Raw genomic sequence first — 107,741 nt, 5'->3', positions numbered from 1 at the left:
GTCTTGATTAGCAAGCTACAGCTTTTCCCTGCTGTCATTGCCTGTTGAGAGTGACATCAGTGCTGGCCCTGTGTCTTCTGTGGTACATCCATGTCTACATTAGGGTCAATGGTGAACTTGCAAGAGAATATGAAGCACATGGAAATGGAGGTACCACAAAATGTGTTTGTGTTTTAAGAACACTGTACCTTAATCAGCAATTAGATCTTATGCTTTAAATACAGGGGGTGGAGGTGGGGGACAGGGGCAGTCCAGGTCTGTTAATACATTGTCATTTAGGGTTTGTAAAACATTATTTTTATAGTATGCTTTGAAAGAATCGTATCTTCCAGCAGAACATCCCTTTGCCATTTTCCCATAAAAGCCTTGAGATTATTTTTTTAACCACTTCTGCAAGTAATATTGTTTTGCTTTTTCCACTGTTCTTGCTCACTTCCAACTCCTCTGACTCTCTGTCAGTGATGGCAGGTTGTTAAAATGACTCATCAATAATCCCATTACCGAAGAAGGTGACATGGTATGCACGATTCCCAAGACTTATTGGTAATTGGACTTTTTCTAAAAAACAAAAAAAAAAGCAGCTGGGACGCTGGGAACCTCTGTGTCTCGAGCACCTTCCCTTGCCTGAATGCAACACCATGCTTCTTACCTGTTGCAACAACGGTTTCCCTTACAGAGGGGTGCATCTGACCTTTCCTCTACCAGACTAGTGAGGGTCAGTTTCTCATAGATCCCGATTGTTCTTCCTGGTCACATGGTTTCTTGTTGATTGGCATACGTGGCACCTGATTGGATCAGACACCACCTCTCTGGTAGAGGGTCATTTCACAGACATGCACCACATGTTGTCTAGCTGTTCAGCTAATACGTTCTTACATAGAATTTCAATGGGAACAGATAGATTGTTCTGTTCTCTCCTTAATTGCCTCTGCAGGTGGATTCAGAGTTGTTCTTAGCAGGCTAAGGGAATTACTCCTTCCTCTGCTTTTTAGCTGCCATACACCATTCTACAATGGCACTGTATTGGTGAACTGGTGAGGTCTGTCCCGCCTAAGTCACCATCAAGGTGGTCTCAAGCACTGCATTTAAGCCAGGCCTAGAAATAACCAAGTTTCCTCTCAGCTTCCTTAGTGTTATCATGTTGTTCTCCACTGCAAAATAAGGCAGAGGCAGAAACACTTATGTAAGTATCCTTGTCTGTTTGAAGGACAGTGCTGGATCATCTTGTCACCTAAAAATGCATTCATGTCATAGCTGATGAGGATAAGCATTGGTTGGCCTCTGACATGCATTTTGCTGATTCAGTCTGTAAATGCAATGTGCTGCTGCGCCTCACAGTCAGTCGCAACATGCCCCATTTGCACAGTCAGCATCCCGCAGTGAGGAAACATAACCCTCTATCAAAAGCCTTTGAATTCAACCAATAATCAGAGAAGATGAAGCATTATTATGATTCTTTATGCTTTTATACCCCTTTAAGCAACCCTGTTTTTAGCATTGCCTAATGTTCCTCAAGCGTGATGTTCATCATCTCACCACAACGACTTCTGTACTCCTGTAGGGGCACTGAAGCAAGATGAATGCCACCCTGTTACACTTGCACACAGCCAACAACTATTTTTCGCATTACCAGTCACACAGCTTACCATGCTACTCCAATGGTGTCATCCAAGCAACTCTAAGGCGCCTGCTGAATTGCAGGGTGCCTGAGACCGGTGACACTTGAGGAAATCCTGTCTGTACCTACACACCGCTGTCTGTGTGGAACGAAGCCAATTTGTTCAACTGCTGTGGACACCTGGTCATTTTTTGGCATGACATCGCCAGCTACGAACTCAGCCTGTACTTAAGACAGGCACCTTGTCAACTATGCCACTCTGAAGCTCTGAATAAAGATTCAGAATTTCCGTAAAATACTTCTGTGAAAGCATTCAGTTTTACCACTCCTACAAAATCAGCTGAAAGGGTCAGACTGTAAATTAGACAAGATTTTCCATTAGCAATGTATTGTAAGCAGAACTGCAATGTGCTCATATCTAAACAAAAGAGTCCTATGAGCTTTGCATGTCCCCATTTACTCAGAAGAAAGGTCTAATATTTTAAAATGAGATTCCTTGATTAGATGTATGCATCTGTGAGGCAGCACCTACATATAGTTGCTTTGCTTCAATGTAAAATAAGCATAGTTTAATTGATTTTTTTCAATCATAAACCTTGCCAGGGAGGTGCAAGAAAATATTAGCTTTATCAAAATGTAACTGGTCTGTTTGTCCTTATGGGGAATGAATTTTCTTTTTTGTTTTCATGTTTATTATTTGAGACTTATTTTTGAAGGTGAAATAGAACACATCAAATAAAAAAGATGGATTTCATTGAAAATGATCTGATCATAATGACTGCAGCTCCTGTAATTTTCTCTTTTTTTGGCTCTGTTTCCACACCAAATGTTGAATGATTTGAGGAGATAACAAGCCTGCAAAAACAAACTTTGTGGACCTGCAGAAAACATTGGACACTTTACTACCATGTTTGGCATTCTTCTGTAGTGTACCTAACAGTGATGAATGCTGGTGCCAGGCCTGCTTGCCAAGATGCTGCTCCAACCTGCTCATCAACAGAAAGATTGGGGATGCTTTTTAAAGCACTTTTTTGTGCTGTATTGCCTCTTCAATCTTACATCATATCTATCACCTCATGTCAAAACATGTTTCTAGTTTCTGCCTCCTTGAGGCTGTGTAAAAACACTTTTTCTCTGATATCTTTTCTGGCAGGGCCAGGAGCAAGAATTATTGAAAACAAAAATATCTGCGCTTACCTCCTTACATAGTGCTGTGTGTTAGGAATTTTTTTTTCTCATTAGTATAGACAGAAAAGTATCAGTATCATGTAATTCCTCAAGTTCATGGAATCACATCCTATTCTTCAGTAGAAAATCTGGACACTGTCTAATCCAATGGTTTTAAAATGCACAGATGAAACTTCATATATTAATTCCATTATAAGTAACTTGCTTACTAGATGTAGAGAGGCTGGCTGATACTTCTCTCATATATGAATAAAAAAAAGAACAAAATGTTAACACAAACAATAATTTATTTTAAATCCAAACAACAGAACAAAGGAAACCAGCCCATGCAAGCCAGTAGCAGGGACAAAGTGAGCCTTCTCCCTGCTCTGCAGCCACACCTCTATTTAATCTGGCTTCCAATTAGTGAAGTGTGGCTTGTTAGCCAATAAGATGGTTCTTATACACATTAACACAGGTGCATCCAACCAAACTAACAATCAGCAATTAGGTTCAAGGGAGAGGTGGTGAAGGCTCTCCTTCCCACAAGAGGAGACAGAATTATACGAGGCTAGACTAGACGAGATGTTTCCTAGCCGATAATTTGTTCTCTTTGTATGTTTTAGTTATTCATTGTTATGCAATATCCCAATGAAATATTTGTTGGTGATGGGATGTTATATGACATTTAAAGTGGGGTTGCTTCCAAACAATCAGAGTATGTATAAGTGCAACATACCCAAACTATTGACAGGTGAGGCGCATTAACCTAACACATATAAAATGTTGAGTCAACTGACAAAAAGTGCTGAACAACAGAATCATTGAATATACAGCTCCTGACTATTTTTATGCTTACTACGCCCACACTCCCAGCACTATATTTCTGACAAATATAAAGTTACCATATGCAGGTATACAGCAGGCCTTCATTTTGAATAGCCTTGTATTCTAGTCCATTATTATTAATTTAGTAGAAATTCTTACCCAGAGAAATCCACACGGCCATCATAGCAAGATGTATAAATACATACCACTGATCAGGTGGACAATACAGTAATTGTATATCAAGCTCAAATAGAGCTGAAAGATTAACATACAAAATTAATGTATCACTAACGTGTACATACAGCCCAATCATGATCTGTATATTAACACTGCCTGATATTTTTATAGGAATATGGTGCCAAATCATCCATGAGAGCAGTATTACCTTGCATCATACCACATACCACATACAGCAGTGTAGTAGCTACACTATTTCAGACCTCAGTAAGGAGTTGGAATTATCACATATTGCTAGGCATAGGACATGTCTGAATTGTGGGAAGCATGGGAAAAAATCTGAACAGCTGTGCTTTTATTCAACTGTGAAAGACTTTGAGTGATTATGTGAGGAATAAAGGCAAGTGGGCAAGGAGAAACTGCCAGATAACCAGAGACTGCTAATTGCATGGTTCATGCAAGAGTGCAAAGTCTAATGATTAACTGAAAATATGCACGAGTCCTGCCCTTGACTCCCAGTAAATAAGCACAAGAGTCTAGAATATGATGGAAGAAATGACTTGTACCTAATGAAAGAAGACAGGATGGCAGGATTTGAAGGTTGGTGGCTAGCCTAGCAGCAGAATTCTGAATGGGTTTGAGCTTTCTGGGAGGCAGACCAACAGTTTCCATAGTCCAAGTGCAATTAGACAAGGGCCTGGACCAGGAGATGGGGAGAGCAGGTTTTGAAAAACAGAGGAACTCTTTTTATGTTGTTGGGGAGGAACCTGCAGGGCTGTGTCAGCAAAGCTGCTCTGAGGGGGCTCTTGTCATTCAGGGTAACACAGACGTTCCTTGTGGGAGAATATGATCTGTGTGTGGTGGAGCTATGTGGGGTAGGAAGGTGTTGAAGCATGAAGAATTACGAGCAGGTCTAGAAGAGGTGAGGGTTTGGCCCGTAAGTTGTGTGGGTCTGTCTGAGGGAGGCTGAGGTTAAGATGACGGATGAATGTCCAGTTACATATTTTCATGAGGCGTGCAGCAATGTGGACAGAGAGCTGTGACTCAGACTGGGTAAAAGAGAGCAAGAGTTGAGTTGTCATCAGCGTAACGGTAGTGGGAGCTGTGAGCAGAAACAGGATCCAAGTGATCTGGTCATCATCCACATTCACTTAAAACACCTCTGAGGTTTCAAACAAAGTGCAATTTCAGACTTGGCTCATTGTCATGTACCATATCAGATTACATCACATACCTGTGTCTGTACACTTCAGTACATGCAATATCAAATGGACCTTGATGGATTGATAGATTGACTATTTGACTGATTAATTAATTATTTCCCTCATTTCGTATGAAGGAGAACAGAAGAACGTGAAAATGCTAAAACAGATTAAAATATCTTCAGAAAATATTACTGTCTATTCTTGATACTTTTCTCTACTATTTCTCATAATTTACTCTGTGTTGTATATGGAGAAACGGAGAAGCTAGACGCGTTATAATTATGTAAGATACAGTATTGCCGTTTAGAAATTAAATTACGCCAGGTTGAAATCTTAGCACGTACTTCTGAACTTCACCGCCGGGTGGCACTGTGACAAGCGTGTCTTCGCTCTGTGTGCGAATGATCTGACGCACATGCGCGTTAGCGTTAGTGGGTGTGGCGTATAATTTCCCAGCATTTTGTTTGCAAGCGTGTCTTGCATTGTTGGGGAGGTAGGTGTCCGAGATGGCTGACGGTGATATTGAAGAGTTCATTGGACAGAATCGGAAGTTGGCCGAGTTCATTGACACATTTCGGTCCATCTCGGAGAGTGAAAAACATTGGAAGTCCAGGAGAGAGTTTATTTTTAGGAACATCAGCGACTACGAAGATCCGCACTTGGACCACCTTCTGGCTTTGTCTATGGTTTGGGCGAACCACGTCTTCCTCGGTTGTCGGTGTGTAACGTAAACTAACTAGCTAGCTAGAAAGCTAAATTGAATCATGCGTGCATTTGTCAGTGAGTTTTTTTTCCTGTAACAGTGCCACCACTTATTTAAGACAAGTGGCAAGCTAAGTTCGTTTGTTTGTTGGCAATCGGCTGACTTGCTTTGGCCTTACTAAACTTGCAGACCTAACTAACGTTAGCTAGTCAATAACTGGTTGCAACAAATTAACATTGAGACTTAACATCACACTTTAATTTGTCTTTTAACAGGTACAGTCCAACCTTACTGGAGAAAGTGAAGGAGATGGCCGATGGAATTGTGGTACACGATGCTCCCGTTTTTAAAACAAGAGACGAGATAGTTAAACAACAGGTAAAGTGCATTGTTGGGTCCACCACTGCTGTTGTGTTGTCGCCAACTAGTTAGTATGTGTCGTTATTGCTGTCTTGTAGTCACTTGTACTGCCTACACAGCCAAGTAGCATTACTGGGTATTTTGTTCATACTGTATTATGTCAGTCGCTACATTGTTAACAACGATGCCATCAGTCGATCCGAGTCGAAACTTTGAGGAGCGTGAGTAACATCACAGTCAGATAACATTGCAATGATGTCCTGTCGAGATTCACAAATTTTACTAGGCCCTCGGTCCAATTCATATTGCATTACATTACTGCGACTTACAATTAGTGCATCAATCAGGTTTAGCTGACTAATTCATAGTTATTGACGTTTAAGAGGTGTATCCTCTTATCACTTGCATCACTTACAGGTTTTCACAATGTTATCCATTTATACAACTGGATATTTGCTGAGGCAATTGTGGGGTAAGTAGTAAGTACCTTGATCAATGGTACAGCAGCGGTACCCCCCGTTGGGAATCGAACCGGCAACCTTTCGGTTATAATGCCTGCTCCTTAACCACTGTGCTACACTGCTGCCATATAACAGTCATCTAGCTAGCCAGTCAGTTTGGGTTTGCCATTTCACTGCATTGAGTTAAGGCTTGACTGGTGGCTTGAGTTTTGTCACTTGTTGACAATGTCAGTAGGCTAAAGCAGTTATTAGTCTCGTTTAAAAGGTTTTGAAGAAATACAGTACATTGTGACTTCCAGTGCCACAATAGTAGTTTAAAACCTTAAATAGAAGATGCGTTTTTATGTTTTTGTATATTTTGCCAATATCAAATTCTGTTTAATGTAGTTAACCATGTGCTCCTCTTTTTAGTGGCTAAGTATCCACGTGAACTGCACACAGTAGCGCTTTAACGACCTGGCAGTCTGAGAGACACCCCCCCTCCCCCCCTTAATAAGCAGAGCATGTATATGTATTATAACTCATCTGGAATATAGGTCCACTTTCTTGTGTGGCACAAAGCTGAATTCCACTGGGCATTCATTGATTAAGTAAGATGCTATTTACTGACAAATCCTTACAAACATTTGTCATTTTAGCAATGAAAAACTGCACATTTAAATGGTATTCTGCAATTTACCTGCCAGTTGTCAGTGGGCCCCTTTACCTTTTAAGTGGCTCTGTCATTACCTTTGCTGCTGTGAATTACCGTAATCACCCCATAAGTTTACGGAGCCCGTAAACTTGCTTAACCAGACCCTACAAGTTGTTCTTTGTCACTAATGCCCCTATCTGTAACTGAAAGCATCTGCTATTGGCTAAAAACAACACCATTCCACTATTCTGATAGTGTACTTGTCTCCTTTTCCTTTTACTGTGACTTTCTATTAAACTGAATTATTGATCGTCAGACATTATAATCTGGTGTTGAATTTATTAGTACAAACTTGAGTTGTACCTCCTATCAGAAGTGTACAACAGGGGTGGCAGTGTAGCATAGTGGTAAGGATCAGGACTTGTAACCAAAAGGCTGCCAGTTTGATTTCCTGCTGGGGCATGGCTATTGTACCCTTGGACAAGGTACTTAACCCACAGTTGCTTCAGTAAATATCCAGCTGTATAAATGGATAACATGTAAAAATTGTAACATATTTAAGTTGCTCTGGAGAAGAGCATCTGCTAAATGACAATAATGCAATATAAATCTACATAGGAAAGATTTAAGCAACAGGTATACTAAAGGCTTAAACGTAAATAATGAAAATGACACAGTATATGACAGCTTGAAAATAGTAGTGACTTAGCTCCAGTCCCTGGGGTCAAATGTTAAGTATGGTGTTGACAACTTAATAATATAATACTCTTCTTCTGCCTCCATTTCACCTACAGCGTCGGTGACCAGAGCTGGCCAGTATTCAACCCAAGGATTCCAAATGATGACCAGATGATCTTTATGAACTCTTGACATTTTCATTTTTGAGGACATTTAGTACCAAGTCATCATGGATCCTGTGTTTCAAAAAACCTGGCTTTGTGTCTAATGCACAAAGGCTGGCAAGGGTTATCTTTGTATACCAGCAACAGTATATGTCAGCCTCATTAGGATCCACAGGTACTGAGGCCACTATATTATGTTTTTTTTAATCATCTCATTGTTTTTTAAATAAATGTTTGTTTCTCATGATTTGCGATCCTATATTATATTTGTATTCTGGGTGATTTTTGACCCTCTTGGCAAATATGGAGTCTGCTCTGCTGACACCATGTGCCAAGTAAGTGTCTCATAGTGTGTACATGCTGAGCAGGCTGGTTCCTGGTATTCTTTCCAGCTGCATTCAGAATTACTGGGATTCCCTGAGTCCAGTGTCTATTCCCTTTTGCTGTGGCCCTGCCTGGTGATGGCTAACTTTTGGAGTAGACTTTAAAAGGAAATATTTCCATGGCTCTTTACTTTGACTTAGGTCATTAAGAAAGTCAACTTCATCTTCGGGGAAGATTATTTATATGAAAGATTATTTTAGCCAAACAAATTACTATGTATAGCACACACATGCATTGTAATCAATTGGATAAAGGCTAAAGTATATTTAATCAGTGGTGCTGTAACTATTTTTAGAGGATTGCCTTTGAGAGAATGTGGGAATGAAGATTCCTTCCACTGTGTGTACTCCCAGATAACAGGGCAGATATTTTAAGGAGTGTATAAACACTGTTACATAACTCACTATGTACTGTTGCCTAGTGCTTACTGTTTCTTCATACTACAATAGACAAAAACTCCTGTACTGACTTTTTATTTTTTTTGCTTGTATTATTAAACAGGCATTGGCATGTGTTACGAAAGAAGAAAGCTTCCATAGGTGTTGATCAGCTTTTAATCGAAAGTCATCTCCAGAATCCAGGGAACTGTAGATCTGTGAGACTAGAAGGGGACATCGTGGTGTCAAAGTGTGCTTGCAGTGTTGGTTTCAGTAAAAGCCATGCTCCTGAGAAAGACTCAAAAAAACACAAATTAATGCAGAATGCTTGTGATCTTTAGTAACCCCCATTTCTTCTGGCATCCTTCTAATAAGCTCCCTGGCCAACTGTGTTCCAGAAGCCAAGTATTTTCACTCCCTGATATTTTGGTTTCAGTGTTTTTAGTAATGTAGAAGCCATGTTTTATTCTCAGTGAACAGGGTGGAGAGTTGCTTGTTGACAGCAGCACCACACCTTTGCAAATGCCGTTAGAGCGGCAATGATGCCTACAGAGCATGTAACCGGTCCTTGTCTTCTCTTGTTTCCATAGCAACCACAGCTGTGTCACTCCTAGCTGGTTTTCAAAGCAACAGAAGTAACTTTCCACAACAAAAACAAGTGCAGTAGACATTATGGTGTTTTTTTTTGTTCAGGAACAAGATTATTCTTGGTAAAGCAATCTCAAAGTCTGTAAAATGTATTTTATTATGTTTATACAGCATAGTAAGTATACATTGTTATAATAAATTCACAAAAACTAACTTTATAGCATCTCCCTTGTCATTATATTATGTGGAAACAAGACACTAGCCACCACATACCCAACAGTTTCTCAGAATCTGATTTCATGAAAAATGTCTGCCATTCATGACAGTTTTGTTCACCATAAAGTGAACTCGCCACTCTCTTCATTTACCTTAATTTGGATGACGTAACTTGAAAGACCACACAGCAGGCAAGAAAAACATGGCTTAAGAACAGCAGATATGTTGTCAGATATGGACATGATCAGTATGTGCAGCTCATAAGAAATGAAGTGAGTCAGCCCTTGATCAATTTTGAGCTGAATTTCATGGTGCAGGCAGGTGGTGGACTATCCTTGTTTATAGCACCTACACCAAAGGATTCCTTTGTGCCAGAATGGCTTTGGTTTAATTTGCTTTCCACCTAAACAACAGTTTTATCCTAAAAACATGTCACCAATTTGTGCACAGAAGATACACAGATAGTCTTAGTTGATGTTATTTTTGTACACTATCTTTAATAACCAAAACATTTTTACAAAATAATAATCAAGTTAAATGCTGGTCAAGCTAATTTAATTACCGGATGCCTCTTTTACATTTTTGATACATGACTGATATTGCAGAAGTCAACAGAGTAGCCATTCATTCAACAACAACAAAAAAAAATATCAGACATTACTCTCCAACAGCCAAACAAGAAAACATTTAAAAATAAAAGGTTCTATAGAAACGGAACAGTAACAGCATCAATCCAACAACAAAAAGAGAGATATATTACAAATTCTGTTAGCAATAACTTATTTCACATCATGCAATTAAAAAAAAAATTAAGAACAACACAAACCTAAAAGATAATTTTTCTTCAAAGGTGTTGGCAAGCAAGTAAACGTCCCTACATTTTTTTTTTCTTTTTTGACTTGTGGCACTTATAAGTTCCGTTGTTGACTCCTTTTTTCTTGATGAGGTAAATGAAAGACTGGGTTTGATAGCAGTGTCGAAGAGCACACACACACGCTCTTGTGTGTTAGGAGTCCCTCCAGCTCTGCTCCACAATGGCGGACACGCGCTTCTCGTACTCACGCTTGTTCTCTTGGTAAAGCTGTGCAGCCTGGCTGTTAGCTGGGCTGTTGGGATTCGGTTCATCCAGCAGGGACTTTGTTGGGGGGGGGGGACAAAGTAAAGAACAGATGGGTTAGAAATGCATTTACATTATATTATTGGCATTAGGCATTTTACATTACAGGCGTTTGGTGCTATGCTGTGGTGGGAGTTGCGGGCAGGCCAAAGGAGCAGAGAATGGGATGCGTCTATCTGTAGTTTCAATGAGCAGGAACCCCCCTGTGCAACACAAACTCTGTGAGCAGCTTCACTGATTGTCACAGCGGTTCTCCCTTCAGAAAAGCGGTCAGCAGCACTGGCTTCCATTCCTATACAACAGTGCTCATGTTGTGATAAATTGTAGCGCTATGTATTTTCATTCCAATGTAAACAAGGACACTGGAAAGACAAGAGCATTTTTCTGGACAAGTCCAAGAGCCTGGAACAATTACTAGATTATTTTAAAAACATTTTTTTTTTTTATTATTTTGGTTCAAAAAGTCTTCAAGTCCTCATTATGCACCAGTCCTGTATCTCATTTAAAAATGTTTCAATGCAATTTTTAATGTTGTGCTCTTGACTTAAACACATTTTTAATAAAAAAAAATCTACAACCTAGATTTATACGGTTTACAGCCTGGCCTGCACTGGTAGACAACGTTCAGTGTCAGTAAGACAATGACAGTGGTGCCCTACATTTCCAAAGTTACGATCACAAGCAGAACAGACAGCGAACAGGCAAGGCATTATATATTTATGACAAAAATCCATCTAAAATGCAGAGCAGCACTACTGCGCACTTTCGTAGCGTCAGCAATAATTCTGCAGACAGCCATGCACACAGAGAGAGACAGCACTCCTCACAGAGTGGGAGCTGCCGAGGGCTCCAACCCACCTGGATAGATGTCAGGATGGAGGAGACGTCATACGTGGGGCTCCAGCGATTCTGAAGGATGTCTAGACATATACTTCCATCTGCATATACTTAAGATTAAAAAGTAGAAATTATTTATTCATCCTGTACTTTGAGGAGGTTATTTTCACATGATTATTTAAACGGGGGCCCTGTTTATTTTTTTCCCCCCCAACTCCAGTTGCTAATGCAAGAAAAAAAATCAAACTACTTAAAAATCATTCAGCTCAGATGAAGATGACTATGGAAGTCACACAAAGATGACGCATTGAAGATGTGAAAGAAAAAGCAAAATCAAAGTGAAACAGTGTGTTGTGGGTTAGTCTTCATTCAATACATAAACTAAAAAGGGAAGACTTATTAAAACACAATTCAGATGGAGAAACGGTCAATGGAGATATGTTCAGCTAGCTAACTATTCCGCTGAGTCCTACAACCTGCATTCTAAAATGTCTGAACTGGGATGGTAGATATGATATGTGCAACACTAGGGACCTGATGTGACCCAGATGTGACCTGGATGTGACCACATTCTCTTTAGATAAGAACTGTAAGTGAGGAGAGAAGTATATACGATGGAAAAAAGTCAAATCACACAAGAAAATTAGTGACTTGGAAATAGCTTTGCTGTGAAATAGTGTGTTCAATTTGCATAGGGTACAGTAGGCCAAATTGTTTGGGGGGTAACATGGCTTCATTTTGACTGAAATAATTCGTATGGCTGGCCTGTTTTTTATATTCATCATGTTTTTAGCCACTTCCTGTGAATCTTTTTTGTGTGTATAACTTGTACACTGAAAACATTTTGTGGACATCTCTACAGACTGGATATTTAACAGCACCTTTTCTCAATTTCTGAACTTAAGACTTTTCACCATTTTGCCAGATCAACTCTACCATCCTTCCTCTCCATGTGCTCTGTGACCTCTTGTAGAATGGGGTTATAACTGCTTTTTTTTTTTTGCTATCCAGGATATGACTGCTTTCGTTACTGAAGCAGAATTCCCATTTATCCCATAGTCTTAATTTATCTTCCACCAATTGCAGTTCTTCAGGCTCTGGTGCATGCTGCTCCTAATGTACTGACATTAATATTTCATGCTTTGGCGTTTTTAAAAACAACGCAAACAGGGAGCTTGATTCTTGTTGACACATGAGCCCAAAGATCTGCCGAGTCTCTTACCATTTGGGTGGAACATTTTGGAGATGAATCGAACTGTGGGAGGCTTGTTTGGGTACTCTTCTGAAAATTCTATCACAAGCTTAAAAGTTCCTGTGGAGAGAGAAGCAATTATAACTGCTAAAAATACACTCCCCATGACAAGCATTAATCCTTGACTGAGACAAGATTCAACCCAGCTGCGAATAATGTGTGACGAGACTAATATGAGATTAAATATGAATGCTGGCTCAGCAGCAGGGACATTTCAGTACTACTACAGGCTAAAGGTGTGAACCTGAATTCAGACCCTTACTCACTTCCACCTCCAATTACATGCAAACAACCTCAATTGCGGTCTTATTCGTATTACAAAATTTTTCATATGCAAAAAACACAGCTGCAACAGATTTAAATGGAGCTTTACATCTGAAAGGGTTGACTAAGCCATTAACTTACCATCTTCAAATGGGGTGCCTTCAGGTCTGCAAACGAAGAGACAGAAATATTGAAAGAACACTTTGTTACACACACATTCATATATTTGAAAACAGAATAATTACAAAGAGCTACTGATTTAAATGAACACACTTGAGTGCAGACACAGAATTCCTTTTCTGAACAGCAGAACGCAAAAAGAAGCATTATAGGCACACAATCTGACAGACTCAAGAGATGGCTATTGTTCATATGAGGGTTGCAGTGAGGAGTGGTGGATTTGGTAACCAGATGTGCGGCCAGAAATTTGCAGAATGGAATCCCAGGTGAAACCATTCTTCTGTAAATATATTCATTAGTATGAATAGAGAATGTGAAAAATGTAAGCTATGCCAACCGCCCTGGATAAGGGCATCTTCAAAGCAAATTATTTCCCACTTAAGAGGCGACACTGAAGACCTCCATAATTTCCCATTAATAAGATAAAGCCGGCCAGCTGTGCTCATCACTCTCAGTATCAGAGCAGCGCTTTGAGGTCACAGAAGGTCGGGTGGTCCTGAGCACCACCTGCCTGCATCTATCTGATGTGTGGGTTTCAAATGTACCCGCGGCGATCAGCTCAGCGGAACAATGGGAGGGGTGGATTTAAAGAGCTCACCCAAAAATAACTGCATTCCACATCATGATATTGTTTTCTGATGGAGCACCACTCACGCCAGCTGGAGGGTCTTCTTGAAGCCTGTGAGCAAACAAAAAAAAGGGAAACCTCTTCGTTATAATGAAAGTACACAGGAAACTATGGCCATCGTGCTGTGATCCTTTTAAATGATTTGTTCAAGGCCTGGAGAGTGAATTAAAGCACAATACAAATGGTAGCAACATTTTTTTGTTGGTTTTTGTACAACTCTTGCCTCAGGGACATCATTTGATCACAACAATACTCAAAAAACTGCACAAATTACATCACCGCAGACTTGAAAGGACATTTTAATTCTCTATAACAAATTGTGTTTTACTCTTAAGTTCCTGTGCTTGTAGGATTGCCTTTTACGGTTAAGAGACGACACAACCTTTTCTTTCAACATCTGAACTTCTGTCTGCACTTTAGTAGATAGCACCATGCTATAATCCTAATCGTAATATAGCCAGATGTTTTTATATTGAGTTAAAACTAGAAGGATCACATATTCAAGCACCTTGAATAGATCACAAAATAGGTACTTGTGTTTTTAAATGCATACTCATTTCTCAACATGAAAAGTAGAAAAAGCTGCTTTTGAAAGCAAGTAGATTATGCTGAACTTTGACAGACAGACTGTTCTCCCTGCCAATTATCTTTTCAACACAAGGCCTAAGCAGTGAAAACATCTGCCAGAAAGCAGTGTCCCCTTAATTCTGACTGAAACGAAATGAAGACGGATTGCTCGTAAAAGGTCAACCCTTTATAGAGAGTGTGATGCCTAGCTAAATGGCTAGCTAAGTCAATTTCTGAAGATGTCTTGTGTGGCTGAACAACCTTCACTCAACCCCAGGCATTTTTTTATTTAAATGTATTTCTGTACTGCGCTAAATGTAAACGATAAAGCCATGCTCTTAGCTAACATCTGCTCGATTAATTAAAGATGTCGCCTGCTGTTCAATATGGGTTTTCAAATATGATAGCTAGTGAGCTGGTTAGTATAAATACAGTTGTGCATATACTTTCTTGATTGGGATGTATAAAATATAAAAAAAACACAAGGTGTTCTGGCTTTCAAACATAATTTCTGTCTCCCAGTCCCAGTAACCCACTCTGCCTGTCAGTGAGTGAGATAAATAGGACCGGTGTTTTTATGGAAGTTAGTTCATTCCTGTGCATTCCTATCTGCAAGGAAAGCAAGCCTCTTCTGTAGTTAACTTGTTAACTTGTCCCACCACAGTTTAATCACTTCCTGTTCTCCTGGGCAGACCTCTCTGTGGACCTGCTAGGTTTTCTCTGTTCCCTTCCTTCCAGTGTTTTCATTCTATAACTGGCCGTGACCAAAGTGCTCCGACCATGTGACCGTGACCTGTTTCCTGCGCACGTCTTTTCAGGGACCACTCGCAGTCTTTCCAATGTCTCCATGAAGCAGCACTTTAATTAATCTCATAATCTCAGCTGATCTGCCCTCACAGTCAATAACAGATAGAAAAAAAACTGCTTCTTTGTGTCTTATGGCAGTCAATTCTTCATCAGCTATTCAGTTATTGACTTCATTGCTATCCTATTAATCATGTAATAATTGATTCATTCCGTAGCAAATCTTTTTGGACGTGGTGAACAAAAAAAATACTAATGCCTGTATTGAAAACACAATACAATATTGAGCCACACTCTGCTACAGTTATAGCTCTTCTCTCCCTTTGGAACCATGCAGGGTCAAGCCATGCTAGAACCTCTCTATGCTTGGTTGGCCAGGCTTGGCTTTCCACTGTCTTGCCTGGGCTGCAATAGGTCATACTAATTTAAACAGATGGGGACTGTCATGGACCCATTTCTAATTAGACTGATTCCAATTTACAGATTTTGATTGAAAAAAGACCCTGATCTCCCACTGGAATCTCATGTCAAAAGCATAATCAGAGTTATCCTTTTTTCATTTTAAAAAGACAGATAAGACTTCTCTCAGCTTCTCTCAAAGATGCAGATAAACTTCTGCATGGATCTCCTAGAGGCTGGACTGCTATAATACCTCACTAGCAGCCCAGACGGAAATGTGTCCTCTTTGTTAACAATCTAAAATCTTCTAAAAGGATTTTAAGAAAAAGAGATTTTAAAACAGCCACCTGTCCTCATGGGCTCTTCATTAAATAGTGACTTCTCATTTCTACTCCTTAACTATAAAGCAGAAAATGGGCTAGTGACTGAAGCCGAACCCATCCCACCCTCCTCTTTCATGGGTCACTTCCACTGTGTCCCATGGGGCCATCCTGCTGGAGGCTGGAGCAACACCTTGAGATAAGGTTACCCCATCACCATATCAGCCTATGTCTACTGCTTGTTTCCGGTGGTGATCCAAATACACACACCCCCCCCCAAACAGGTGTCCAGCACTGCCTTTCGGTTGCAGGAATATTTCCCATCTGGTGACTATACTGGCAGAAGGTGGCCTGAAGTCATGCTTCCCCCTCCCGAGGTCCCCCTTCACAAGCAACAGACCCTTCCCTTGAGACAACTTCCTTATGACCTCGCTGATCATCTTCCATGGCTGACCAATGAGAGGACAGCAGGAACTTCACACTGAACGGTTTCTGTTACATACTAACATAATATTAGTATATAATTGTACATTATTAAAAGTATTCAAATCTTAATTGATTATTTATTGCATAAGATTACTTGGGAGTACATGGCCTCAAACACGAATGCCCATGTAGTTTCATACAGGACCTATTACACTGTGTTTATACTGCTCTAGGCTGCTGCTACCAAAGTGAACAGAACAGGGTCAAGTCTGGAAAATGATCCCACAATCATCTAAGATCGAGTACAAAGCTTAAACCACAACTCAGCAATGTCATATTACAACCACATTGCCACCTGTATTTCACTAAATATCTGGCTACAAGGATTACATTTGTATTACATTCAGTCTAAGCAAGTAAAATCCACATTTCCATCACACATTTCTGGTGTGAATCCGTATCTATTTACATCTTACAAAGCCAGATTCCTAAGAATGACAACATGATAATGGCAAAAGACAGAAGAACAGCACAACTGTCCAATTTAACAATTTCAATGAAAACCTCAATATGCATAGAAAAGAAAGTGAGTACAGAGTATGAATTAATTACTTTAAATTATGGGAGCACAGAGTTATTTTGCTGAGTATGATTAAACTTTGTAAAACATACAAAAGTGACATCTTTGCTTACTGAACAGATCGAACATTTTGAAATTTTACAACCTAGTGTTAGCATTGTAAATCAGCTGACAGCCTACCTAATTTCTTGAGTAATTAACATGCTAAAAGTAGTCAGTTAATTGACTTCACAAAACAGATATACACACTTCATCAGATAGCAATCCACTTCCACCAAGAGCAATTACATCAATATTTAATAGCCATAGTTTAAATATTTTCAGTCTATCATTTCACCACACATTAAAACAAACACTTGTGTTGCATTGAGTCTACCTACCGAGGCCTATATTTATGTTTTCCCCTGCTAAGTATGTTTCTTGATGTTCAATGATACACATATATGCCTAATTCTGGCATCCTAGATATATTTTACTCATGGTTAACAAATACTAGGTATTATCCAAAGCCCCCCAACACAAGTAACAAATCAGTTTAACCAGAACAATGAAACAATGCACGAGAACTTCCTCTAGCTTAGTACTAACTTTTTAATGATAGATCTTAAACTGGTATATTTACATCCAGTCATGTGAGGCCCCTGTTCACCATGCTTAATCAATTCAATTGCTTTCAATAAGCAATGAAAGTAGATCAGTACACCATGTAGTATGACTTCCAAATGTTGGCATCACTTCATTACAATATTACCAATATATTCATGCCTTAAATAACTAAGGGCTTACACCCTAAATAATCAGGACAATGTAAGGATATTTTCCAAATATTGATATATCCACAACAGAGTACAGGCCATTGTGTCCACACAAACAAAAATCTTGACTTTACATGAAAGTACTTAGGTGTGGTCCAAGGTATATGAATGGACAGAGGGAATGAGAAAAAAGCATACAAAATTTCAGGAAAGATGGAGGCTCCCATTCTGCAAAATTTTAATAGAAATACCAAGCAAATGGGCCATTTCCTGTTTCACAAACGTTCATAGGCATCGCTTAATTTTCGTTACTGACATTTCCTCTTTAGCATTTCAGGCGTCATAGCATGCTCATTTAACTACGTACAAGATGCCACCTTAGGAAAAATGTAAGATAATATTAATGTTACGTTATGTTACTGTCTAATAATCAAGTCCATTTTTCTTCCTTAATATGGCCAAGGTTACAGCTATCTAACTAGCCTACGTTAGCTTGCAAGCTTTGTAGAAAGTGTCCTCAACTCAGACGCTTATTACAATGCAACAATAGTTCAGCTAGCTAGGAAGCAAGACGCAATGAAAAATAAATTACACCCATTGTTCTACTTGCACGCGAGATAGCAACATAACAGCAAGCTAGACAGCAAATAATGGTCTACTAAAAAGCAACTGATGGCTAACTTAGTCCGCTGTGAGGTCGAGTGTGCATACTCTCATCTTTACTGCCATCTTCACTGTTAAGTTGGCAAACAGTTTGGGACTTGCGAATATAAGAGCAACCAGCCGGGGAGTCAAACAATCAGCTACCTATAGCTTCAGCTAATGTTGAAGAATTCTGAGCTAACGTTAGACAACACGCCAACGAATGTCTTTGTCCATTTAGCTAACTTAAGAAACAGTTCGTCCTCGCAAGCCACATAGCTAGCAAACAACACAGTTTACTAAATATCCAGTTAGCTTCAGACACCAACAAGAACAAAGCAACGGTGCATAGAAAGCAACGTATAGCTCTTACGTCGACTAATTCTGACACAACAAATGTGACTCCAAATTTCACATGAATTGTGTCAGATAGGACATGCTAGGAAACAAGCAACATAAACGTAAACAGCCAACATGCAGGCTAGACAGCTATCTATGCATTACAGGCCTAGCCAGCTAACTAACTAACTACCGCAGGTGTTAGCCAGCTAACTAGCTAGCTAACACCAATGACAGTGAAAACATTGCAGCAAAACATATGTGAAAGTAGCAAGGCAGCTACTACCTTTTGAAGTCTCTCATAAGCCGTCTTCTAGCCGGGGTAGACATGGTTCAAGAGCTGGAAAATGCCACTTTAATCATAAAACCGTGCCGGAGCCGGTCTATATTTCGGATAATACTGTTGCTTGTACCTTTTTCTCCTTCCAAACAACTAGGGTGACGTCATGTACTTCCACAAGAAAAAAAGGGCAAGAATATTCCATTGGAACAGTCCACTTCAATAATATCGGATCAATTTAAAGGAGGAAAACGTTTAAAATATAGTTAAACTATTTATTAGCATTTAATATTGGTAAAGTTTGATGTTTATTCCCTTTCAACTCGTTTATAATGTTGATAAGCATATACGTTTTTATATTTAAACACAACACCCCTCTCTTAGTAATAGAGATGGTGCAATCTAGCAGTAACATGCTTGGTGCAGTTTCGGGGTGAGGAATCGGAAAGGGCAAGGTAGTTGCCAGCTAGCTGACTGGTTAGTGAAGATACCGCGGTGGGCACAGTGATAAGAAGGCAACATGTATACCTTATATACCTTAGTACAGAGAGCGAAGTGACTTTATTTTTTGATGGCTAACCTTACATTATTTGATGAACCCACCTCCTTTTTGAGGATACAGCCTGCCATTTTTATGTAAAAAAAAAAAAATAATAATAATAATAAAATACATGGATACAGATATATCAGTCGTTTAACACAGTAGCTTGTTGTCAGTGTACCCTCACCGCATTCGTTTTTGATTCTTCTTTACGGAAGTCTCCTTCTATTGTGTCCAATTTTGGCTGTTGCCATAGTAACCGTATTCTAGGTTCAAGATGTTTTACATCTTGTCATGTTATTTACACATAAAGTGTGGAAATTTTAAAGGTGGTATAAAATCGTGGTAGTTCTGGGCATACCACATTTTAAAAATATATAGTCTAAAATATATATGTAGATGCTCACTATTTTTTGTAAAACATGTCCAAAGACAAATATTTATAAAGAGCAATGCAATGTAAATCTAAATTCTGCAATTGAAGTTGTTGTGGGTGTTCATTTTACTGTATGTTTATATAGACTAAAGTAACACAGTAGGCTCATTTGAGGGACCTGAGTCTTGAGTTCAATAAGCCAGTTGTATTTCCTGTTCTGCCCTGCAGATGGTGAGAACTGCTGTCTAACACCTGCAGGAGACCAACCCCCAATTAGTGTATTAGTAAAAGGCCTTATGTTTATTCAAAATCTTTCTGGTTAGGATTTGGCCTTAGCTGTGAACAGGAATGCTGTGGATTTGTTGTTTGATTAACCCATAAATGAATCATCTTTAGTGAACATCCTGGAACACCTAAAGCCAGATGCATAGCCTACTTATTAATGCATCTTAATTTCAATTACAGCTACAGAATTTATAATAACCAAATATGCATGTACATTGACCCAGCGGTTTCTGTATGATAGTTGATGGACATGCAAGTTACTCCCCTCCTCATCTCACTTCACTGGCTTCCTGTTATCGCATCAAGTTCTAAACCCTGGTGCTGGCATACAGGACAGTGAATAGGACAGCCCCCTCATACCTATGACCCCTCTTCAAATCCTATGTTCCCTCAAGATTGCTGCCCTTTGTATCCACAGGGCAACTGACTGTCCTGACCCGATGGGGTCGCTCCTCTCAGACACAATCTCTGTCTGTACTGGTCCCTCATTGGTGGAATGAGGGGTTAGGACAGCAGAACCACTTCCGGCCATCTTCCGACACAGACTGAAGACCCACCTCTTCAGACTGCATCTCAGTTCTACTTCTGTCCCCACCCGCTAACGCCTGTGTTCTAGGGACTGTTGTTAAATAGTGTTATGCTCACACTCACTTGTCTAGGAGTGTTGCAAGTCTGGTCGGACATTGTTGCTCGTTTAAATTGAAGGGATACACTTATGTTCTGTTGCCATGGAAGTCACTCTGGATAAGAGCGTCTGCTAAATGCATGTTAGAGAACAAGACTCATAAGGAGACTGCTACTCACATTAAAAGGATATTCACAAACAATTGACTGAAGTACTCGATTTCATGATTGGTTGGATTCAGGACACCCTCTTACAGAGACCTAGGAATCCTTGTAGGTTTTGCAAGTAGGCCTGAGGTCATGCCGAGTTTAACCACTTTGTGGAATTAGGTGAAGAGGAAAATATATAGTTCTACTCTCATGGCTCAGGTAACCCTTCAGATATCTTTTCACATATTGGATAACAAAATCATATTGAGCATGTCACTCTGTGGTTTTTCTGTGATCACCAAGGCACAACTGACTCCATTGTTTTTATGGGATACATGTCTCTATAAATAAAATTCATCTAAATTCTGCCTGGCAGAAAAGTTGGCAAACCCAGGCTGAATTACACTCTGGAATCCAGGCCCCTCTCCAACTCTAGGAGAGAATAGGCCAAGCTCTCCTTTGGCATTTAGGCACAGGACATAAATATAGCCTGCGCTGAGGGCAAAAAGGATGTTCATTCAGCTTAGCTCTGTTTTCACTTCATCTTCAGCACAGTGCCCCACAAGGAGGAACTGCATGAATGTTGTATTCCTGAGGAAAGATGGAAATGTCTACTAAAAGGACAATCTTTTATCTGGTTACATTTCTGGTTCATTAATCTCCTGGTCTGTGGATGGACACCCAGGGCTATTCAGCTCCCCGATCAGTCCCAATATGTGTCTGCAAAGAGATCTCTGGCGGTAATAGCAGCGCGTCGATAAAGACGGAAGCCATTAGCGCGTCACAGACAACAATGCAAAGTGCATGACAGAGTGCCTCCTTTCTACCAGCAGCTGTCTGCAGATGCAACACATCCTTCCACCAGCCTGACAGATCTATTTACAGCAGACACATTGTCACCCAAATGATTCATTATTCGCTTTATTACCATGCAGGGTACCACCAGATGAAACGACAGCAAAGTACATCAATACTAATCAGAAGTGAAGCTATGTGATTATACTGCTAATTATTTAATTATAGCCGTGCCATTTTACTTCCAAATGCTCCACCATCAAAATTGAATTATATAGCTGATTTACAGACAACGATGAGGCTGCAAAGTCCCCAGGAACAAAAGGGACCTGAGGATGTTTCCACTTCTATTACACTTGCGGTTGATTTAAGGGAGATTGTCGCAGCCAAGATTTATGGAGCAAAAACAGAAGCAGCTAGCGATGATGACGGGCATGAGCAAAGAGTTGTGCTTCACTATATTTCATCCTTGGTCTTGCTTTGCACCTTCCCTTTTCAGGCTGGGATCCTCGTTCCAAAAATTCCCCCTCGCCGTAACTCACATGCCAGTCACCAAAATGATTTAAAGAGGATTATATGATTGACCTATAATTCTCACACTTCAGTGGACCTCAACCAGGACGCTTTCAGCGCAGAAACTTGCTCCAGTAGCAATTACCGTTGTGTCTGTCAGTATATGTTTTTTTTCCAATAATTATAATAAAACAACAACAGGGAATGAGAGTTGCTTTGTATCGACCCACTGTGGTAACTCTGCCTTAAGGAGTTTGTGAACACACACACACTCACACACACATACACACTCACACACACACACACACACACATACACACACACACACACACTCACACACACACACACACACATACACACACATACACACACACACACATACACACTCACACACACACACACACACACACACACACATACACACTCACACACACACACACACACACACACAAACACACACACACATACACACACATACACACACACACACACACACATACAAACACACACACACACACACACATACACACTCACACACATACACACACACACACACAAACACACACACACATACACACACACACACTCACACACACACACACATACAAACACACACACACACACACACATACACACTCACACACATACACACACACACACACACACTCACACACACACACACACACACACACACACACTCACACACCTACCAATGAGGCAGTATTAGGATTGTGGCCCTATGTTTCCTTTAATGCGTAATGATTTTATTGAGGTTCTGCATTTGTAGGACCTTTGACCCGATACCAGCAGAATCAATGTTTCCACAACCCCACCCTTGTTGTGGCCAGTTTTGTGGCGTGGTGTGCAGATCTATTCAGATATGAACAAAAAACCAGAACTAAGACCTCCCTTGCCATGGTAACACTTTATTATATTTTGATCAGGTTTGTTTATTTCTTAGCACCAGCTAAGGTGTGTCAGTGGTAACATAATCGGAGCAAACACATAGCAGCAAGATACTGAAAAACAAACACTGTACACTGCGCAGGCTTGATAACATTTCTTGTTCTGACTGCTGATCCCATAAAACCTCAGAACCACATACAGTGATTCGGTTGCATTTTGTAATTGACTCATATTTGTGCGGGACAGTGCAAAAAACATGAGATGAACAGATATAAAATGGGAACCTATGCAGTCCAGAACGTAAAGATAGGGCAGAGGGGGCTGAAAATTTTATGGGGAACAGTTCAGTCCCTCAGGCAAGAGCCTCAGCCTTAGATTCCACTCAGAAGGCAATACCTCTTAATGCTGTCTAATTGCCATCAATCAACCTCAGCAGTAACCTACTCTTTGCTGCTCCCTCCAGTCTGGAGGTCAACAATGCCTAGTCAGCAATTTTGCATGAAAACAGAATGTTACAAAATGGATCTAGCGCTGTAGCTTTCGTTTTACCAGCACACACAAGCCATACCAGTCACACCACTGGGAGAGCAAAGGGATAAAATTAGAGAAAATCTCTGAGATGTATAATGGGGTTTGTGAGGGTATGAAGAACCAGAACCGTATGGGTCTGGTCTTGTCCAGCAATGCTCAATCACCAGTATAAACCATTATGAATAAAAACAGGCTTATACTCAGGCTTATACTATATTCAGCTGGTGTGGATGTGATTTCAGTTCAGGTGACTCGATCTTAACGTGACTGAGGCCACCGATGTTGTGCAAACCTGTGTACTTACCAGCAGGACTGACTCAGGGTGGAGATGTCGGCACCCCTTAGACTGGGCCATGGCATCCAGTCAGTGGTCTGGACTCATACTGCAGTAAGAAAAAAGGTGAGCATTTGCTTTAGACTCCCCTCCAATGGTGCCTAGGTTCCTGCCTATTGGTCATATTATAGAAGAGGTGTAAAAACATTAACTTGGTGAAAATTACTGTTAGCAAACACATGAGTTGCCAATATTTCTGTGAATAGACCCTTAGTAGGAGTTTTTTTTTTTTTAAATTCAGTGCTACCACTGGGATTTCTTTGCAAAGCCATTATTTGCTGCTCCGCAGAACTCAGTTGGTCTGTTAAACACAAAGCAAACTGTCATGTGTGCTCATGATGGTTATGTATGATATCATGCATTAATTTATGTATATATTATTATTCAATAATAATAAATTGTTACTTAATAAATAATAAATAATCATTTTAATGTATAAATAAATGGATGTAACATATCTACGATATGTCAACAATGTGTCTATATAAATATAAATATGTGTCTATATATATATAAATAAGTATGCACCCTTTTGCCATTAAATGAATAATAATAAGAGATTTTTGGCATTTTTATTCTAGCAATGCAAGGCACGTTTAAATTTTTATTGAGACTGTCTGGTCTGGGCATAAGCAGAGTGACGTTAAGTTCATGCAAGAAGGTGAAATCGAAATGACGGACGGGAACTGGAGTACTCACTGTCAGCCACTAGATGACGCTAATGTACACAAATGTAATGGTGGCCTGGCGCTCTTGAAGATGTGCTTTGTAGTACCAAAAGAGCTCTTTCAGGTGGTTGATTTTAATTTATGCGCATGCGCATGCTCTACAATCAGTTACAAAACAGTAAAAAACAGAACATGTTTACTTGGCTGAAAACATTTTTACACAATACACTGAAATATACACAAAATATACATTTCTTCAACAGAACATGAACTAGCGTAATACATTTCTCTTTTTGTGGTTTACGTCAAAGAAATGAACTTAACTTAAATTGACAAGATGGAAATAGAAGACGGAAATAGAAATGAGATAAGAGTGTATATAAATGATAAGGAGCGCTGGGTGGTTCTATATTAGGCTGCTTTACTGTACCAGGTATACAGTATTTCATGGGGTGTTGAGGCTTAATGTGGCACCAGCATATGAAGGCATGTGCAGGGGTTGTGTTACACTTGGATTAAGCGCAGAGCTATCATGTATTGCATTACGCTCCTATATTTCCACGAGGCCTGAAGGAATGGCTTACATGAACACTGCTATGTTTTTATACTGAAACCACACAGAAGCAAACAAACCCAGAAATAAAACTGGCAATACTCGGTGTCCTGTCCTGTGGCCAGAGACAGTTGTGTTCTTCTTTAGTCTTTAGTCTGTTCTCCCGAAAACACAGGTGGGAAAATATGACCGGGAGACAACAAAAGCTTGTCAGAAGACACACTGGTGTGACAATTACGATTAAACAATTTTCAAAGACAACAAAGATTGGAGTTGAATTGTCATACTGTTTCTATATTGTATATTTATTCACAGCTTGAACTGCAGCTTTTTTCTGCAAACTGGCTCATGCAGTTTTAATCTAGGCCTATTTCTAGGATTTTTTCTTTAATCAGCATAATCACTCACTATGTTTTCTTTGTTTCTCATGGGGCATTATGATAGAGAAACATGGTAGCTAGCTCTGTATGAGATGAACACTGCCACACTTTTAAACCAAAAAGGCTGTAATTTCTCAAATCAGATGACTTGGTAAATCTGGACATCCATTGCAAATTAGTGTTACTATTTTTTTTAAACAAAATGTTGTCTGTAGACATTATAGATCACATTGCATTTATCAGCAGCGCATATGCTAGCATTAAAACAACCATAAACACATAGACACAACATTGAAACATGTTCCACCTTGTTTTAATGCTCAAAATAGCAAGGCTAAATGAATGCGGTTCCACCTTGGTTTTGCGATGCTCTTTGGTCCTTTATCTGGCTGACATTTCATTGCAATGACAAAGCGCCTAAAGAGAATAAATTTACAACAATAATCATAACAAATTAATACATATGTATCACTGAGTTTTTCTTTTATTTATTTTGAAGTGCTAATGATTTTCTGAGCTTTGATGTTTTGATTGTCTTCATTTACATTTAGCTTGACACATTATTGATATTTATGGTAATTCAGTGGTTTATTTTTATATTTGCAGCCCCAGAGGGGGGAGAACAACCCTCTCTTTAGTTGACTTTGGTGGTGGAGAAATACACAGCTTTGAGTAACAGATCATAGGCTTCAGTACTGCATTTATGCATATTATGGATATTATTTGCAAAATATATGGATTACTGGATATATATATGAATGGATAGGTATGGACATCTCTTTGATCAGAAAGAGGTTTTTCCAATTGTACAGTGTGAAACAAACACATCTGAAAGTAAAATGATGTATAACAAAGGCCTCATGTAATCAATCAATCCAATTTTATATAGTTGTCATGGTACTCATTCTTTTCAACCAGTTATTGACTTTTTGCTGAGTTACTTACTGTGAGATACCAATGCACTCAAAGAAGAAACAGAGAAAAGCATACTCTATAAACAGTTCTCATTTGATACTAACAGAGAGAGAGAGTGGTAGATGTGTTTTGTGGAGAACTTGGTTTTGTGTTAGTTTTGGCCATATGTTTCCACAAATACTTTTACTTTATGTTCACTTCAGTGTGATTAAACTTAGATCATGGCCAATCAGACTCTGTTGAAAACTCCCAAAGAACAATAAAAGTGCTTGTTCTCCAACCTTTGTGAGAATTATACTTTGAATCTTTTTAAAAACAACTTGTTTAAATGGAGGAATCAAAGCATCTTCTGTCTTCACAGAAGCAATTGGATTTGAAAATGTTAAGAAAAAGAATATATTTTCCTAGTTGAAGTGTGTTAAACACCAGTGTTATCATCAGTATCATAAACATTAGTAAATTGCAGTGAATCAGATTTTTACAACATTATTTATTGTTAAGCAGTATATACATTGCATATTATAACCCAGATAAATATTCATTTTCAAACATGTTACATACATTTACGTTTACCTAAGGGATGACAATCAGCTCATTAGGTATTTTTTTGTGTTAACACAATATTGCATGAAAATGGCTTTTGCTGTAAGGTTGTTATTGGTTTTGCCAGGAATTGTAACTATGCAACGATAAGACATCTTTATTAACAGATATTTCTTCCAAGTTGCCTACATATACCTTGCAATTTCCAAAAAGCGGGAGCAGCAAATTCCCAAAATGCATAGATACTGAAAAATATGACAAATATATGACCACAATTATACCGAAAGGTAACTATACATCAGGGTTAGACAAGCTATGAGACAAATAAATAGACTAGCCAACTGAATTACTGAAAATATTTTGGTCTGGTTTCTCCTCACTTCCTATAGACATTTGTCTTACAGAATTAGCGGCAGCAGAAGCTGTCGCAGGGCATTTCTTTCCATTAATGACGTAATTAATGAATCCAGTCATGAAATTGATACGGTTTATAATGCGAACGTTGAAGTTTAGGTCAGTCAAGGGGCAATCAAACAGTTTTCGAGGCAGCAAATATCCGACACTCCAGGAAGTAAGAGCTGAAAAAGGAGTGCGTGAGTAAACCGGTGAAACCGCAGGGGCGGGGACATATGGTCCCGTTCCAATGTAGAGACCAATAACCACATTCAATTCGGCTTTTAATTGGTACTTACACATTCAGTTCCATGTTTTCATTGGTTTCCAACATAATGGGGGGCAGGGTATTTATTTACTGTTTTCTGCTGTTTCCACGGCAAGTGAAAACTACACTGGGAGATGAGAGATTTATATCAGCATACATACACAACTGCCTTTGGTGAATAAATACCCTATATTGAAGAATACGTTTAGCAGAAGGCCAAAAAAGCTTAACTTGCGCAACGTTTTTGCAGCTTCAACTTTCAAAGCTCTTCGTTATTGAAATACTTGCTTCGAAGTTTATCTCCATGCCAGATCGCATTCCTCTGATTAAAAGCAAACTCTTTCTGTAGTCTGTAGGCTTACTGTGTGATTCATCTGGGAGGCGGCGCAGAGTGTAGAAGATGATGGTTAAGAATAAAAATTCTGACTCGTTTTGCATTTTATTAGTGCTAAGTCTCACAAAAACATACACATCAGAGGATCGGCATGAATATCCATAATTGGATTCAGTCTTCTTCAGAGACATTCATGGTCAAATATTGAAACGTGTAAAAAAACAAACAAACAACCAAAACACACACACACACACACACACACACACACACACACACACACACACACACACACACACACACACACACAAAAACATGTTTCCTTGCAGCGTTTTAAATGCATATACCTTGACCAAGATGCTACAGATAGTGCTGATAACCTCTCTCTTCTTTCCTCTGTGTTTCATATACAATTACTATTAGTCCAGACGTTAATGTCTGGTGGTTATCGCAGATAGGATATCTTTGTGTGTAAGCATTAGATATCCACTATAAAGTAAATGATGCCTTTTTCAACCAAGCTACACCAATGCATTTGTGTAGAATGTGGCTTGACACCTTTCTTCGCATGTATTTTCTGTCAAGTATGTTTTATGTTCTCTGCGCAATCCAAATCCACTCATTTACTCATTTCTATTTGCAGACTTCACAGTTACTACCTTACTTGAGGGTGACAGGACCTCTAAGCACAAAGACAAAGAAGCTTTGAAAGAGAATGCACTGGGTGGGAAAAGCCAAGAAAGAATGAAATAGTAATTTAAGCATTTCTGGTTTGTGCACAGGTAGATTAAATAGAATAATGCAGTGGTACGACTTGTCTACAATCTCCCTAAATGTAGTCAAGTTACTCCTCTCCTCACCTCACTTCACTGGCTTCCTGTCATAGCTTGCATCAAGTTCAAAACCTTGGTGCTGGAATATAGGACAGTGAATGGGACAGCCCCCTCATACATACAACTGCTCTTCAAACTCTAGATCGCTACGCTCTGCATCTACAGGGCAACCGTTGTTAGCCTTTTCTGAATGGATACACTTATGTTCTATTGTGGTGGAAGTCACTCTGGATAAGAGCATCTGCTAAATGCATGTAATGTAATGTAATGTCAAAGGTTTTATTCTTACATATGGGTATATGGCTTCAATGCCTATGCAGGCAATCACTGCCACCTTTATATTAGGCAACAGATTACAGCCATATAGTGTTTGAGAGGTTTATTGGGAATTCCTGATTTGAAATGAAATTCATACACTCAGCCCCCACCAGAGATAAATGCAATGTTCCTTTCTTTTCACTTGAATGTCTTTCATTTGCCTGTGCTTCATTCATTTGGGTGTGCAATTTTAATTTACTTAATTTTGAATTTGAAATGAAAGGCCTGATCTGAGCATTTAGAACGAACACAATTATCTGAAATTAAAATAGATAGTTAAACTACTTAATATTAATTTTGGAGGGTTGTTATGGGATTTTTGCTCCACAAGGTAACCACCTAATTCAACTAATTATACATCTCTTTGCACCATTTTCACTCCACAGCCCAAAGGATTATGACAAGCTATTTTCCTGATCTAGTCCCATGCACACCCGATGCTGACAGGCCAAAAATGTTTTTTAATGTTTGTCTCTATACTGCAAAGATGCTGTGTTTAAACTTTCACCCAGCACACCCATGTGGAAATAAAATATATTGTAATATACAGAGCCCAAGAATACATTGTGAATACACTTAAATATATTAATGCACAGCAGAAATATATTGCAATAGAGCAAAATGGCCATAATTTACATTCTTAAAATATATTGATTTAGCTAAAAATCTATATCTTCTGAAACATATGTTATATATAGTGTGGGCAGGCGAAAGTAAAATTGATTTTAACATAAACAGGGCTTGGCAATATACAAAGACTACCTGAAAAACATCTTTCCCCATAGACTACAAAGTGCTACCGTATCCGGAAAGTTTATCCGTGAAAACCAAATCACATTTAAATTTTCATCATATTAATTACAATCAGACTTTGTGGGCCTACTTTAAAACTGGAGAGGTTGTAAAGGAAAAGCAACAAATGCACTTTAAATACAATGAAAACCATCACTGAGCACCGAACGTCTACATATTTTAATATATTCGGGGAAACTGACGTGATGCAAATGAATAAACATTAACATTTGATCTTGTTTCTTTCAACCGGATACAAAACCATTTGCAGACTTTCATTAATCAGAGGCAGATGTACAGTGACAAGGTATCTACAAAGGAAGAGGTAAATTATAATTGTTTAAATTATTTTCTGATTAATCAAGGGGTTCACAGTCTGCGCCAGATAGACTGCTTCATAAACCTGGACGTGCTGAAACTACGTTGTCAGCAGAAAGTACTCGTTAACCCGCTATAATGTACCAGCACGAAAACAGACACACGACGCAAGCATTCACTCACGCCTTACAACACGAAAACAACCCCGATTTGTAAACACTCTGTTACTCTTTCTTTGAATGTAACCCTAGGTTAGTATCCCAAAGTCACACCTCATGAGAAGTGGAGACCAATAACGATGCAGCCAGACCTACGTGAAAACCAATTAAAACACGTATCGTACTCGGTTCTATAACCCTATCATATGGACTGGATCATAGCGCGGGGTGGGACACAAGAGACTGACGTCTTCTTATTTCTTCCTAGCTGAGGCAGCTAGCTCGTCCACTGTCCCACTCGTTCAATTACAGTGAAATCATTTCTGCTCAGTGGGTCTGCAGATCTCTTTTACAGTGATAAGTTGCAACCGGGTGGTACTGTACACTTAGTAAGGGGCTAACATATAGTCTGGGGCTGTTCGCTGTCTTCAGAAATCTTATTTTAGCTAGCTTGCTAGCTGGCAGATAACATTCAGAAATGGACGAAAAGGCGTTTACGAAGGAACTTGATCAATGGATTGAGCAACTCAACGAGTGCAAGCAGCTCTCAGAAAACCAAGTCAAAACGCTATGTGAAAAGGTAACGTTAAATATTTTATTATGTTTGTTTATTTAGCCGCTGTTAAGCTGGATAAGCTGTTTACTAAGTTCCCTGTGGATTTTGCTCTTTAGGTAGGTGCTAGCTAGCTGGCTAATACCGCCTAGGTTTACTGATGCCAATGCGATGTAATGGGATGGCTTTTAAGATGGCGGATAAAATTGGTGGCTTGCTAAATTGGTAGGTAGTGAGCATTTATGAATGAGAAATGTCCCTTAAAAGTCATTTTGAGTCGCCAGACACTCACATTTCCGATCCACTATTTTTGCTCAGTCGATCGCCTTGCGCACAGAAACCAGCAATCCGTGTAGCTAATGGAGAGCTCGTCATTTATCCCGGCATCTAGCTGTTGAGTACGTCGAATATTGTCTTTATATGAGCACGCTAGTTAGCACGCTAACTGTTGTGAATGGTGTAAACTAATCGTCCTGGATAGCAAACTGGTCGTGCATTTAGGGTGGCCGTTTGCGAGTTCAGCCTAGTTGGCGACCCGATTCATTCTGATAGACGTGCAGCTAAAGCAACTGGCTGCGGGATTAACTAGCAAGACACGAAGCTAGCCACTATCTTGCTAATGATCGTCCTAGTTGCGCAGGAAAGTCTTAGCTGGGTAGTTAGTCTTTTTACAGTAGAGAATATTACATTCGCTAAACCTGCATTTCAGTTACTTGAATGCAGTTGCACTGTGAAAATGTAGTCAACTGCTTGCTAGCAAGCTATGCTAATGTAACTTTGCATCCCTTATTCTTGCTTAACATTTTCGGCATTCCTAAAATGGCGCCGATATATTCACAGCGACGGCCGCTGATCGTTTGTAGCGCAAGATAGCTAGCTAGCCAGCCAGTTACATCATTTTGCTAACTGGTATCTCTGGCGAGTTTTTTGATCTACATCGATACCTTACTTGGTGTAGTAAACAGTAGAAATGATTTATCTAGGTTAGCTCACAGTAGCTATAAGTTATTTGCTATTGTTGAATTTGCTTACATTTAAGCAGCGACCAACAAAAGCTAAATTTGTGTTGAAGTGTGACTGTTAGGCATTCCCGAAGCTAAGGTCGCTCACATTTATCCGAAAATGCTGATGTAGGAGACGGTGGACTCACAATTAACTTGATAGGCTAACTAACGTTTTTTCCATAGCAAGCAAACATGCCGTATTGTAGGGTAGTTCACTAAGTTGCATCGTTTGATAAGCTTAGCCGTGGCATAACGTCGTTAGTCATTGTAGCCTAGATAGGTGGATAAGATACCCATTCATTATAACATTGGTAGCGGCTGATATCGGAATATGGTTGTTAACACGACAGTTTAGTTGCTAGCTTTTTTCTTAGTTGAGTTTACAGGTTAGATTGATTACTGACTGGATAGGTACAAAAATAACTAGCAACCATAAGCATGAATCCTCTCACGTATTCTCGTGACTTAGTTTTATTATTGAATACAGTTTGTTGTTTAAAAGTAATAAGAACATAATATTAACATAGTTTATAGGAGTTGTGTTAAATAGCCAGTCTAACAAGCTGTATATGATTGTCCTGTCAGCAGGGTTGTGTCGGGTTGGCAGGATGTTTGGTTAGATCGGTTTGGCTATGTTTCTACATTACAGTGGTTAAGTGAAGGCAGAAGGTAGTCTGTATCTGTTCAGGAGATGTCTAACGCTATGGCATTTGATCTAATGGGGGACCAGACCCTCAAAAGTAGGTCAGACAGAAGTTTCCTCCCTGTGACATCACTGGCAAGGGTCTGAGTAGGGATTTAGCCTCAATCTTTCCTGCTGGTTGTTTAACTCACCGAGTCACTTAAGACAAACTTGAACTTGTCTGTCACCAGGTGGCTGACGTTCTTACACAGCTAGGCTGTGTTAAATCTCGTTGCATATCCACAACTCACCTTTTATTCAGTAAAGCATCCTTCACAATTATGTTGCCACAGAGTATTGTGTCCTAGGGAGAAGTCAAAATAAAGCTAAAGTAAGAATAAATGGGGAAAAACTGAAACAGATGTAGTTGTCATACTTTTTATTTTTTCCATTTGATCCTTGCAAATAGAAATGTCTTTAATGGCAAACCAATTTTTTTTTGTTCCTGAAAAGCAGGCTTTTCAAGCTGCCTTCTGGTTGCTGGTATGCACGAGGGGGGCTCTTGAAATGATGTAGTGGAAAATGGCAATAGATCAAATATGATTTTGAAATTGTGTTGTGCTACAGAATTTTTTTTTTTTTGCATATTTGGACATGATTTCCAAAACTGTACTTGAACAGACAGGACTGGAAAGCAGTCTTTCCACCAAGCACTGCATTTCTTTTGTATATCTGCACCAAACCATGTCGTGGCAGATGAGATTTGTTTAATGGACTCCTGTTAAGGATATGCCTGCGTACAGCTAAACAGAACTGAGATGATAAAGTGCACGTCTGTCATAAGGTGGCAATAAGAATGTCAGAACTGGTTGTCAGCAATGGTTCCGCCCTTTGTGCTTGCTTTATTGGTGCTATATTAACATTGTGCTCTCAGCTATTCACACACATCAGATCAGCATTCAGGCCATGAGACAGGCATTCTTACCTACTATTCCAACCATGCAAGCCTCTTTGTGTCTTATATTTTGTCACCAGTTTATTTTTTTTTTAATGCTGTGTGTAGACACCCGATAAGTTGAACCTGACTGCTCTTGATGTTGTCATGTAGCCTGTCTTGTGTTTATGAGTGCTGAGGTGGTTTGCTGATCTCATAGATGCTGCATCGAGTTAATGCAGTTATTTTTGTGAATAGTTGTGGTCGGGATGACGGGAGCAAAGCATTGTCCGTGGTGCTATGTTAAAACAGGGTGTGGAAACTGAAGGAATTTGAAGGGTGTTGCTGCAACAAGATATTTTGGTTTGTGGTTTAAAATGGAGAGTGATGACATAAAATTACTAGAAATCCTCTACATTTGGTAACGATTCAGGCTTGTGGGATTTGTGGAGTGTAACATGGTGTCCTACATATAAACAGTTTTTTAAGAGAATTGCAGAATTATGTTTTGGAAATACAGATTGCTGTAAGTATGAATGCCATTTCATTGCTGTTGATGAATTCAGGTCTTACTACAGTGTGTGGTGGAACTGGTGTGCAGGAAGCCAGTCAGCTCAGCTAAATGAATTTTTACCTTACTCATCTAATCTGTGTATTTCATTCCTCTGAATATTCACTTAGAGACATGGGTAAATGATGAATAATGAGTGAAAGCAACTTGAAGAACATGTACGTGTGCTTGTAATGGACGTTATGCTACTCAGTCATTTCAAACAGGTTTCTTCTTTGCTAACTAACTAGCTATTCAGCCAACCTCACAAATACCCTGGCACCCTTTAAAACCTTTGTCAACAGCTTGCAGTAATTGAGCTAATGACATTTCAATACAGCTACGTGTGAACAGTGATTCACGGCCACAGCATTTGTGATAATAGATGTAAATGTTTACTAAACATGCTGCCTTTCTCTTTTTTCCATTTCTGATGGGTTCCCCAGGGTCATGTGCAGTGTGTACACACAGCAGCAGGTCATCAGTGTGGTGATATTGTCTTTGTCACTTCTGGGGTTTGAAAGTGCACGTTTGACTTGTGCAACTGCCTGACCTAAGGGCCCATTACGTGATTTGATGAACAGAGCCATGACTCATGGGCTTATAAAGGTTACTGGGCTAGAGTCAGTTGAACTTTGTATACCACAGTTCTGATGTATCAACTTTACAAGTCCCAAGTGTCTCCACCTACATTTTGTGCCGACTGATTAAGAAAAGGCTGAAAATATAACATTTACGGATGATATAATTGTCCTGTAGATACTGCTCTAGAGGCGAGCGCCGGGCTGCATCACCATTGCTAATGTATTCAGTATAATGCGCTACTGGTGTAAAAATAGCTTTGGATGTGATTGATTCTCAGTTGCATCATCACACAATACCCCTGCCTTCTGACTCACAGAGCAGCGTGTAAGAGCTTCTGTTTTTGGATGCAGAGGCGGCCTTAGCTGATACTCTTCAACAATACAACCCCCGATCCAGTCCCCGAACACAGCTATCGCTCATAGACAAACCGGAAATGAGAAATAAATACGCCAGAGAATTTTCTTTTCACTGTCTATTTCTGAACGGTTACATTTTTGGACCCTAGGGTTGTGTAGCGTTTTATTATCTATAATTTCTGTGTCTTGTTTTTCTCACTCTTTCTTGTATGCACACCAATGGCTGAGTGCTGGATATAAGCCGTTACAGCAGTTCCAGGCGTACTTGTGTTCTTTGTGAATAAAACCCCCCAAAAGTAACCCCTCCTGATAAGGCCTGCATCTTGCTAAGCTGAAGATGCCATCTTACCGTCTTATGCCACTTGCAAATACAGCTTTTCCATATCAAACCGATGTGCTTAGTTGTGCACTGTTGTGATTGATTTTATCATTGCCCCATCAACACAGTTGCATGAAGCGGATATATATTTAGCGATGGATGATTTCACTGCAGGGCCTCAGCGCTGTAAAGCTTTGAGTTGCAGGAACTGGGTGAGAAATCACTGCAGAGGAATTGCTCATAGTAGACAAAGCTGGGCAGCAGTCAGGGGTGTCTATTGGCATTTCTCTCATTATGCATTACACAGCTCAATGCAAAGCTCATGGCTCGGTGCATATTACAGTGCCGTGTATATCAGTGTGAACATGATCCACTGTTTTATAAATGCACACACTCGCATGCATAATTGTCTCGGCCTTGTCGAAGATTCCCTCCTTTGAAGGTTATGATGAACATATATAGCTAATCTGATCTGTAGCTAAAATCTGAAATACAGATTCTTTTGAGATACAGATTTACATGACTTTGACATTAGATAATGATATAACCATTAGTGTTTCTGTACATGCTTTAATGTAAAAATGTTGACACTTGGGTCCATCAGATATTAATAAAAGAAGACATATATTAAGAACACAATTTAAACTCTAGGTAAATTTACTGCAGCAATAGCTGTGTTTTTATGGGGGAAAGAGTGTGTCTGGGAGCTGGTGTAGTGTGTGAACACGACACCTCCAGATCTGTGATTGGTTAGCGCTGAAGTATTACTGGTGTGAACAACAAGGGGAAGATGAGTTCAGTTGAGGTAATTTGTTTGTAATGTAATGTTTCTCCGTTAAAGGTTGCGCGCAGTAATTGCGACATTGCAGGTTTAGGTGTGGCAGGCTGTGAGGTTCTGTCTGCTGTAGGCGGGGCAGTATTCTGATTCACTTCAGGTCTCCACTGGTCTACAGGCACAACCTTGTGTTTTTTTTTTTTTTAATGTCCCCCACATGTACAGTCCAACTCTCGACTTAGTGAGCGAAGTCATGTAGCCTTGCGGAAGTGCAGTGGGCGTTTGTTTTGTCATAATCCTAAGTGATTTCAAATGGCACGGCTGTCTTTTCAATCTGAGAGGCTCTTGCGGCTATTTTTTTATTACTTCCATAGCTCAGTTTATTATTATGTGTCATTTCATTGCTTGAGATGCCCCATAGCCTGAGGATGGCTTTTCCAGTGGACCACGGCTGCTTGAAAGCCTCGCTGCACGTTTTGAACAGCACGCTGAAAGGGATTGTTCTGCCCGTATTTAGGTCACTCCAGCACGAGTCGTCTGTAACCTTCCCCCCAGTTCAGAGTGCTGTCCCGTCCCCATCTGCCAGTGCGGGCCTTCCCCCAGGCCCCTGCCGGAGCAGAGCTCAAACGTCTCGCTCTTTGACCCGCAACCGTGATTCCCCGTGAGGCCCGCTGCTCTCAGCACGGGATTTGCACGCCCAAAGCTCCTTATGTCCTTGTCTAATTCTCCAATTTAATGCCGCCATCGTTTTCATACGACAGAATCACCTTAGAGAAAAATAGCAGTAACTGTGCAGGCCTTTGGTTTCAAGGCGAGGTTGGATACATGTGTTGATGCAGTCTGTGTTGCAATTTCCTCGGTTCTCACAGAGACCACTTTGCCTGGGGTGATAAACGCAAAAAAAACAGGTTGAGTGGTTTTGTCCCAGTATCGTATGCAAATGTGTTATTTTTTTCTTATCAAAACACTGATAGAAACAGGGGTATGACACCCACGTGGGGGTTCAACAGAAAGACAGTAAATGGAGCAGTTTCACATGCAGTGAAATGGCAGAGTAGCCCCTCAAGCCTCCCCTCCACAGCGTAATCGTGGTGAAGCGCTGTTGCTATGGCTTTCCCTGTTCTGCTGCTAGGAAGTGTCATTTGTTTGAATTTTGAAGTTAAGGCTTTCATTGTTTTTCAAGTTGCACAAGCCAGCAGATGTGCTGAACACCCTAACATTGTGGGGCAGCAGTGTAGCATAGTGGTAAGGAACAGGACTCGTACCTGAAAGGTTGCTGGTTTAATTCCTGGCTGGGGCGCTGCTGCTGTACCCTTGGGCAAGGTACTTTACCCAGAATTGCCTCAGTAAATATCTAGCAGTATAAATGGGAATACCCCCCCCCCCCCCCCCCCCCCCAAAAAAAAAACAAAAAAACAAACTTAGGTTGCTTTGGATAAAAATGTCTACTAAATGCCAATAATATAATGTAGTGTGAGTGCAACATTGGTTGTGTTCTTTGATGAGGATATGTATTAACTTGCATTTGTGGGGGGGGCACATTTGTACCCTGCTTTAATACCAAACCTTTCGATGTTGCGCTCTCCCTCCAGGCTAAAGAGATCCTGACGAAGGAGTCCAACGTGCAGGATGTGCGGTGTCCGGTGACCGTGTGCGGGGACGTCCACGGCCAGTTCCATGACCTCATGGAGCTGTTCAGAATCGGAGGGAAGTCTCCGGACACAAACTACCTTTTCATGGGAGATTACGTGGACAGAGGTTACTACTCTGTGGAAACTGTGACACTTCTTGTAGGTCTTAAGGTAAGCTTTATGCTTATCCCCATTGCAGATGCATAATGTTTTGCACACAGGATTTAAGCCATGGGTCAAGATTTAATCTTCTGTCGTTTGGTGGCAGCAGGTGATTTATACACTTTGTGTACCTTTACAAAACAGTGCTTATCATTCAATGTCATGACAAAGGTAGTTCTGGAGCAAAGCATGGAAGACATTATGAAGTTGGGATGGGTGAGCGGGGGCACTTGTATGTGGAAGTTACTTTTGTGAAGGATGGAGATACATTTATATTTTTATGTTTGTATTTTTCAGGTTAGGTACCGTGAACGTATCACAATTCTTCGAGGAAACCATGAAAGCAGACAGATCACACAGGTGTACGGGTTTTATGATGAATGCTTACGGAAATACGGCAACGCAAATGTTTGGAAATACTTCACAGACCTCTTTGATTACCTTCCCCTAACGGCTTTGGTAGATGGTCAGGTAAGCACTCGCATACACTTTGTCCTGAGTTGAACAGTTCCTCGTGTGCACTTAAACTTTGTAAATGAGTCACCATGCTTGTACTATTCACTCTGGAAGTGTTTCTGATTCCTAATTTTTTTAATCTGTTTTGTCAGATATTCTGTCTTCACGGAGGGCTGTCACCATCAATAGACACATTAGATCACATCCGAGCACTGGACCGTTTACAGGAGGTCCCACACGAGGTATGTACTCATCAGCTATATGAGTGTGCCTGCACACACTTACTATGACATCACCAAGTCACATGACCACTCCTTGTTTCTCCCTCCTTCCTTGTCTTCAGGGACCAATGTGTGACCTGCTGTGGTCAGATCCAGATGACCGTGGTGGCTGGGGCATCTCTCCCCGTGGTGCTGGCTATACTTTTGGGCAGGACATCTCTGAGACTTTCAACCATGCCAATGGCCTTACTCTTGTATCAAGAGCTCACCAGCTGGTGATGGAGGTGAGACGTCTATCTCTATTCAAGCAGTAGAACTTTGAAAGCCTGCCAGGGTAAGGATAGTGACATCAGTAGTCAATGACAAAAATGTGTACAGAAATAAAATGTTGAAAACATGCTTAGGGTGAATAATTTACTATTATTTGTCTTAATAATGAAAAATTTTAATTTATGTGATAGTTCTGTTTTGTCGTTGCTTTAAGTTCTTGTTATGACACAGTGCATTCAATGTAGAGATTACTAAAGAAAAGGCCCCCATGCAAATTTGGTTGTGTGTGAAATTTACTTGTGTGGTGTTTGTGATATTGGATGCCTTTACTGTCATGATCTTTGATTTTATTTCTTCTTGGTTTTAATGTGATGCCATTTAGTTATTTTAAATGTTTGGAAAAACCTTTGTCTTGCAGGGATACAACTGGTGCCATGATCGCAACGTGGTAACAATTTTCAGCGCACCCAATTACTGCTATCGTTGTGGTAACCAAGCAGCTATCATGGAACTTGATGATACTCTTAAGTACTCCTTGTAAGTGTTTAATTTAAAAATTGATACTATTTTTAATACTTTTACATTTTCAAGTGAGTAAATAAGGGAAGATCTGATATTTTCACACAGACGTAAAACTGTAGCTTTTATTTGAGATGTCGTAAGCGTATTATTTCTGAGTGCCATTACTATAAATGGTAAAGCTTGAATGTTGTCATTAGTTGAATGGCCTCTCAGCTGGGCTTTGGAGAGCAGCCTGTGATCTTTTCTCTTGTCTCCCCAGCCTGCAGTTTGACCCTGCGCCCCGCAGAGGAGAGCCCCATGTGACCCGCCGAACTCCAGACTACTTCCTGTAAAATCTTAATATCTGTACAGTATTGCCATGATTTAATAAACAGTCAACTTAAAAGCAAGAAGAGATGGGATGAGAAGGGCAACTGTGTAAGACTTCCAATTTTTCAGGCAACCGAATATTTAAGCGTTCAGAAACCGTCTGTATACATGGACCAAAAGGTGTGCCATATGAATTCAGAATGAATTGCAAAAACATCTGCAAGTCTGTAACCATTGAACACAGCAGTGATTCCTCTGTGCCCAGTGGCACAGTTTATTATAAAGTCCTGTTTTCTTTTTTAATCTTCAGGTCTGTAAGTTCATGTCTGCCCTGTTGGTATCCACATTTGCTCTGTGTGTCTCTGTGTGTCTCTGTGTGTCTCTGTGTGTCTCTGTGTGTCTCTGTGTGTCTCTGTGTGTGTCTGTGTGTGTCTGTGTGTGTCTGTGTGTGTGTGTGTGTGTGTGTGTGTGTGTGTGTGTGTGTGTGCGCGCGCGCGCGCGCGCGTTTGCGTGCGTATGTTATAAACTCACAGTGGGTGTATTTACCAACAGTGCTTGAACAGACAGACAGTTTCTGAGATGAATTCAAGAAACTAATGAACTAGGCCTTATGATTAAATAAAGAAAAAAAATTCCATAATGCTCCAGATTTATTCAGCAAGACTAGATAAAATGACATTAAACATGCATTGTAGTTTAAATAACATTCTGATACAAAAGACGTACCAAGGCCTATCGTTTTTGTTCCTTATTTACAGGAAAAGGTGTTCTTTGTCTACACTTTATTTTTTTTTATTTCATTTTTGACACAATTCATCATCAAAGGTTTTATTTGACAGGGTTTTTTGGTCACTTTTTTTAAAAAAGAAAATTTCTCCGGCAGAAATGTCCTGCTCGTTTTTATTTTCCATAATGAACTTATGTACTAAGTGCTTAAAAAGAGATGGATTCATTTTAGGGAAGGCAGAAGATGAAAGACCATTGTGAAAGTGGTACACTAACAACTGGTAAAGTGTCTGTATTGAGGGCTCCAATTTAATAATAAAGATGGAAGTTGCTCCTTCAAACTTTTGTGTGTCGTCTTTTTGTTTACAGTTTATCGTACAAAAACTCATTCATTAGTCTCTATATATGATCGTTTACTCCACTCTCCTGCATGCTGTTGTCATTGTAGAAAATGGCACTGCAATTTCTTTATAATGCAAAGTGGTAATTGGCATAATGGTAAGGAGCAGGGCTTGTAAACAAAAGGTTGCTGCTGTACCCTTGGGCAAGGGACTTAATCCAGAATTGCCTAAAGTAGATATACAGCTGCATCTATGGATAGCGTGTAAAAAATTTATCTTATGTAAGTTGCTCTGGATAAGAGTAATGTAATACTGCATAAAGTAAATGCATAAGCAGATTGTGGCTTATGGCTCTTAAGAAACCCTCTTAGACACATTAGACACTTTAGACCAGGACAAAATAGGAAAAATCTTTCCAAAAATGGAGGATTGCCAGACTGAATAACCTTTGGATGTCTGCTAAGCCAGTTCAAGCATTAGCATATCTGATGTTTAGACATCTGGGTTATGAGCCTAAATAGAAGGCATTGTTTTTTTCACTGGAGCTTAAACTTTGAGACCATGCCATAAAAGTCATTGTAAGCGAAGGTGAAATTAACTTACGCAATTTGTTTTATGTGTTTAGATCTGGGTTCGTTCCAGTCAGACTGATAATATCCCAGAGCTGGATTCTATCCACGCTATTGAGGGACAAAGGGGTACGGGCTAAAAATAGAATAGTTACATCATGTGAAGCACAGTCAGGTTTCAGAAATGATAAGAAGTTTGGAAAATGAGATAGCCTTTCTCTAAAATAGGTTTGTGTTTACTCTTAATTCAACAGTGTACTTCAATGCACAATGACTTTTATAATTTCACTAAATGACTGTCTGAACATTAGTTGGTTATGTGCATATGCATATAATTTATTTTCATTACTGACAACACCTGTAGACAACTGCCTTTTTGAGGAAAGCTGACATTGCAATAGAAGTTACCCACCATGTCATTAACACAACAGCTTGCTATTGCAATGTCAGCTTTCCTCAGAAAGGCAGTTGTCTACACGTGTTTTACTCTCCTTTGACTTGCAAGCACCTGTTTTCCCCTAATAATTTCATCTAATAATAAAAATAAATTATATGCATATGCACATAACCAACTAATGTTCAGACAGTCCCCATCTTTAAGACACTGCACTTCTGTATGTCTTGTCGTAAAACGGATCGCACAATGTTACATGTAGGGTTATTCTTTTGAGGACGGGATAGAAATCCATTTTCCACAATAAGGCTAGATAATTATGGGATAAAGACATATATTCATGGGGTATTCATACTGTTCAACAATGGATATTTAAATACGTTAACACGTGTTATAAATATTACATTAACATTATATATCATATAAATATTGTGTGTTGGAACACGTCACGCTTGATGGTTCAGGAGTGAGAGGATAAGAGAAGCAACATGCGTCTCACAGGGTAAGGAAGACAGCGCGCAGAAAGGATAAAATAAATCCATCTTCTGTTCTGCCTTACAAGTTCCCCGAGTAACATCTGACAAACGCGGGGCGTCGTAAAGCAGCGGACCCCCTTCATAGTGCGGATCTGCACAAGCCATACTACTCTACACGTCCACGCACAGCTTGTTGTCGAATGTCTGCCATCTGGTGGTAGTTCGTTGTTCCTGATTAATTAATTTTTAAAAACGGACTCGTCGAACAGAGAAAATCATGGTCTTCGAAAACTGAGACGTTTTAAAACAGAATATGAACTAAACTGACAAATAAGTCAAAATACGTGCCGACCTATAGATCAATTTTAGCTGTTTCCTGATTACGTGTTTTCTAATCAAACAAAACACATGGCGCATGTAGCATATATTTTGCCAGTATTTGTCCATCTAATTAAAATTATATTATATTATCAATATAAAACTAAGTATCAAAATTACATCAACATCTTCGTTTGACATACGACAAATGACTGATCGCAGCAGTGCGCTGGCCGATAGCTACAGCTTTGTTTATGGACGGCGCTGAAGCCACTCTGTGGCTCAGTGCACATGCGTAGCACACATAGTTTATAATCGTTCTACTGTTAAACACAACTACTCTGTGATCGTTTGTGCCGGGATATATATTTTTTTAGTATTCTTGATAACAAGAACCAAACATGTAATATATATAAGGTGATGATTAATGCTGAACAGCTGGATAATGTTGTCGCAATTGCCCAGACGCAGCCCAAAGTGGCGGATGCGGAAACTATACTTCAAAAGATGGCGACCTGTGGGATGAGCTCGTCAAGGGCTGCCCTCATAATAGCCTGAATTAAAACAACAAGATAATTATTGCCTCGAAACAAAAAAAAAAAAACATAGAAACAGCTTTATTACATTAACTGAAATACTTATTTCAGAATTAAATGTAATTAAAAGATATATAAACGCAACTTTTAATTTTTTTAACTAGGCACTATAATAGGACGACAGTATCTCTACCTACTTCATAAAGACGAAGGATAATATTCGGCTGCTGGTAACTGATACAGTCGGGCCCTGTTGACGTTTGAAATTGCATTTGTGAAATAGATTTCGTTAACTGTAAGTATTAAGCAATTAATGTAGTTCATGTTACAGTATTTTGTTTATGCTTTGAAAAGTGATTCGTTTTATCGCAAATAAAATTAATATACGTTTATCGAATATGGATGTTTGTACCTCGGAGGCCTCGTCATTACTGTGAGTTAGCTAGCTACCAAGCTAGCGAGGCAAGGCGATATGTCTTTATTTCTGTACTTTTTGTGAATTTAGAGAGTTTACGGCCAGGTAATTGATTCGTTAATCAAACACGTTGAAGGGAAATATGTTTATTTGGTTTACAATCAACCGCTGCCTAAGGGATGAGCGTGCTTGATAGTTTAGCCAGCGCTATCTGAACTAGCTACGTACAGTGTTGCTAGGGTATTAGCTACCTAGCTAGCTAACAAGGACCTTATCGAATGTTCTACAGCTAGCAAGCAATACCCTGGCAACAGAACAGCCAGTTAGACTTGTTGGCTTACCGGCTAAGTCATCTAGCTACCTCTTTCGTTGGCTGACAAACCGAATATCTTTTTTTACGTTATTATTAGTAGTTAGCGACTGGTTGAAAACATTTTTTGAAAACGGCTAGCTAGGTCGCGCAGCGCTAGAATGCGTTACTGGTTAGCTATAGCCCGTGACAGTTAAAGCTGGCTAATTAGCTAACCCTTTCAGTAAACAGGATCAGCGGTATTGTTTAGTGACTAGGTAGCTTGCCAGGTAGTTATTATTGGCGTTAAAGTGAAACCATTCTGGCACAGTGGTGAAATGTGTAACTAGAAACTGAACGCATCATACTACAACACACAAAACAACTGATCCCCGTGTTCGACCGGGAGTTTTCTAATGAGAAAATGGGTAACTAGGTTAACATTATCTAGTTAGTTAACTAGTATAACGGTAGGAAACCTGATTAGGGATTACGCCCCCTCATAACTAAATTAATTAGTTTACAGTGGTGCCCTTCCGGTCACGGTTCACGGTGACACCGTTAATAAGATAGCCGTAAGTTAAAATTCCTTCTAACCACCAAACTACGGTGTTAAGGTGGAAGACACCACGCCTCTGTGATTCTAGTCATATATTCTAGCTGTCTAGATTCTTGTGTCGATGATGACTATTCCCAGCTAGCGCTAGCGCTGGCTAACATGCTCCTCTGTGTGCCAGTTTAGACAACGGTGTTCCAGTGTGTGTACAATAAATGTTTATGTGGGTAAAATAATCCATCGCCACCTTATAACCAGCTGTTACAGTTTCTTAACGACTGGCTACTAACGTTAGTTATTAACTATTGTCGCTCATGTTTTTTGTGCTTAGTTTACTAGTCTGTTTGGAAAGTCTTTCTGACACATTTTTTGCGACTGTCTGAAAGCGTAACTCTCTGTTGTAGATGCCTACTATTAAACTCCAGAGCTCCGATGGAGAGATATTTGAAGTGGATGTTGAAATTGCAAAACAGTCAGTGACCATCAAAACTATGTTGGAAGGTAAGTTGTTAACATCAAAATCTGCTTATATGGTTTATCACAATGAAATAATTATACCATGATCATTTATGATCATATGGATTCATTACGTAACACTGACAGCGCCTGTGAGATACACTGATTATGTGTATGAGAATGTCTGTTTCAGTAGGGCAATGTGATGAGTAAAAGCTGTTCTGTGAGATTATAACTAGAAGTAGACTACCTGTTAAAAGTTCCTCTGACAGGTTATGGTGCTGTTAGTCAGGTTTCTTTTGTGTGAAGTTCTGTGTTCAAAGTTCAAAGTTTATTGTCATATGCACAGTTAAGAAACAAGTTCCCTGTACAATGAAATTCTTCCTTTGCCTTCCACTTATGAATGCCGTTAAGAGTAAGAGGTACAGTTGGATAAGAAAACAAGAATTTAAGAAAGAAATGTTGATGTTGATGTGGTCACTTTATTTTGGTACAGATTTGGGAATGGATGATGAAGGAGATGACGACCCTGTACCTCTGCCTAATGTGAATGCCGCTATACTGAAGAAGGTGAAAGTGCTCTCCATCTTCATGCTGTAATGTCTTCTGTGCAAGATGATGAGCCACACAGAAGCAGTTCATTTGGCTTATTCCTGTCAACTCAAATGCATTTCACATCTGTATCTTCCAGAAGCTTTCAGTTTTAAATGCTTTGGTTGTCTAATGGGGACAATGAAAATATTATATTAAACTAATGAGAAAAGAATCCATAGCATTGTTCAGTAGCAGATTATCAGTACAAGTACAGCGTAATCTGTGTGCCATCAGAGTTGGGTAGAGTTTGTGGATATGGAACAGGGTTTTACAGTTCAGGCCAGCCCCTGAAATGAGTCTGAAAGGTAGAAATGGTTCAGTGGGCAGTATGCCCCTGTCTGCAGTGCACCATCTCCCATGTCCTTTTCCCACATTCTTTTTTGTTTGTCAATTTTGTATTTTTTTTAAATAAAATAAGAATGACAATAGAGACAATGTATTACAGCTAGAGACTTTACAATAAGGAGTTCAAGACAATACAGTACCACAGTGATTACAGTTATGAAAATGATGCATAAAGAGTTCATTTGAGAAGTAATGGTTTAAAAAGATGCATTACAGCAACCTTTTTAGGTGTTTCTACTGGAACCTTGGGCTGTTGAAGCCCAATTTAAGCGCTTTGCTCACCTTTCGGCTTTTTCCTCTCTGGGTCCTTCAGGTTATCCAGTGGTGCACCCACCACAAGGATGACCCCCCTCCCCCCGAAGACGACGAGAACAAAGAGAAAAGGACAGATGACATCCCCGTGTGGGACCAGGAGTTCCTCAAAGTGGACCAGGGGACACTCTTTGAACTCATTCTGGTGTGTGATGCATTTCCTTAGATAGCTGCTGAAAGTGTACATGTTTTGCACAATGAAGATTGCAATAATGCCATCACCACTCACCTGTTAGCCAGTGGTCTTGTTCAGTATCATATAACTACACCAACCCTGAAGATGCCATCTAGCATGGCTGTTTACGGCACACTGTGCTAATGTCATCTTGGCTTCCACATGGTGATTTTGCAATGCATGTAACTGATCCAGAGTTGTAGCCTGAGTTGCAGTTTAGTAACACAAGCCCATGGTGTCATCTGATTGGCTTTGACCTGACTGGGCCAGAGAATGTTTTTCATGGGTAAGGTTAAGCCTGAAACACAGGTATCATGTAGAATTACTGGGAAAACTCTTGAGGTCTTGAAATGTCATGTCCATCAGTCTCATCCTTTTCCACAACTGCTTTTTTAGGCTGCAAACTATTTGGACATCAAGGGATTGCTAGATGTCACATGCAAGACAGTTGCGAATATGATCAAAGGAAAAACTCCAGAGGAAATCAGGAAGACGTTCAACATTAAAAATGATTTTACAGAGGAAGAGGAGGCCCAGGTAACGCATTTGATTAAAAAAAGTAACAAAGTGATCAGATTAAAGGCCCATTTATTATTTATTTTTGATGTGTGTTTTAAATTCTCTCCAGGTACGCAAGGAGAACCAGTGGTGTGAAGAAAAATGAGAATAGTCCTGCCAACACTAACACACTGCAAGGATTGTTCCAAATACTGGTTGCACTGCGCTGTTCATACTTGTTAATATTGCATCAGACAACTAGAGTGGCAGACCCTTGTGTACTTAGCATGATCATTTCCATTGCTTGTATGGTGCAGATAATTTAAATGCATTTTTTTTTCAGTTGCAAATTTTACAGAGGCTTTTGTCCACTTTACATTCACATATAATTAACTTTTTTATTTTCAAAAATAGAGGCGCCTCTTCTCTCCCCCCCACCCCAGCCCTTCCCTTTATGAATGCTTAAGTTGTCTTTTTTACTGGAAACCTTTTTCCTTGAGTTTAATGATAGTATGTTTTCGGATTTCATAATGGATTAATGCTGAATTTTGTAAATGCTGACTCCTGCAGATTCATCTGTGTGCTGTCCTCTTAAAGAAAAAATTGCAACAAATAAATCCAATAAATACGAAGTTGTGTATTAGGACTTTTAGTGCGGAGTAAGTGAATGCCAGTTATCACCTGTGGAGTTGTGTTTGAGTGCTTTTCAGCAAAGTAAATATGCTGTCACACATTTTAGTATTTACTTTAGTTCCATCCCTGTACAATAAAGGCATTCTTGAGTGTAAACGGCTTTGAAGGATGACATTTAAGATTGTCAACAGTGAAATTCCAGAAATAAATTGATGGAAAAAGCCCACTTTGCCCCTTTGTCTTGAGGGAACCATTGCTTAGCAATACATTCTTTTATATAACTTTCTCAGCAGGGGTTTTTTTGCTATTTGTTCATATTGAAATAAAGGCAAATGAATTTCAGGTCTGTAATTATGGATTGTAAGATTGCATCTGGGTTGATGGGAGATGGAAAATAGTCCAATGTTATGTTACAATGACAAGATTGGTTCAAGCTTGTGTAATATGCTACATTGTTCACTAACACAAGGGAGCACTACAACAAGAGTATCAGTGTATATGATTGTTCTTTTAAAGATCATTATCTTTTAAAATTGGAATTATTAATTTCACTGCATATTAATTGCTACTATTATAGCATATGTAGTATGTTTATGTATTCTTCTGGATTTTTTTTCATTTTGTAATGTTCACACTATACATTACATAATAGTGCAACTTAAAAAAAAGAACTAGACAAGACAATTGAACGGCCATTCTATTTGATACAATAAGTTGCCCCAATAAGTATGCAGGCACACCTTTATCAGTTACATTTCCCTATGGACAAAAGGAAATGGACTGGCAAGAAGAATGATCAAGAAGTCCGACACAGGTAGTTCAAATGTAAACTTTTAATAGACGACACTAACATTTGCAACATACATAACATGGTTTCACTTTAACAAGTTTGACAGTTTTGCGTCCCACATACAGACGTGGAATTTGCTGATGAAATACCATGCAACAGAACCCTTAAAAACTTTAATGACTAACAAAAATTCAAAGCACATAAAAGAAAGATGTAAGATCCAAACAGTTCTACCAAAGCATATATGGCATTTGTTACTGTGACCACACCGCTGCGTGCGCACATTTTTTCTGGTGTGGAACTGATTTTAGTGTCACAGCACCATCTGCTGGACTTTTATTGAACAGGCAACATGTTAAACTGGATCCGGACAGTATCACTGCGCATGGGACTTTCTGCTAGGCCATGGGTAGGATTTGATGCTACAAACATGAATGACAATGTAAAGCTATTGTTTCAAAAATGTATTTTTGGTACACTAAGGCAGCACATGTACACATTGTTTCCATGAAAGAACTGAGAACATAAACTTTAATCTCACCATTTGTTTTCTGAAGAAAAAACAAAACTATAAAATGTATTGCTTTTGGAAATAATGAAAACTAAGACTAAAGAAAGCAAAGCTTTTTATGCATTTCTTTTTTTTTTACAAAACAACATATAAAAGTTTGATTCTTATTATATATGAGTTCCACATTTATAAAAATTCATGATTTACAAGTAATGAAATACAGTACCCATTGTCTTTTTCATTTTATTATTTTTTTAGTTTTTATTTAAATTTTTTTTACAGAATTGCTTTAAGATTCAGTCTGACTGAAGCGATGCAGAAAGCTGCAGGTTTTCTTTTGATGGAGGCTTTCAATGTGAGTAACCAAGTCACCAGTTGTATGACAAATGCATCAAAACCAAGGGTCATATTTACTGATTCATGCATCCTTTGTTGGAAATATCAGCCGACTTCGTAAAACTCTACCCTCTCCTTATAAAACAAACCAGTTCTGAAGTTGGTCGGCTGACCGTTCACGTAATTTGCTCATAATGCAAGTGCCGAAAGTAACACAGCACAAAGACCAGCCAACGTTGTTGTCCCGAGGTCACGGCTTGCTACATGCCTCTGAGGACAATTCAAACTGAACCGATCCTCTTTCACAACCGAGAAGAGTCACCTCAGATAGGGAACAAACTGCCAAAATTCAACATAAGATCCTGTTTTATAAGTGGTCATAATGTGGGGTGAAAATAAATGTTACGCTGCATGATCTTTGCCACTGCATTCTAATCTTCCTTTTTGTCAATAAAGACGTTTGGCATGAAAACACAGCCCTGACTATATGCAAAACAGATGGAGCTCGTGTGACTGATCACAGTTTGATGCACGGGACCCACTATCTGCCTTCACTTTAGCCAGATACGAAAACCTACTCGACTGAACACCAAACACATGATGTTAAAAATACCTCTCTGAAAATACGCTTTTAAAAATACTTCTGCGCAGAATGCATCCTTTTGGTGGTTTGTGGGTTTTAGTGCTCTTTTGCAACGTAATTATTAAAACATGATTGTGAACAGGCATCTTTTCTAAGACACGACTGCCCGCAGCTACAGAGCTCTTCTGCACATGGAAAGAGTACCTCATTACAACCCCTGAAAAAGGCATGGCGTTAAAAACACAGTGATACACAGAATCGACAGGGCTGTAGCTATTCGTGAATGAGCAACCTCGCACCTTTTAGAGGCTAAAAGCTAAGTGATTAGGCCTCCCAGTACTTACAGACTTTAAGTCAAAACCTCTTTACTGACCTGTAATTCGTGGAAAATAAGGGTCAACGGAATGTTATCTCTACCGCGTAACGCATGTTTTCATGTGGAGCGTATGCTCAGCCAGTGGGCGGGTTCAGCTCAAGGCCCGTTGGAGAAGGGACTCCTCTTTCAGGCTGTCGGAACCAAATCAGCTGGGTTTTGCATCGGAGGAAGCAGATGGCTACCAGGTGTGTTTCAATGCGGCCTGAGTGCTGATGGGAGCGAGGGGGCGGTCCTTGTTCCGGTTGCTTTGTCAGTGCGGTCTGGTGCAGACTTCTCTTCTGCTGGGGCAGCGGTCTCTGAGGCAGGGTAACTGCTGGAGCTCCCTTTTTTCGGTCCTGAAATGGTAGGACGCCTTGGAGAGGACTGGGGGGGGCGGGCGGCACACCTCCGGGCTGGGGCTAGGGGGGAGAGGGGCCGCCTAATGCGGCTGGGGCAGGGTGCGGCGACGGTGATGGTGGTGGTGGTGATGCTGGGACTCCGTTAGCACTTTTACAGACAGTCTGGAGGGCTTGGCGGGCGCGGAGAGCGACGGGGGGAGGCATTCACTGGGCAGGGAGCTGGGGACGCAGGTGAGGTCGGTGGCGGAGGGGGAGGCGGGCGTGGGCGGGGCCGGGGGCGCATGGGGCAGGGAGAGGAGCGCGGGGGCGGAGTTGACGGGGGAAGGGGGCGAGTCTATAGCACTTCCATCGGAAGAATGGGGGCTTGCGCACCGTCCTCCTTGAAGGTAGCGAACGCACTTCTTTTTCCTCCTAGGAACAGTCAAGAGAGTTATCTGTGAATAAAGCGCGGATGCAAAGTGTCACCAGTGAGGAGTGAAACTATTCACCATGGTTTCAAACCAGCTTTTCATCAACAACAGCATTCACAGTTACACTTTCACCCATTTTAAAAAAAAGACTAAAACAAGATGAGGGCAAAACTCCCATTTCGCTGATTTGCCTTCACTCTTTCACAGAATCACCCACTCATGTGATGTAGATGACATTTTGGCGGCGCAGGGTTCATCTTTCGGTTTGCCTGGTGTGCGAGCAGGGACAGTGCTCCCCTGCAGAGAGAGACGCACTGCGTGCAGCGAGGGCGGGCCTTTGGGACACTCATGAATATTTCTGTGTCTTCCTGTTCGTGTCAGAGAGCTCTCCAGCTGTGCTGTACCGCCTCACGCTTACTGAGACAAAGCATCTGCCGCTGGCCCTTGTCAGCGTTTCACAGCGTCCCGCTAAACAGACGACGGGACAACGCGAGATCCATCTCAGACGTGGCGTCTGACCTGAGTCACAGTTAGTTATTTCCGCCGACGGGGAAAAAGCGATTTCTGACTCCGTCGGCCGTTTTTTTTTTTTCGTCGACGCGCACACCCCGGGGGGGAAGGGAGCCGGGGCGACTCGAAAATGTCAGAGTTCACCGGCGGCCCGACCACATGAATGGAGAGAGGGAAGAAAAAGGCGCAGGCTCGAGCGAGAAGTGCCATCAAAGCGCAGAGAGCGTCTGCGCGGTGCAGCTTGCAGGAGCCGGGACGGCGCTAACCGCAGCTCTCCCCGCCGGTGACTGCAACACGCGGGAGGCTTCCACTGCGACAGGGAAGACGGGCCGTGAGGCAAAGGCAGGGTTTAGCCACAGCGCAGCGGCGAGGGAAAGAGCTTCAGCAGCGTGTGCGCGAGTCCTCCAGCCCCAAATGGGTCGAGTGTAACCGCGGTGTGTAAATATGCAGGATTTACTGTGCAGGGGATGGGGGAGTTCCCTAGATGATAACCTAAACCTTGACTTTTCAGCAGGAAAAGACTCGCTTAGGCCTTCCCAGAAGATCACAGGTATTCTAGTCGTTACAGGAAGTCTTTTCGCATTACGGAACACGCGGAGGCTCGTATGAAAAGGGTAAAGTGAGCGCTCGGCAAAACGAACCGGACTACATCTTAAACGGCATCTTACTGAACCGCAGGCAGTTTCACTGTTCTCGGATTACACCGACTGCAGTGACAATGTGTCACATATAAATCAGAAATATACTCGTTTTGCTTGGAGGAATAACCTATTCACATTTCAATATCTGATGTCACAAAGCACGATCACAATCATTAATTACTGTTACTGGCAGTGTTTCAGACATAAGCTTACTGTATATTCAATCTCACTGCAATGCACTTTGTTGTTACTGGTTACACTATTATATTTATTTATTAATTTCAGTGACGGCTAGACTGCTAGCGTTTATGTGTCCAAAAAAATAACTTACGATCAATGGTCAAAGCTAAATAAACACGGCACCGAGGTTTAGTACAGGGAAGACTAATTGAACTTAATTTATCAATTAGTCATTCATATTCACAGAGTCGCAGAGAACTCCTCTAGCTTTCCGAACCAGCGGACCTATTAAAAAAACGCAGCACACCTCTATTAATACTTAGAAGGTGCCCGCAAGGATTCCTGAAGTGAATGCATATGGAATGCAAAAACAAAACAAAAAAGTAAAAAAGGAATGTGAAATCACACAACCTACTGCTTTAAAGAGATTCTGGTTTGAAAACATGTCGCAAATCTCATTTGCATTTCCCTCTGCAGTCGGTTTCTAGCTTTCTATTTCTGTTCCCGCTTTCATCTCGGGTCCCATGAGTATTGCCCTTCGCTCCGAGACCTCCCTACAGACCGCCACTCTGTCACATGTTAAAGAAAACACTAGCTTAGGGTCCATACACACTTACAGCTTTCAGGTCAAATAGCTTTAACTGACTGCGCTCGCTACGGCTCTCAGTCGGTCCACACATGCGTGTTTACGGTATTGAAAATACTGTCTGAGTACTGTGATTTTCCCCCACCTTCCTGAAATTGTGAGGATTATGAGACAATATCACTGAAAACACAATGATAGCTTAGTTTTACTTTGGAGACCTGGGGCAGGCTATGTGCCTTTGCCAACAGTAATCTTCTTGTATCGCCGCCTTGTGCTTTCCTGTTGCCTCTAATGAGCCGTAAAAGGAATTTCCTCATATAAGGAAGACAAAAATGAAAGCTGAATAATCTACTTATGAGGGGGGTTTAACCTGAAAATTGTGTGTTTATTCCCCCTCTTTTGGCTATTTCCTGTTGCAAATCACAAAGGAATTTAATGCGCTGATGTCATATCCTTGCCCAGTTCAGCAAAGCGCATCTTAGGTCACACTGGGTGATGCTGCATTTTATACACCTACTGTTAAAGACAATTAAAAATGAAGCCACACTAGCAAAGGTATTTGATATTTACTCCAATCAGGAGTAACCTGACCCAGTCTGACATGGTAGTGAGTGTGGACAAGGCTGTAGTGTGTGCGGCGGGGGGGGGGGGGGGAATAAATTTGACCTGTTTGGAAAGTAAGTGTGTATGAAGCCTCCAGATTCTGTCACTTCCCATGATGCTGCCAGCAGGGGGCGCTGCGGACAGTGTTAGTCAGACGGGGGACATGCAGAGCAGAGCGGGGGGGCGGGACGGGGCAGGGGGCGGGGCAAGCAGAAGCGCAGGCGGCCGAGGTACACACCTGCAGGGACCGCACCAGTCCGTTTGTTGATTGAGGCCGAAGCGAGCTCGGCATTTCTTAGGAGAGCCAGGGTCTGAGCACAAGGCAGCATGCGCACGAGAGGGAGAAAAACCAGGGGAAGGAACGACAGCAGAGGTGAAGCATCCACACAGACGTTGGAGTCAGAGAGCAAAATACCAAACTGTTAGTGCCCGTTACTGAAGAGTTAAACGCAACCCAACACTGTGAACACAGAGAGAAACAAGGCCGCCTTTTAACAGGCGTTGAGGACAGTAGCAGTAGATGCCAGAGAAAAGGGCGGGGAGGTTGTGCCCCCCCCGGAGACAGGTTGCCATGCCACTTCTCTCCTAAAACAGTGATAGCCTTGGACATGAAACGGCACAGGACCGACTTTTACTTCAGACTGACAAAACGTGCGAGTTGCACGTATCGGTGTGGGGGAGACCTGAACCATTGTGTCTAACCGTGTTAGGGCGGTGTGAAGGAGATCTTTCGATCCGCAGAGCATGCAAGATTCGATTGGCTAAGTTTTTTACTTTACCCAGCGGTGTTACTGTGTGACTGGCCGTTTGAGCTGTTGAGGAGTACCTGAGTTGGAGTCCGGCTGCTTCTCTCTTTTTCTTCGTTTCTTCTTTCCCTGTTTCAGACGGCCAAAGAGACAGCGTCAGCACGAGGACCAGATTGTTCACATCCCCGCAAACACGCTAGGCAATTTCAGTTAACCACTGGCCATGTCTCATAATGTGCCAGTTCATTTTCCATAGCAGCCTTCCTGAAAATTGCTCGGGTTGTGTGTCCTGTAGGCAGGGACCTTTACTCACACAAAGACTACACTGACACATCCTAACCTGATGCAATGATTGCAAAGCATCTCTGAGGGCTGTAAATCTGTGCTGATACGAACAGCATGAAGCCACAGACACCAGCGTGAAATCATTTTCAAGTTTGCGTCACCCCCCCCACGTCAATGTAGATGAGCATCTATACAGCCTGAGAAACCATGACAACAGGATGATACAAGCAAAACGGGGATTTTCCATGGTAACTGAACTCTCGTCTTCCTCCCTGGCTACACTGGTGCTACACTCGACTCTCTGCAGCCCTGCCTGGAGACTGGAACAGGACTGCAGAGACGGGTCAGTGCATCTGATGAGACGTGCTGTCTGTGAGAAACTGCGAACGCCGTTACGGGCGCTCTCCGATGGAGAGGAGTGTGGAACGGGGGGGGGGGGGGGGTGGGAGGTCTGAGCCGTTCGGGTTCCTTTCACCTCCCACGTCTCGAGCGAGCCTGTGGTTTGAGTGAAGGTGGAGAGATCCCGACCACAGGATGACAATGTGAGCGTGTGGGTGGAACTGTACTTCCTGTCTGCCAGCAGGTCATGTGACTCTGGATACATGACCTAGATTACTAGCTCTCCCTTTCACATGGTGGAGACAAGCCCTGAGAATCACAAATGTTTCTCACTTTAAACTAGATATACCACTTGGTTCTCTGACATCTCTCATGTAATCATTATATCACACAAAGATATGGTGAGATACCATAGCTACGTCAGAGATACTGATCTGGGGGACTCCCAGTAAGATGTCAAACATCTCCCTGTGCACTTTGCTACTCTACTTCACACATGTGCATGCGTGCGCGCACACACACACACACACACACACACACACACACAATGAATTTCCAGTATATCTTTTATAACCTGACATGCCTTTTGAAAGGGAACTTTTTACTTACTCATTTTGGATATGACAGTGTGTTTTTCCATGCATAACCTGGCAAATAAAGACATTTCACCTAGTTGTTCACATCTATAGGTAGAAGACGGAATGTATGTATGTGTGTGTGTCCATTCCTTTGGAATGAGTCTTTCCTAGTGGGTGAAGACACTGACATAAAAACTCTGAGAACGTTAACTGTTTTCCAGTTGGAGAAAGACTGACATTCTTAAAATATCCAGCAGTTTTATGTTGGGAGTAAGAAGCCCTGTGACTGGCAACCTCAGGTCACATAACCTCCCCTCCCCTGTGCCTGCACCAGTCAGTTGTGGTCACCAGAGGAAGGTGTCCCTGCAGTTTCCTGGAGCCTTCCCAGAATCCGCCTGACCCCGTGTATACCACAGCCCACCCTGCCGTAGGGGGTGTGAGTGAAAGCTGGCCTGCTGTTAGTAGAGTGATTGGTGGAAAAGGTCTGCCATACCCAATCAGCTTTACGCCTCACCCCCCCCCACGCCCCTCTCTAAGGCCCGCTTCCTGTTAGAGTTCAACAGGAACTTCACAGTTCTTCACAGCACATGAGGCAGTCACACAGGTTACAGCCCTCACACACTTCACTCCTGCTACGCTGGCATTACGCTCCCAATGAAAAAAAAAAAAACCTTCATGGATAATTTTCCACTCATCCCTGATGGTTTGCGGTCACACTGTGGAGGTGGTTTCACTGGGCTGAATACATTTTTCCCCATAGATGGTTTTACTTTCCATAACAGCATTGCCTGGCCTTTTTACAGTAAAGCTGATATTACATTACTGCTATTTAGCTCTTATTCAGAGAGACTTAGATAGGTTAGAGTTTAACATGTTATTCATTTATACAGCTGGATATTTACTGAGGCAATTCTGGGTCAGGTACCTTGACCAAAGGTACAGCAGCAGTGCCCCAGAGGGGAATCGAACCAGCAAACTTTCGGTTACAAGCCCTGCTCACTGCCACTATTCTACACTTCTGCCCCATGCTTTTCCATCCATAGCATTGCCCGGCCTTTTTCATTTAAGCTGATATGATACATATAAAATGCAGGGTTCTGGTCTAATATGCAAAGAAAACAACTGGGGGCCTCATATAAGCTTTAGGCAATGTGTGGCTGAAGCACAGCTCTCAGGTTGCTACAGTGGACTGTAATAATAACCGCCACCCATTCCCTCCCCTGAGGCTGACCTCCCACCCTGCGAAGGCCACATGCACGGTTACGCGGGACGTGAAAATAAAACTTCATCCGCCCGTTTATTTTCACTGAGAATTCAAAAGGAGCTGAAACAATTCCCCCTCAGAACATCGCAACCCCCCCCACCAAGCCTGAAAGGTTCTGAGCTCGCTGGTGTTGTCAGCCAAAGAACACAGTGTATAGCAGAGAGGAACACACGCGAAGAGGTGGGGGGGGGGTTGATGAGGGTACTCACGTAGTTGTCCCGGGCGGACCAGCTTGGATACAACTGCATGTGGAGCTGCCGCTCCTTTCTGGCCAGCTCGTAATACTTGGCCTGCTCCTCTCTGGTCAGGGCGTGCCACTGTGGAAACACAGCACAGTCCAGGGTCTTTTCATCGACTGCAGCGGTCAGGGAGTATCGGTGGCAAAGGCAATGGCTGTAGCGTGTTGTGTGTGTGATGTGTGTTCGCTGACAGAGAGGTCATGTGAGTGGGAGTTCTCGCTCAGCTTGGTTTGGCCTTGTGTGCATATGTGTAGTATAGATTTGTCACTGTATGCGTGCATGATTGTGAGTGTGTGAGGATGTGTGCATGTGTGTGTATCTGTGTGTGTTTACGATGATGATGCGCTTGTATGTGTTTGCGCGTGTGTGTGTATGTGTGCGGGTTGTGGGGGTGAGAGTATGCTTGCGTGTTTTCAGTGAGGATGAGCTTTATGTGTTGCACGTGTGTTGGGTGTGTGTGATCGTGTGTATGTGTGATGATGTGTGTGTGTGTGTGTGTGTGATGATGTGTGTGTGTATACTGGTCTGTGCGTGTGTGTGTGTGTGATGATGTGTGTGTGTATACTGGTCTGTGCGTGTGTGTGTGTGTGTGATGCTGTGTGTGCGTATACTGGTCTGTGCGTGTGTGTGTGTGTGTGTGTGTGATGCTGTGTGTGCGGGCGGGCGTGTGTGTGTGTGTGTGTGATGCTGTGTGTGTGTGATGCTGTGTGTGTGGGCGTGTGTGTGTGTATAATTGTCTGTGAGTGTGTGTGATGCTGTGTGTGTGTGTATAATGGTCTGTGTGTGTGTGATGCTGTGTGTGTGTGTGTGTGTGGATGCTGTGTGTGTGGGCCTGTGTGTGTGTATAATGGTCTGTGTGTGTGTGTGATGCTGTGTGTGTGTGTGTGTGATGCTGTGTGTGGGTGTGCGTCTGCTCTCACCCTCCTCCCCAGGATCTGGTTGATGGCGGCGCTCTCCTTCAGGGTACACTCTGCGATCACCTTGGCCCTCATCTCCTTCATGTAGAGCATGAAGGCGTTCAGCGGCTTCTTGATTACCGGCTTCTTTGGCTCTTTCTCCCGCTTGGGCTCCGGGTGGGGCTTGCTGCGGGAAGCGCACGGAAAACTGCCATTACAGCGTGACTCAACACAGATGCGCACGCCACACGCATTCAGTACACACGCCACACATATACAAACACACGCACACCACACACACACACACACACACACACACACACACACACACACACACACACACACACACACACACACACAGATTTCAGTTATGTCAATATTTCCCAGTTTCTTATTCATTGTGGTAAAAGAGCTGCCGGTGATACTCACGCATACATGTTTCTGTCGTACTGCTCATGGTCCTGTTTGCCAGTAGGGGGCACTATAGCAGGGTGTGGGATCCCTGTCGGATGCATGCCAGAGGGCCCCAGCACCAAAGAGGGGGAGAACCTGGTGAAGACAATGAAACCTGCACTTAGCCATTGAGTACTTAATTGCTACCGCTAGCCATCTGCCCTGCAGGCAGTCTTTGCTCCTGCGCTGATCATCTATGGAAAGATGGAAACCTTCTCTTCTTCTGCCACCAGGTGGCTCTCTATTTTCACATCACAGCAAAAACTGCTACAACTTGAACACAGACTGATTGACTCAGTTGCCTTATGTTCTTTTAAAAAATCTAATAGTGCAGTTGCCTCATCTTACACCTGTACACTAACAGTACTAATAAGCTGAACACTGAACCCTGATCTAAGCACGTCCAAGGTTAACCGTGGTGCTTGACATCATCAGGCATCTTTACTGTCCTGTAAAAGCAACAAAAAGGGCTTAATCGTTTTCTTTTCCAAACAAAAGCAGTCGCTTTTATGACCATAGCTTCCTGTGGTGTTATTTTCTGTTTAGTTTACAACAAAATAAAGCTTGCTCCATTTAGTCTTCATCGTTTATCTCCACTGCGCTTACTCGAAAATGATAACAATTAGAAAAAGATGTGAATGACATGTATTTGCTGGGCTTCCAACACAAACCATTCCTCCCCAGCTTGGATTTATTACTGATAGTAAGCACATTAGTATGCTCTGTTCTTACCAACTCCGTCTCGGGTTACAAAGGCGCGATCTGGTGACGGAGCCTCGGGTTAATTACAAAAGCTACGGCGCTGAACTGCGGGCTTGGCGAGAGAGTCTGCGTTGCTCTCCAAGCGAGTTCGGGAGATGCGGCTGTCCGTCCCGGAGCGGGAGGGGGGGGGGGGGGGGGGGGGGGGGGGGGGCTGCGCTCCCACACCCCCACGGAGGGGGGACACGGCTGCTGCCACACAGAAAGCAGGGGGACATATGCACATTGATGCCGGGGCACCTGGACAAGGCGGGGCAAGGGACTCTGGGCGGAGCAAGCGTCAGCGAGGCTGGGCGGGGCTGGGGACGGGGTGCGCTCCCCAGCTGGCATCAGCTCATACTGTACCTGGAGTAGGAGGAGCTGCTGGGGAGACTGGAGGGGTATGGCTGCCTGAATCCGCAGGAGGAGATGGGATAGACAGGCTGACTTTGCCTGCGGTTGGGGTGAGAGATATTTGCAACACTGTTCAACTGAGCTGCTTCAACCACGCCAAACTGTACCGTATCGCTCCCCTGGAGAGTGCCCTCTCTCTGATGAATAGCCTGGCCAAACCACACAGGCAGGCCTGAGTCCACCGTCTCTGCATATACACATTCACCCAGTGATCAAAAGTGAGACAACTTAAATAGCTGAGGGCTTGATTTATGGGAGACTACTAAAACGACTGCGCTCGATGGCCAGTTGTGAGTGTGACATCAGCCCGCTTCCTGGCTGCAGGTATGGGCCTGCTTCAGGGGCTGTGGCCGGGTCAGTGCAGGGGAACGTCTGGGAGCAGCAGGGTGCCGAGGTCACGAGACCATCAGCAGGAAGTGGCCCGCGGACAGTCAACAGGAGTCATTCAGCAGGAATGTGGGGAGAGCCAGCAGCTTTTGATATGGAGGGCCTGCAGTCTGCCCCTCCCACTCCCCCTCCAGGGGGGGTTACGCTGATCAAGGTCAGCAGATCACTCGCAGGGAGGAATTCATTTGCTAATCGGCGTCAACAGGACAATTAAGACGCACAACCGCCGACAGACTTCCACACTTCAACACTTCGTCGGCCCCGGAGAGGGCCTGGCGAGGATTAGGCCCGTTCAGTGCCAGGAAGTGTTTGTGTATTCCTGGATTTAGGCTTTCTTTCTCTCTCCCCCCCGAGTGAAACTTTGACATTATGGTGTTGATTTGGTCTGAGCAATTCTGCGCGGAGCATGTTGTTTGTCAGGCTGAACTGAAACAAAAAGGAGTCTGTTTTTGAATAAGGACGGGTAGATTTGACTGCCTTTTGTCTACAGGCTTTGGGGGGGGGGGGGGGGGGTGTACGCATGCTGCAATACGCATTCTCTCGATGGCGGTCGCGCCTGATTTGGGGAGGCAAAAAGTGACGAGTGCTTGGCCGTCGCCGAACAATGTAACACCTCTCTCTCAACGTTTTGTCCCTGCTTTTCTCTTCCACAAAACAGGACGGAAAACAGAAACTGTCTACACATAATCTTCCTTAAGACGATTACGGCAGACAAAAGCACCAAAGTCCCACAATGACCATCAGAATGGTTTTTTTTTTTTTCCTGAAACGGGGAGTGCTTGCAGACAATGACGCTCAATACTACAGGGACCGACGGCCAACACAAACCACAGCGGAAGACCATGATGGGCCTTATGCTGGTTGGCGAGTCGTGACTAACGTGCTCTTCTGTGCCTTTCTAGCATGGAATCTCTAGGCATGTAAACTGTTTCATTATAGACTTCTGGATCTTAAAATTGCCTCCACATCAAGTGCCAGCAGTCTGAGTTTATAACCACAACTGAGATTAAAACTGTCCTGGTAACATTTCATTAACTCTGTGCAGGATGGCCGTTTCTCCTCTGGCTTCCCCCCCAACTTATTTCACTATCTCTGAGCTGGTCACGGTTATTAGAAGCAGTTAGTATAATCACCGACCGCTTGCTCGAGGGTCCCTAAATTACCAGATTCCTAGAGAATTCAGAGTGCGACAGGTTGAGTTCACGAGGGAAGGACGGGCGCCGTCTGCTGGGTGGGAATTATCGCCATTACCCGGGTCTCTTAACGGTGAGAACGAGCGCCCCTGCTTTGAAAGGCAGATTGGTAACAATGCTCACAATGGAATGGCATGTTTACCGCCAGCTGCGGAGAGAGGCAGGGCCCACCTGTTTCGGGAGCGATCACTGGGCCCTGTCCCCAGAGGAAGGACGGCGCTCCTCACTTACCAGCCCACGGAGGGGGTGATCTGTCCCACTCCGCCAGGGGGGAGGGGGTAGAAGCCCGAGAGGTCCTGGGACTGGTGCCTGTGAACGCCTGGAGGGGAGACATTGAGGGGAAGGGTTAGGTGTCGGCCCTGTGCCGGCAAAGGGCGTCATTACCTGGCTGGGAACCTGCTATTACTGAAGGCAATCCTGCAGCGCAATTACTCCTGAGTGAGGTCAGGCATTCATAGCCTGAGAGAGGTGCTGCCCAGTGCCATTTACCTGAGCCGTGTGTGTGTGTGTGTGTGTGTAAGGGCTAAGACAATACCTTTCATTGTATAACACACTGAAATTCGTTATTGTCGAATGCCACACATCCGTTTCTTATCTCAAAAACTTGTCTCTCTACTTGCCTCAAGATGCCACTTTTTATTGGCTACTTAACATGCCAAGATTCTTTTTTTCTGTATGAAAACCAGTTACATTACATGAATTTATGTGACTGCATGGAAGATGTGGATGTTAACGCAGGACTCTGTGTTCCGAACAGAGTAGAGCTGAGAAGAATGAGCACACTGTGAACACATTTTATTAAGAGAAGTACTTGTGCTTAACAGGACATGAGTAGTCTAAAATGTATGTAATAAAAGGTTGCCTCTGTTGAGCAAATTCAGAATAAAGCTTAACAGTCACTATCAAACAGCCATGAGTGACTAATGTAAAACAACAGTTTGGTTCCAAACGAATCAGAAGAAAATTCAAATGAAATGGCAGAGACATGCCAGTATAGGGTTTCAGGGTCTTTTCACACACTGAATAAAACAGCGTGTCTGTTCAAAAAATTTGTTTCTTTCAGTACACCAAATAGCCGCTGTTTTACCAAAGAGTACCGTGAGTGCTGGAGCTCAGTTTGGGATCACCCGAAAACCTTCCGCGTCGCTGTCTATGACCCTGCAGCTTTTCAGTTAGCATGCTAACTCCGTAGACAGCCAGCTGATGAGAACGCCTTGCATTAATCCGACATGCTCCGTTAAAAAAAATTCCCCTTACAAATAAAAGGCACTCTTGAAACAAAACAAAAAGGTTTTCAGTGTTTTTAAAAGGAAGTCATTTGTCAGCAGAGAGTACCTAGCACTTAAATGCAACCTGAAGGTAACCTGTATTTTTGTAAAAGAATGCTGTGGATGACTGTAATTTGCAGTAGCTGTAGGCTTGTTTCTGGACTCTGCCATCTACAAAGCTGTTTAACTGGAATGTAACTGAGTCACCTTGCTTCGACCCCCCCACACTCCTAAAAAGCACCCCCCTCTTCTTAACATTCAAAGAGGCACTTCTCTTTGTTCAGCATTTCAGGAGTTGTACCAAAGAAGAGAACTATTACCTATTACCAAACACATCCTTTTTTCTTTCTGCTTATTCACTAAAAAGGTCGGAGGTGTAAAGAAAAAAACAAACCCGAACAAAAAAAAAAAAAAAAAAAAACATGGAAAATTCGAGCACATCGAGTAGTTGCAAAAACAACAAAAGAAAAAACCCTTTTACAACGAAAACCTGAAACTGAAGTGATGAAAACAAATTATTGCACTTGTTGGAAAGTGACCAATTTCAAAAAGTTCAAATATAACATTTGGCGTCAATTTTATATTACATGAAAATATATGCACAATATTTAAAGAAAAACATATTTCTATGTATGTATGATACAGATTCACAGAAAATCAACACAATTTAATTTACATTTAAACTTTCTTACTATAAAAAATAAAAAGTATTACTTCTTTCCTTTTTTGAAATAAAAAATGAAAAATAAACAGTGGAACTCTGATGAAATGTTCACTGGCAGACTTTGGTTAACAGAGATAAAAGATAATTAATCCTCTGAAAGAATTTCATTATGTAAGAAACTTTTATTTTCTACATACACATATTTTAAAAAAATAATACTAAAGAGTAGTGTTTAAACAAATTCAGTGTTAAGCCTAACCGAGAGGTTCCAAAAATGTAAATCTAAATATAAATCTATTTACTCAAATAGCGCACCAGCTTTCAGTATCAGAATGCGTAAGCCCTTTGCTGGGTGTGGAGCGCGCGGCTTGGGGGAAAGCAAAAGTCCTCGACGTCGATTGTGATTTTTTTTTTTTCTTCTGCTCATGCGAGAAACACAGAAAGTGAAATGGGGAGCGGGGAGCTAAATGACTGTCCGCTGATGCGTACAGTATCTGCACCTGCAGCTGTGACAGTCAAATGCAGCCGGTCGCACATGTACTGTACTGTACCGCACGTCCTCGCCCCGCCGCCTTCCGCCTCGGCTCTGTACATCACCCTGTACTTCGCCTCCCGAGCGGCGGCCATAGTCTGGCAAACGCATTCCTTTCACGGTGACTGCGCCCTGGCTGCTGGGATGACTGATTCTTTCTGCCCTCTTGCGTTGAGTATACGGTGCCTGACTGAGTTTAAGGAGCGCGTTGCTCACTGGCACAGACAGACGGACGGATGGACAGAAAGAGAGCGCGCACGCTCCTTGGTGAAATCTGAGCAGATAGGACACGGTGGCTGTGTCATTTCGGGTGAGTCAGGGGCGCCTTACGTCACGTCTGGGCATTCTCACACTGGTTGAGTCTAGACAAGGAGTGTGTCTGCAGGGGGAATTCCAGCTGTGGATGCTTCCCGGCGTGGCTCTCATGCTATGAGGGTGGCTTTGTCTCTCCCTATTGCAACTGACTCACACGTTATGGTGGACTGAGAGGAGGTCTGACAAACACCGCGCTGAGAGTCAAAACCCTGTGTGGTGACATTGGGCTCAGCTGTCAGCCTTGAGATGCTCGCAAACGACCCCAAAGTGCTAAGGAAAGGGACATCCCCACCCGCCATTAATATACACTCCGCTTTCAAGTGCTCTTTCACAATCACAGCAAAAAAAGGGTCTTTTCCTGTTGTTCAAAGACTAAATTAAGTTATTTAAACAACCTATTACAGCATAAAAGAGACACCGCTTTGCACTATTATGATACTGTAATATTTAACAAAAAGAAAAAAAAATCCCCAGCAAAGCCACCTGTTTGACTGCTTCAATCTTGAATATGTGCAGCAGGCAAAGCATGACCCCTAGGCGATAAAGCATGTGCCTCCTGGTCCACCCCTGCTCAGTGTGAGTGAGTCCGTGTGTATGTGTGTGTATGTGCGTGCGTGCATGCATGTGTGCGTGTGTGTGTGTGTGTGTGTGTGTGTGTGTGTGTGTGTGTGTGTGTGTGTGTGTGTGTGCGCGCGCGGCAGGGAGCGGGAGTTAAGCGGAACCTCATGCGCTGCAGAGATGGCCCAGCGCGATTGTCACTCTAATTGCTTCCAGTTCGGTGTGGGGGCTGGAGTCGGTGGGCAGCCCCTCCCGGGGTTTGTGGGAATGTGGAGGACTCCCCTAGAGGAAGGCCCTCTCTGCACTGCAGATGCTGCTGCACACGGCTCTAGCGGCGTGGCTCGAGAGTCAGCAGGAGAGAGGTAAACACGGGCAGGGAAGAGCACGCTGAGGTTCCTTAATGTGGCTAAGTATCCACAAGCCTCAGTCTCCACTGACACACACACTGTCCACCGATCCTACAAAGTTTCCGACTGTAAATGAAGTCTGTAGCTCTGATCTGACGGGACACCGCCTGCATGCAAATTCATGGCAAAGTGGAGCTCTTTTGTCATTTTTCTTTGAAAGAAAATGTCCATGACTGTGTCAATGGCTCTAGAATATAATGTGAAAGCTAGTGGGATCAAATGCATTTGATATTGTTTGATGTGGGAATGTTAGAAAATAGATGCCAAAAGAAAAGAAGAAAAAAAAAAAGTGCACTGGTTTCGCATTGCTGCTTGAGGGTGGGGTTGGCGTGGATCTCTAGGGGACAGCAGGAGCCTTGGCTGAGGGGGAAAGGGAAAGAGGGGAAGCCCGTCAGGGCCAGGCGGGACCTGTGAATCGTGAAGGCGCCAGACGTACCTGGTTTCTGGCTCATGTCTGTGGGCAGGTGCGGCGAGCTGGAGTTGAAGTGGTCGTTGCTGTAGGGGAGCAGTGACGTAATGGGGTGCATCCCGTGGGGCTGCTGGACCACTGACACTTTGTTTGACTGCAAAACCGGAAGAAACAGGCAGAGTGAATGGTTGAATATATTTGCTCACGCTCGGCTCACTGTGGGATCAGGGTGGGGGGGAGAGAAACGCATTTGATCGATTGGGCTTTGATGATCAAGGGAGGCTCTGCGAGACGCTTGCTTGCTTTCATGTTTCTGTTTACAAATGGGTTTCAATAAAGTACGTGAAATCCAGTTATTTCTAATGCTAACAACATGCTGTTTGACATACGATATGTTGAGGCGGCTGTTGAGCTGGAGGGAACTTGCACACAAAGTTCCAACTGCATATCCTTTCACATGTTCTATTGGTGTGTGTTATTTAGACCTTGGTGGCAGCTCCAGTAACTTGTGGGCATGTTTTTTTAAATTTTACAACAAGCACATGTAGTTGTGTTGGAGTGCGTTTCTGCACCTTCCACCAAGACACTGGAGCTCCACCTTACAGCCCTGCTGCTAAAGGCGCAAAGCCTCAGTATTTTTAGGCAGTCAGTCAACATGTACAGATGCACATTCAAAAAGACTCATCCAAAACTCCCCACTCAGGTTCAAAGTTTCTTTTTTACTTTTTTCTTCCCCACAAACACAATGTGCTTTTTTATCAGTAAGCAGTGGTGCAGTGGTGATGGGTAAGATCAAAACGACCCTCTTCCATCTTCTGCGTCCATTCTGATAAAGATGACGATCCACAAACAACAGTACAGTACCTTCGGCCCCAATGTACTGAAAAAAATAAGACCCTCCAGGACGATAAACTTCTGCTTCAAGCACTGAGGTTTATTTGCCATTTCCTTCCAAAATTACAGCCGCACAATTTTATATAATGTTCCTTGACGTCTTTCCTTTCCTAAGAGCAATCTACAGCCCTTGAAGTGGTTCTCCAAGTGTATGTTTTTTTACAGACTTGGATAGACTGAATGAGGATACTCCTTTAACATATAATTATCAGCCTCCCTCTAATTACACCCCCCCCCCCCCCGAAACTTTGGATAATTATGTTTGTGTAATTTTGTAAGACACACACAGGCAAGCAGGTGTGTATAGACCTTACACTTTCTTCTAACTTGTGTTGAATTTTCAGTAGGTATGGGGATCAAAGAAAAATTCCAATTAGATATTAGAGCTTTTAAGGTACGGAAAACATCCACTGCTAAGCGCCTTAAATCTAATTTGATTTAAAAGGAAATTTATTAGCATATTGTTATTCCCTTTTATCTTACGTCTGTTTGAACAAGAATATAGTATCAGATAAAAGAGTTAACGATATTTGAAAGACCAGGGAAAATTAATGATGGCCTTAACACACTGGCCAATAAAGTAGACCTTGACCACTTACCCCTGTGGTTCATTTAGTATGTAGATGAAACACTTTACTTGTAATGTATTCTTTGGTTTTCAAATTTTAAGTAGATTTTCTGTAGCGGAAATTAGGGATCCTCTTTAGCGCTTTGAGTATATGGTCTTTAATCTCCTATTTCATCGTTGTGAAATTAAGCATATTTAGTTGATTATCTCATTCTGTTATGTTATAAATGAAAGTGGTGGAATAATTCTGGTGCCATTTTAACAGGGCATAAAAACCAGCTAAAAATGGCAGTCACCTTCAAAAACCCATAATTATTGTAAGAAAAAGAAAAACAATTCATTTCAAATGGCAGGTCATTGGAAAATACATTATCTACATCATATATACACACACATGAGGTCTTGCTCTAATGCTGAAGGAATACAGAAATAGAGAAGTATGTGCTTGTAAATGTAAACTGTAATGCGAATCACTAATTAATTTTACACATTAATCCATTTCATTAAGCTGTACTCATTCAATACAGGGGAAAGCGTGACTTGGCACACTCCTTAATTACACTCCACCCTGCCTACCCTGTCAATGCCTACACGCATGGTGATCATGCCCTCCTTTGCCCCCTGCTCCGAGAAAGCCAGAAAGGAGATCAGAGATGATTGTCTTCTCACTGTCACTAACCAAGAACTGTAAGACCAGGAGAGCGTGTCTATCTTGCCATCACTGCCTGCCTCTCTGGTGTGGTTTTAGCATCAGTCAGTCTGTGGGATAACCTGGGTGATCTGCATTAGTCACCAAACTTTCGACACTGCCCACATGCTGCGAGGTGATGGGGCCGGGGGAACAAGAGACAGGCAAACCAAAATTTAAGGTTACCAATTCCTGTCTACCCTTGGTGGGGTGGGTTATGGTTGCTTTCAGAATTACCTGATTGCTTTCACATTCTTTTGATCACTTCTTTTTTTTTTTTTTCTTTTAGCCGAAAAGTAAGAAAAAAACACAGGGGTGAAAAACCATTTAAAGTGCACGCTGTATGACTGTAGTTGAAGATTACCGTAACTGAGAACAAGGCCTGCTTCCTGCTTGACTGAAAATGAAAAGTGCCGAATTTCCACTGCCTCTCGGACGTCGATGTCAGCCCCCCCCCCTGTCCTGGGCGCACGTGGTGTGCCGGGCTGGGCGTTGTGGCACGCCGTGCCCACATTGGCGCTCTGGCTCAGAGACAGAGCCGCTCAGAGCGTTCCTTCCTCCGCCCGCCACAGCCCCCTGTCATAACAACCCCACTGACTGAGATGGGAAGCGCAATCTGGAAATGATTCCGCATCTCCAAGGTTAAGAAAATGAGTGCCACTTAGTTGGAGGTTAGGGGAACATCAAAGGAGAGGCAGACATAACAATGAAGGCATGTTTTTTTTTTTTTTTTTTAAAAAAAGAAGGATACTTTGAACCCCGCCCACTCCCACCACCCACACACACACACACGCACATGCACACACACACACACACACACACACACACACACACACACACACACACACACAAACACACAAACAGAAGTGGGCGGGGGCAGGGCAGCTTGGGACTGGGTAGGCGTGGCACAGTATGGGTTGGCGGGGGTGGGGCAGAGCATTCGCCGAGAGACAAGTGGAGAAGCGGTGATGGACTTCAGATCTCGTCCTTCCTTCATCACGTAAGACAAGCCAGCACACCAGCTCATCTCCGCGGGTGTGACAGACAGTTCTCCAAAGCCATGCCAAGGGACCGGAGCTTTCAGTCACTGAGATAGGACTGTACATCACGTGAGTAACGGTGGTCGAATGGGACCATCCCCTTCTGAACAGGAACTGCTCTGGCTGCGGTTATACTATAGGTACCCGGACAGACTGATTACAAGCTCTTGGTCATTTTTTCCCCCCACTTATCCGTATTTGCAATTAATCTTATGGACATAACATTTTAAATACATTTGCTCTACACCCCTTGGAAAAATTAACTACATAACATACGAACACCAAGTGCGATTTGAGTATTTTCCCATCAGCGCAATGTAGCGTAGTCATACATCTTGTTTAAAATATAACAAATGGTCTTGTTTATATCTACTAAGAAACATTCTGAGACTAAAATATTGACAAACAATTGAGATGCGTCTACCACAAATGTCATAAACACCACAGGAAAAAAATACACACTTCCTGTTCTTTGTGGCCTTCAAAACAATACATAAATCATGTCACATAAAAACAAAAACAACAACAACTTGCCCTGCCCCCCCAGATTCTTTTGACCAAACTGTAAATCACATATATAATAATAATTATCATGTACATCAACATTATCTTATACATAACTGAGAGAAATGCTTGTGCTCCTTGTTCATAGACACTGTATCCACATTGTTTCAGTAAAAGGTCAGACCTCTAACCACTTCAATCACTCATATTTATTGACCTGCTTGAAGATACGGCTTCACTGTGGAAACGGTGGACAGGGATTGGTTCACTCTTCTGCCTGCCTAACAGAAGAACAAAAAAACACCTAATGTGCTTCCCCTTGCAAAAAACACAGGAGGGAAAAAAAAACACCAAGAAATTTTCTTAAAGATCCCCTTAAATTAATTTGTCCCTTGACACTGATAAATTTCCAATCGCTGCTGAGTAAACAAAAAAATGGCATTATGCAAATCATAATGAAACTCCTGCTCTGTTGCTGCGGGTTTCCATTTACAGAGTATTTCTGAAACCTACATTTGGGCCAAAAATGAGAAATATCTTGCCTTGTCAAAAAGAAAAGAAAGAAAGGGGGGGAAAAAAACCTTCCGTAAATGCCACATTACTGAATTTCATTACCTAAAATGTAGTGATATCACACAAATGTTGATCACACTAAATAAAATAAAATAATTAAGCTTAATACTGCATCTAAGGACATGCCCCAACAGCTTTTAAAGACAATGAGGAGTCCAGTTCATTTAGTATCTTAAGTGAGTTTAAACAGGTTCTATGTTAATTAACTTCCAGTAAGGAGAGTTGAGGACAAGCTGGTGAGGCCACAGCAGCAGCTTTAAAGCATGCTCCTCAAAAGGGCGGTGTAGCAGGAGGCCCACACATTAAAGGGATGCCAGACTGAGGCGAGAGTTATCTTTAATGAAGTAAAATAATTGCAGTTTGGGGAAAGGGCCTTTTGATGAGGAGGTGAGAGGCACCTCCGTGCTTTCTTCCTCCATGGCTGGGTGCTTATCTAAACGCACCTTGGCTGTCAGTGGCACCGCGCCGGGAGCCACGATAATGGTAATTACAGTATCTCGTGTGCTGCGCGCTCTCAGATGAAAGGGAGCGAGCTCTCCGTCGTTGGAGGTGCGGCGGGCTGGAGCTGGTGGAGGTAATGTGTAAGGAGACGGGGGGTGGGGGGGGGTGTGTGTGTGTGGAGGGGGGGGGGTGTCTCGGGGGGCCGGCTCCACGTGCACCGCAGGGGAGGGGCACGGCACTCCTGGAGTGTCTTCTCTCCGAGCCACTTAGAGGACTCTTTATTAAATGGCTGGAACATCAAAGAGCTCCGAAAGAGAGGCATGAGTCTGATGGGGAAGTGCGGCTATACTACACACACATGTACGCACGCACGCACGCACACCACGTATACACACAAAACCCCCCAAAAAACAACATTTTTGCTAGGACAAAACAGATGGACACGTGGAGTAGTATTCACTTCCCTGCAGTACACGTTTGAACTCAGCCAAAAAGCTTCTCTGACCCATTACACCTCTCACAACCCCTGCCAAGGGTCACCGCAACCACTGACCACGGCAAATTACCAAACCGTCAACAAGTACATTGTGGACTAGGAATCTTTTGTGCGTATCTGGGTCAGTAACTATGGTCAACAGTTCACCTGTGTTTATAAACAATTAGATGCTGAGCAGCTTTGATTTATTTTTATCTAGCCGGCAGGCACCTCTGTTTTTACTTTGAGATAAAAACAGATTCTTTGCTCTCAGAGCGAACGAGGAGTTAAGAGGGGAAGGAGCCCCCCCCCCTCCCCAAAGTGAGTTGTCTTAATCACTCCGGCAGACAGACAGCCCGGAGCAAACAGGCCTGCCTGTGCATTCCTGCTCTCCCGCTTTGAAAGATTCCCCTTGTTTATCAATACCCACAACTTCTCCAAACTCCGGTAGCACTTGGGGCTTGGCGGCTCAGCTTTCAAAACATGCACTCGCGACTGAGGCTTTGAGCTCTGACAGCATGTGGCTCCCGCGTAAACCTGCCACGAGGCAGCTGCGACGATGGGGCCCTCACACAAGCGCACACACACACACACGCACGCGCGCAAACACACACACACACAGACACACAAAAATGCCACTCCACCTGCCCGCCAGACTCATGGTTTTCCCGTACCATCACGGCAGACAACTGTCAGAGTTGCCGCGGAGACAGGAAATACAGGACCTCTTACACGTGTTCCTGCTGCTCTCTGGGTAAAGCTGGCAACAAGCACGACTGCCGATAACTGTTGCCTGTTTCCCTATGTCCCTTAAAGCTCCATCAGTTCTATATACAACGCCTGTGCTAATCGAACTACTTATAAATAAACTACCAAGGACAGACATCTATAAAAAAAATGAGAGAACGTAGCATTTGGCAAGGGTGTAATTTTATTAACAGCATTACCTAATTTGTTTTGAATGTTTACACCATTCACAGAGTTTGCCATTTAAAGGGTTACAGATGATGGTTTTCAGTGTCGTAGGACGAAGGGTTTGTTTTGACATTTACAAGCTCCTGCCATTGACCTTTGCTGTCAAGTGGCTCACTCAAGTGAAGAATTAAAAAAAAAAAAACATAACTTAAATGCAAAAATGTCAAGCAAAAGTAGTTTATGCGAAATGATGTGGGTGTGGTATAATATTTCCAATAAACTGATTCCTAATATCAGAGCAGCATGGGCCTATACATGACATTTGAGAACATATGCATAATGGAACACTGCTGAACTTAACAAGGAGGTAAAACATTCTCCTTACACTGAGAATTTGTGATAAAAAGATCTATCAAAGCACAGTGCCAGTGGACCTGTGATTAATAATCTTTTCCACTACTGGAACCAGAACCAAGAAGAACCAGAACCACAGACCAAAAAGGGTCCTGTTTGTGTTTCTGTTGTATTTCCTTTCATGCAATTCCAGTTAGCCACTCCTGTCCACTGCAAGGATCAGCCAATCAGGGGTGACTGAAATCAAATTTCATGAACAAGATAGTGGACAACCCATAGATACATGAAGCATAAAGATGAGACTGTTCTTGTTCTTATGTTGCTAAGAGTAGGAAGCATTTTTCTTTCCACTTTCCTGAGTATAGACATAGTATAGACATTAGCAAAAGACAGCCCTTTGTCTAGCTTCTGATGGTAATGTTTAAACTGTCTCCATTTACTGAGTTATGCCAGGAAGGGCAAAAGAGCTTACTCACGGAAGGAGAGTGGAGACAATTTCAACAGTGGTGGTGGGGGCGGGACAGTGGGCAGTGTTTTACTGGCATCCACAGCTGCACCCTTCCAAGCAAATCACTATTTTGCTAGCTAGCTAACTATGAGCACATTTTTCAGCTGCTGAATCAAATTATATCAAAAACAGTCAATACATTAATCAACATCACAGCACATGTTTCCTCCAATGCAAACTATTTCCTTTTCTGATTTTTTACAAACAGGCTGCCAAGCATCTTAAAGAAACTGAATACCTATTAATTGATTGGATGCACCTGTTAGTTTTGGGGCAGGAGTAGCAACATTTCTCATGATGTGACTTGCATTCAACCCAACAATAAAGACAATGAGAAAGCATCTGGATTTGGACATTGATGTTTACCTCTGGTCCCTGTCTGAACAGTAGAAAAAACTATTGTTATTGTGTCTTCCGCAAAGCACCAAAATACTTAACCAAGGACTACAGATAATAATTCTTATACTATAATACAGTCAACATATTTTATCTAAAATATTTCATTTTATCTTACAAGGCACTAATCCCAGAGAGATCACTGAGGTGCCCTAAGGAAATATAAAGAGTGTACTATTACTAAACATAATAATTTGATTATTGGGTTCACTTTTGAAACATAATTCACACATTCCCTTGCCTTTGCGATGCATATATTACTGCTAAGTGGATGCTCTGGGCCAATTGGATTAATTATGGATACTAAATAACAATGTCAGTCTGTTCTCCTTCAACGCAGATAACGACTTGCTTTTTAACTCTTTTCACATTACAGCCACTTGAAACAGGTTCAGCTTTATTTCTGTAAAACCCACCATAATCAATCATTAAAAAAACACAAACAAAAACCTTTTTTTTTTTTGTTTATAACTGTTTATATAGCCCAGAGAGAAGGTCAACGTCACGGAGTTATACACTTGAACAACATGTAGCCTCTGAGTGGACCCTAAACGGAAGAATTATGGAATCAAAACATACACACACACACAAAAGAATATCTTAAAAATGACCTAACTGAAATGAATATAACAAATTGAATAGAGCAATGCATTTACAGATAAATTTCCCTCCTTCCACTCTGACAGCACGATGGAAAAAAGGCAGCACCTTAATTATCTTAAAACTGCAGCACAGAACCACCTGCTGTCACTATAAAATCTACACCAGGTAAAGTAAAAATGTAGCGAGCTAACTATGTTTTAGACATGTTGTTTCTGTGTTGATGCTAAGAAACTAGATCTACCAACAAAGACTCAACAAACTTCGAAGCAATCTACTATCAACAGCACTAACAGATTATGTCTTCAGCCAACCAGCTACAACAATGGCATCATGATTGACTTTTTGTCTAAACATAGTCAAATGACCTAGTTTATTATCATGTTTTATTGCAACTTAGCCAGGCGTACTCAGCAACAGTTCCAAAATTATTCCTTAGGGCTTTCACAGAGGGTACTTGTACTGCTGTGAGTCCTCTGAAATCCTTGCTCTGACATGTTGGGGAAGGTGTTTATATATATGTATATTAGTACTGTAGTATCATATATGTTCTCACGCACAGACACACACAGACACACACTGCTCTTGGCTGTTAAGGGTCAGTCCGTGGTGTTTTTTAAATCTGTCTCCACCCCACTCCAGCCCAGTGGTGGTAACTGGTTTGAAATTGCTTCAGATGTATGCTAATGCTGAGGCTTCCCACCGAGGCTGTGATCTGGGAATTCTGCGGTTTGGACCAATTGCAAACCTTCGACTCCCTGTAGCGCTAATGGAAAAGTTTATTTAATTTCAGCTAAAGGCTTATATGTGCACTGAAATGCATTTGAAATCATTCTCACTGGTTGGGATTGTGGATTTTAGTTCTACCACTCCCAGTTTTAACACCTGTATCAGTTTCCTCCACCACAGTATAGGATTGATGGTCACACACAATTTGAGACATTCATACATTTATGCAGAAATACAAAAATGACCAGGCCATGGCCAAGGCAACGTACTGAACAATCTATATATCAAATTGACAAAAACAGCAGGATTATAAGGACCAAGGCATCCCGGGTGGTAGTTAAGATCACAGAGAACAAAGGGAAATTAATCTAGTCTGTTTATTTTTCTGCTAGCCTTTATAAGAACACACATTGACCAAACACTTTGGATGAAAGAGAGGTCTTTGGAGTGGTTGCGCAGAGAGGAGTACTTTTTTTACAGAGAAGTACTCGATAGAACTGAATAGACAGAACGCCCATGTTCACATTTCAGGATGTGTGACCCCGCAGGGCTTATGATAGTGTATCTCTGATTTGGAGAGTACACAGCAATTTGATTGAGATGGCGGGCTCTGAGCTCTGCACAAATTAAACCTACTCTGGTGCACCTTCTGCTCTGCTCTGGTGCACCTTCACTATATTAAGGACACTTTTCATTTCTGTGTGTGTATAAATACACTATCAAATGTATACTGTTCATTAGTTTACCAGCTTCCTTTCAGCTGTTCTGTGTTTATGTGGTGGTGGTTTCCTGCTGTTTAGGCATCTGCCAATCACACCTGCACCATTATTCACCAGTCAGGCACTTCTCTCTGCTAGTTTGAGTTGCAGTCACAGACCTCAGTGCAGGTCTTAAAAGCCACATACATTATATTGTACTGCATGCGTGCACACACACATTCTCTCTTTCTCTCTCTCTCTCTCTCTCACGCACACACTCTCTCACACACACTCACTCACTCACATATATATATTACTGATGCAAATATATGTGATGACAAATGAAATATGAACATGGCTGCCTGACACAAGCAGAGGGGAGAGAGACTGCAGTGCTTTCATGTAATAATTTATTCCTTTTGATTAATTCACTTTAGCCCTGCGGCTGAAGTGATTACAGCAGAGATGCCCCCTACAGCTGGTTTCTGCCCACCTGCTGGGCCGGTTCCTTGCAGGCGCCCGCCGCACCGGGAGGCAGCCATGCTGTTCCCATGGTTACCGGCATGCGGAGTCAGTAGGCCTGCTCTGGAATCCACACCAAGAGGAGGAAAATTTATAATATAATACATATATATGTCTACAGCAATGTCAAATGAGCTGGTCCCAGTTCAGCAGTGAGACATCTTGGCACACATGGGCACACGGTGTACCCTGTGCCCGGTCCTCATAACTTGTGCCACGCACCATCTAATTATTTAACAGCTTAATGAAAATGTGCAGCTGCTTGTCTAGGTCAAATGAGAACTGTCCTAAGCTCTTTAAATCCTTCAAAGTAGTTCAGTGGCAGTGTTTTTTTCTTTAAACCAGTGGATTTGTGACAAGGTTAATATTAAATGGAAACTGAATCATAAATTAGATGAACCATCAACAGTATTTTAACTGCGAGCAGTTCAAGTACAGTAGAACTAATTAAATTTTAATAGGATTTAAGCTAAATTACAAAGTTTGAAAAATTTTGAAGGAACATATTGAGCATAAGCATTTAATGTTGCTTGTGTAACCATTACACAGCCATCGCCTCAGTTAATGTGAACTCAAAAGCAAAAAAGCTTTTTTACCCTCCCTGCTCACACACTAACACAAACAGGTTTTGTAGTTTAGTCTCGATGTGAAGAGAAACGCCTTTATGGCCATTTTAAATGTTACGACAAAAAACTTCTCCCTTAAGGGAAACAATTTGCTGTTGAATGAGTGTGACATCATAAATGAGTCTCCTAGAGATGGACCTCACGGCAGGATTTAAACCCACCAGCCACTCCAATTTAGTCGCTGCGCTCAAATATCACAGCGCTAAATGCTAAGATGTGGGAAGCGATATCATTCCAAATCAAATGAAGAGAGAAGCGGCTTCAAGGAGGCTTGTCCTGTGGGTTCTCTGTATGAAAGAATATTTTGAAATGCCTTGTATATTTGTAAACCATATGCCTCGGGACTAAGAATTACATGCTGTTCTCATTTGCTTAGCTATTCATTTAGAAAAGAAAAAAAAAAAACGCAGCTGACATCATTCTAAATGAGGGACGCGTTTGCAGAGGAGCTCTGACATGTTATTCAAAGTGATGTTCAGCGTTTTTTCATTCTTGGCCTCTCTGCTCCAGACTGTACCCGGAGCCATTACCATCTGTACTTTCAGTGCTTAGATATACTGACTTGGACACATATTATCTGGCCCTTTTCACTGTGACAGAGGAAAAATCAACAGGTTAAGTGGGATCCTCCAAATGTACATGTCTTCCCAACCAAAGACGAGCTGCTACAATTCATTTACGAGCACTGCAATCGTGGGGTTTGTGTTTCCGCACCATAATTGCGTAGGCCACATGATTTTGGGGCGTGTTTGGGGTTGGTCCGGGAGGGTGCAAATCAGCAAGCAAGATGACAGAAGTCGCACCTCAAAAGTTGAGCACTGGCTCAAAAGCGAAACGAGCACGTGTGAGGACAGCTAGGCCAGCATAGATGACACTGTTGACTACATTGGATTGCACCATTTTTTTTTTAAAGAACACCAATGCCAGTTTCTCCAAATGATGAATAATAAAATAAAAAACACGACCTCTTCCTCTAACATTGTCTGGAGAGGAGCATCAAACACCGGTGATCTGGCTCATTTATTTACAAACAAGCACGACCTAGGTGGGTGTAAGTGGTACTGGAAAAATTCACCTCTGAAAATGTTCCAAAGCCAGCCGCTCTGTAGCAGTAGGTGAGACACCATCAGCTGAAATTCAAACCGCCACACTGCCTCATCAAAAGGGCACACACACAATCGAACGAAGCAGTTTGCAGAAACCAAGCCTCAAACTACCGTCCTCTTTCCTATGGAAATCATTGGGCCCGCCATGCCTGCCTGTCAGTTTTTTTGCATGGCGGCTACAAACGTTTATGACGCAATTTTTTTTTTTTTTTGCTTACAGCATGCCGGTGAAGTCAGCTTCATCGTGAATTCTGCCGACATCTTCAAATTAGCAGCAACACGCAAGATGTGACACATTCATTATCTTCAAAAATGTATATGCTATACAAGGCTGTAAATGCCACAAACATTTCCAATATTGTGGCATTTTAGCTGTAGATTCATTATTTTATTTATCATTTTAAAATAAATATTCAAACCTGGCACATATGAATGGAGTAACCATTTATTCATTCTACATTGCAGCGCACTAATATTAAACAATATTAAGTTGAGCTATGTAGTAGCTATGTAGGCTCTAACTTGTTCACTACAACCAGTGAAAACCAAAGGAAATAAAGTAGACATTTTGCAAATGCATTTCAAATGCAGGATGTCTTTGAAAAAAACAACCCTGTCTCTACGTGCTTATTAATGATGACTAGAATTTTCACTCTCACATTTCAAAGAACTATCTCTAAGCTAAATTAGCTCTGATGGCAAGAATTACAGTTCAGCTAACATGAAATACACCATGACTACAAATCTGAATCATCCCAGCCTTAAAATGTCAGAGCCTGTCCTACAGATGTACAGCCAGACCTCCCAAATTACGCAATCCCTGGGGCTAGCCCCCAGGTCCACCCCTCAGTGGAGTATCTTGGGTTAGCGATGCAGGATTAAGTTAGATGAAATGACTTGTGAAAGGAGATGCATTTGAGAAACATATGGCCTCCTGTAGGAAGGGTGTGATGATAACACGGGGAAATTACTTCACATATCTGCAGGGCAGCAAACATAATGTCTTAACCAATGTGAAACCAAACAAATTTCTCACACCTCGTTTCACAACCGGGTGATAGATCAGATGGCGAAAGGCTAGCAAACGAACACCAAATGTGAAAGTGTCCTTAATTCGACAATGACAAAAAACGTAACTATCTGGGTGAACTGAGGCGTCTCTAGTTGGGAATTGCATCACGGTGGATTCTAGCGCTACCGGACTAGCTCTACAGTTAGACCGAGAGACAAATTACATTTGGAGATAAGGACCGAAAATCAAAACCTTGCTATAGGAGTTAGAGGCCCTATTCGTTTCCTGGCAAGAACACTTTCTCTTTTACAGTCCAGGTTAAATACAGTACAGTCTATTAATGTCACATTTTGTTGAGCACTGTCAGCAGAAGAGGCCCTTTGCAAAGCTGTGCATTTTTACAGTCTCTTGAGCAGCACCAGTGATGGCACAATCACATCACCCACTCCATCACAATCAGAAACTCTCTCCCTGCAAAACACACAGCCACGATTTGGGAAGAGATTTCTTTCATTTAAGTGAATATCTGTGCAAAAGCTGATCCTTTCCTTTATGGATTGTGTTAAACCTTTTCCCTCAGCATTTCTTTCGTGTGTCTATATTTATTGTTCCAATATTTTATTGGTCTTTCAGAAGTACCGTCCCAGGCAGTTAACGGCATCTGATATGCCAGAATGTGATGTGCGCACACCATGAGACTATGAGCAGAAGAAGACCAGAGCGGTTCTAGACGGGGGAGCATTCTTGCTCTCGAAAAAGTAACAAGCACCATCTGGAGGCTACAGAATGAAAATTCAGGGAATTACATCTGACAGGAGTGGCAGCCACCGCAAACACTCCAGAACACCACGGGAACGTACCTTTTAATCCCTCCTGCAGCAACCCGTGTTTATCGTTATGTTATGTTTGCTGTCGCCATGCCAAATCCGCACAGGCAACGGTGAAATTGAGATGCAGACGCCGTTAAGGGTACTGATTATGCAATCCTAGTGAATGGGGGGGGGTGATTTGGGGGATCAGATGGGGTGGGGTGTGTGAGCATTTGCGTGTGTGTGTGTGTGTCACAGCAAGGGTGATGTTCGTGGGCCCGGTAAGACTAAATCGATCTCCCGGGCATTGGGGCCCGCACGGTACTTCTAAGCCCCACTCCAAACAGCAGCGATCAATGGTCTGCCGGCGCCGGACCGGGCACTTGCTCTGTCGGCTTTCGGCTCCTGACACAAGCTGAATGGCCGGGACGGTTTTCGGCGCGCCATTATAACACCTTCACCCACACACCTCCGGGCATTATGCCTGTCCTCTTCACATCAATTAAAGCCTTCCATTTGCCTCCCTTGTCTGCTGTTAATGAAGGGCTCCCCGACTCTTTTTCTCTTTAATCTCCTGTAGATGTTTCTATTGATGGGAGTATTGATTTGATGTTCAGGCTGTTCCTTTCATCTCCTGGAACTCAAAGCACTATAAAGCACTCTCTTTTCCATGTTATCCTTTAACCCGCTGCTGTGTGCGTCACAGCAAGGAATGGATTTGGTCTATTAGAACTCCGACCCCCCCCCCCCCCCCCCCCCCCCCCCCCCCACACACACACACACACACACACACACACACACACACACACCACCCCATGCAAACAGTGCTGGTTTCCCTGTTGCATACCTGGCAGGGTCTCTGCCGGAGATGAAACTGAACTGGTGTCGGCATCTTTGTGCAGTGATCAAAACACACACTGTAACACAAACATCCTAAATATAACTAAATATTTCAGACTAAATCCTACCTTTATGATCAATGTACACAAATTGCTCTGTTTAATCTGGTAAGACCTGGATAATCGCTACATGGCTGGATAAACAGACATCTTGGCACTCACTGCTGGTAGGTTCTATCTGAATGTAGTGTGATCACCAGGAGGATCACTGGGTTGAGTATCACACAGGTGTGGTAAACAGGAGTATGAACAATAGGAAACATTCTAAGCACATGCACCCTTTCGTCATTAGTCCCAATACATTGCTTGTTCAGGGTTTTGGTCAGATTGCGAACTTAACCTTTTGCCTTAAACAATAAGTCAGCGGCGTAGGTGAAATTCAGGATTGAACATTCTGCACACGGGGACAAAAACACGGTCGTGTGACTCACATGGGGACAAAAAAATGCAGATGGGTGAGTCAGAGGCTGCTCGCCTCGTGAGAGTCCCCTGCCGACAGCAGCAGGGTGCGCAGGTAGCGCCCGCACGCCGGTGACCTCACATCCTGTGTTTCTCGAGCGCGCTTGGCTCTCTCTCTCTCTCTCTCAGCCTGTGAGGCTTCTCTCCTCCTGTCTCCGTGGCCAGCTGCAGAGCTCGGGCTGCAGGTCTCCCAGGATCGCAGCAGAGACAGCCAGCGGTGTGGGGGCCACCGCAGACCCCTGCCTCCAATGACTTTGGGGGGTTGGGGGGGATTGGGGGTGGTCGGGGCCTGGGGGGTGCGTGCCACAGACAGATCAGAGAGCCAGGCCGAAGTCGGCCTGGACCGCACAGTGAAACGAACGCTTCTTTCCCGTCGTGTTTTTCAAGAGAAGATGGCTGCTGGTGGTTTTGGGGGGGGGGGCAATGCCAAGCCCTCAAGCGGAGGGTGGCATTGAGCAATTGATCATCTGTACAAATAAGACAACCGAGCCTTTTTTCCTCTCTCGTATAATTTTCACCTCAAAATAAAGCGCCAATGCCACCACCTAAAATAGCACCGAAAAAGGGATGGGAGCCCGCTGCAACGCCCGATTACGGCTGGATACGACCCCAGCGCTCACGCCAACCCCCCTGAAACAATAGCCCGTATTTGTCTTGCGGTCTGGCCGATTGTTTTCAGCTATTTGTAATGTAAATATGCGGCCGCACATGCGAACGCCGCCTCCTGCAAAGGCCCAGCTGCTGCCTGAATGGCTGGGGCCCTCTGGATCCTGTAATTGCTCACCGACTCCCCCCTTCTCCCAGAAAACTGCTCCCCGGAGCCAAGACGCTAACTCGGAACAGCTCCTTTCCCTTATTGCCGCAGCGCGGCTTCTGATGCTGCAGATAAGTCCCGTCCCGTTTCATCCCCGTCCAACACCAACATGGAGCGAAGCGCCGTGCCATGCCACAGTGGCCTCCCCTCCCAGGCGGCGTTCTCTCACTACTGTGGGCGGCTCTCCCTGGAGCTGGGGCTTGGGCTGGTACGGGATCGCGGCTTTACGTTGGTCGGGAACCAAAGCGCCGCCGATACAGTACCCGAGTGACAGGACTCAAGAGTCGAAACATTAAGGCAGCGGGCTCTGTGTGACCCCCCCAAAAGTGTTATATCAACCTCCGCCCCAGACCAGCGCGCCATCCCCAGGGGTCAGGTAATGCCTGCAGTTGTTGTTGTTCACACAAAAAAAAAGGGGGAAGGGGAAAAAAAAAAAAAGACGACAATACAAAGAAATTGTGACCCGCACTCTTGAAAGTTTCCATGCTGCTGCCTCCCTCCTGCCACAGGTTGAGTGCTCTGCAGTTCAGGTGACACTGAGACCTGTGCCTTTATTTTCCATGGTAAACCACAGGGTTTAACCTCATAACTGTACACACAGAGCAAACAGTCGCAAGCTGCACAGAAGCCCCCACCAAAGCCTGCAGCACTTATCTACCCATTTTTTTTCACTTTAAAGCAACACAAACGCACGACTTCTGCAAGCCCCCTTTGTCATCTACACAGACAGAACCAGGTACCAAGGGCTAGGCAAGGGCTAGAGCAATGCTTCTGTGTCGTGCTTTGCTAGTGCACTCTGTGGTCACAACAAACAGTGAAGGGCCCCTCTGACCTGCTGTAAATTGTGTACAGATTACAGATCCAGCCAAGGTAATAAAAGACCTGTCAACAATGCATCTTTTTCAAATCAGCCTAACTTGGCTGAAAACGCGGTCAAGTTTGTCTGTATGGTTCTGATCAGCCGTCCTGCTTTGGGCACGACACGCCTGTCTTTGTGCAAAAGCCGTGATCTGACAAAGTTGGGGAAAGATGCACTTAACACTGTTGTTTGGATCCTCGTCGATCTAAAATCATTTTAAATATACTTTTCACTCTCTCAGAGAACTGGGAAACTGGCTTCCCAGAGAGCCTGTGCTGAGCTAAGAGCCATCTCTAACCAAAAATGCATTAAACACAGTATACCATATTTTGTTAATGAACATACAGCTGCAGACAGTATTCCCTGGATTTGAGTCGATTAATAAGAAGAACATTTACTTCAACCATGAATGCGTCTACGGTATTCGTAAAGATGAAGTTATGGCCATTTTTTAATTTGATGTAGTTTGTTTAAAACCCCCAGAAAAAAAAATGATACATTTATTCCCTTTGATATTCCAACCACAGAGAGGGTGGGTTATTAAAGTGATCTCATTCGAGTTCTGCAGCCGTAAATCTGACCAATGTGTTCATGAGGCGCCTTTAACTGAACTCCAGTTAAGCAGAAGGGACCTCTTTTCGCTATGGCAGGCAGAGGGTTACATTTCAGGCAGATGAATATGAATGTGGAACGCTTAACTGTTACGACAGCGTAAGCCCGTCGCAGAAAATTCAAGAAAACAAAGCAGAACACATTTTTTATATTCTTGACATCTGTGAGCCATTTTCAGAAGGACATTATTTATTCATTTGTAAATATGTAAATGCTTTATTAGCACACATGCAGCATTCATGCTGTTTACAGATGATAAGTAACTGTACAGATGTTGCTGTGTCCATCCTGTGTTTTGCCGAGACAACCGAAAGGCTGCAGTCTAATGAAACTGTGTCATGAGCGTGTCTGACAGGCTGAAAGCTGGTTCACGGTGCAGAGGAAGCCGTGAAGGTGTCCCCGGTTGTGGAATGGTAAAGGTGTGCCTGCGCAAAGGTGTTTCTGGCCGAGGGGCTCTGAAATGGTTAAGCCCTGCAGCGAGGGCGTTTCTGGCTGTTTGAAGACGTTCGCGGTGAGGTGTACCAGGTGCGCGCGTGGTTACCGGCTGCTCATTGTTTACTGCAAACTCCCTTCCGCCAGAGCGCTGTCGCAGAGGCTTGGTTTACTCCATCCTCCACAAATCAGATAACGCAAATGACAAGAGGAGTAAGCTGCTGCTTTCTCTCTCACTCTCTCTCATCTCTGTCTCTCTCGAATGCCCTTTGCCTTTTCCCAAGATTCAATCGCCAGTGCAGCCACGTACCCAGCAACATTCAGCAAACCACACTGTACTTCAATGCTGCCATTCACTCTCCTGTCTCGGTGCGCCTCTCGCTACAGCACGCGCAGAGCTGCTCTTTCCTGTTGTCTCAATACAAGATCTCTGTCGGAGGCCTGCGCCGAAGTACACAGCCACTATAGTTGTGTGTGCGCCTGTACGCTCGAGTGTGCGCGAGTACAGACGAGCACCTCTGTAGTCGTGCCGCGTGTAGCGGTAACGATTCCCGAACACGCACCGTCTTTTAGCTCTCCTTTCGGGGTCTCTTAAACGCCCCGCGGAAAGAGTCTTAGCTCTGATCTGAGAACAGCCCCACAGAGGCGCGCTCTGATCTCCCGAAACGTGGGACGGAAAACACGAGTCAGTCTGTTATGGTTCTGACAGCATTCCTCTCTTAGCTGTGAGTGATGTGGTTTGACCCTATGTATTTATCTTGTGGTAACTAAGAGATGGGGAAACAACACCAGACTGGAGAAGGTAAAAGACACAGGAAAAGCCCATATAAATGTACTTATCCTCTCACCAGTAATAACCCCCCATTCAAGAGACTGAAGAATGTCAGAGTTCTGTTTGGCCATTTTGAACTCTGCACAAAAAAATGTGTACAGGAATCTGTTTGACTTCAAAAGGAAGCAAAGGGGTATTATGGTAAAGTACTACTACGTATAATAACATATCTGGGTGGTTTAAACCACCCAGGCACGAGGCCTGAAGTCTGTGGACGACCATGCCCCCACTAGCTTTCAAGTGACGCCTCTTGGAAATAATTTGACGCGCAGCTTAACAATCCCCCTTGTTTAACATAAAAGTTAATGTTTCAAAACACAGGGTGCTAAAGGCGTACACGTCACAGAGCAACGCCAAACAGGCAAGACCCTCTCTGGTACCCCCCACATTGGCACACTCCTCTAAAAAAAGCTTCTTCCGACTTGACCATTTTAAAATCAATTTCCCATCTGATTCAAATGAAATGGCAGGATGTTAATGACTTTCATGCTAACCATTTAAAACTTGATGTAATTTTTGAAGAAGCCCCCCCCCCCCCCCCCCCCCATGTTCGTTTGGTATCTACAAAGACCTTGTTCTCAATCCCATAAGCAAAGCCCTATTTTTAGCAGTGAAATGGTTTCCAGTTGGCTCTGTGCGATCATAGGGGAACGAAACCACAGTGAAAACCACATTCCATAACATTTGAAGGAGAACGAGCGGTTCGATGGAACTGAGATGCCTCGTTTAACCAGTGAATTTTTTGCCATATCCACGGAGGCGAATTACTTTAACATCTTCCTAAAGTCGAACAAGCAATGGAGCTGTGTAACACCCGGCTACCCCCATCACCATTAGAGATGAAGGCACCCCGCCTCCTTGGAAGGGAGGATGGGAGGAATGAAAATATCACTTATTGGGAGAGAAATGAATGGACAACTTCCATGAAAACTGCCATTACAGAAGCTGACGACTGGCAAAGAGATGCACTGGGGCTTGGCTTGCTTCCCTCAGCGGAAACTCATTAACTAACTCCAGTTTGGCTCTGTCTGCTCCCTCTCACACCTGCTTTTATTATTTCGTTTTCTGTCCCACTTTCGTTCTAGGAAATGCATCATTAGCAATTTCAAGGATGAGGGCAAGTCCCAAGAACGAACACGCAATGGATAAGGTGGTCCCTGCTCTGCCCAAGCGTCAGAAAAGATGAAGTTAAATAGAAGCAGCTCAATAATTTACAATGCATTTTACCAAACACCAGAAGGACGCTCCCCTTCTATTTGTAGAGCACGTTAATCCATGTTTTATAGGAAATTGTAAATGGCCAAGAAATAATTTGACATACCACTGGAATATTGAAATCTCACGAGGTCTTTAACATCTTTCTGAATGTCACTTCATAAAAATGTAATAACCGACTGCAGTTTTCATAGGAAGACTAATTTAATGCCCCTACAAAAACTGACTGAATTCCCCTTTGGAGCCAAAGATGGAAAAATAAACAAATTAATTCCATCCAAGCAGGGGGAAAACAGACTCTGCATCACGATTCAAGTTGGAAAAACGGCAGAAATATTTTGTTCATATGGGAATATGTTGCATCTCTCTGAATCCTGTCCCTCAAGAGTTGCTGGACTATTTCACAATCTTTCAACATCCTCCTCTCTGATCTGCGGTGAAAGGTTTTCTTGTATATATTTTCAGGACCAAAACCCCATCTTTCACATCACCACAGAAAAAAAAAATCCAAAAAAGAACAACCTCCTTTGCAAAGTGAAGTGAACTTTCAAACTCCCATGGCCCTGACCAAAAGAGAGAAGTGTAAACTGTCCTTGACTTTGTGCAGCGGAGTTCCACTTCTGTTCTCCGTGAGGAACATACACTCTTCAGCACAGAGAACAAACACAGTTACACACAAAATCAACATCGACTGAAATTCACAGATGCATTCAAAATAGCCTCCCTTTGAAACAAGTCTAACCCATTAAGTCACTATGCAGTATTTTTTCCTATCACTGTTTACAATATGTGCACGTCCGACCAAAAACAAAGCATCTGAAAAGCATGACCGACACCACCCTGTATGTACCGTTTCTTTACCCCTAAGATACAGATTCTATTATAAGAAAAACCCATTTGTACAACATGGTTATGGAACACGTCTGGGACATGTGGAGTCTTGTCGCTAGGCTCTGGCTTGAACTTCCTTCCACTGGGGTCAGCCCACGCCCCCCCCTGCACCCCCCCCCCACCCCCGCTTTCTCCATCACACACACACACCCGGAATTAGTGAGTGCCCAGACCTGGTGGAGCCTCCCCAGCCACATGGGGCAGGCACACGTGGGTGTGATCACAACAGCCTAATCCCGCTCCATCTGATACCCATCTACCAGCAGGCTCCGTGGCGCGGCCCTACCCACCCACTGCTGCTCCGTCACCGCTGGGCCGGTCTCTGGGAGGATCAGCCCTACGGCTCCACAGCCAGACCTGCAGTTCTGTGCATATGGCCCAGAACAGCTCCATGGTCCGATTCTGTGACTTCCGCAAATACTGCCAAGCTGGGGTCTGTACATACAGCCAGGCCAGGGTCTACACTGCCATTCTGTGGGGTCTGTACTTAGTTAGGCCCAGCCTTGCACTCCAACTCTATAGGTTCACCCACATTTCTGTACATACACCCCGACCCATGGTTTCTCATGCAGAGTTAGCCGGCTCTGTGTGGCGACCCCATGGGTTCTGAATGTACACCCTGGCCCAGTGCTGCGCCCTGCCTTTACAGGTTTCTGAGCCTGAAGCCAGGTCAGAACCTGTGCTCAGAGCCTCAGCATTCTGCATACCCAGAGTGGCAAGCTCTGTGTTCTGACTCTAAGGGTCTGAAAGATGTAATGATAAGATGAAGATAAAGCCTGGCCCAGCCCTGCACCCTGACTCTATGCATGCTGTTTCTGCACTTCAGCCAGGGCCAGCTCTCCTCCAGCACTGATGACAAGCTTAATTCACCCTGGCAGAGGTCTGGGGCCCAATCACTCAATCTGACTTCTGACTTGGCTTGGGCTGACATTTTGGTTTCTTAATGTAAACTGCTTCAAATGACAGAGGGTAGTTTTTTTTTTTATTCTGGCCATATTAGTTTTATTTAAAAATATACATTGATATATTTTGAGCATTTGCTGAAAGCCTACAGTGAAACAGAAGCTTGCTGGCAGTTTGCGACTGGGCTTGAGGTTCAATGGCTGCTCGTGTCTCTAATTACTAATGTTTGCACAAATGTTTGATGTAATTTAATGTTTCTTTGGCTGGCTGTTCAGCCATGAAGTTGCTTTCACCTCACCCATGGACAAGTGCTGCTGTTGTGATAGCTGGTCTGCAACAACTGGAAAGCTGAGCTTGCCAGAGAGGGAGAGAGAGAGAGAAAGAAAAGAAAAAGAAAGGAGGAAACCAAGTGGTAACAAGGCATAGGAAAAAAATATCTAAACATATTCAAAATGCAAATGATGGAAGCATGACTTATATGAAAACTTATGATGAGGGGGATCCTCCGAAGATCAAAATGCACTGTTTTAAGCATCAACACTAAGATAATTACTACATATTCAACCGTTCTCATTAGATTAAATCAGCCATAGTATGTTTGGTGTGGTAAAGCTGTGCAAGAGACCTTTCTGTAAGGTTTGGTCAACAGATATACAGGGTTGCACTAAATAGAAGGGGCTGTGGTTATGATAGCATCTAATACAAATAAAAAGAAAGCAGCATCTGCATCTCATGACAGAGATTACCTACCCAGCATCAGCCCTTCACACCAGTTGGGTTAAATTAAGAAAAAGGCAAGACGCTGTCTGCCATTGAGCAAGCCTTCAACACAGTACAGAAGCCCATTCTGGTACTGGCACAACTGTGATCAACCAGAGAAACATTCAGTTAAAGCTTTTGCAGGAAAGAGACATTCATCAGATAGTTTGTTTGAACAGATGACAATAAATGAGTACAAATATACCAGACTCTGGGGGGGGGGGGGGGTGTTAGTTAAAAGTAGCTGGAAAAGTAGTTGGAAAAGTCAAAGGTGACTAACGCAAATGTACCAGCGTGCAAAAGCTAAAGGGCAGCTCTGAAATGACAGTAATTACTGCAGCAGGAAAAAAAAAGTGCCACAGTCCCCTGCATGTAAAACGGAGAAAAAATTCCACCTCTCTGGCTCGCGTAAACCAAACGCGGAAAGATGAAAGTTTCAATCTACTCTAAACACACATGGTAAAACCGTGTCGGCACACAGGGACACACACACAAGCGCAAACAGGTCGTAAAGGTCCTCTTGGAGCCGGAGATGAAAGGCAGCAGACACTTAAAATTGTTTTCTACGGTGTACACAAGAGAACCACTGGTACAGAACCTACATTCACTGTAAATGTAGACAAAAACATTACAATAAAGCTTTCAGAATAAAAGGCCGGCGCTTGGTGACGTACGGCTCGGCGCAGACTAAAAAGAGGACACCGCCGCAACAGTCTTAATTTGAAACGGCTTCACAACGAGCCGCTTGATCACCGCCACCAAGCACTGACCTCAGGTCAGGCGGCCACGAATGGAGCCGTTGCTGTAACTTGGGCTGCCTTTTAGCACTTTTGGGAACCAGTAGAACCGCAGACGTGCCACCTGAGACTCTCTTACCCTGACACCCAGTTTTAACATCACACCTCCTGGGCTATCCCCCCCCCCCCCCCCCGGCCTCCCCTCCTTCCACCACCTCCACCGCCCCGGGTCACACCCTGGTGCTCTTACACCAACCTCTACCAAATGGAGGAGAGGTCAGACACCAGGGTGAGAATGTGGCAGCTGTGCGCTTGCCTGTTGCAGGCATGGTCTCACTTCCCAGCAGCCCCTGCAGTGTGAGCGGAGTGTGACATCTGCACTGCAGACGCCATTCTCCCCCCCCCCCCGTTCTGAGTGGGAGAAAAGGCTCCACCGTGTAGGCAACAGTTGGGGGGCTTGCTGGTGGCAAACGATTAATTCAACCCAGTATATCCTGCCATTAGTTATTCATGCAAATCAAAGTTCTCTCCTACACTACACCACCACCTCTACCAACACCATCACCACCAGCCATTGTTTTAGATTGATATGTAACTTTAGTCTGCAAGTGGAGGTTTTTCCCCACTTTTTTTTTTTTTTTTTTAAATAAAAGTACAGGCTGCAAGTAAACACGTGTCATGCAGACGGCCCTTTGAGCGGCTTGCAGTGATTCATTTAAAAAGCCAGGGCTGCATGAGAGTCATTTGAATACAAGATTGCATTTGAGGGCAAAACAGGAAATACAGTACTTGAGTAAAGAACTGAAACAAAACTGGACTACATTTGACACCTGAGCAAGACCCTGTTTCATTTCATTTCAGCAACAGATGGAGGGTGAGCCACAGCCTCACCATGGATGTTAATGAGCATTTAATACCAAACTGGACCGCATAAAATTCTGTTGAATAGCTTCAGGACAAAATTACTCTGCTGCCTTTTGTTTAAATTTAGTAATGTTAAAACAGACTAAAATAAATGATCATTTGCATAGCAGAACATGGAAGGAAATAGTCTTCTTAAACCTCACTGAGCACCTTCCTGTAGTTCATTAACTCGAGTCTGAGAGACTTGCATCTGCGCTTCAAACAGAACTCCTGTGTTCTTTGTAAACAAGTGTTTGAGGGAGGGAAGAACAGGGGAAGAGCTTTTGGTTTGCCTGTGTAAAAGTCAATAAGTCACACAGGTGCCCCCCCCCCCCAACCAACCCCTGTATAAGGTGCCATAGACAGACACCCAGGCACCCCGCTAGCAGTTCCTTGTAGAAGCCTATGCAGGTTAAGGCATTTGGAAAAAGGGTTCTTCTTCGCCCGCCTAATATTGATGCGCGCATCAGCCAGTGTTGCTGTAAAACATGTCACTCACTGTATGTAGGATTTTAAAAGCAATAAACAATGGAACAGATGCTAGCATTAGCCTCCCTTATGACTGACACACGTTCTAATAAAATGAGGCATCTCTCTTTGCGTGTTACAAGCGGAATATCAATCGCAGCACGTTTCCTGTTCGACGCCCGTCTTTCACTTTCGTCCTACCTTTCCCTCACCGGAAAAAAAAAGAACCGAGTGGATAAATAATTACCGACACAGACGGGCCTTGAGATGGACATTCAACAGGTCTGATACGTTTTAAACATTTCCGCTTCCGTGTAAAATGGGTTTCTGCGCGTTTCTCTCGAGGGTTCTTTAAAGCCCTTCCACTTCAAAGGGCTGTAAGATGAGGGGCCCCTTATCATTTGTATTCAAATTTGCACTCTGTCATTTCCTGCTGTCCCTTTTAAAACGCCCGAGGCGAGATGAGAGCATGCTCACGTGTGCAGCTGTTTCTGCTGCCGCTGCTGTGGCGGCAAGGGCATACCTGCCTCACACCTCGAGTCATGAGCACCAGCGCTTTACTCTGCTGCCTCTGACCAACTGTAAGCAAGACTACCTCCTGCCCCCACCCGCCGCCCTCCCGGTTCTACCTGGACCTCAAATAAAGGTGATGGGGGCCACCTTGGTTCCAAGGAGTCAAACCAGACATTGATAAGCATTCCCGGCTACTTTGCTGGACAGCAGTCTCACGAAACCGTGCCCTCTCTGCTGGCCTTTCTCTAGTGGGTGCTCCCAGCCTATGAGAAAGCAGGTCACTTCTCAATCAGTTCCAGGCCCGCCTCCATCCACAGACACATGTCAAACCCATGTACAGCTCGGCTAGGCCTGAGGTTTGCTGGAGCAGTTAAGCCCTGACATTTTCCCGACCACAATAGTAATCCCTCAAGGAAAGACATTATAAGGGTTCAAATGAATCATTCTCTGCTCCAGAAGCTTTCCATGTGTTCATTCAGTTTACTTATCTTACACTTAAACGCTGCTGCTTTGACAAGCTGTGTGGCGCTTTGAATCTGCTGGAAGTTACAAACAGCACAACAAAACCAGGACAAAGCCTCTTTTCCTTCGCAAAGAGCGATCATGGGACAGTTCCTTATCATTGTCAGTCAGGAGCATGGAGCTGGATCCTCCAACCCTTGGTTTGTGTGGACGGATTACTGAGACTAAGCCAATGTTCCTCCCATTGTTTGCCTGGAGACTAAAGGCTGATTGAACAAGCCAGAATCAACATGGCTTCACAATGTGCGACAAGGAAGCGTGATCCGGGAACACGCAATCCATGCCTATGGATGTAATGAGGCCCTTTGTCTGAGGAAGGGCAAACGCGTACGACTCAGATATTTGCAGGCGCCTGTGAAACGCAGAGAGAAGAATTCTCAATGAATCACAACATGTTTTACCCAGTGCTCAGGGCACATATAACGCAATATACACAAGCTGAATTTAAGTGCCGCAAACCCCGGAACCTGAATTTGTTTATGAGCTACTTAATCCACGGCAGTTTAACCTCAAATTCCTAGCTAAACATCTGCTCTTTGAACGATGTAGCCATGAGCCTCTGTGGCTCCATTTGGAGTTTTTTTTTTAACATTGGGAACACCAGGAGTGACATCAGTCTACGCAAGGCTCCAAGCCTAAAAAAAAAAAACAGTGATGAGCAAACACACATGAACGTGAAGTCCGCACGCACAAAAAAAAAAAAAAACAAAACAGCAGGAGACAGAGTTTCCACTGTCGTGTGCTGACAAGTATCTGTGTGGCAAGTGTGACAGTCAACATTGGAAGCACTGACTGATTTAAAAACATGGGAGCGTGAGGCTCTATCAGCGGGGGAGACGAGCCACTGTAAACCACACTCTCCCTAAACGGAAGGTTTGTGTACTTACGCACTCTGGCGTTATCTCTTCGCATTGAAGGCTTCTCCTATCTTAAGTGTGAATGCAAACCACTCAAGAACAAGAGCGAGCTCGGGATGAGGAGGTGTTGGCCGGGGGGGGGGGGGGGGGGGGGGGGTGGCACAAAACAAATTCACTGGCTACCCCAGAGCGCCTCTTTCCTAAAACTGCTGAAACTGCTTAAGATAATAGATAGATTCAAAAGTAAATATTCACAGGAGAGCCCTCAGGCGTGACTGGAGCTGTCGGAAACTTATCCTACAATTTTAAACCCCTTCCTGTAAAACAATGACCACACCTTCCTGGGTGACTCTTCAAAACCTTTAAATATAGAAAGGAAACTAATGAAATCCACAGATTTCAGATGAAAAGCTATAAAGTGTGATCGAAACCATGGGAACCTCACTACAGTGAATATACAGCACAAGATCAAGCTGCAGCTGTGTAGTCAATTTCCTCTGTGTGCTTTTCAACTGCACAAAGCATGACTATAGAGACCTATTGGTAGATCTACAAAAAGCTGTGTTTCAAGGGTCTATATTGGAGATTGAGTTGTATGCAGGGAAAGCCCCCTATGGGAACAGTATGGATTTTAAGGGTAGCTGCAAATCTTGTGACTACATAAAATAGGTAGCCTCTGTGTACTTGCAGATTCATGCTTGCGAGCATGATTACATAATTCTAAATTCCAACAAAAAACAACCAGCTTTAATCTTGCTCTGCTCTCATGTGTTCACATTAGTAATGAAAAGAAAAGTCAATACTGCAATTCAGGAAAAACAGACTTCACAAATGGCTCTGCTGCCAGCTACAGCAACTGCAAACTTTGATCAGTTATGATTGCCAGTAGCTACACCGGGATTGTATCATATCTCAGAGTGAGTGGTACATTTCTGGTAGATGTAAAGACGCTGCATTGATTTTTCAGTTCTTTTTTTCTTTGGGGTAGCTATGGGGGTAGATGAGGAATCTTGGGGGTGCAACTGGCTACTGTAGGTAACTAAGGCATCAACAGCACAAAACATGGGTAGGTAACACAAGCCAGTTACCAAAGTCTAACATTAATCTCGTAACAAAATTGCTATGACAATGCTATTTTCAGCCTGAATCCGCACAGTTTTTGAAGACTGGATAACCGTCCGTAAAAAAATAAACACATTCAGAGAAAGAGGGTTTGCATTTTGTCTCCTTCGCACTCTCTCTCTTTCTCTCACATTCTGGCGGATGAGTTTGTGCCCGTCTTCCTCTTGAAGGACCACATACTCCACATCACAGTGCCTTTGTTCTCCTCTGATTAGGGCAGCCCTCCTCCCGCAGAACCGGCCGCAAACATCCCCCTAATCCCGTCCGGGAGGAGAGGCAGGGAGAAGGAGCACGCTCTGGAAGAGACCCAGAAGTTGGGGGCGGCTCCCCCCCTAAATCCAACATCCAGGGGTTGTGTTCAATTCAGGCCTCCTCCCAAACCACTGTGCCCACTGCCCCTGTCCCGTCCCTAGTCCCCCTTCCCCCACACACTCCCTCCTCCTTGCACAGGCGAACCCAGAATCTTCCGTTGATCCCTCCATATTAAACAAATGTCTTCTCGTAATCCCAAGAATTACAACCTCCCATCAAAGGAGCGCCACTCTGCAAGTGCAATTGTTCAGCCAATAAAAATGATTTTAAGTCTAGCTGGGATTTTTCGCAAATCCACCCCCCCCCCCTCGAAACACTGTCATAAAGACGACTGATAGCTACATTAATGTCGCAGGAAGAACTTAATTCTTCCTCACATCCCATGACAGACAGAGCATTGTGCAGAGGAGAATGCTACTACATCCCTGGATGAAGTACATACTTACAGCTCCGAGATGTTTAAGCACTTCTGCTGTACCATAATGCTGTTCAAGTGAGCACGCCAAAGTTAACAGAAATGCTTGTTATTTCACGGTGAGGAGGCTGGCAGTAAGTCTGAAATAATGGACGTAATTTAATTGTCTTGGGGGAAAATGCCTTGGTTCTACAATCTGCTTGGAGAAGCTTTAGGACTTATTGATTGAAACACAAATCAAAAACATTTTAATCTTTTCATGAGGATATTGTTTTAGAATCCTTTCCAGCTTCCCCCAGGTACTGAAAACCTAACATTTCAGCAACAAATCTGCTTATCCAATAGGGGACCATGCGAAAGTTTTAACAAAGAAAAGCAGATGTTTCACAACTTCCAATTCTCATGTCTAAATAAATTCAGGTTACTTACATTATGAATTATGATAAGATGTCAAAAACATTTTCAACCACAGAATATTGTGGAAACAGAAAAAATAATTTCAGTGTATAATTACATGAAATAATTTACGTGCTGCTAGCACTCTTAACAAGAGTGCTAGGCAAAAAAAAAAAACCCACAATGCTGTTCAGACAACAAAATACTGCCCTCAATCTTGCATTCAAAAAGATAACTTGTAATTAATACATTTCAACTGAGGATGTGATTTCAGAGCAATGGAAGACACAGCTCAGTGAGCGGAGCCTCAGTTTTGAGCCCTCGAGTGATATGTGTCTATGAAAGAAAATAAACTGGGGGAAAAAAAACCAAACATGGCAAGAGGGTAATGCAAGTATAACCTTGTCCCAAGGTGAACATAACCACACAAATGACGAATTTTCAGATTCACAGTTATGTTTCCCCCCTCTGCCCCAGTCTTATAATTATCACCTCTCCTCTCAAGATACAGGTATTCTTGTGGCCTCAGTGGTTTAATTACAAGGAAGCGACAAGTGAGCCTAGTGTGAAGCCGTACACACAGCGAAGAAAGTGCCCTTCACTTCCGACACAATCTTTAAGAGCCCCTGAGCATGCCACAATGGGGCAAGGAAAGACACATTAATATCCTTTTAGAAGATTTGTGACACCCCGAGAAAGATAAGAATACCAAAAAGGAAAACTATTCACGACAACAGGCAAAAAGGAGACTACTGACTGACAATGTTTTGAGCCCAGGATGGTAATTCTGTATTAAGAATGTGTCAATATTACAATATCTGATTTCAGAATGTTCATTCATAACTCATTGAATCCATAAATCATTTCCACATCTCTGAAGGTCTTGACAGTAGCATACAAAAGTACATTTTAAATCTGATACAATTGTTGGCTAGCACACAGCAAAAGAAAATAAAGTTTTGAAAACATCCAACAAGTATGTTGAATCTCATTAATCAAACATTTCTAAAACTGTTATATCTAATGTTCAAGTAGTAAATCTGCAAAAATAAAATGTGTATAAAATGTAACAATGAACCTATTGGAAATAAACTCTATATAAGTCAATACACATGCACAGAAATATGTTTTTATGCTCTTAGATTTCTGCCATTTTAGTGCTTCCAGGCATTTTAAGTGGCAGAAAACCAGCATAGTCTGACTGCCTCATATCTAGTGTCCAGTGCATTTTGTTAATCAGGCTTGCCTAACTACCTTAGATTCAGAGGACCATATTCATGCAGTTAGGTCACCACAGATCACAACCAATGTTTACAGTGGATGTACCCAGCCTGGTAAAATGCCATCTTCACAAGAGGAATAAATACAAGTTTGGACTACTGTGAGTTAAACCCTCATGGAAATAATGAATAAAATTCAGACTCATTTTTCTCCTCTGAGTAAAGAGTTGCTTGTAGGAATTATACAACCCAAACCAAATGTTGTTTGTGTACGTTAATGTGACATAACCCTTTTTTAATGGAAACTTCAACACAGAGGTGGAAAAAAAGAGTTATTCAAATTAACATGGTATCAGTAACTCACACCTACCCCTGCTTTTTACAGGGAACAGATTGGAATCGCACTACCCCCCCCCCCCCCCCCCCATGTGTGAGGTGTGGACTCAACAGTGTGAGGGTTCCCTGACAAGTGTCTGTGATAAAGCCGAAAGGCAACTTCCGAGTACCCAAAACCCAGGACAACACACAAATCCACAAGCCAATTTCTCCTGACAAGATAGTAGCCTGTTGTGACTATCGGATTGCAGTTACACGTTTGGTACTGTGGGAATATGAGTGTTTCTCAAAAGTATGGAGAAGAGAAAAAAGGAGCCACTCGAATTGTCAGAATAACTGTTGCATGTTCCTCTCACGGCCCTCCACATAACACCAAATAAATGTGCATTTCAGTTTCTAATGAGAGTGAGCCTAGATTGCAGTGTTTACACATATTTACACAGAAATGGTAAATGAATGAACACATGTGGTTTCACAGCGATGTGGACTTACAGATGGCGACATAGAACCGTTGGGGAGGTATGGGTCAGGCAGCATCAGGAACGGGTATCCCGAATAGGGTGTCGCTTTGTACATTCCTCCATCTTGGTGTTTAGACACTATGAAACAGGAAATCAAAGTGATGAAATGCACTACTTTTTGTCAAAGTTACTCGTCCACACAAGATTATAAGAATGCAAAACTAAAATCTGATAGGCCAAAGAAAGCTGCAATTTCAACACTTGGTTGTCCCATAAAAGATACTAGAACTAAGTGAAAAATTAAGGTTACAAGTTACTTTCACACACCTCTGAAATGCCAAGAACTTTCTGATTTAGAAAGCAAGCACTACGACCAACAACCACCTATGATGTCGACCTCTCGCACCAGGTTACCTGGCTGCAAACCCCAGAACACGACACTCTCTTTTTACTGTTTTTTAAACACGCCAACACACCCCACCGTTGGTCTCTGCTGTCTGTGGCTGACTACAAAATTTGTGGCGTGTCTTCGTGCGTGGCCCCAATATATTCAAAACAAAGGATCTGCGATGTAAACCAGCGCAGTGGTAACTTTCACGACACGTTCCCATGACCAGGTTAAGAGCCTTGCACACGGTTGTTGTGGATTACCTACTATACGTTGCTGTTATCAACCAAATTCATAAACAATAGTCTGAGAGAAATATTTACATCACGGCACTAAGATTAAATTTAACTTTTAATACTATATCCATAAACACGATTAAAGCACGTGCAGAGTCAATAAAAACAAATAACCCTTACTCATTGAGAACAGTTCTCGTCATGTGTGAATAGTTTAAAATATAGACTAACTATGCGACTAAGAAAACTTACAGAAACTTTTTAACCTGCGAATTACAGCTACAGCTTTCATGTGGTTTGGTAACTCACACCTGACGATGTAATTCGTCATTTTAAAGCTTCCGTGAGTTTGAGTAAATACAAAACAGCTCTGATTCGGAATGTCCTAATGCCGCTTCACGATTACGGGACAAAGGTAGGTTAAAACCACCGGCCAACGTTCTACCCCGAGAATGTTGCGGTATGTAACGTGAAACGTTCCATTTTAGATCATTAGCAGGAACATATGTACGGACAAGCGCATCGTTCTCTTACCGTCGTCGAGATGATCTCTGTGTTTGTCTGAGTATACTCTGTGTTCATCCTGATGTCCACGTCGGATTGCCTAGAAATCATCCATCAAAAATAACAAAAAGAAACATGTTCAAGTTATAACAACAGCCTACCGACAGTGACAAAAACAAAACTTTTATAAGACGTTTCAGAAGACCGTTTCAGCGGAGATTAAAGGCAATCTCACCCCGGGACCCGCGACGCTGTTTGGATTCTGATTAATCTCCGACTCATTCACCAAGGACGACTTCAGGTCAGCTAAATCCCTTTCAGTGAACGCGCTCTCTTGTATTTTCTCATCTTGTTCGCCTTCATCCTTGAAGGAAATCATTTCGTCGTTAGCTCCAAGATCATCTCCTCCACCACTGTTGAGCTGAGGCATTTTGCTTAAGAACAACAAAAAGTAAACGCGGTGTTTTTTGTCCCCTTTCAAAAGACAGAAGGGCTCAAACTTTTCGTAATGTTCGGTCCAGCTGGTACTCTCAGACAGGGCAAATGTATGAAACAAAACAAAAGTTGTTATGCTATGAAGTGGCCCCGCACGTTGAAAGTAATGCAGCCCGGCAGCAACAAATAGGGCATTTGAGCTCAAGACAAGGCGAGGGCTCACAACATCAAAGAGCACCGCCTGGTGATTGACAGATTCAATGACTTGTTGGGGGTTGTACAATTGTTTCAGCAAAGGTTTCCGCTCTTAAAGAGACACTGCTTCTTAAGAGTGTTTGCAATATTCATGAGTTTTAACGCTTGAGGAGGGCGGTGTGTTTCACGTACTTGTAAGACCGAACTAGAGTATTCTAAAATCACGAATCAGATTTATTTAAAATCTATTTCCCACACGCTAAATATTACTGCGACTAGCAAAACATATGTCAAGAAAACGCTAGTGAAATAATTATAAATAATCAATATACCTTCCTCTGGAATTCCCTTTACTTTTTTGTAAAAAAAAAAAAAAAGTAATAAAATAAACATCTTTGGAAGTTATGAAAATGAAACTTTTACGATTAATTTTTGTCATGTCCATACCAGGAGAATTTTTATGCAAGTGTCCATACCATCTTTTTTTGTTTTGTCATGTATTTCCATTGTTGTGATTTTTTTTTAAAAAATCTGCTCTTATTGTTCTGCTGGAAGAAATTGAGGCCAATGTGTATAACTGGATTTTAATGATTTGTCAAGGAAGCCAAGGAATCCATCTTGTGAACTCTGACCTTTTGTGTGTGACTTGGACACTGGCACAAACATTACTGTTATTAATGCCATGTCAGAAAAGTCACATTCACATCATTTCTGTTGTCTGCTGGCCCAGTGTGTGGTTGGTGCAGGATTACCCTTTATTAGGATTAATATGATGCTCAGTCATAGAACTGGCCTTGAACAATTAATTAGTGCAACAGCATCGTCAATGTTTAACTTGGATTTAATGTTAATCTTTGTTACTGATTTGATGAAAGGGACACAAATGAAAAGAAAGCAGCGGAAGACAGCCTTTTACTTTTATACTTTTATTAGCACAAACACACCCCCACCACATGTGTCATTTATAAATGACTTTTTACTGGTCATTGTCAAAGCAAGTCAAATCCAGATTGTTGTTCAATTAATAACTTGTCAAATCAAAACCCTGTAAGTGCTGAGCTGGACCAAGAACCAGCATGAACGGGAAGACCCCAGGGTATGGACTGAGAAAAAGTAGAAGTAGGATAAAGTAGAATAGGACAAAATCAAACTTAAGTTACCCTTGAACGGAATTTGTCTGATGAGAATTGTACAGCACTTGGACTCTTGTCTTATCTACCATTTTATCTTGAAATTTAATATCAACAAACAAATAAAAGTAGAATAGAACAGAACTAGATTTACCCTTCAAAGGAATATGTCCAGAACCATAGGCACATTATTTATTATATAATTGCAATGCTTTACACCCTAGCTGTGTGAAATCCAGTTTTCTTTTTTTTGTGAAGACATAACATGGTTTTATGACTATGGGGAAAGTATGGGATTGTATTAATATACTGGTTTCTCAGCATTATTAATACAGTCCACATATTATGATATTTCCTTCTTTGATATCTGCTTTGCATTATCAATACATGACTACACAAACTAGTGCAATCATTATGATATATTTGCAGTGAACCTCTTAAGAGGCAAAGGAGTCATTCAAAACTGTATTCTATCTACTTGCGATGGTGTTTGAATTTTACCGCAACAGAAAAAGTTGAGAAAATTAGATTGTACATTAATGGACAAACCAAACTCTTGTTTATAAACAAGTTGAGAGTCTAATTTGTGAACATATATGCATTTAATATTTTAGTTTAAAGACTTAAATGTTGAATGGCTGTAACTTGAAGTGAAAGAGTTGTATCTGTTCTTTAGTACATTTAAACATTTTTAATTAAAGTACAGTAGTGTGGTCTTCCAGATTTAATTGTGGAATGGTTTTACCCCTTCATACTGCGACTTAATGTTTGGCCTAATCTGTTGCCTTGAATGAGAATGATGAACCACAGCTGAGAAACAAAATTAAATACAAACAGAAAATGTGTCTAGTATTTGCATAAAGCTGCATATTTATGCAATATCAGCCATGCATATTAATAAAAAGATTAAAATGAGCAGTTTAATATATGCAAATCTAAATTATAAATGAGTTGTTTAAACTCCTTGTTTATTCGCCTTGATTAAATATAGACAGCTGTTTTTTACAGGACTGGTTTTCGACATTGTTCACTTCAGGATTACTTTATATGCTTTTACTTTCTTTCTTCCATGCTCTCTGTCTTTGCTCTTTTTTCCCTTTGTCTCGTGGCTGGCATACCTGAGTGTTCCTTGTTGACTCAATTGTGTTTGAGTCTTGTGTTAGATTAATTTGATATATCAATTCCTGACTCCATCTGTCTTATCTATTTTGACTGTGCATGACTCATTCTTTCACCGAGCTCTGTATCTTCATCTCTTATCTCTTTCGGTAATTACAGACATGACGTCACGTTTCAGTAAATTATACTCTCTGCTTCGCCTGAGGGACAGGAAGCATGAAAAAGGAAGGGGAAAAAAGAGAAAAAAATAAGATCAGCAGCTGCCAAGAGAGGTGCTTTTTGTAGAGAGTAAATGTATATCATTTGTAACATTCCTGCAGGCAACAGTTTAACTGGAGAACCCAAATACTGAAGAATCATGTCTCTCAGGGCAACCAGTTTACACTTACAGGTATAAACATAATCATGGGAGGAAACCACAATAAAAAAACAGAGATAGATGGGGCTGCTGTGTGTGGATAATTGTTTCACATGATGAACAGATGTTGATTTTAGTTGACAGTGATTAAAATATATTTTAATGTGTTTTAATTGTGATGAGTCCATGCTTGATAAAATAAAAATGAGTGGACATACCCAAAGTCTACAATGGCCACATTGTTCTCATTTTGTGTTTTAATGATTTATAAGCAGTATGTGTCGTCTCTTAAAAGGTCCAGGGTTTTTCCCAAAAGGTTGAAAGTTTTTGTAATTTGTAGCTGATTTGTTCTTTTCAGAAGCTTCGATCATTTCAGAAGCATGCACTCGTCCTAAACACTTCCATTCCAGATGCATTTGATATTAACCACATGTTGGTGGTTATCATTTGAAGAAATGTAAATTATATAGTATTGAAATTCTTATTTATAGTAGCTTAGATGTTGCGCATGTTTTTCAAACATCTGGAAGACTAAAAAAAAAAGCAAGAAAAAGAAAGCCAACAACATGAAATGTTTGGAAATAATACTGGCAGAACACACAGCAAAAAGTCTTATATTGTCCAAATGAAGTTTTCATTCTATTTTTGAGCAAGTAAATCAGACCAGTAGTTTTAAAAATGGTCCTGTCTGATTGAGATTTTGCAATGCATGTAATGACCTTAAGATGATTTTTGAACTCACCGTGTAGTGTAGTTTCCCCCATGTGTAACATTTGTTTCACAGAATGACTGTAACACTTTGAGTTTTCTCTCAGCCTCTTTCATTTCAGGCATGTATGCAGTGTGCAATGTAATAAGCCTATGTATGCACATATGCAACATTGATTTTTATTGCAAACATGTATATACATGCTTCTGTGATAGCAAAACATGATAGCAAAGTTATCATCAACCCCTGTTTAAATAATGAAAGAGCATAGGGGTGCTCGTATGACACGATCCTTGACTTTGTCTGGAATCACAGCCCTTGATTTAAACCCAGCTGTTTTCTTCACGCATTTCCTCCTTTAGTTATTAAAGAGATAAACCTTTCTCTTTTGTACAGATTTTTATGGCACTTGGGATGAATTGCAGATCTTTAAAAAATTATATACTCCGTTTTCTAAATAAACTTCAGGCACATTAAAGTAGGAAACTAATTAAATCATATCCTTTCATTGAGGTTAGCCCACATCGAAGGGAACAGCTCTTAACTCAAGCCATTTGTGTGTTTTTTATTGCAGTCTCCCTCCAACAGAAAGCTTGTTCTCTCGAGCTACATTCAGTTCGCTGTGGAAAACCTTACAAAAGCGTCTTGAAAAACTGCCCTGTTTCTCACAGGGCTTGGCCAAATTGCTGTATGAACAAATATAAAAATGGGATTTCCTGTAGGACATTTTTTGTAAAAGAAAACAAAAAATATTTTAGTGTTTGAGTGGCTTGAACATACAACAATAGCCTACAGAACAGAGAGGGTAATTCTGGCAATACTTTGTTGACCACCCAGAAACTGAATTGTACCTCGTAGGTTCTCACAAAAGAAATTGTTGCTGTTAGCAGGCACCTGCACTGATAAGTTAAAGTACAGTTTTAGTGTGATTGCACTGAGTTTCAACAGTAATCAGTGAACTTGTAATCAATTGTGAACTTGTAATGGTTATTATCAGGGTCATATTGTTTGTCTTTGGGGATCTTTAATTTTCAAAAATCACTGAGTTTTGTATTAAGAGAAAATGAGACATAGTCACATTGTCTATACACACCTCCATAATTATTTACACCTGAATGACAAGCCATTACTTGGGTATGCAAAGATTCCTTTAAAAACAGGGCTTCTAATATATAATAATATAACATTTGGTATTATCATTATTGTTGAACTCTCACTAAGAAAGGCACAGAGAGTTTCAGCTTATTGATCATTGGGTTGATTAAAATCAATTAAGAATGGCAGGGGTACAGGGTGCTCCGTCATATTGGTGAAAATGTCTTGGACTCACTGCATAATACGTTTAAGCAACATAGACTCAAAATGCAGAGAGAAAAATTTGGATTAGCACGCTGCTTTGTTTGCATGGGCGTGTGTTTACATGGGCATGTGGTATATTTGAAGCGGGGCCAAAAGTGGATGGTTCATTTTGGAGAGATTTGAAGAGGAGAGTAGGGTTCTCAGCAGTGAAACCTGAGGCGGCATGCAGAGACCACACTCGAGCACCATGCATGCTATGCCGACGTCCCCCCCCCCCCCCCCCCCCCCCCCCGCCCCCGGGCCATTTTCAGCCCTGCTTTGAGACCGGTGCAGTCCGATAGGTTTTCCAAACTGTCTTTAGATCTCTCCAGTGCTCTTCAAAAAGGAGGAGAGCTGTTCCATTATCTCCCATAACCGTGCTTCTGTGGAGGCAAGGGACGCTGGGAAACGCCGCTGTCCGATGGGAAATTGGAGTTGGCGTGTTCTTGTGAGTAACCAGCCTGGTGATGGCTGTTGATAACCCCTCCGTGTGGTGCCACGACTCGGAGCTCTGGCCTTGATCTGACCGCCAGTGTGTCTGTATGGAGGCCTGTAACACCCTCCCTCCCACCCCCCACCACACTTCGAGGGGTTCACTCTGTACCTCTTCATATGAATTGTATCCTATTTTGGATTGCCTGAACAGACCGGGCCTTGGACCTGAGGTTATCCCCCCCCCCCACACCCCCCACCCCCCTCCTCCCAGATGGAGATTAAACCTTGGCAGTGAGGGAGAAACCTGTTGTAATCTGCGAGGCAGAAACAAAGGGCCTCATTAATGCAGAGACTGTGGGGGCCTTTGATGTGGAGCCAGCCCATTCACTCCTCGTTCCTTCCACACACACACACACACACACAGACACACACACACACGCAGAGAAAAAAAAACATTCATAAAAACATCATCTCTCCTTCCTCTGCCTCCGGCCTCTGCGGCTAGGCAGCGCTTGCTATTTAAAGACGCACTAGATTGAATCAGCGCCGTGTTTAAAAGGTGCGCCGCGCGGCTGCAGGATGCTCAGTGGAAAGTACAGTTTTATCTGCCGCCCTGCTTTCACCACGCGCTGTTTATTCCATTGCTGTTTTTTTCTTCTTTTTCTTCTGAGAGCGCACTCCTCGCCCTGGTAACCTGGTTGTTGTTTCGAAGTGTTTACAGGGAGAGGTAGTTAGTTATTTTCTGTTTTTTTTTTTTTGATGGCGTTGTGGTTGACACTAACCCCCTTAATTGCTCCAAAATTCTGCCACAGCAATGAGAACGCTCAGGTATTATTGCACTGGAACACTCAGGAGGCCCATTTAATCTAAGGGTTCTGGTGACACCTGTGTGACACATTTAAGGAAATATTTCATTTTTTAAATGCTTACACATTATCAGAAATTCATCGCAGAAATGAGTAAAAACTTACAATAAAACAACAGAAATAAAAACAATAGAAAATGTAGAATTTGTAATTTATTAAATTCTTATATTTAGGACAAAATACCAAAGCAACCTAGATATGATTCTGGGTCTGAATGTAAAATTAGCACTCTTTTTTTGTCTACTCTATGTGAATTTTCTTTGCCGCGTTTGTTGTGTGGATGAAAGACACATTTATTCATTTTTGGTGCTTCAGTAATTCCAGGCTTCCATGCTTAATAATTTCTCATATCTTAAAGTACTAATTATAGGCCTGGGAAAGGACCTTGGCGTCATGTGTGTTTCTTTTTCTAAAAGTGTCTGAGAGACTCGTGAGCGGGAGGGAGAGTGAGAGGAGTGTAGAGCCAATCGGCACTTACCCCACTGCACCCCTGCTCCTTAGATTTTACGGCTCCACTCTGACCTAAATATGTCTGCAGGTCAGGTTTGTGAAGTGCAGAGGGTGATGACACTGGTATTTGTGATGATGATGATGATGATGATGATGACGGCATGGCATATTTTGGCCTGCTCAGAAACTGAGCCCTGATACTGCACTTCCCTGTCTCATTACTGCCGCTCTGGGTGAGGAGGTGAGGATGAAGGCTGGAGTGACCTTTATCTGGTCCCGTCCCTGGCAGGTACTGGGGGGGGGGGCATCTCCAACCCTCCGCCTCCACTGCCCCCACCCCGGCACAGCTGGCCCGTGTGCATTCCGTCGCACGCCTCGGCCCTCCTGAATGAGACCAATCCTCTTCCTGTAACCCGATAGTCACCGCGTGCAACACAACAGACACTGTAACATCACCGTTCGGGAACCAGCATCACGTCAGCATGGGTCCTGACCCTGCTGCTGAGGTTGGTGGGATGCAGTTGTGGTGGAGCGCCAGATGTGCACAGGATTTAATCGCATGTGGGGCACTGTTGTGGTAACCTTTAGCGAGAACCTAACCTTGCTTCAGCAACATGTCCATCTTCCACAAATCTGTCTGTTGCTTTGCAAGCAAATAATATGACACACATAATTTCCCCAGGTGACAAAACTCTTGCAGGCCATCCACGCATGTTAAGATACATGTGGAAGAATGTTGCATCTTTCATAAATCATTTACTTCCCTCCTTCTCTTCCCTTGTTTTCTCATTAAGTGTAATACATGCATGCGTAATAACAACAGAGGCACAATACCAGCAAGATTACACCGTGTAATACACTGTGTAGTACACGGAAGACCCACTTTCCAGTTTTCTATTGTTTTAAAGCTCTTACATCAGCCCTCTGCATGTTAGATGATGAGAACACTGTTACACTTTGCAACTGCATCAATCAGCCAAACACCAATGCTAAATGTCATTCCGCCTAAATGAAACTCTTCAAGGACTTTTGTGCTCCAGTGCAAATTGTGTTCATTTGACTTGACCTTGGCATTGGAGTTAATAGGTAAATATAAATAAAATCATTTCATATTGTGGAGCTTTGCTTATCACAGAGTACTGTGAGATTGCAATTTGACTGAAGTAAAATATACTATTAACTATGTAATATTCTTGGAATTTCCATATGTGGCCACCAAAAAGAAATGATTTTCCTTTCATGCTCAAATCTGCATAATTACACTTTTATATGCTTCCAAAGTTATGAGCCATGGAAAATACAAACCAAATAAATAAATATATGAACAATAATACTTGCTGACAATCACAAGTGGTCTTGTATATGATTTGGGGGAAAAATCTGACCTTTCCAGTCTTGGCTTTTACAGTATGAATATAAGTGGTTTTTCTGACTTAAAGTAATAAAGAAATTTTTCTTTTTGTGAAAGCATAGAATCTTATCAATTTTTTGCCAGCAACTCTGTTGGTTTCAGTTATTTGAATAGTGTTGACTTCAGAGTTTTTACTCAAATGTTGTTGGTAATATGGTGTAGCTTTCACATCTACTGTTGTTGCAACAGTATTTTATGAAGACAAGTTTCTTTTTCTTAGGTACAATGAAACAGAAAATCAAAAGTACTTTGTAACTAACCAGTTTTCCAAAATACACTTGATTGAGTCGAATGTGTATAATTAAAATGCTATTAAATCTTCAAAGTTGTGTCTGATTCCTTTTTAATTTGTTCTGCATCATGAGGTTATGTCTTAAGGTTGTCTTTCACATTCAAAAATCTTTGTTGTTGTGTTGCTTTCAAATCCATTTTCAATTACTAATGTTTGCAGTTGTGAACACTCACATGTTTATGTTTATTTTCTCATGTTGAGGTTCTGTAAAACGCTTTCCTCTTCTTTTAATGTGATCTATAAAATGTTTAATATCGATTTTTGTAATCCATTCTCTGGTATTTCACACTTGTGATTTTCTGTCACTCATTTTCTCACACACAAAAGAAATGAAACGCCAGTTTAAACAGCCTAAGAAATGTTATTAAAGGATGTTCATTGCCTCATAGTTCCATGTATAAATTAATGTCATTATTTTATGGTAAATGGGAGAAGATTTTATCACTGGATAATTCATCTGAGGACATGTATAGTCACCTGTGGAAGTGACTATGTATGCATAATGTATGTGTGTATGTTGTGTGTTAATGTAGCGATGTTGCAGTTGATGCCAGTGTTTGACAGTGTTGTGGATGTGAGTGCTGGTGTGTGTATGTGTGTGTGTGTGTGTGTGTGTGTGGGGGGGGGGGGGATGCAGTTGATGAGAGTGTGTATCAGAGGAACTGGGCTCACTTTAATGGAGTCACTGGATTCTGGGTATCGGAGGCACTGGGCGATGTGTATCAGAGGTAGTGGGCTCAGTATATCAGGGGAGGTGGATTCTGTATGGGAGGCACTGGCCTCTGTGAATCTAGGATCAGAGGATGGCGTGAGAACTGCGATGACGCAATGGCAGGCTCCGGCCACAGCGACCAAGAGCTCAGAGCCGATCTCGGATTCTCTCCCTTTGTGATACCATAAATGGGAGTGGTGTGGGATCATGTGACAGGAAATCCAGGAGGAATGAGTTCACTCCACCATGTGGAGCTGGTCAGAACAACTGCAGCGTTTTGGTGAGGTCTGGGGAACTTGAAGGAGCTGATGAGTGGATGAAAACACATACATACTCACACGTACACACACACACACACACACACACACACACACACACACACACAAACTTCATTCTCAGTGTCTAGATGAACGAGGCCTATTGACAAACACGTTGTTGATAAACGTACTAAAACTTCAAATAGATGTTTCCTGAAATAACACCACATCTCCTGCAACTTATTGAGATGTGGTATGAATTCAGTTCAATTTGTAAACTCAGAACAAATGTCATATGGCAGAGAAAACAAGCACGATCAAAATGACATCACCAGTATATCAGTGGGATTTAAAGAAAAATATGTTTCTTCTCTTGGTTTGGAGGAGAGGAAAAGGGATTCTTTTTATTTTTTTTAAAAGAGTGATCTAACCAGAACTCTATTTAGTCTTATGGAACTACTATTAAAACTGCGCGTTCACCATGGTCCCTTTCTAGTGGTGAGCTGGTGGGTGGGGTTTTTGAGTTGACGGTTAGCGGCAGATTCCAGGATCCGTTTTTTCCACTGTTGAGTGATGTGGCAGTGGAGAGGATGTGGATTCTCGTGATGGATCATTGTTTGGATTCGGCGCTGGCATCCCGGTTAAAGGGGGATGCAGAACCCCCTCGCCGATTAAATTCTGGCAATCAAAGTGAAGTGTCTGTCACATGTGGTGCGAGCCTACTGCCACACCACACGCACAGTGTATATAGAGAGATGCAAAGATGGCATCCCGAGGTGTGTTTTAGTGATGAAATGTGTTTCATTGGTGACAAAAAGGGAAATCACCAGAGCTGGGAAATCACCAGTAAGCCATGTGCAAAAATGCAGAGGGGGGTAGATAAACGTCTTTAAACTCTCCTGTAATGAAAAATGTGGCTTTTGATTTCTTTGAGATGAAATTCTAATGAGACCGTGATCATTGATCATCTGCCTTAAGGTTAAATTCTACTTTCATACTATATGCTTTATCTCTAAGAGGAGCATTCTTGGAGAGATCTTTTGATGATATCTTGATGTGTGTGCATAAGCCCTGGTTGTGGCATTAGTCTAAGAACAAGGCACACATGGATGGCACGTTTTTGAAAGGCAATTTTACCAGTGCTGTCAACTGGAGGGGTGTTAGGCTTTTTCTCTTGACTGGATCACATTCGTTTGTATTTTCAGGGACGAGTTGAGAGACCACAGTTTAAGTCTCAAAGATAAGAAGTTGCACACATTAAAAACACATTTTGCTTCCTGTGATTGGACTGTCTGCACATAGAGTGTATCAACTCAGCTCATCTCAAGGTAAAAGAAATCTATTTGAGAATTCTTCAACAAAAACAGGAAACTACAGTGCAGCTTGCAATGTTTTTGGGCATGGTTTTATATTTTTTCTTTCACTTTTTCATCGTAAGTAGGAAAAAGGCAGAAACGTGCCATTCACAGAAAATAAAACGTAGCTCTTTACTTTTCCTATTTAACTTTTGGTATTTTTTACTTTTTAGAGAGAAAAACAGAGAGAGCACTTGGGCCACAACAGCAGATGTAATAGATGAGTGTGC

At 42.3% G+C, this 107,741-nt stretch overlaps 5 protein-coding genes across 8 annotated transcripts; 3 read left to right on the top strand and 2 right to left on the bottom strand.

The window, feature by feature from the left end:
• The first annotated feature begins 5,458 nt into the window (after positions 1 to 5,458).
• On the top strand, positions 5,459 to 8,200 carry cdkn2aipnl (CDKN2A interacting protein N-terminal like). The gene is made up of 3 exons (XM_036525761.1): positions 5,459 to 5,713; positions 5,974 to 6,076; positions 7,948 to 8,200. The coding sequence occupies exons 1-3, from the start codon at positions 5,502 to 5,504 to the stop codon at positions 7,954 to 7,956; spliced, it is 324 nt and encodes a 107-aa protein (XP_036381654.1). The 5' UTR covers positions 5,459 to 5,501; the 3' UTR covers positions 7,957 to 8,200.
• A 2,250-nt stretch (positions 8,201 to 10,450) lies between these two features.
• ube2b (ubiquitin-conjugating enzyme E2B (RAD6 homolog)) lies at positions 10,451 to 19,103 on the bottom strand. Its single transcript, XM_036525705.1, has 6 exons — positions 18,957 to 19,103; positions 13,809 to 13,889; positions 13,172 to 13,197; positions 12,737 to 12,826; positions 11,536 to 11,624; positions 10,451 to 10,695 (listed from the first exon to the last, which is right to left on the bottom strand). Exons 1-6 carry the CDS (start codon positions 18,998 to 19,000, stop codon positions 10,567 to 10,569), a joined length of 459 nt encoding a protein of 152 aa, XP_036381598.1. The 5' UTR covers positions 19,001 to 19,103; the 3' UTR covers positions 10,451 to 10,566.
• An 11,623-nt stretch (positions 19,104 to 30,726) lies between these two features.
• Positions 30,727 to 40,132, top strand: ppp2cab (protein phosphatase 2 catalytic subunit alpha b). Its single transcript, XM_036524007.1, has 7 exons — positions 30,727 to 31,055; positions 37,766 to 37,975; positions 38,264 to 38,437; positions 38,575 to 38,664; positions 38,766 to 38,927; positions 39,332 to 39,450; positions 39,695 to 40,132. Exons 1-7 carry the CDS (start codon positions 30,954 to 30,956, stop codon positions 39,765 to 39,767), a joined length of 930 nt encoding a protein of 309 aa, XP_036379900.1. The 5' UTR covers positions 30,727 to 30,953; the 3' UTR covers positions 39,768 to 40,132.
• A 3,189-nt stretch (positions 40,133 to 43,321) lies between these two features.
• On the top strand, positions 43,322 to 47,627 carry skp1 (S-phase kinase-associated protein 1). The gene is made up of 6 exons (XM_036524855.1): positions 43,322 to 43,399; positions 44,769 to 44,865; positions 45,317 to 45,390; positions 46,073 to 46,216; positions 46,643 to 46,783; positions 46,875 to 47,627. The coding sequence occupies exons 2-6, from the start codon at positions 44,769 to 44,771 to the stop codon at positions 46,908 to 46,910; spliced, it is 492 nt and encodes a 163-aa protein (XP_036380748.1). The 5' UTR covers positions 43,322 to 43,399; the 3' UTR covers positions 46,911 to 47,627.
• A 2,965-nt stretch (positions 47,628 to 50,592) lies between these two features.
• Positions 50,593 to 97,086, bottom strand: tcf7 (transcription factor 7). 4 transcript variants are annotated; one of them, XM_036524347.1, is made up of 11 exons: positions 96,685 to 97,086; positions 96,480 to 96,549; positions 95,353 to 95,459; positions 64,954 to 65,080; positions 61,005 to 61,092; positions 59,146 to 59,232; positions 58,018 to 58,137; positions 57,613 to 57,775; positions 56,663 to 56,770; positions 54,068 to 54,116; positions 50,593 to 50,722 (listed from the first exon to the last, which is right to left on the bottom strand). In XM_036524347.1, the coding sequence occupies exons 1-11, from the start codon at positions 96,877 to 96,879 to the stop codon at positions 50,646 to 50,648; spliced, it is 1,191 nt and encodes a 396-aa protein (XP_036380240.1). In that variant the 5' UTR covers positions 96,880 to 97,086; the 3' UTR covers positions 50,593 to 50,645. The 4 variants fall into 4 exon arrangements, with proteins under 4 accessions (XP_036380240.1, XP_036380243.1, XP_036380241.1 ...); XM_036524348.1 differs by having other exon boundaries at positions 50,673 to 50,745; XM_036524350.1 differs by lacking the exon at positions 59,146 to 59,232.
• Positions 97,087 to 107,741: the final 10,655 nt, after the last annotated feature.

This window comes from Megalops cyprinoides, chromosome 3 (genome assembly GCF_013368585.1).
Source record: "Megalops cyprinoides isolate fMegCyp1 chromosome 3, fMegCyp1.pri, whole genome shotgun sequence".
NCBI classification, from domain to species: domain Eukaryota; kingdom Metazoa; phylum Chordata; class Actinopteri; order Elopiformes; family Megalopidae; genus Megalops; species Megalops cyprinoides.
Note: the sequence above shows the minus strand (reverse complement) of the source record. Positions and strands in the feature narration are given on the sequence as shown.

Excerpts from the sequence above, each read along its gene's own strand:
- cdkn2aipnl (XM_036525761.1), top strand. The coding sequence starts at position 5,502 with ATGGCTGACGGTGATATTGAAGAGTTCATTGGACAGAATCGGAAGTTG. Across the intron at positions 5,714-5,973 it reads CACGTCTTCCTCGGTTGTCG|GTACAGTCCAACCTTACTGG; the intron begins GTGTGTAACGTA and ends GTCTTTTAACAG.
- ube2b (XM_036525705.1), bottom strand. The coding sequence starts at position 19,000 with ATGTCTACCCCGGCTAGAAGACGGCTTATGAGAGACTTCAAAAG. Across the intron at positions 13,890-18,956 it reads CTTATGAGAGACTTCAAAAG|GCTTCAAGAAGACCCTCCAG; the intron begins GTAGTAGCTGCC and ends GTTTGCTCACAG. Across the intron at positions 13,198-13,808 it reads TGGAATGCAGTTATTTTTGG|ACCTGAAGGCACCCCATTTG; the intron begins GTGAGCTCTTTA and ends CTTCGTTTGCAG.
- ppp2cab (XM_036524007.1), top strand. The coding sequence starts at position 30,954 with ATGGACGAAAAGGCGTTTACGAAGGAACTTGATCAATGGATTGAGCAA. Across the intron at positions 31,056-37,765 it reads TCAAAACGCTATGTGAAAAG|GCTAAAGAGATCCTGACGAA; the intron begins GTAACGTTAAAT and ends CTCTCCCTCCAG. Across the intron at positions 38,928-39,331 it reads CTCACCAGCTGGTGATGGAG|GGATACAACTGGTGCCATGA; the intron begins GTGAGACGTCTA and ends TTTGTCTTGCAG.
- skp1 (XM_036524855.1), top strand. The coding sequence starts at position 44,769 with ATGCCTACTATTAAACTCCAGAGCTCCGATGGAGAGATATTTGAAGTG. Across the intron at positions 44,866-45,316 it reads CATCAAAACTATGTTGGAAG|ATTTGGGAATGGATGATGAA; the intron begins GTAAGTTGTTAA and ends ATTTTGGTACAG. Across the intron at positions 45,391-46,072 it reads ATGCCGCTATACTGAAGAAG|GTTATCCAGTGGTGCACCCA; the intron begins GTGAAAGTGCTC and ends TGGGTCCTTCAG.
- tcf7 (XM_036524347.1), bottom strand. The coding sequence starts at position 96,879 with ATGCCTCAGCTCAACAGTGGTGGAGGAGATGATCTTGGAGCTAACGAC. Across the intron at positions 95,460-96,479 it reads CAGAGATCATCTCGACGACG|TGTCTAAACACCAAGATGGA; the intron begins GTAAGAGAACGA and ends CCTGTTTCATAG. Across the intron at positions 58,138-59,145 it reads AGCAGCTCCTCCTACTCCAG|GTTCTCCCCCTCTTTGGTGC; the intron begins GTACAGTATGAG and ends TGTCTTCACCAG.